The sequence below is a fragment of the Pyrus communis genome, chromosome 7, assembly GCF_041283825.1.
Source record: "Pyrus communis isolate YQ-2024b chromosome 7, ASM4128382v1, whole genome shotgun sequence".
NCBI lineage: Eukaryota > Viridiplantae > Streptophyta > Magnoliopsida > Rosales > Rosaceae > Pyrus > Pyrus communis.
In genome coordinates this window covers 23,071,445-23,189,649 of record NC_142571.1, presented here as the reverse complement: position 1 = coordinate 23,189,649, position 118,205 = coordinate 23,071,445, and the positions used below count along the sequence as shown (strand labels likewise).

At 37.9% G+C, this 118,205-nt stretch overlaps 11 protein-coding genes, 1 long non-coding RNA gene, 1 other non-coding gene and 2 pseudogenes across 24 annotated transcripts; 11 read left to right on the top strand and 4 right to left on the bottom strand.

Annotated features, from left to right (window-relative positions):
* Nucleotides 1-2,105: 2,105 nt before the first annotated feature.
* Nucleotides 2,106-3,220, bottom strand: LOC137734411 (uncharacterized). The gene has a single exon (XM_088696597.1). It carries the CDS (start codon nt 3,146-3,148, stop codon nt 2,342-2,344), a length of 807 nt encoding a protein of 268 aa, XP_088552723.1. The 5' UTR covers nt 3,149-3,220; the 3' UTR covers nt 2,106-2,341.
* A 12,040-nt stretch (nt 3,221-15,260) lies between these two features.
* On the top strand, nt 15,261-18,203 carry LOC148695913 (uncharacterized; annotated as a pseudogene).
* Nucleotides 18,204-21,530: 3,327 nt separating this feature from the next.
* Nucleotides 21,531-23,770, bottom strand: LOC137735115 (uncharacterized). Its single transcript, XM_068474492.2, has 2 exons — nt 23,593-23,770; nt 21,531-22,377 (listed from the first exon to the last, which is right to left on the bottom strand). The coding sequence occupies exons 1-2, from the start codon at nt 23,663-23,665 to the stop codon at nt 21,737-21,739; spliced, it is 714 nt and encodes a 237-aa protein (XP_068330593.2). The 5' UTR covers nt 23,666-23,770; the 3' UTR covers nt 21,531-21,736.
* Nucleotides 23,771-25,747: 1,977 nt separating this feature from the next.
* On the top strand, nt 25,748-25,819 carry TRNAP-AGG (transfer RNA proline (anticodon AGG)). The gene has a single exon. It is a non-coding gene; the product is annotated as a tRNA-Pro (tRNA).
* A 3,571-nt stretch (nt 25,820-29,390) lies between these two features.
* LOC148695912 (uncharacterized) lies at nt 29,391-30,310 on the top strand. The gene has a single exon (XM_088696596.1). The coding sequence runs from the start codon at nt 29,442-29,444 to the stop codon at nt 30,150-30,152; it is 711 nt and encodes a 236-aa protein (XP_088552722.1). The 5' UTR covers nt 29,391-29,441; the 3' UTR covers nt 30,153-30,310.
* Nucleotides 30,311-32,791: 2,481 nt separating this feature from the next.
* On the top strand, nt 32,792-34,493 carry LOC137735768 (uncharacterized). Its single transcript, XR_015964113.1, has 2 exons — nt 32,792-33,077; nt 33,572-34,493. It is a non-coding gene; the product is annotated as an uncharacterized LOC137735768 (long non-coding RNA).
* A 4,091-nt stretch (nt 34,494-38,584) lies between these two features.
* On the bottom strand, nt 38,585-41,054 carry LOC137735184 (disease resistance protein Roq1). The gene is made up of 4 exons (XM_088697430.1): nt 40,488-41,054; nt 40,057-40,338; nt 39,377-39,940; nt 38,585-39,307 (listed from the first exon to the last, which is right to left on the bottom strand). Exons 1-4 carry the CDS (start codon nt 41,052-41,054, stop codon nt 38,669-38,671), a joined length of 2,052 nt encoding a protein of 683 aa, XP_088553556.1. The 3' UTR covers nt 38,585-38,668.
* Nucleotides 41,055-41,259: 205 nt separating this feature from the next.
* Nucleotides 41,260-42,291, top strand: LOC137734404 (transcription factor GTE1-like; annotated as a pseudogene).
* Nucleotides 42,292-43,520: 1,229 nt separating this feature from the next.
* On the top strand, nt 43,521-52,002 carry LOC137735431 (E3 SUMO-protein ligase SIZ1-like). Of its 5 annotated transcripts, none has more exons than XR_015964050.1 (19): nt 43,521-43,912; nt 44,022-44,145; nt 44,552-44,632; nt 45,154-45,196; nt 45,464-45,554; nt 45,822-45,984; nt 46,178-46,308; nt 46,682-46,750; nt 46,838-46,925; nt 47,041-47,116; nt 47,699-47,772; nt 48,146-48,253; nt 48,682-48,843; nt 49,646-49,750; nt 49,835-49,915; nt 50,006-50,882; nt 51,050-51,219; nt 51,458-51,534; nt 51,606-52,002. XR_015964050.1 is itself a non-coding variant. In XM_088696595.1 (18 exons), the coding sequence occupies exons 2-17, from the start codon at nt 44,122-44,124 to the stop codon at nt 51,196-51,198; spliced, it is 2,322 nt and encodes a 773-aa protein (XP_088552721.1). In that variant the 5' UTR covers nt 43,542-43,912; nt 44,022-44,121; the 3' UTR covers nt 51,199-51,219; nt 51,606-52,002. The 5 variants fall into 5 exon arrangements, 2 of the variants coding, with proteins under 2 accessions (XP_088552721.1, XP_068330955.2); XR_015964049.1 differs by having other exon boundaries at nt 43,542-43,912; nt 51,458-51,514; XR_015964051.1 differs by having other exon boundaries at nt 43,683-43,934; nt 51,458-51,514.
* A 5,672-nt stretch (nt 52,003-57,674) lies between these two features.
* LOC148695911 (uncharacterized) lies at nt 57,675-58,531 on the top strand. Its single transcript, XM_088697429.1, has 2 exons — nt 57,675-57,857; nt 57,947-58,531. Exons 1-2 carry the CDS (start codon nt 57,675-57,677, stop codon nt 58,529-58,531), a joined length of 768 nt encoding a protein of 255 aa, XP_088553555.1.
* Nucleotides 58,532-65,383: 6,852 nt separating this feature from the next.
* LOC137734816 (uncharacterized) lies at nt 65,384-71,072 on the top strand. Of its 4 annotated transcripts, none has more exons than XM_068474102.2 (12): nt 65,384-65,580; nt 66,123-66,579; nt 66,699-66,787; nt 66,970-67,078; nt 67,534-67,601; nt 68,368-68,445; nt 68,883-68,947; nt 69,305-69,371; nt 69,483-69,665; nt 70,294-70,350; nt 70,482-70,577; nt 70,714-71,072. In XM_068474102.2, exons 2-12 carry the CDS (start codon nt 66,129-66,131, stop codon nt 70,846-70,848), a joined length of 1,398 nt encoding a protein of 465 aa, XP_068330203.2. In that variant the 5' UTR covers nt 65,384-65,580; nt 66,123-66,128; the 3' UTR covers nt 70,849-71,072. The 4 variants fall into 4 exon arrangements, with proteins under 4 accessions (XP_068330203.2, XP_068330204.2, XP_068330205.2 ...); XM_068474103.2 differs by having other exon boundaries at nt 65,437-65,585; XM_068474104.2 differs by having other exon boundaries at nt 65,449-65,580; nt 66,702-66,787.
* Nucleotides 71,073-71,466: 394 nt separating this feature from the next.
* On the top strand, nt 71,467-74,831 carry LOC137733164 (uncharacterized). The gene is made up of 7 exons (XM_068472324.2): nt 71,467-71,814; nt 72,437-72,545; nt 72,888-73,015; nt 73,102-73,179; nt 73,286-73,432; nt 74,092-74,211; nt 74,334-74,831. The coding sequence occupies exons 1-6, from the start codon at nt 71,560-71,562 to the stop codon at nt 74,209-74,211; spliced, it is 837 nt and encodes a 278-aa protein (XP_068328425.2). The 5' UTR covers nt 71,467-71,559; the 3' UTR covers nt 74,334-74,831.
* Nucleotides 74,832-75,732: 901 nt separating this feature from the next.
* Nucleotides 75,733-78,461, top strand: LOC137733944 (uncharacterized). Its single transcript, XM_068473165.2, has 4 exons — nt 75,733-76,092; nt 76,791-76,953; nt 77,058-77,351; nt 77,486-78,461. Exons 2-4 carry the CDS (start codon nt 76,813-76,815, stop codon nt 78,182-78,184), a joined length of 1,134 nt encoding a protein of 377 aa, XP_068329266.2. The 5' UTR covers nt 75,733-76,092; nt 76,791-76,812; the 3' UTR covers nt 78,185-78,461.
* Nucleotides 78,462-79,062: 601 nt separating this feature from the next.
* Nucleotides 79,063-83,499, top strand: LOC137735122 (Pseudouridine synthase family protein). Of its 4 annotated transcripts, none has more exons than XM_068474502.2 (14): nt 79,063-79,275; nt 79,448-79,505; nt 79,645-79,672; nt 79,766-79,812; nt 79,921-80,011; nt 80,692-80,857; nt 81,388-81,475; nt 81,600-81,693; nt 81,945-82,020; nt 82,262-82,329; nt 82,581-82,650; nt 82,917-82,995; nt 83,099-83,192; nt 83,278-83,499. In XM_068474502.2, the coding sequence occupies exons 1-14, from the start codon at nt 79,170-79,172 to the stop codon at nt 83,380-83,382; spliced, it is 1,170 nt and encodes a 389-aa protein (XP_068330603.2). In that variant the 5' UTR covers nt 79,063-79,169; the 3' UTR covers nt 83,383-83,499. The 4 variants fall into 4 exon arrangements, with proteins under 4 accessions (XP_068330603.2, XP_068330604.2, XP_068330602.2 ...); XM_068474503.2 differs by having other exon boundaries at nt 79,065-79,275; nt 81,609-81,693; XM_068474501.2 differs by having other exon boundaries at nt 79,070-79,275; nt 81,325-81,475; nt 81,609-81,693.
* Nucleotides 83,500-83,576: 77 nt separating this feature from the next.
* Nucleotides 83,577-91,211, bottom strand: LOC137735121 (uncharacterized). 2 transcript variants are annotated; one of them, XM_068474498.2, is made up of 4 exons: nt 90,530-91,211; nt 89,199-90,065; nt 87,545-88,672; nt 83,577-86,826 (listed from the first exon to the last, which is right to left on the bottom strand). In XM_068474498.2, exons 1-4 carry the CDS (start codon nt 90,690-90,692, stop codon nt 83,882-83,884), a joined length of 5,103 nt encoding a protein of 1,700 aa, XP_068330599.2. In that variant the 5' UTR covers nt 90,693-91,211; the 3' UTR covers nt 83,577-83,881. The 2 variants fall into 2 exon arrangements, with proteins under 2 accessions (XP_068330599.2, XP_068330600.2); XM_068474499.2 differs by having other exon boundaries at nt 83,577-86,823.
* Nucleotides 91,212-118,205: the final 26,994 nt, after the last annotated feature.

Genomic DNA, 118,205 nt, shown 5'->3' with positions numbered 1-118,205 from the left:
TCAACATACATTGTTATCTCCTTTTTCTGTGTATGGGGGCATAAGATTGATCGAGATTTTGATTTCTGGTACTAACGAGTGGTTGGTTTAGTGGTAAGACTTTCGAATATCCTCATAGCCGCTCGTTGGGGTTCAATCTCTTGTTTTTAGCGCGGTTTGGAGCGAAACCCACACTTTTTGCTATGTGGTTTTGAAGCCAAAACCCAAATGAAACCAAATTGTTGGGTTCGGTTCAGTGTGATTTCAAACGGTTTCAGTTTGGTTTTTAAAAAGAAAATATACATTTTAAAATGACACCTATCTACGCATAAATTGTCTCATTTTTTGGTTTCCACACAATACATTAATTAATGAAGCATGTCAACTATCAGGGCATTGAGTGACAATATTTTGATAATTTATTTTCATCTAAAATTGAAACAATATCTGCAGCAAACCGAACTGTTATAAAAATGTCATAATCCATATTTGAAATGAAACTAATCCCTCATTAAAAACCAATACAAGTCCTCATAGAGCAGCCTTTTAGCTAGCTAGGTGCCAATTGCCACGCAACAATTGAAGGCTTAGGAAGAAGAAATGAATGAACGGTTTGCAACTTTACATACATACTCTGTGCAGTAGATAACATCAATGATCCAATGCCAAGGCAGATGTATATTAATCGCCCAACAAACAGACTTGCACCCTCAAATCTATGACAAAGCTATGCATTATTTCCCTTGCAATTTACGTTTGCATAGTATCCCATATCTGATGTAGGACAATGATATTCTGTCGAAGACTAAAGAAAGAAAGTGACGAATGATGATATTCTAGTGTGGTTGAATGATGATTTTTAGTGTGGTTTGTATAGACTCTAACAAACAACCAACTAAAATGTTTATTAATATTTATGGTGCGGTTCGGTTTTCAAAAGCCAAAACCAAAACCAAGTCGTTTCTTACACTGCGGTTCGGTTTCAAAATGGCAAAACCAAATTGTTTGGTGCGGTCCGATTTAGTTCGTGTTTCGGTTTCGGTTCCAAATGCCCACCCCTACTAAAAAATGACTTTATTTGTCAAAAAACTCATCTCCAACAGATGGTTGAGTTATAATTATATAGAGCCTATCAAGTTATTACTTGGCCAAAGGGCCAAATGTAGGCCTCTTCTTAGCCCATTTTTTGGGACCCAGCTCATTAATTGCAATAATTGATTCAAATTCAATGACTATATTTGAAAGCATTCAATGATAGTTTAATTAAATTAACTAATAAATTTAAAATATAAATTAAAACTAATCAATTATTTTCGTACTATATTTAGCTCATTCGGTTAGAATTGGTGCATGAATATGGTATGATACTGTTTATTTAAAAATAATTTTTTGTAGGGCTATAGTTATGAACGGGGCTATATTTAGCTCTTTTCGATTGGAGATTGCAAAAGTTTCGACGAGGTCCTCTGTAGAATTGTCCAAATCACAAATACTTCAGCCCTATATTTTTCTGCTTGAGAAGATGAACGAAGCCATGATATTGCACCAAATTATTTATGACCCTTGGATCAAGTATTTCAACCAGATTATGTACTCAATCACCAATTTTTGTCAATACCATATTCTGAACAATGAAGAGGAATGAGGATCCTCTCTAGATCCTCTTTGTGAGGATCCCAGAGATTCTTCAATCACATCCGTTTATCATACATCGTACGTTTAGAAATCATTATAAATTTTTTTATTTAAAATTAAATATAAACAGTATCTGACAAAAAAACTGGCCACATGATATACGATGAACGGATGTGATTGAAGGACCACCGGGATTCTCTCCGAATTATTTATGACCCTTGGATCAAGTTTTCAACCAGATTATGTACTCAACCACCAATTCTTGTCAATATCATATTCTAAACCACTTTAATATGTAAACACTGGTGAATGTGTAAGAGGACGATGACGCTGCCCTAATCAGCTGACATGATCCCGTCTCATAGTCAGTTGCCATTATTAGACAACATAACTAAAGTAAATGTAATGATAGTCATTCTCTTAGTTATGGGGTTCCAATTAGTGATATTCATGCCTCCATTCCAAAAAAAAAAAAAAATATATACAAAAAATACAAAAATGTAGGATTCTAATATTGCAAAAATGTGATTGAATATTTAAGTCACTATCTTATCCATCCCCATGTGTATTACAATGAACATCCAAAACACGATGTCCCTACATCACCTCCACAAATTAAGTTTGCAAGGTCAAGCATGGCTTCCTGAAAAACTCCCACACGCGTGAGCTGAGCACCAATCAAGCTTCTAATTTACACGTGTGGAAACTGGAACTTGTAGCTCACCAGCTAAAGAAGCCCTGCCTTTACGACGGCGTCTGCATGTGGATTGCTACACCCCACCGCCCTCAACAGCCTCCACAACCCCTTTGCCCTGCTTTTACTATCACTCCTTCCCTTATTACCCTTCTCATCACCGCCTTCATCAAATGACCTAAACATGGTCGACGGCATCCGTCGGCTCTGCCGGTTTTTTATGTCCCTCAGCTCCATCTCCGTCGGAAACCTCGCCATTTGAAACATCAAAAGATACCACTTGGACCTCGACGGCGTGCTGGAAAGTATAGACACTTTATTCACCTCACACTTTCTGTAACTTACCGATGTGGGATTTTTCGGCTTCGAAGTCTTGGCCGTGTTTGAGGGTTTGGTTATCTTGCGGAAAGAGCAAGATCTCCACGACCAAAAAAACCCTTTTTTCTTCGAAAAGCTAAAGCTTTTCGTTTTCGTTTTGTTTACGGTTTCTTGGCTCTTGATCTTCTGAGTCTTCTGATGACATTTCTCCGCTGCAAAGTTTGGTGCTTCTTTGTTGTAGGGTATAAGTTTTCCGCAAAAGATTATGTCCTTCTCTGCTGGGTACGTCGAGGAGGTGAACTCCTCGCTGACGAACTCGAAGAATTTGTCATCGTCTTCATAGCGGTCGAACGATGAGCTTTGGTAATCTTTGGAGAAGTCCTCCCAATGAGCCGAGTCACTGTGTGTGGGAAGATCACAGAGAGATAGGGTTTCTTCTGCCTCGTAGGGATCTTGGTCTTGAAATTGTTCTACTTTTTCTTCCAGAGGTGCTGGGTTTTGCTGGGTTTCTAGGGCAACCATTTTTTGGTGGGTTAAAAATTGAAATGGAAGTATTCTGTTGAGCTGGGTTTGTGGAGAGAGAGAGCAAGAAGTACCCAGATATATATAAGAGGCTCGTAAGTAAGCATATTCATAAATAAAATTGAGATTCTTTGAGCCTTTTGTGGGGTATTTTTCAACTTTTGATAGGGATGGCTTCTAGATGGAAAGTCACAAAATAAAATAGGAAAATAGAAGGATTAATAAATGAAAGTTTCAAGACGGCGTGACACTACGTCTTGAATTTACTTAGCTCTTCTAGAAAGAGCAGGCTGTTAGGTATTATTTGGAATAAGTTGTGTGGGAAATAAATTAAAAAATGGGTGAGAGTTGGAGGATTGTATTGATTTCTTGGGTTCGAAGGGATAATATTTTTTTATGGGTAATGCTAAAGAAATTAATTTTAAAGATAAAATTTATAAATTAAATGATGCATTATTAATAAAAATGATGTTTTTTAACGTTTAAATAATATAATCATCAATTTTTATATTTTATCTGCAGATTTAATTTCTTGTGATTACCTTTTTCTTTCGGTGCTTTGTTTAGATGTTTGTGTTTGCTTCTATATACGTGAGAGGATGCTTTTCTTGTCACCACGTGGTTGATTCTATTTGTGTCAACGTAGAGGAGGTGGAGAAACTTTTCAATGTAACCGTCACACAGAGTAGTACACCATGTGTCATTACATAAATAGTGAGATATATATGTCAAAAAGTTCACTACTTACATAAAAACATGTGGTGTATCACTTGTATTTCCGTCACAATTAAAAATTTCTCAAGGAGGAGGAGGCTATGTAGCTAACCTAGACGGCTATACCAAGATGATGATGTGGTTTGTTTTGTTATTATCAGTTAAAGGTCCATTCTCTTAGTTACTTGATAATGAAAAATTCATGATTACCTATTCGTTTACTCTTGAGTTTTGATATCTAATTTAAATGTGTGATCGTGTATTTTGTGTAAATTCTTTTTTCTTGAATTTTAATTTTAGTCGATTATTTTTTTAAATTTTTAAAATTAATTAATTTTTTCTTTGCACTTTAATTTTAACCGATTATCTTTTTGAACTTTTATAATAACCAATTTCCCTATGTTGTTGGATTTTATAAGTTTTCATCTAATTTTCCATCTGGCTTGATCACGAAAACAATACATGAGAACTATGTGAGGGTAAAAAGGATGAAAAATCGGATAGATGAAAATTGAATGAAAGTTTTTAAAATATAACGCCCGGAAAGGAAATTGGTTATTTATAAAAGTTAAGGGGGTAATTGTTTAAAATTAAAATTCAAGGGAAATTGGCTAATTAAAAAGTTCAAAAGGGTAATTAGTTGAAATTAAAGTTCAGAGGAGAAATTGACAGCTGCGTACAAATTTAGAAGACAAATAAAAAAATACCACTATTGTCTATTATGTGTTTCAACTAAAATATAATTTTGTTAGATTGTCCCACTAAAGATGTTATTAATTTTCATGTTATAACATAAATAATCAATACATTTATGTTTATAATAATAATAATAATAATAATAATAATAATAATAATAGTAGTAGTAGTAATAAAAATAAAAATTTTGTATTCATGAATGATAACATTTTTTTTGTCAAACATGAATTATAACATTAATTAATGGAGAATAATATGATATTATTTTAATTATTATTTTTTATTATTATATGTTATCGAGCTAGAAAATGAGGGGTTTTTCTTATGTGCGACTTGTACCTATGGGCCCCACTTTGATGGTAGTATAGCACTCATTTTATGGCCTTGGAAATTTTCATAAAAAAAAATTATGTTGAATCAAATACAAACAAATAAATCATTTTAATACCAAAAAATTACAATTTCTCTCATCCAAAGATAAGAAAAACTTAACTGGAGGTGGATTAAATTGGAATTCTAGAATTGTGGTATATTTCAAAGCACCGAAAGTGATCAATAAATGTAGTCAAGAAGCCACGTACATAATCAATGCCACATTTTATGGAAGAAAATGAAAATCTAGCTAGCAAAACACTGTTTTCGACTTCTCCAACAAAATTTGTTTCTTAAGGTCAAAACGATGTCCAATATCATAGCCATTTTAAAACTTTGGAAGGAAAGAAAACATTTTGAATTCATTATTGTGTACGTTATGTGGTGTTTATTAACAATTTATGTTATAACACGTGTATTTATCGATATCAATGAACAAAAATTAACAAGAGTATGCAAGAGGTAAAAAGAAGCGTGCATAACACTACCCTCAATTATACTCAATGTTCATGAATTATCAACTATGTCGTCAACATGTATTATAAAAAAGTTTAATAATATCATGTGACAGAGTAACATACTTATTCTCGTTGGTAGAAATAAAACTCAATTGATTGGTTTTTACTTAATAGTTCCAGAAGATATGACAATGCATGCGAATGAATATTGCAAGTTCAAATACGCGTTCATCAAAAAAGGCAAAAACTAGCTTATTAAATTCGAACTCTTAAAGTCCAAATAAGTCGTACATATTGTTTGGTTTTATATCATCAAAATTTGGGTCGGATTCGTGGCTATTTCTAGAAAACTACTCGTCAGAAAGGAAAAAGACTAGTCAAGTTTAGAAATCAGGTTAACATAATTAAGCAGCATATCGTATCCCAGTGAAGCAGTTAAGCAAGTATAATTAGTTCAACCTTTATTTGTTGGTTAACTTGTTTACTGGTTAACTAATGCAATCGTTGCGTGGTCTTGAAGGTATTCTTACTGGCACTTCAGTCGCTTCAAACGTTGCTTTTGAAACGCAATCTACTATTAGGGTTCATATAGTAAGGAAATTGATGTTACAACTTGTACAAATGAGTCAAAGAAAGAAAAAAAATATTAGATGTTGATAGCACTACCCACAATTAATCGATAAAGGTAAAAATTGACAAACGCGCATAATTTTGCATATTTTTTTGGGAATCTATGTGTGAATCTCAAGATTTACATAGAACGAGTTCATTGCCACGTGACTTCCCTTATCCAATAATGTACTATCACGTGCAAGAGTTTCTCTACATGATATTGTATTATTCGATCGAAACCTTCGTTTGGATGCGGTCCCTAACTACCAATATTCTTTGACTGAACCCTTCGTAGTTTTTAATTTTTGATCGAAATCCTTGACATTAGTGTAATAATGTATTTCTATGTATGCTATTATATTTTTAAATTAAAAATGAAATTTGTAGTTATTTATATTAATGAGATTTTAAATAAAACCCATAATTTATGAGATTAAAAATATTAAAGATGAATTATACTCACCAATATATCGTGTCTCTATATATATATATATGTAGATGGGTACGTTCATCAAAACTAACCAAAAAATTGTTGTACCAAAACATGGGTACATTTTTCAAAAAAAAAAAAAAAAAGAAGAAGAAGAAAAAAAGAAGATATTAAGCTTAATAACATTATTAAATTTATTCTATTAAACTTGATATGGATACATTCTCAAATCAACGAAATAGAATGTACCCATATAAGTATAAAAAATAGAATAGAGAAAAGATGGAATGAATTTTATATAAAAAAATGGGTACATTTTATATTAAAAAAAGTTACAGTTTTCATATAACAAATTGGTATATTTAAGAATGGTTACATATAAGAATAAAAAATTGACGTACAAACTTAATCTAATTTTATTTTTTATATTTTTAGAAATGTTTGAATAGAAAACTAATTAGGAGTTTAATAAGGGTGTGAGTATTAAAACTCTAAATCAATTACTAATTTTTTTTATAAAAATTATGTACCTGACATGTAATTCATTAATATATTAATGTTACGAACTTTGATCAAAATCTAAAAACTGATAAGGTCTTAGTCAATGAATATTAGAAACTAGAGACCGGATACTAATTTTTCCAAGAAAAAATATTAAATGTTGATAGCACTACCCATAATTAATCGATAAAGGTAAAAATTGATAAACACACATAATTTTGCATATTTTTCGGGAATCTATGTGTGGATCTCATGATTTACATAGAACGAGTTCACCGCCACGTAACTTCCCTTATCCAATAATGTACTATCATGTGCAAGTGTTTCTCTACATGATAATGTATTATTAGATTGTAAATTCATATAACAGTGAATTCATTTCATGTAAGTTGTTCTTATATATGTTACAAATATATAATATTTACATGCAAGGAATTTGTACGTTCGGTAAGTTAAACACATTTATTCAAGTACTCGAATTTTGTGTTCGACTCCCCTTCTCGAGGCCAGCGTCTCGTTCTATATATTAAACATATATATATATATATATATATATATTATTCGGACATATGTTCTTTTATATAAAGGTCCATTCACATTGATTCATACTGAGAAGAAACAATGTGCATATATAGAAGCCATAAATATATCTTGATGAGCAAGCCTAACCTAATCCCTTCCTCTTGGTAGTTTCACCGGTCCACCACAGATATGTCTGCATGCCCAGCATTCTTACTTGTATTGATGCTAACGTTTTATATCATCAATATTATATTACTTCCAGAAGAAAGCAATATGTCGTAGTTTCCAAGTCCAAGCACAGACAACCTGCCAACAGTATCTGTGTAGTCCATTAAACCCTAATATTTATGTCATGTATTAAAGATGTGCCACTTCTAAGTAAAAGGTCTGATTCGAGAAGTTGACAAACTGTGACAAAGTTGTTGTGGTTTTTTTATATTTTATGTTGTCTATTTACAAAAGTTAAAATCTTTTCTTTTTAATATACACGATCAGGATTGCGTCAATAGAAAACAAAGGTTGAAGCCATCGATCAATTGGCCGTTGTAAGTGGTTGATAAGTTTTCCGACTACTTTTCCTTTTTGACGGGAAAGTAGGTGGTTTTGGTTTATTTTGTTTTTTAATGCCTTCTAGAGGATGATTGGAAAGACATGTTTAGGGCGAAAAAGAACAATGATGTTCAGGCTACTAGCTAGTTTTTATGCAAAGTGAGACTAAGGAATTCGGATCCTCTTTGTGAGGATTTCGAAAATCCGTAAATCATATCCGTTCATCGTACATCGTGCGGTTAGAATTTTTTTTTAACTAATTTGATTTAAAATTAAATACAAACAGTATTTGATAAAAAACTGACCGTACGATATACGATGAACGAATACAATTTATAGATTTTCAAGATCTTCACCAAAAGAATTCTGAAAGGATCTTGTTGGGAGATTAAGGGGGAGAAAATTGAACTTTAAACCTCTAGATATCTAGGGTGTAATTTTAACACTACAACTACAAAGTCATCATGATATCTAGTGTCGATGTATGTAGTTAATTGTTGTTTTGCGGAATGATGACAACGCATCTTGTTGTGTGGTGTCTTCGCATCCTATCGGAAGTTGTATCAAGATATGCCGAACAAGATATTTCATTGAACAATTAGTGAGCACAAAAAGATTTTGTACCATACATTCAAGGGTCGCTAGAAGATCTTCACTAGCACTTTTCCAGATCTCGGAGCGTCCCAAGGCCACCCCGGTCCCGGACTTGGATCCTCTCCTGAGTTAATAGAGAGGATCCTCCTCATTAATCATCCTGGGACGATAGATTTTTATCTAACGGCTACAAATAATGGGTCATTTTAAAGTTATAATGATTGTAACCGTTGGATAAAAATCCAATGGTCCAGAATGATTAATGAAGAGGATCCTTTCCATTAGCTCAGGAAAGGATCCAAATCCCCCGGTCCCTATGTTGATTCCAATACATGGGACGTAGGTGGTGATCAAGGGCGTATGACGAATGGCCAAACTGACAAAAAGATTGAAGGACAATTAATAGTGTCATCAACATGTGATTTATGACCGCACATTCAACATTACTAACACGTAATCAACAATGTACGTTATTTGTATTTTGACAACATGACACGAAACTATTTCACATCAAACTTATGGTGATTATAAATGTATTCTTTTAGGCCTTCACAATGTTATAATTGAAAATTGTGAATCTCGCTCTCGAGTATATAAAACTCTTGCAATCTTTTGTTCATTTACAAATTATATGACACAACATAATTTGTTATCCTCTTTTTTATTTTTTTTATTTTTGGGTTTGTGATTGGAGTCGTGGCACTCAGTTACATATATGGGGTTCCAACGTTATATTTTCATTATATATATACGTTACATAACCTCGTTGAGTTCCGACGACGATCCAGGAAAATTATGCCGCATGTATTAACCCGACCAAGACATGATACATCAACGAAGTCAACGCCAAGACATATTGCCTCTACATCACATTAGCAAAGCATCAGGAGATTGAAGTCATGCAAGCCGATCCTAGACAACCTTACCGACCTCTACATGACATCACTGCCGAAGTCAATCTTCCAGAAGCTTGTCCAAGGAATTGGTATGCCTAACTATTCGTATGCAATGCTTGTAGTTCTCATTTGGAAGTTCTGTCAAACTTAAAGGGAGTATCTAGAAGTATACTCACTTGATCTTAATGTACTATTTTTCCCTACGATTAGAAACATTTTTCTCATTGGGTTTTTGCTACCTAACTAGGTTTTAACGAGGCACCCATCCTGGGCTGGTCATACCCTTGTAAGCTCTTCTACTTGCATCCAAAAGACGTATAGTTTTGACTTAATACAACTTCTCACTTTTATCCTTAGTCTATAGGTTTTACCATAACGAAGTTTTGTGAGTTTTACCTTTTATGCATTCTTCCTTTGATCTGATACTCGCATTCACTCATTATGCCGACGACTTTATCAACTGAACTTACTTCACGGCTGAAGATCTGATGCACCATTTGTTTGAGTATTTACACACTCAAAGGGGAGTGTTGCAGTCCTATTAGATTAGGAATTTGATTGTGTAAATCCTAACATATCTAGAATATCCTTATGGGATTCTACTATATCTCTTAGACTAGATATTATCCTATTAGAGTTGCAATCCTAAAAAGGTAAGGAATTAACCTTCCCTACTACTATAAATAAAGGCACAATGGGGTGGAATAGAACACACCTCACAATTAGAAATCTATCTCTTCTCTCTATGTGCCACACCCCTTCTCTTTGTATGGCCTCCATATCGTTCAGTAAATTATGCCTACAACATTCTCAAATTTCAGGTTCAAATGAATTTTCCACATACGATTGATATACTGATATTAATTGATATACCAAACTTAGTGTGAAATCCCGTTCCCAGATTTCACTGTTATAATCTACGTATTTGTATTATTGAGATTTTATATTATTTTTGAGAAATTATATTAAATTATTTGAAATTAGATTTCAATTAAACTAGGTATGAAGGGTGAAGTTTGGAAAATTATTATTTACTTGTTGACCTTTTGAGGTCACAAGTAACGTTTTTGAATAGGTCTCGAAGCCACGAGCGCATAGGCGAAAGCCGTTTGCGAATCCGAATTATAATGGTATAGTTACAGATGTATGAAATTGTGAAACTATAAATTGTGGAAATTATTATAATTTCCACTTAGGGGTATAAGTGGCCCAAACCCTTTTTGGGATGAGAGGACCGGCATTTTAAGAGGAAAAAGGGCGGAAAAGAAAAGAAAGGAAGAAAGAGATCTCCCTTTCCCGTCCGTACACCCGCGCCTCACCCCGAGCAAATTCCGGTGATTTTCGCCATCTTTTCCGTTGAACCACCACCATTAACTACCTGCAATCTCTTCCACTACCTCCCTTCTACCTTTCTCGCCTAGGATTGAAGGTTTTTGGGTCCAAAACCATGTAAAAATCATGTGGGTGACCCATGGAGTTTTGACGGCGATTCCGCCGTTCCGGTGAGTTTCACCACCCACCACCATGCTTAGTCAACTCCCCTTGGACCCAGGAACAAGACCCAATAGGTTGTAGGGGCGTTGGGATACCGAGGAAGTCAAATTGAAGAACACCCACCTTTGGGTTCCGGCGGTTCGTGGACAGTTTGGGGTGTTTTCCGGCCAAATTGGCCTTGACCGCAGGTATAAAGGTTACTTTACTTGTTGAGATCTTCATTCTTGTGAAATTTGAGAATTTTTGGGAAAAAATCGAATTTTCTGATATGTAACATTTGATTTATGAAATGCTTCTTTCGTTACCAAGCATCTAGACCTAGAAGGGAATTCTAGTTGAAATAACATCCTTGTTAATTTTGTGCTTATTTCAATGTGTTTGGTTGGGGTTTAAGAGTTTAGTTTGTTTACGAGTATTTATATTCAAATCAATGGTAAACGAACCAATTTCTCTTATATATGTATATATGTGTGTCTATATATATGTATATAATTGCGGCTTACTTGTCGAAATGGGGTAGTGGTAAGAGTGAAGAGGTAGTGTTTTGAAAAACCATTAACTTTAGGTTGGTTATTAAAGGATAAAGAAAGAAGGTTACGAAACATAGGCATAGAACCTTACGATGTTGATTGCATAGTTGAGAAATATTATGCATGTTTACTAGTATGAAAATGTGAGTTGGTTTTATAATGTGATTTCTATTGAAATGTGAATTTTATATACTTATAAACCTATGCTTATTAAATAGGATTTGGCTTGTGTACTGATGATGTTTGTGATATATGTGTTTAATTATCTTTTTAATAATGTGATTGATAATTATGATGAACGTTATGGCAATTATGGGAATTAAATATTGTTTGATAATTATTTGGATATGTTTGCTAACTGAATACCTATTTGAACTTGGCACTATTACCTAGCATGAGATGGGGATGGAAGTCAGAAGATGAGTTAGGTACTTTATTAGATTTTTAGTAGAAATAGTAATTGAGGGAATTCCTTGTGTTGTGCGCCATCTGACTAGATGCTGGTTGATATGTGGAATCGATAGCATGTATGCGTAACATTGTGTTCAATGTGTTATGATGAGATTGCACCACGTAGAGGTGGTACATGGATGGTCCTGCTTGGTATACCCGCGATGGGGGACCATACGCATTCTAGAGGTGATGATGATTGATTGTACTTGGTACATTTTGTAGGTGATCATATTTGGTTTAGTTCCATTTAGTGATGGTCCGGAACCCGAGTTGTTGTTTTTCATGGAGTGGCCTAAAATCCCATTATTTAGAGAAGTAGGCTTGGCCTAACTAAGTCACTCTAGCCTTAGTTTTTATATATATTTGTGTCAATGGTTTCGAGTCTTATGAATTGAGTTAGAAAATATGTTGGACGTCTGAGTGACTCCTTCGAGAGTTTTCATGATTCGATTATGATTTCATAAGGTATGAATTTAAAAGATATGGGAATGATTGTTATTACTTTGATCAAATTAATTAATTAGTGCGGCTAGAGAATGGTTTTGTGTTTCGTCGGTTTTTAAATATGATGTATGTTGTGAATTGCGATATCATGATGAGACATAATGATTTATATGTTGGATGGGTGAGAAATCATGTTTTCATGGGGGTTTCTTATGTAGCCTGAGTTCAGGAACTACATGTTATCAGGTTATAATAAATGTTTGAGGAATGCTTTGTTTTCTTTCTGAACTTAGTGGGATAAACGTCTGATTTTGTGTTAATGAACTACGAATGACTTGATCTCTATTTGAGGGTATGTAGGCAGTCTAATGAGGAGATTAGATGCAGCCATAAGGTAAACGAAAAATTTCCTTGAGATTTGATTCTCGAATTGTGATTTGCCATATTTATGAGTCGGGGTATGTGAGATTTACGAGTATTTGAGTGACGTCACGTGTCGATCCTGGACGTATGTCGGGATCGGGACGTGACACTTAGTATCACCAAAAAAAAAAAGATAAATTATAAATATAATAACATGCAGTGGTGGAGCCAATATGGGATCATTGGTTGTCTTTGACCCCAACAACTTAAAAAACCCAATGTATATTTGTTTATATATTGTATTTGACCCCTTATAAACAGTTAAGGAAAACTAAATTACAATCTCTTCTGCCTATTTCTATTTTCTTCTATCACATTTGTCTTCCTTTTCTCTCTTCTTTGTATGAAATACTTTAGTTAAAAAGTCTTGGCAATCTTTAACATTACTTCACATATCCTGCATCCACCTTCGACAAGCCTCTACAGATTAATGTCAACATCTGTCCGCATCGGCATATGTCGACAAGATTGAAAGGTTAAAGCTTTTTTGGTTGATATTATGATTCCATTATTTGAAAATTCTAACTACGCCAATGATAACATGGGAGACTTTTCAATGTAATTATGGTTTTCAAGTTAAAGGATAAATAACTCTCTATATGTAAAGACCAAAGTATAGTTTGTTTTACAACATTATATTTTAAAACTTTGTATGCCTTTTTTTTTTTCCAATGGTCCACCATTTACACTAGTGTCTTAGTGTTTTTATGTGAGATCAATATGTGATAATAACAAGCCTCGGCGTCCTATGCAGAGAATAACTTATATGACATATGTATAATGTTATGTGGCGTTTCGTATTAATAACAAAAAATTATGTGAACAAAACTTTACACATCTTTATTTTATTAACAAGGAATGTCACTGTGACGGTATTCATATGTCACATAAATCCTTTTCCTATGCTAAGCCTTTATATATATGCAACAAATCTCTCAGCTAAGCTTATGAATAGAAGTAATTGGAAATGTAGATTCTGTTTTCTTTTAATGAACGGAAAGAAATAGAATACTGTAATCAATGGTGTTAATTAAAATATTTGAGAAACACAATCAGAAGTACGTGTTAAAATGTATGACCCGCAAGGTTATCATTTTCATATACAAAAAAATAGAAAGGTTCCGATTCATTTTAAAGAAATGACATAAATAACAATCCATAGAATATGCATGACAAACTTCCAATACTGCTAATTTTCATGTTTTGAGCACGTATCCTCATTTCTTTTAGAAGAACTTTAACAAAAAGTTCCTGATATTTTTTTTAGATTCAATTTGATGGGAACATGCATGCTTTCGCATGATAATAAGCCATCAATTCTCAAGAAAATTTTAGCATTTCATCATTTTTATGTACACATTAATTATATATTTGGAATAAGTTTTTCTTCTTCTCTTGGGAATCAAGTCTTAACTAAGATGTTGGAGAAACTAAAATTACATTGACCTATGCAAGTTATGGTTATGTTTACTGGCTTTTACTGATCCCATTGGTTGGATGAAAACAACATCAATATCTCTTGAATCAGAGTTACGATCGGTCAAAACAAACATATTGGGTTTGAATCTCTATCACCAGCCATAGTGTGGCTATGACTTGAGAAACCATAGGTGGTTGTGATAAATAAGGAGGAATGGTGAATATTGTCGTAAATGAACTATACAGACTTAGACAAGTCGCATAAGATGAGTGAGGTTGTTAGTTGCTTAGTGTTAGCATATATGAGTGGTTAGGATTGTGACATGTGTCACTAGATTGTTACAAAGTTAATTTACTCTCTCTCTCTTCTAGCTCTCTCTCTCTAGTTTCTGAAGCTTTTCATCTCTATAGCTAGTGTTGACATGGTATTAGAGCCAATCATGGGTAACACCACAGGTTGATGATCCTTTGCTTCCGCTCACTTGTCTCTATATTGATTGTTGTCGTCATTGTCGGTGTTGAAGATTGCTGCTGTTGTCGGTGATTGAACTTCGTTGGTGTTCGTCGCGAACTCTAATTTTTTTTTTGGGATTCTTTGTTTCACAGTTGGTTTTTGGCTGCAGTTATTCATCTTTTTGCATTAGGAAGATGATACTGTTCATCTCCATATCTCACAGATTGGTGTCTGTGATCTTGATTCTTTGATAAAGTCTTGTCTGAAACCCTAGTTTTTAGGAATTTATTTCTTGAAAATTGCTGTTAATTGCAAGATTGTAGCATACTTTGTGTTGCGAATTGCTCGATTATGCTATACTTTGTGGGTTGATTTTGTGTGTGAATTTCTTATACTTGCGTTGCACGGATTGTGACGTTTTTGTTTAAAAAATGGTTACTTCTGCTTAATTGGCCCTAAATCAGTCTCCAATTTCATCTCTAATTCCTAGCGTGGGCAATACTGTTACTGTCAAACTTGATGACTCTAACTATGTGACTTGGAACTTTCAAATGGAGTTACTGCTTGATGGAAATGGCATTTTTGGGTTTCTTGATGGGTCCATTCCATGTCCTGATAAACCTGAAGTGGATTCTGATGCTTATATTGTTTGGAAGATACATGATAAAGCATTAATGACATTCATTACTACCACCTTGTCAACTGCTGCATTGTCCTGTGTTATTGGTTGCAAGAGTTCTAAAGAGATGTGGACTAGTCTTCGAGAGAGATTTGCAAATATGACTAGAACTAGTATAGTTCCTGAAAATTGACCTTCACAATATTAGAAAAAGACTTGAATCTATTGATGCACATCTTCAAAGGATTAAAGATGCTAGGGATTAGTTAGCTACTGTTGGAATTGTTATTTATGATGAAGATATTGCTATTGTTGGTGTCTTTAAAGGAACTAAGATCTCAATTGAAAGTTGAAGAAGACATATTAAATGAAGTCACTAAACAAGTTCCTCTAAAGTCTGCTATGATGGCTTATGCTCTACTTCCACATATGACACAGGTGGTACCTCTGGTACAAAGACAACTTCTTTGGGTAATGACTCATGTGGTTACTTTGGACAATATTCTAGTCTTCAGTTACCTTATCTTTAATGCTATTTTAGCAAGTTTCTCAGTTCTCACCTATGCAATTTCCAAAACCCTTTTCCATAGCAATAATTTTTTTTTTTAACACCTACCTTTTCCCCAGTTTCAACAACTTCCCTTTCTTGGACCATTGGCCTTTGTTTCTCAGAATGGTTCAGGTATATGAAATAATTTCAGAGGCAATAATTTCAAACAAAAGGGTAAAGGCAAGAAGTTTTTTCTTCTTCTGGTAATTAGGGACAATATCCACAACAATCTTCTTATGGTGGAAATTAGTTCTCACAACAGTCACAGAATTATCCAGCATCAGGACAACAATTCATGTCTTCTCCATAGTCATCAACCTTTACAGATGTGTCAAATCTGTGACAAAAAGGGACATTCTGCTATCAATTGTTTTCAACATGGCTGTCAAATATGCCATAGAGTGGGACATACTGCTGCAAATTGTTTGGACAGAAATAACTCTTCATCTCAAGGTTATCAGCCATCATAGCCTTGCCAACAACAGTTCTCCCAATCCTATCCTCAACAGTTTTAAGTTCCACAACAATATATCAGTTCAAATAGTCAGCCATTTGGCATGTCTTATCAGAATTCAAATGGTGTACTTTATTCATTCCATTTTTCTGTTGCTATGATTGCTCGAACTAATACAAGTCCATCTGCACCTCAACAAAAGTATTGGCTTCTTGACTCAGAAGCCACTCACCACATGACCTATGATATCTCCAATCTCCAGATGTCAGCTCCTTATCCTAATGCAAATACGATTACTGGTGCTAGTGGTAAAGGTTTGATCATTGCTCATATTGGCAACTCTAACCTTCCTACAAAGTCTCACAATTTTAAACTCAATTCTGTATTGCATGTACCAAGATTGTCCCAACACTTGTTGTCTATGCATTAATTATGTAAAGACAATAATTGTAGATATATTGTTGATGAGTTCTCTCTCTATGTACATGACAAGGTCACCGAGAGAACACTGTTCAAAGGACCGAGTAATCATGCAGTTTATCCCCTACCTGTGCTTAAACAACAAGCAGCCTTACCAGCGGCATTTATTGGTCAAAAGGTGTCTTTTACATTGTGGCATTGTAGAATGGGTCACCCTAATAATCAAATAGTTAAGACAACACTTAGTAAGTCTTCCATTCATTTTCATTGTAATTCACAACCTCAATCTTGTACTCCTTGCTTGGAAGGCAAATTCCCCAAACTTCCTTTTCCTTTACATGCTTCAAAATATGTAATTTCATTTGAAATCATACATACAGATGTATGGGGGCCATCACCTTGTATCTCAATTGAGGAGTATAGATATTATTGTCCTTCATAGACGAATGTACTAGGCATACATGTATTTTTCCAATAATTAATAAAGCTATTGTGTTTGGTCACTTTATTCAATTTCAATCCTTTGTACTAACTCTTTTGCTGCTCAAGTTAAGGATCTACAAAGTGATGGGGTGGGGAGTATATTGGCACAATTTTTTGATATTTTCTTATAAGGAAAGGCATCATACATAAAAAATATTGCCTTTATACCCCTGAACAGAATATTGGCACAATTTTTCAATCTTTTCTTAGGAGGAAAGGCATCATACACCAAAAATCTTGCTCTTATATCCCTGAACAGAATGGGCTAGCAGAGAGGAAAAATAGGCATATTGTATAAACTGCACTTACTTTATTACAGCAAGCTTCCTTACCACCTAAGTTTTGGTAACATGCATGTGCAATTGCTACGTATCTCATAAATAGGATGCCAACCTCCACATTACACATGAGATCTCATCTTGAAACTTTGTATCAATCTTCTCCAAAACTTGATCACTTAAGAATTTTTGGTTGTGCTTGTTTCCCATTTCTGAAACCCTATAGAACAACCAAACTTGAACCCAAGATCATTATTTACATTTTTTGGGATATGCATCTCAATACAAGGGTTATATTTGTTACTCTGTCAAAGATAACAAATTAATTTTGCCAAGGCATGTATTATTTGATGAAAGTCAATTCCCTGGTTCAACTAAGTTACAACACACAAAGTCTAGTTCATCTTTGTCTCCAGTTGCATCATCTTTTGTGACTCATACAATACATTTGGCCACCTTTTTACAGTTCCAATTCCATTGCCAAGTGTCTTTGTACTTGCATCCACACCTATTACCAGTCATGTTACTCAGTCCCCTACTCTCAACCAAGGTGATATTGTCTCCACTGCCATCTCTAGTTCATACTCAGATTCTTCCATGAGTTCAGACTCTTCTATGGGTTCAGCCTCATATTCTTACATGAGTTCAGACTTGCATCCAGATAGTATTATTTCTCAAGTTACTGAGTGACAACCTGCGCCACTACATTCTCATAACTTACATCCAATGCAGACAAGATCTAATTCTGGGATTTCTAAGAAGAAGCATGTATTTCATGCTACAGTTCATTCTAATTCCATTAAAGAACCATAGTCTTATATTGTAGCTTTTAAGTCTCCACAGTGGAAAATAACTATGCATGAAGAAATGGATGCATTGGTTCATCAACTAACTTGGCATCTAGTCTCATTACCTCTACACAAAAATTTAGTGGGTTGCTAGTGGAAATAAAAAGTCAAAAAACATCTAGATGGGTCCATTGCTAGATATAAGGCTAGATTGGTGGCCAAATGATTCTCTCAAAAGGCTGGATTGGATTATTATGAAACATTCAGTCTAGTGGTGAAACCAATCACTGTGAGACTCATATTGTCTTTAGCAACAACTCAGGGTAGGAAACTAAAGCAATTTGATGTCAAGAATGAGTTTTTACATGGGTTTCTTGAGGAAGAGGTATACATGCCCCAGCCTTAAGGTTTTGTTGACAAGATTCACCCAGAGTATGTTTGCAAATTAGACTTGTCACTTTATGGTCTCAAACATGCTCCCAGAGCTTGGAATGAAAGGTTCATTACTTTCTTACTTTCATTGGGTTTTAAATCTTCTCATGATGATCCATCATTGTTTGTCAAGCATGACGGCAAAAACATAACTGTGTTTCTTTTGTATGTGGATGATATCATCATTATTGGAGATAGTGCTACTTGTGTTCAGTCTATTATATCTCAGTTAACCACAAAATTTGACATGAAAGATTTTGGGATTTTACACTACTTTCTTGGCTTGCAAATTGATTATCATCTCAGGGTTTGTTTGCACATCAGTCAAAGTATGTCCACGATTTGTTACTTAAGATAGATATGATGCAATGTAAACCTTGTATCACTCCATGTCATCCTAATCAGATACTCTTGAATCACGGTAGCCCTTGTTACTCGGATCCTACAAATTATATGAGCATTGTAGAAGCCCTACAATACTTAACTTTTACAAGACTTGACATTGCTTATTCTGTGAATCAAGTGTGCTAATTTATGCATTTTCATTTGGAATCTCATTATGTTGCTATCAAGAGGATTTTACGATATCTCAGAGGTACTTTAGGCTGGGGCATTTGTTTTAGACCTGGCCCATTGGACATAAAAGCATACACATATACTGATTAGGCTAGTGATCCCAATGATAGGCGCTCTACTATAGGTTTTGTTTTATTCTTAGGCTCTTATCCAGTTTCATAGAGCTCTAAGAAAAAACACACAGTTAGGCGATCCTGGATACAGGGCTATGGCAACCACCACCGTGGAAATTGTTTGGCTTCAACAACTTCTGAAAAAGCTACATATTGTCACTTCCTTTCCTCTATTGTTACATTGTGACAACATCTCAGCCATGGCTTTAGCTACCAATCATGTCTTGCACTCTAAAGCTAAACACACTGAGGTGGACTGGGGTGTTCAACAAGGTGCCATTTCTCTGCCATTTGTTGCTTCTGCAGACCAATATGTAGACATTTTTTGTATTAAAACGAAAAATTCTGGACTTGTTTTGTTGGGATAAAATGGTGATTAATGATTTATTAGCATAGAGGAGTGGATTATAGGTAACTGCGGTCATGAGTAGGGTAAAATTCCCCATAGGTTCTCCGGATCCGGAATGGTGGATAACCATGACTTGCCATCAGCTATCCCTTTTTTTAAAGAGAAGGAAAAGTTACTAGTTAACATGACGATCACCTGGTATAAGATTAGAGGGTAATTAAGCCTAAATTATATTAAACTGAAGTTTAATACTTAATAAACCTTAATTAGGAACTAATAGTACCTTTACGAGGTAATTAAGCCTAAGTTATATAAAACCTCTAATTCCAAACAGTTTTTGTCCCAAACCTGATAGTGGCTTTACTATTTTTTATGATTGATAATTAAGTATTTGATCTTGATAATAAATTAATCAGCTTGGTGATTATAACTTTTACTCTCATATATTGCAAATTAGACTGGTTAAAATTTTTAATTAACAAATTATTTTGAACAAGCTGTAATAGAATTCCAACCATTTTCATCCCAAATCCGATGCAAATTTACTATTTGTTAAGATTAATGTTTTAAGTATTGAACATTCTCTCAAACAAAAAGCTCAGCCACTTACTCTTCTTAAAACAATATGCTTAGTTTGAGGGTTGGACTAAGCCAACATGTTTAAGTTACGGTTTTGTGATATTCTTCGTTACTTGTAAGTAAGAGATTTTAGGTTTTCATATCATGAACGACGAGTTTAATATCAATACTAAATTTTTGTTAGTTTATTGTGAGGCTTAGCACAACTTGAAATTGGTGTCCCATACTCATGTTCCATGTATGACCCATGATTTTGTTAAAACCTCCAACTAATACTCAACCAAAAAGAAGGTTCCAAATCATTTTAAAGAAATGACATGATGACATGAGAATATGTATGACAAACCATTGTACAAATATGTAAGTGGACTAGTTTGTTTTGGGCACACATTCTCATTTCTTTTAGCTTCAATTTGATAGAAAGATGTCTGATTTCGATAATGAAACATAAAATGCTTAAGAAATTGTCAGCATTTTTCGTACACATAAATTACATATGTATAATAGTAGAGTCAATTCTACTTAGATAAGATGTTGGAGAAAACTATCAAATAAATTTTAAAAAGTGATCGTTTAGAGCTTTTGTGGAGTTCATGTTGCACATCAAATGGGGAAGAAGTGACAATGGCTTATTGAAACTTGATCTTAACCTACCTGCTCTAGTGGATGAGAATGATGAAGGCACAAGATAGTGTCCCGATCCATCAAGCTTGGATGTCACTACATATTATTTTTACAACCATGTAAAATACTCTTACGAACTTAGATTATAAATTGTCTAATTTATCTAAAGATGAAATAAACATACTTTCATCTTCAATCACATCTTTAAACTAGCCATAGGAGGATGTCAGTGACTTCATTTGAGATCATCCAATGAATGTTAAAAAATTGAATGATTCTAAGTATGAAATATGTACGATGAAAATACATTATTTACAATAAGTGTGATAAGTGTTAAGTGTATGTGGCCATCTTTGACGAAGTAAAAGTTTCTATTGGCTTTAAATGTCACAAAAGTTTGAAATTGCTCATCTCTTCAAGAAAAGTGTTGGAGACGAATTTTATAAATAACTAAAAAATAATTAAAGAAACGACATGATAACATTAGAATTTGTACGACAAAGCATTATACAAATATGTAAAGCCTTTACACTGGTAAAAAATCTCAATCGAAAAGTAATTGGAAATGTAGTTTCTTACCTCGTTTATTGAAGGGAAAGAAATAGGATACTGCGACCAAATGGTGTTTGACACAAAAACTCGAAACCCGTGTCTCATAAATAAAAAAAGGGGTACGTGCCACAAAGGCTCATTGCAATACATGAAATCCATAACATAATTCAGCCACAAAGAGCAAAACTTCCAAGACTCAGCATCACATGATCATAAATTCTTAAAAGCCGACTCATGAGTTGCTTTCTGCGGGGTCAGTCTTGCTAACAAGGCCTTGTTATGACAATGATCAGCGTCGACAAAGTAAAAGTTTCCATTGGCCTTAAAAGTCACAAAAGGCCGATTAGTTTCTGCTGGCCGGATATCAGAAAACTTAATAGTCCTCGGGATGAATGTTGCAAGCCATGACATCATTTCCACCTCAAAACTGTCTGAACCAGGCTTCCACCTAAGCTTGTGGATGTATGGGGTCACGAACCAGTGAAGGGCGGCTGTGGTAGAAGCACTCAAGAATATCACTGAAGATGCCACCGCACCCTTCAAGATCACATTCATATCAGGAGATGTCATAAAGGTTATCACAGGACCTAGAGATACAGAAAGGCAGCAGGTCGACAGCGAGAGAAGTTTCACTTTCTTGATAGTAGATGAGATTGGGCCATAGTAAACGACCCCCGAGTCCTTTTCATCTTCCCCAACTTGGCCAGCCCTACGTGGTCCAATGCTGATTTTGCCATCATCTTCTCTTGTTGTGGCATGAGATGCCCATCTTTTCTGTGAAGCGTTGATCTCGAAGCCAGACTGAGTGTTCAGACCAGCAGCCCATGCTGCAGACCTGCATGGCTGATAACCTGAAGAAAAACATTGTATCATCAATAATAGTGACAGATATAAGGAAGGGAAAAACAAAAGATGGAAGACGGAAATTTGGATAGCAAAAGAATAGAAACTGTGATGAACACGCAAAAGAATTAAAAGTGCGGGAGAGGGTGAGTGGGATTTTCAGGTGAGCACGCATTAAAGACAATGCAAATTACTAAAACAATGACATCAGAATCTCATGGGGTGAACATCATCTAGCTTCCAAGGATCACAGATGTTACACCTTTTTAGCATATCAAATACAACTTCGCTATGCAAACGGCTAAGCATTAATTAATAGAACATAGGGCTTCGACACTACTACATCACTAACTCAAAGAACCTAGCTACGAGAATCTATGGGAGTCTTTTGGCATCACGCGGTAATACAAGTTTACAACAATCAGATCTTAATAAGATGTTGACCCATTTTTGTTTTCTATGGTGCCCTCTCTCCATGTTTTGAGAGAGAGCAGATGCGCCTACATTCACATGAGCTTCACTTGAACGAGAAAAAGCAGATTAATAACTACAACCGATCATATAATCATCACGGAAGTCTTCATATAGACAATTATCAAGGACAAACCAAAAACTAAAGCCACCAGTTGATACAATAGTAGAAGAAGTTGAAATGGAAACTGAAAATTGCCGGTGGAGCAGCATCTACAGTCACCATATCCAAAACCGTGTTAGAACCTAGCAGTAATACACTCCAGCATAGTAATTAAGCTAATAAGGCCTGATCTTTCGGCTTTTAAGACCGACAAAATGGTCCAATTTCTTGAAAACATGACTACAACTCGAAAAGTACTTTGATTTTGCAAACCAGGGTTGTCAAGAAGAATAATAGCAGAAACCTCAATTGGGTGCCAACAAACACGTTTCACATCAATAATTTACACATGGAATTTTCCAAAACGAGAAGCTAAGCCAAAACCAAAAGTGTGTAATTTTTTACCAAATTTTTATATAAATTTGGCAGAAGAAGATCCAGAAAATGGTCTCTGAAATCAGAAATAAATATGGGGTGCGATTCTTGTGAAGTGGTGAATTGGGTAGAGCATGAACTTTGGGTTCCTAGTATACTTCAATAATTTCGATAGAATTGGAAGAAAAAAAAATGAAATCGAGGGAGAGATCTTAAACCCTAAACCCCAAATAGGTCGAGAAATTTGAGAGAGTAGAGAGAGAGTGAGAGGAACCTGAGCGGAGGTTTGAGGGTGTGAGTTGTCTGGAGTGTGATCGCAGCAACTGAAAGAGAGCCGCCCTCGTCATTTTTGCTCCCACTTCTCTTCACTCTATTTCTGATTCACCAAGAAAAACCAATTTCGCGGTTTAACATTTCCTCAAAGAAAAAAAATGGGGAAATATTTTCTCTCTCTCTCTCTCTCTCTCTCTTCTTTTTTTTTTTTTTTTTTTTTTTTTTTTTTTTTTTTTTTTTTGAAAATGGCCCTTGGACTATAGTTTTCCAATATTTTGAAAAAAAAAAAAATTTCAATATGTAACCATTTACTATTTGATTGTCATAATGAAATTTCAATATTTCATAGAACATAATGTTAGTCAATTTCTTTGGACGCCTCAAACATTTCTGATTTTGGATAACATTTTTCAAGGATAATATATGAAGTACAACTTGAAAAATAGACAATTTGGATTGTTGAAGTTCGGTTGGAGTAAGTCCCACAATAAATCAAGCAAATTTAACGTATCTTCACAAACCAAGAACTACGAGATTGCCCATTTCATTCTGGGGTGACGAAGAGATCGTACCATTCGAGCCTTTTTTTCATGCTTTTTCGAAGGTCTGGAGAAAGCTGTAAATCCTCCCTTCCCAAAAGGAATAACGTGAAATTCTTTTTCCTTTCCGCATGGACCAGAAGATTGAATCTAGCCGTTTGAAGAATGCTAGGCTAAGGGCATTATTGTTACTGAACGATAAAGATACCTATTAATAAAAAAAATTCTTAAAATAAAAAGAGGGGGATAAAAGATTTTAGTTTATCGCACAATTCTAATCGAAATTGAAAGGGTTAGAATGAAATCATAGAAAAATGTATACTTTATTTTATTATGGTATTTACTTGGGATTGTAGTTCAATTGGTCAGAGCACCTGTAACATTCCACATCAACAAACAGAAAGGGGGTGATGTGCCTTATATGTACAAGCCCACCTCCATATAGCACGAGGCCTTTTAGGAACTCACTGGTTTTAGGTTCCATCAGAACTTCGAAGTTAAGCGAGTTCGGGTGAGAGCATTCCCAGGATGGGTGACCCACTGGGAAGTTCTCATGTGAGTTCTCAGAAACAAAACCATGAAGGGGTGGTCAGGGCCCAAAGCGGACAATATCGTGATACGGCGAAGTTGAGTATGGGATGTGACAAAATGGTATCAGAGCCACTCTGCCATTCGGTGCGGATGTGCCGACGAGGACGTCGAGTTCCCCTTAAGTGGGGTGGATTATAACATCCCACATTGACTAACGGAGAGGAAGTGATGTGCCTTATATGTACATACCCACCTCCATATAGCACGAGGCCTTTTGGAAACTCACTGACTTCGGGTTCCATCGAAACTCCAATGTTAAGTGAGTTCGGGTGAGAGCATTCCCATGATAGGTGACTCACTGGGAAATTCTCGTGTGAGTTCCCAGAAACAAAACCGTGAGGGCGTGGTCGGGGCCTAAAATGGACAATATTGTGCTACGGCGGAGTTGAGTCTGGGATGTGACAGTACCGCCCTGTCAAGGCGGTTTTCAACAAATTCATTCATCTCAGTTATTTCACAAAAAGAAAAAGACGAAAACAGAGGATTAGTTGAATTTCAAATGGTTAGGTCATCTCCAATAGAGAGGGCTAAAGGTCCAAAAGCAAAAAAATGGCCTGATTTGTCAAAAAATTTATCTCCAACCGATGGTTAGACTATAATTACGTGGAGCCCACTAGTTTGGCCAAATGTAGCCCCCTCCTAGCCTTTCTTTTTTACTCATCTCATCAATTGCAATAATTGATTTAAATTTAATAGCTATATTTGAAAAAAATCCAATAGTAGTTTAACTAAATTACCAATAAATTTAAAGTATAAACTTAACACTAATACATTATTGAGAGGGACTATGTTTAGTCCCTTTGGTTGGAGAGACATGAGTATAGTCTGACATTGTTCATTAAAAATAATTTTTTACAAGATTATAATTTTGTACGGGACTATACTTAGCCCTTTTGGTTGAAAATGACCTTAGTTTCATCAATAGGATACGAAGACTTGACGTTTACAATTACGCAAAAAAGACTATTTGTAGTAATGTTACTTTTATCTACAAATATAAAACACATGAACCTTCCAGAAAACAGTGGGCATTTGGTCTAGTGGTATGATTCTCGCTTAGGGTGCGAGAGGTCCCGAGTTCAATTCTCGGAATGCCCCCTTTCTCCCCTTTTTATTCTTTTGATTTCTTCCTGCTTTCGGTTTTTTCACGCAGCCACCAGTTTCTCGAGTCCTTCTAGAAAAACCACCTCCCCCAAACGTCTTCTCTCTCTTTCGCGGGTTTTAACCATTTTCCTCTTTTGACTGCTCTCCCGGACTTCCACTAAGTCCTTTTTTCCCCTTATTTTTGGATCACTTTTCAAGCCACCAAGTTGTTCTTCTTCCAGAAGCACCAAAACCAAAACCAAAACCACCGAAGCCACGTCGCCACCAACCTTCCATATCCTATTTCTAGAAGCCCTCACTCCCTCCCTCCATATATATACACACACAGATCCTATCCCCAATCACCAAACACATCCAGCAACACAAACAGATCAACTTTATCACTACCCAGATCACAGATTCACAGACATGGAAAATTTCTCAGATTTCAACCGGCAAGAAGTCGAAGAAGACGCACTGTCCTTCTGCGATCTCCCGCTACACGACGAAATTGGGGAGTCGGAGGAGAACCCTATGGCCTCCGCTTCTTATTCTTCCGACCCAGATGCCTTTTTTGAATTCCCGGTAGACCCGATCCGCGGATACGTCCCCATGGACGTCGTTTTCTGCGGAAAACCAATCGACCTTCGGAACGAGGAGCCTCAAATCGAAAACCCATTTTTCTCCCGATCCGAATCATTCAAATTTTCATCTCCCTCCCACCCTCACTCTTACCGGTCGGAATCGGAGCTCCTGAGCTGCCGGTCGCACTCGCCGTCGAGCAATTCACGGAAGCACAAGGTGCTGATAGGACTGGTGAAGTACCAACCGGAGATGGACATGAATGAGATCAGAAAGCGGCAGGGTCGGCGCACTCCGGCGCTGATGTTCCCTGTGATAAGCGGTGGGGAGCTAGCGAGTGTGGGCGGTGGAAGGAGTGGGTCCGGTAAAGGGCATTGGCGGCTGATGAGGGCGCTGAGGTGTCGGTTCCACTTGTTAAACGCGTTGGCTAAGGCGACTCTTGGTTGTATGCCACGTGTCTGAGTTGGGTCGTCGTTGGACAACTTGGACTTACGACCTGGATTAGTGGGTTCCAAGTCTTGGACTAGGAATCAAGCAACTGATTAATTTAAATTTGTTTATCTTTTGCTTTGTAGCTTCCTCATGTACAAAACTAATTGCAAAAATTTTATTATCGAAAGCGATGAAGAAGCGTAATACATCTTTTTCTCCGTTTAAAGGAGCTTGATCACTTAATTCTATTAGTTACAGAATACACTTTCCATTTTGAAGTCATTTGGATATACAATCCTTCTTTCACCAGCATAAGAATGATGGTGTAATATAGTGATATGAACTTGTTGACCCTAAAATTACAAAGCCTACGTGATGCGCAGACCAAGTAATTATGAGCTAACTACATCTTTGTGAATGCGGATTTGCCAACTCTTAACCGAGCTCGATTGCTTGAGTATAATAAATCTGGTGGTGATGGTGTCAAATGTGCTAATGACTTGTGTTCTCGAGCGATTATAGCCCGAGGAAAGAGCACGTCTCGACCTTGAGTTTTAGAACCTGAAGACAAGGTTACTACGAAATTCAGGATTTCTTGCGCTAGGTTTGGCTACTTCGACTATACTCGTAAGAATATATGTGTGCCAAATTGTATCAGGCTGTAAGGATACATGTACTCAAAGGAGATAAGCATTTTTATGTTGAACGTGGTTCGGTCGTCTATATGCCAAATTGCAAAATGCACCTGAGAGTAACAAATCATAGAACACTTCACATTGCTAAGAAACTAATGAAGTGACATCTTTCATTGAAAAAGTTAGAAACTCTTCACCGGTCGAGACTTGGATAGATAACCAACCAGAAGTAGTATTGTTCATTGATCTAAAGTGAAGGTGCTTCAGATCACCTGGTTCTACGGCTCTAGTGATGTTCACTTATCCAAATTAAGGTGTTGCTGGTTGCCAACACAATGTTGTTCACTTGTTCGATTCGAACTGAAGATGACACGAGGGTTAGGATAATTAGTGTGTTTTCTCATGTATGAGAAGAGTTTCATGTAGAGCATTTTGAGTTATTTATTGGAGTTGAAAGGGCCTTTACTATTGCAGAGCCTTCTCTATTTATAGGTAAGGCATATGTGATAAAAAAAAACATGTCGAGTCAGAGTCCTGATGAGTTTGTATTTGCTTGGCATCTGCTTGAATATTCCCCTTATCCTTTCGTGGCCAAAACTTTATCTCCATCTAGACTTAGCCTCTTTGAATCTAACTAGGACTTTGAATCTAGTCTCATTATGAGACTCATTCATCTTTTATCCAATCGCGCATGCATTCTGATCCTTGAGATAATTCCTATTTATCCAATGCTCAATTTGATATCTGGCAATTTTCAAATCGTACAGAACTCGACTGAGCCACCCATATTTGATCTCATCAGAGTTCTTCCTTCATAAGAACTCAGTCGAACTGATCCTATTTATGGGTTAAAAACCCATTGGCCTGAATGATGCATATTGGCTGAGGTCCATGGTCCTTGGGTCGACCCTTCTCGGCGCAAATTCTCATTTCAGGCCCAAACACAATTAATGGACTTGTTTGGAAATACTTTTAAAATAACTAAAAACGTTATTAGTGGAAATGTTTTTGAAACCACTCTTTAGCAAAAACGCAAGTGAATCCTGAAAAAGCACTTGAAGTGCTTCCTAGAAGAATCACATGAAAGTGATTTTGAAATCCAAATATATTTTCTTTAAAAGAATTTTCAATTATTTTAAAAGCACTTTCAAACAAATAACTATACAAACACAATTTATAAATATTAATTTATAATTAAAAGACTACATGTCGACATTTAGTTTCACTAATTTTGTTGCGCTGATTGTTGAATGATAATCTTAAAATAAAAATTGCAAGTTGAGTCATTGGCGATTCGACAATAAGGCCAGCAGGGCGCCAGCCATTGTTACTACACGTTTCCATGACAAGAGAAAGAAGGGGTAGGGTTTGGGCAGGATCAAGTGAAACAGATTTTACCATTAATAACATTAATCCATTTAATTATTTGTAAAAAGAACCCAATGTTTACCTTGCTGACTCATTTGCACTCTTCTAGTAGCTCATCCCATCACATATATTATATAGGAACTGGATCCTCTCCTATGAGCAGGAGATTAGGATCCTCCTGATCCATTAATACGGGCCGTTAAATTTTGATCCAACGGCAACAAATAGGAGGTTCTTTTAAAAGTTATAATAATTGTAATCGTTGGATCAAAATCCAACGACCTGTGTTAATGGATCAGGAGGATCCTAATCTCCTGATCAAGAGATGATCCAATTCCTATTATATATATATATATATATACTCCTTCCTCTCCCGTCACTAGTCAACTAATTTGCATTTGATTTTCCTCCCCTTCCAGAAAGCCTTGTCACCAAACCAAACCAACTCTCCCTCCCCAATTAATCACTAATTAATTAAGCTAATCACCTTGCTTAAGGAACCACCCCACCTCGCTTCCTCTCTCTCTCTCACCTCAAATTTCAAACACCATCAGCCGTATATAAACCCACTCCCCGCACTCTCCTTGTCACACCAATCCCAGCTTTTGCTATCTCAAAAAATGGACGACACCAAAAACACTGCAGTCCCGCAGGACCAGTCCGACGCAGACGACACCCTCTCCTTCTGCGACTTCTCCCTTTACAACGACCACTACGACAGCTACTCTCCCTCCCCCCGAAAATACCCAGATACCCCCGACAGCCTCTTCGAGTTCTTCATCGACCACCCGGACTTCGAGCTCGACTCCTCCGCCGTCGTCTTCTGCGGCAAAACCATCGACGACGTCGATTTCCCCCAAAACACGAAATTGGTGCAGAGGGACCCGCGAAACGGCCTCTTCCTCTTCAAGACCAACTCCTTCAAACGATCGCAGAGCGTCCGATCGCCGGTCGATCTCGAAAAATCGTCAGTCTTCAGGCCGAATTCGCCGGCGGCCGGCAGCTGCCGGTACCAGAGCAGCAAGTCCAAGAAGCACAGGACGGCCCTGATCGGGTCGCTGGTCAAGCCCCAGCCCAAAATGGAGCTCAGCGACATCAAGAGGCGGCAGAGCCGGCTGGCACCGGGGCCAATGTTCCCGATCGCCGAGGGAGACCACTCAGGCGAGCTGGTTGCTGCTTTCGCCGCCGACGGTGATAAGGCTCACAAGACCCTGGTTCGGCCGCTCAGGTGTAGGTCCCACCTCGTGAGCACGCTGGTGAAGGCATCGTTTGGTTGTATTACATCGCCTAAAACCCGTGTAGAATTCTCCGATTTCCCGCGTGTGGACTGAGTTCTCAGTCGTACATTACTGTGGATTTTTTAAATATTAATTTATAATTATTTGTATTTATTTTTTCTCTATCAAATATTTTTGCTTTGTGATGTACAAACAAAGTTTTCTTTTAATACCATTATTATATGAGGATGAATACAACTGATGTTAATATATGTATTTAGAATAATACTACAAAAACTAAATTTGAAGACCGTTGAAATGATATCGATAATAATTTGCTTGATCATGCATAGGAGAAGTTCTTCCTATTCGCTCAACTACATGTCCCTACGGGTTAAAAGATAAAATCACAAAATCACCCTCCATCTCTCACCTCATGATTTTGTTAGTCGAGCATTATTTTGGGTAGTGCCACCAACACATCAATGTTTACTTTTTACACATTTTTCTTAATTTTCTATTATCAAATCGAATGAATTGATGATATCAATTACCAAAAATCAACGAATGTGTATGAAAAATAAAAATAAATATGTGAATAACATAATTCTTTATTTTTATGTCCAATGCTCTTTCACACAATACCCATGACCTACCATGTACGACGACCTTACACACGAACCCATTTACGTGTAAACAAAGCTTAAAAAAGTCAAAAGTAGTTGTTGGTCTAAATTCCTTTTTATTTCCCGGTCAAAAATTGTGTATCTCATTTTGGGGTTTATTTTTTAGGCATTCATCGGAAGTCCTCTGTCAAATTCAAACATCCAAAATATAAATTAAAATGGTAGAGAGTTGTTTTTTTTACAGAAGTTGAACACACAAGTGAAAAAGAAGAGTAATGTTATTCATATTATATTTTTGTACCATATTTTTATACTATTTTAGGTGGTATTTGATGTAGATAGCCACATCATTACAATTAATCAGATTTTTAAATTTAGTTCATTATTTAATAAACTAATAATTAAGAAAAACTAGTTAGTTAAATGATGATTGTGGTATACGAGGACTCTTTCTTCTTCCTTTTCTTGCATTTTGCAAATTTTTCAAATGATGTAGCTGTTTACATCAGATGTCACCTAAGATGGTATAGAAATATAATATAAATATCATTACTCGAAAAAGAATAGTATGTTACAAGTGTTTGCATGTCAAATATTTTTTATTTATTCTTAAAAGTTGAACATATTTCTCCTTTTTCAATATTTCTTTTTTTTTCTTTCTTTCTTATTTTAGTTCTCCCTCTAAATTTAATTCCAACCTCTTGTATTAGCTTTTAAGACTCATAATCGACCAAAAATAAGGAGATTATAATTAGACTCTGATTTTATACGTTTTTAGGAAAAAGCTCAGAGCATTGGGATCTGAATTTTAAAAAAAAATGTGAAGCTTGATCATTTACGCCTAATTGTATGAGAATTTCCGTTAAAATAAGCATGTGAAACACGTCACATGCTTGATTTGATGGTAATGCGTGAAGGACGAATCCTTTACATTTTGTCAAACCCAGATACTAGGCCAGGAGCAATTAATTCAGCTTAACTAATACGGTTATAATGCATTTCGGAAACATGGTTGAGCTAAGCTTAACTAATCACCTCGATCAAATATAATTTATTCAAAACGTTTTGCTATCAAAATATCTAATCAAGATGAAAGAGGCATTTAGTTCATATAAAACTTGCAGTTGCATGATGAGTCTTACTTTCGTATAATTTTGAATTTAATTGTCAGACATGGAGGATTGTTTATTAAGAAAATTGTTGGGGATATCTGTTATGATCTGTAATTGCCTTAATCATAATTAGAATTGAGTTTGTTAGAAAATGTCCGCTGGCAAAAGTGTGTCGGAGCTAGTATATGAAGCAAGAAGTATGTGGAGTTGTATCAGATCAGTTTTACAATACAAATCAAATACAAAAATATATTGGAGCTCTGCTCCTTCCCTCTTCCTTCCCTCGTCTTGCGTAGCCATTCTTATGCTACTTGTAGGTTGAATAGGGCTTAAAGATTCAGATCATATCAACATCAGGGGACTATTGAAAACCAAAGACTTAAAAAGTCCAAGTGCTCAGGCGGAATAGCTTTTCGCGTGCAAGAATTCAGAACTAATTACGAGATGTTGGAGGTTCAACTAATGTTCAAATAATTGGAATTTGGGGTGGGCAGTATAGGTAAATCAACTCTTGCAAGAGCCATCTGTAGGGAATATCACTATAGTTTCAGTGGTCAATGTTACCTTGAAGAGATGAAGAGTAAAAGGAAAAATACGCTTGCTTTGAAAGAAAACTTCTTCGAGATATTTTGAAACGACCTGACATTAATATAAGTAGTGTTGTGGAAGGGGCTAAGGTGATAAAGAAAAGACTTGGCAGCATGAAGGTATTTGTCGTGGTTGATGACATTGATGATGCATACCAATTTGATGGATTGGCGATAGAACATGACTTGTTTGGGGTAGGGAGTAGGATTATTATAACAAAAAGGAGATGAATAAGTGCTAAACATACAAGGGGTGGATTAAAAAAAAAAGGGAAATTGAAGGAAATGGGACATTTCTTTAATCTTGTGATCAAAATAGGACTTTTGGGATATGCACAGAACATGCACAACAATATGACGGAAATAGGATTTTCCTAAAACTTAAAATGATCAAATTGTCCCCCCATATAAATAGATTATTGCGAAGACCCAATCAACATTTTCTCCTTCGTTGTTCGAAAACCTCTCTCACAACCCCCAGCTCGACGAACCCCAACCCCCAACGGTGCAAGCCAAATCCTTCTTCAATTTTCCGACTGACGCCAAGTTTCCAAATCCTTCTCCACTTTTCTGACCAATGCCAAGTTTTCAATTTTCCAACCGTTGCGACCCAAATCCTTCTCCAATTTTCCGACCGGCGCCGTTTTAACTCAGATTTTCTGCAAGTTTTGCGGCCAACAATTTATACAATTTTAACGGCAAAATAAAAAAGAGGTACGTTTTGAATCAAATTGTCATTATTAGAACTTTGGTTTTCCCAATTCGGGAATTTAGGGTTTTGGGTGTGATTGACAGTTTTGTACAGTTAACTTAGGGAAAATTAACAAATTAGGCTTTAGGGTTGTGTAATTGCATGTATTTTTGAAGTTAATTATTCATAGTTTGTTCGATCTATATTTAATTTCATTTGTGCATATTGCGTACATATTCTGTGCATGTGCATATGCTATTTTTGGAAATTAATTGATTAAGTTGTACTTTGGTTGTATGGTGTAGATGTAGGGTATACTTGCTTGAATTTGGTTCATGATTTTGTTGATTTTGATCCATATGAAAGACTGCACATCCTATGTAGGTTAAGAAAGACTGCACATACTCTGTAGATTAAGCATATAATGTGTATATACCATGCATATCCTGTGTGCATGTTTATGTTATTAATTTGATTTGCGTATAAAACCTTATGGTTGTCATTGTTGGATTTAAAGGTTGTGTTGAAAATCTTGCAAGTCCGAAGTCAAATCTTATCCTCCGATGGAACTTGTGTCTGCCTGATAAGGTATTTCCTGCCACCATTTCGTGTTTATCATATACGTCAGGGTCTCTCTAATATAAGAGGGTGATTTTCAAAAGACCAACTAAAGAAATTTGAGGATTCTTGTTTCGGTCATCTTGTTCATGTGGATTGCATTGATTGGTTTGGGCAATTGAACCACTATGATATCCTTAGGGTTATTAAGGATACAGTGATCGATGATTCCATATCCTTCATATTTGGGGAAGATGTTGCGATTTAATTTCGGAAGCCTCGAGTTTTGGTTGATCATAGGACTAAAGTTTGGAAAATTCCTGCCGATAGAGAAGGAAGAGGAATGTCGTATAAAAGAGACGAATTTCAGGGGAAAGAAGAAGATATTGTTGAAACAATTGGAAGACGAATTTTATGGTTGCCAAAACCAAGACGATCTGTACAAGATGGGGCTACTCTACCTCGTCCACTTCGTTCATTTTATTTGTCTCAAATATCGAGTGCGTTGTAACGTGCACTTGTTGTTTTGTGGTAGGGCAGACTGCAAAGTTTTCTTGCTTAAATTTGCCGACTACCTATCCACCGGCTTAGCCATCGATAATGTTGTTATGAAGAACATCGGGTTTTTCAGACTGAAGCTTGTGGTGCATTTCTGTGAAGTCATATTCGAACAACATTTATTTGACTACATTTTTTTGTTAAATTTTTTAATTCAGTTTGTTTTAAGTTTCATACACTTTGTTGTTTATTCACTTAAATATTATGTAATTTTAGTACTTAGCGGATTGATGTTTGTCTTACCATATGCATGTTTTCGTAATTTTAGTTCTTAGCGGATCAATGTTCGTTTTGCCATGTAAATGTTATTATAATTTTAGTAATTTCAGTATGCAATGTGCATACCATGTGTATGTGTTGAGCATGCAATGCGCATGACATGTGCATCATTTAATCATGTTTTGTGCATTTTCCAAAGTCTTATCTTGTCCCAAGATTAAGCAAATGGCTCATTTCGCAATAACAAATTACATAGATGTTATTGAACTAATGAAACATTAAGGTCCTTCTTATGACAAACCACACATGGAATGTCGAAATGTAAGAAAATTTGAATGATGCAAAAAAGAGTTCAAATTATCCATAACAGGAAAAAACCGTAAAGCAATCTAGCGAGTGCCCCCAACGGCAAGTGCCTTGTAATAGCCAATGGTCACCTATTTTCGGTTGACATCCAGTTTCATTTCGTAGCAGCGAAATATCTCAAACCCTTGACGAAGCTCCAACCGATAGCCTTGTTTGTATTGCTCGCCCATTGAGTTAATGTACGCAGCGGATGACATAAACTTCTCAATCTCTTTTGCCTCATCTTCACGGGTCATGGACAACAAAACCACAAAAGAACCCCAATAAGAACATGAACTCAATATTATTGTTGGGTGAAACCTGAAGTAAATGAGTGGAGCAAGGAAGTTTTTGGCAATGCTGGCCAAGAAAAGAAGCAAGTGGAGGATAAACTATTGGAGCTTGATGCTACAGAGATGAGGGAGGGTCTTGATCTCTCCTTGAAACTAGAAATAGATGGTTTACGAGCAAGACTTGAGGAGTTGTTGCTTGAAGGAAAAAGTCATTGGAGAATTAGAGCCAAAGTTGAATGGGCTAAAAAATGAGACAGTAACACTAATTTTTTTTTTCACAAAATTGCGAACAGGGAGAAGGAAAAAGAATTTTATTGATAAATTGGAGCTAGAAGGGGGAGGAATTGCGGAAGATATTGAAGTCATCGAATAAGAATTGATTCAATTCTTTGAAAAACTTTATTCTAGAAATTCGGAGGTGAGGTGGGGTTTAGAAGGCATTGATTGGAGTCTAATCAGGGAAGAGGAAGCAATATGGCTGGAGAGGGCTTTTGAAGAAGGGGAAATAAAAAAAGACAGTGTTCTTGTGGGGGTAATAAATCACCAGGTCCTGATGGTTTTACTAGGGAATTATTTTAGCAACATTGGGAGGTGGTAAAATTTGATATTGTGAGGGTTTTCAATGAATTTCATGGTAGCGGAGTCATCAACGTAGTCACAAATGAAACATACATTTGTCTCGTACCAAAGAAAGCAAATTCAATTAGTGTTGCTGATTATAAGCATATAAGCTTGACAACGAGTTTAGACAAGATTTTGTTAAAAGTGTTGGCTTTTAGACTAAAGGAGGTAATTAGTGGCACAATCTCACAGGCTTAAGGAGCTTTTGTGAAAGGAAGGCAGATTCTTGATACAACTGTAGTGGCCAACGAAGTGGTTGAGGAAACAAGGGTGAAAAAGAATGAAGGTCTTGTGTTCAAAATTGATTTTGAAAAAGCTTATGATCACATCGATTGGGATTTCTTAGTTAATGTGTTGGAAAGAAAAGGATTTGGTGATAGGTGGAGAAAATGGATATTGGGCTCCTTGAGATCTACCAACTTTTCCATCATAATAAGTAGCCGACCAAGGGATAAGTTTGGAGCATCAAGAGGACCTAGACAAGGCGATTTTCTTTTGCCTTTATTGTTTAATATTGCAGTAGACATCCTCAGTAGATTACTGGGAAGAGCCATCGAGGGTGGACTGATTGTTGTGTGTTGGTAATGAAGATGTGGAAGTTACTCACTTGCAATTTGCCGATGTCACAATCTTTTTTCTATCTGGCAGTGAACAAGGTTGGACTAATCTTTTATCAGTAATTGATTGTTTTTGTTTTATCTCTGGATTGAAGTTGAATAAGGGCAAATGCACTTTAATGGGTATTAATGCGGAGGAAGAAAAATTAGAGAGTTTGGCTGGTTTGTGGGGATGCAAAGCGGGTTCTTGGCCTGTCAAGTATTTGGGTCTTCCTTTAGGAGGTAATCCTAGAGTTCTCTCTTTCCAAAACCCGATTGTGGAAAATTTTGAAAAGAGATTGTTGAGTTGGAAGTATGCTTTTCTTTCAAGAGGGGGACGATTAACTTTAATTCAATCGATGTTAAGAAGTTTACCAATTTATTTTCCATCTTTGTTCAAGATTCCTAAAGAAGTAGTTAGGAATTTGGAAAAAGCTTAATGCGGAAATTCTTATGGGTTGGTGTTGGTGAAGATAAGAAAAATCACCGCATTAATTGGGAGACAGTTTCAAAACTGAAAGACGAAGGGGGTTTAGGTATTGGAAATCTATTGGTAAGAAACAAAGCTTTGTTAGCTAAATGGTTATGGTGTTTTCCAGTCGAAAGTGATTCCATCTGGCATAAAGTGATTCCATCTAGCATAAAGTGATTAGAAGCAAGTATGGTCTTAATGACAATGGTTGGGATTCCAGGATAGTTCAATTTGGAACAAGTAGAAGTCCTTGGAAGGATATTTCCCAAGGGTATATTTCTTTTCTAGAGTGCTGCCGTTTTGTTCCTGGTAAAGGAGATCAACTTAGATTTTGGGAAGACATTTGGCTGGGCGAAAGATCTTTACAAGTCTCATTTCCTAGGTTGTTCAACTTATCTAGATTTCATAACAAGAGTATTTCTAGTGTGGCTAGTTTTGCTGAAAATTCTTCGAATTGGGACTTTGGGCTTTGAAGGAACTTGCGTGATGTGGAATTAGACGAATTGTCATCTTTCCTGACAAATTTGGATCGGGTTGGCATTCACCCCTCAAAAACTGTGAAAAAGTCGAAAAGAAATTGGATACTTGATTCTTTAGGAAGCTTCTCTATTAAATCTTATTGCGATTATCTTCTCAAAAATTGTGCTAATAGGGTATTTCGGGCTTATGGCCTGGTTTGGAAATCTTAAGTTCCTAATAAAGTGAAGGTTTTACTTGGTTAGTGGCTCATGGGAAAATTAACACTTGTGACATGCTCCAAAAACAACGACCTAGCTCATGTCTACAACCTAATTGATGCATTTTATGCAAGAAATGTTCAAAGTCTATTGATCATTTGTGTCTTCACTGTTCGATGGCTTTAAACCTTTGGTTGAAGTTGTTTAAGGAGTTTGGTATCAATTGGGTTTTACCCAGGCATTGTTATTCTCTTATGGTAGAGGAACATAAATTATCATGAAAGGGGAAGAAAATCCAGGTCCTATGGGGATGTATAGTTTCAGCTGTTTTTTGGGTCATTTGGATGCAAAGAAACAAGCAGATTTTTTAGGACAACAAAAGCTGTAGAAGGGAGGATATGTGGGATAATGTTCGGTTATGGTCATCTCTGTGGGCTTCGCTTACTACAGAATTTAGAGATTTGTCTTTTTTTTCTTCAAAAATTTAACGTAACTGAAATGCGGTTATTAGTTAGTTTTGTGTTGTTTTTATATTTTCTAAATGTCTGGGTGATGGTGCTATTCATCTTGTTTTGTTTGTGCCTTTGCGGACTTCTTGTCCACTTTTATATTTTTATTGTTTCTTTGCAATAAAAATTTGTTTCTTCAAAAAAAAAATTCAGATGCACAAGATGGAAAGATTTTTCTTGTTTCCGATGGTTAAAAGCTACCAATTTTAACAATCTATCACCAGAACGCACGAGGATAGTAAGCAATTTTCTCATATTTCTGAGCAATATTTTCTTCATCCATTTGGGTGTTAGAGGGAGTGTTTTTACAAGATTCACCGTATGCTGAACAACACTGTACTAATCAAATAACAATTAAAGTCCACTGAACAACGCAGCAGAAATGATTTGCAGCATGGATGAAGAGATACTTCAGTTCATTCAAGCTATACAAAAAGCTTGACTGAATTGCTACCATATGCACAGTTTAAGCTCAAGCGATTCGGTGAGGCATTGAATCAAAACAAACACTCCAGAAACTCTGTCTAATTTGAGTAAGAAGCACTCATAATCAACGATGAATCGATACAGATTAACCACAATTGAAAACCCTAACTAAACAAAGTGAAATCGGTCAGGATGAACGTGTTTGTGGCTTTACTGATTAGGGTTTTGTTCTACAGTTAGCGAACATAAATAGTCATTTCATATCAGACCATAAGCAGGGTGTATTCAAGAAAATGTGCGTTGCCAATAAAACAGCACAATAACAAAACTGAAAAGTCACTTATGTCCAAATACCCTGCCATATGTTAGCATTACCAAAACAAGGCAAACAAAACCTCCATCTTTTGCAAGGTTGGTCCTCATCAGGTGAGTGATGGCTTAACCCTGCCTCATGATCAGTGTCGTCATTCTTGTGGGCATGGTTCCAATCGACGGACCTGCCTGTATCATCATTCTCATACGCGAAACGCTTATAGTCAATCTTATACACTTCTAGAAGAGGTTCAAAGTCTACAATATCAACTCCTGTTTTCTTTACCTTGAAATGATGATCATCCTCTGTTCCAAAAAATTCTGCATGCACAAGAACAGTGTCGCCGCCTTTCAGTTTCAGCTTTTTGTTTGAAAGATTTCGCAGCCAAAGATAATCTTCACCTGAAGCAATTACGGTGGCATCCATTGGACAGATGGAAAACTGAGTTCGCTGGGTATGATTAGCAACATCAATGCATAGAGACCCAACACACTGGGAGTCGTCCGAAGAATAAACAATGCACACCACCAATGCTCCTATTTTACCATCAATACTTTGCGGCACTTCATATTTGACAATTTCATCTTCAGTTGTGACAGCGGCTAACCAGTAAGGAATTTCATTTCCGGAGAGAAAAAGTCCGCCAAATCCACCCCCGTTCCATTTCTATACCATGTGCAGCAAGATTTCTTTAAGCAACAATGAGAGAGAGAGAGAGAGAGAGAGGTAGGTTACCTTTTGGATGCTCTCCTTAAAAGGAAGAGTGAGGTTGGTGCACCCTTCCATATGAATGTTTTGCATGTACCCTAACGAGTTATCCAAGTGTGGAATATCTTTGAGTTTGCGGCAGTCTTTCAGTTGCAATTCCGTCATTTTCGACATCTCTGAAAAGTCAGGCATTATTTCCAGTGCAGTGCAGTAATTCGCTCTAAGCGTATGCAAACTTGTCGGCAAATCTGGGACTGCCTGAAGGTTTATGCAACGATTTAAAAATAACAACTGAAGCTGAGAAAGGCCACTGAGGATGGGTAGCCCATTAAAACCATTCCCATCTAGAACCAGAATGGTTAGAGAAGATAGAGCCCCAAGATTTTCAAGAACTGCATCATCCGTTATATTGCAGTCACTAAGATCTAAATAAGCAAGCATCTTCAGTTGTGTTAACGAATGGTAACCCGCACACAAACCCTTGCAGCCTTTGAGGATCAATCGATGGAGATGTGGGAGTTTTGAAATGTCTGGTAATTCAGCCAGGTTATGGGAATGATTAAGAATAAGAAACTTCAACTTCTTGGGTAACTGTTACAAAAAGAGAAAACAAAAAACAAAATCCAAATAAATAAAAGAGAGAATGCATGATTGATGTTGATTTCTACAAAATGAAGTTGTGGAAAGGATTGATAATTATATCGTACCAGGTCGGAATCCTCCCAAACTCGTACGATCTTGCTGTAGCTCAGGTTAAGATAAACTAGGTTTCGTAGATCAAAATCTGCGGGTATGGCTTCAAGAGGAAATCCATGCCAAGACAACAATCTTAACTCCTTGGAAAAATGTTTGTAGCTTCCAGTCAGCTTTACATATTTGGGTAGGAGAAATTTCAGACGCCACATCTTCTTAAATGCATCTGTATGGAAGCTATGCTCGTTAGAATATTCTGGCAAATCCAAAGTTAGTCCTCTAATTGCTTCCGTTCCCTGTTTTGAGATGTAAGTGCAAGTTAAGTAAGAAAAGGATTGTTCATATAACATAACTATGTAGGAAATAAAATGCATTAGATGTGGGATTTGCAAATACTTCTCTTTATATGCATTCAACATAACATTTCTGGTTGTGATGTACTTACAGAGTCGTTACTTAACACGCTTGTTACATCTTCATGATGCCACAATCGACTACGCTTTCCAGGTTCCATAGCATATTCTGCCCGCACAATTTCCCTTCCCATGTCTCGAATCAAATCATGCATCCTAAAAAATCCTCTATCAATATCTAGAAGACATCGATCTTGGAGAGTGTTGATTTCTGATTCTACAGAAAAGCTACTGCAACTATCCAATATTGCCATGACAGTAGCTCTATGCCATCCAATAAAGAAAAAAGATATGTCAAGGAACACACCCTTCACATGATCGTCACTTAAACCATCACAGCTTATTTGAAGCGTTTCATGAATAGTTCCATATGGAATGTTTCTCAACTTATCCAATGTACTTTCCCATATGCTTTTACTCTTTTTCGTAGCCAACAAACGACCTACAACTTTAAGAGCCAGTGGCAACCCTCCACAATAATCAACAACATCTCTTGCGAGTTCAATATATTCATTATCGGGACAATGACTTCCAAAGGCATGCCAACTAAGATGCCAACTAAGAAACTCCTCCGCTTGGAAATCATGCACTGCATGCATTGATTTTGTGGTATTTGACTTCTTTTGTTGTGGGTCGTATGCAACGTGAAGAAAACGAAGGGCGGGGGGAGGTTCATCCAATGACAATGCATATTTAGCTGTTTATAAATTTACTTCTCTGATACGCCTGTAACTCTGTAAGACAATAACAGTAAGTAGGATAGTTGCCTTGCATGTTATGATTTTGTTGGAGTGCTTGGAGCTAATGGAAGACTTGGAGCAAAACCGAGTGCACTGGCGTTTTAGGATTCATACAGCCGCCTCCACTTAGTTGGAGAAGGCTTTGTTGTTGTTTACGTTATGACTTTGTTATTAAAGATAGTATCCACCAACTTCTAACAGGCTTTTGTTGGTTTCCTCATTCCTCATTGCTGATGTGAGGTTGGTTTTAAAAACGCGATTACGTATAATGATGACAGAAGCAATGTTCATGTTATGGCCAAAACTTTGATGGCAAAATCTGAGGAGAAGTGTCTCCAGTTTCTGCCTAAAGTTACGGAGGAGGTATATCCCAACATAATGATTTGGGGTTCGGTTTTGTTGGTTTGGTACTGACAATATCTTAGCATCTTGGTTAATTTCTTGATAATTTATAACTCCAGAGCAACATACTTCCAGGAAAAAAGGCTAGAAGAGGAGGAGGCAGAAGCCGGCTACTCGTGCCAAAATGGCTAGAGATTTAAGTAATGAGGTCCGTTAAACTAACCTTCTATCTGCGTCCTTCGGTCATCTCATTGTGCGTGTGTGGAGGGAAAGAGTGCCAGCAACCATATCTTATTTTGAGAACATCGTTTCAGAAAAATGTCAACTGAAGAGAAGCTCAGGTAATTGATCATCAGATTGTCGCCTGAGGATCTTCGCAAGGCGTTGGAGATTATTGCGCAAAGTAATTGATCATCGATGAGGGTGGACCTTGACATCGAAGCTCAGGTAACGATTTTCATAATTGATTGTCGTCTAACTTCTCGTTTGTTCATACTTCCAAGTTCTTATACTATATTCTTGCAGACTCATTCTACCTAGTGGAGGTTGAAGTTTATTGTGAAGGATGCTGTAGAAGTTAAAAGCAAGAGTCCAGCAAGCATGGGTGGCAACACCAACAACGCTGCTAACAACCACAACAGCGGCAACAAAACTAACAAAAAACATCAGAAACGCTACTAATAACCGAAAAAGAGAGATTTCTGACGGGATCGTCAAAACTGCCAAGAAAAAGAGTAAAAAACCATCTCCTTGATCATGTGATGCCATGCGAGAGAACATTAGGTTGTGCTTAAGGTCCTTTTTATTTTAGTTTTATAGTTTTTTGGTTCTGGCAACTTAATTTTTTCGCATTTGACCAAGTTTTATTCGTAGTGCTTCATCTGACATTTTAGTTTTAGATAATGCAAGGTAGGTCAATTTTTTAGATTAAATTTGTAAACCATATGATGTATTATTAATAGGAAATAAGCACATTAATAATAACCACGTCATATGGTTTGCAAAATATGATCTAAATAGATGATTTCCCGATCATTATCCATTAATTCTTACGACAACGTATGTACATCTTATGATAGTTCTAATATAATCAGAATTGCGGTTGAGTAACCTTGATCTTTTCATGTGTGTGTATATATATATTTATTTATTTATTTTCACTCAAATAATGTTTTATATGTGTTGTATTAAAAAATTCAATTACACGTTCTCAAAAGTTTGTTGTTTGTTTAAGCGAGTAAAAAGTATTTATCCATACACTTTTTAAGCGTTTGTGTTCGATTTCTGTTTACATAATATTGCTTGGATGAAACCACAAATTCCGACATATTTTGTTCTATAATTAGGAAAAAGTTGAGAATTTTTCCTTTTTTGCTAATTAAGGAAAAGTTGAGAATTCCTAGTGTAATATATGTGGATTAGTTTTGTTGACCACAATACTATGTGCGTACTATTTAAAACTTTTGAGATTTGTTACTATTTGTGCAAAATTTATTAAAGATTCAGACCAATCGACGGGTACTTGTAGTGTAAAAGACCTTTTATTATTATTTGAAAATTTTGAGATTTATTACCATTTCTGGTGTTGAAGATTCATACTATTTAACGACTATACATGCTTTTTTGTAAATATTTTGAGATTTTTTACCTTTCATGCCAAATTTTATTAAAATTGCTTACCAACCAACAACTATGAGTCTAGAGCGGTACGTCTGCCTCTTTGTATCGATTATTTATAAATTCATTAAATATTTGTACCAATCAACGACTATAAGTCAATAAAAATATACGCGCTTCTTTACAACGATTTTTTAAATATCTAAAAATTAGTTACAATTCGTGCAAAATTCATTTAAATTTCGTACCAATCAACAACTATCAGTCATCCACTCCAAATCTAATATAATGAAAACCAAACTCTAATACCAACAATTTCTAATAAGAAAACAATTTATAACAAAATCTTAGTCCATAGAAAAACGAGGGTAACAAAATCTATGATCCACATCAGACTGACCAAGTGAAAGCAGGTCAAAGAGAAGCCGCCAGTCGTATGGCCCAAAGTCCATAGCTGCTGAGCTCATGTGAGACAAAGGGAAGACGAGAGATCGCTGCGTATATAAACCACTTCCAACAACATCAAGTGACTCTGTTTCGTCGTGTACCTTCAAGTCCCCACCCGTCCAATCAGAGGGTCTGCGCCGAATCACCCAATCCCAATCCGGATTCGACGCCGAGTCCCAAAACCGATTTCGTAAACCATTCGAATCGGCCGCGTAACGGTCGATCGAGTCTGAGTTTTTATTTTTATTTTTCTGAAAGGAGGAGGGCAGAGTGATGGCAGCAGGACTGAGCTGCTGAGTGAAACCTGTTGGGTAAATTGACACTCTCGGCTAGGTCGATTTGAACGAATTAAAATTGGGTTTTGATTTTGTTGGAATTTTGATTTTTGGTTTGAGATTTTTTTATTGTTTTCGGGTTCAGGTTGGGCTCGATTTCGGTGGAATTTGCGAATTGGGAGTTGGAATTTGCGAATTGGGAGCTGAAATTGTTTCAGTGATTGGTGTTTGGTGGGCAAAGAGAAATGGATGTGGTGGCTGAGTGCAAGGTAAAATGGTTTGATTTATAGTGGTTTAATTCAAATTTTGTGGTTTGTTGATGCAATGTGGCATTATAATTGCATTCTGAATTGGCATTTGAGAGGGGAGAGAGAGAGAGGATCAAAGTGTCATGTTTGCTGTTCTGTATAATCGAGAGAGAGAGAGAGAGAGAGAGAGGGTTCAGGGAGGGACGGAGAGGGAGTGAGGAGGGGTGGGGTGTGGGGTGTGGGGAGAGAGAGAGAGAGGGCAGGGATCAAAGTCTCATGCTTTCCGTTCTGTAGAGTCAAATCAAATTACTTGATTCAGTCATTAGTTTCTTGTATTGATATGTGGTCCGTAGTCAAAAGTTCACATGCATTTATGTGCGAGTGTATGTTGTTTTCCCTCCCTCTCTGATATATGTTTGACCTCCAGAGAAAATTGGCATCCTTTCGAGTCACAGACCTTAAGAATGTTCTGACTCAGCTGGGTACGTCAAAGCAAGGGCGGAAACAGGTATGTTATTTGATATAAGATTGGTCTGCATTTGCCTATAGTTCTTAGATGTTTCTTGTCGCTGAAAATTGGTGGCTCTTAGCTTCTTTCTTCATTATATCCTTATATGCTCATGAATTTACTCACCCGTGTGAGTGCACTTCGAAGGGAGTTATTGTCTACTAAGGACTTTAATAACCGAGGCTTCGTATGCATTCAGTAGATGCCCATTTATGTTTACTTCTAAGCATGCGATATTTGTAGTGATCTTTCACTTACAAAATCCAAATGACTGATAATAGTTTCTTTGAGTTCTTTACACACGTGCTGTCTCAATCATTTTGTTTATTTATCATATTTTGCCAGTCTTGCATCGACGTACGGTTTTACATTTTCTTAGTTTTCGCTTGTAGCTCCCAATCAGACATCTTTGAACCACTTAATCATTCATTGTTATTAGAAGTTTAGGCAGCCCAATTTAATTCTTTATGTTTGCATCCATGCTTAACAGCATGTTGAGAATCATTGACTTTTCTGTGCAGGATCTGATTGATAGAATCTTAGCAGAAGTTTCAGATCAACAAAGTAAGTTCTTCATACAACTTTGTCGTACCTACAATTAGTTCAGAATCTGTCTGAAAAATACAATAGTCATTGCCCCTCTTTAAAAAATGCAATAGTCGACTATGACTACAAGTACAACCCAAGCAGTATTGCATCCTAATGTCACTTATGGCGGGTTTTGGTTAGGCGTCTAGTACATCCGGGGTGTCTAGAAATTTTACTCTGAAATATTTATCCGCTGACCTGGTTCTTGATAATTGATCAAATTAGATTAATCTTCTTTTACAGGGTTCTTAGCAGCATCCAATGCACTCCATCTATCAAAGAAAAAATTCATTGAGAAGAAAGGAATAGCAGAACTGATTGGTGAAGCTTACAGGTGCTACTTTACTTTAGTGTTTTTGTATATGTTTTTTCCGTTTAAGGTTTTACTTTTCCTCTTTTTAAGTTGTGCATTTTTTTGGGCTTATCCTTTATTCTATGAAATGTGTGTTGCGACTACTGATTACAAAAAGAAAATTTGTGATTTGACGCCCCTTCTTTTGTATTTCCTTGTATCATTTTTCTGTGTGTTTGGAAATCTTTATAATCATTCTCCTCTCTATCTAATGACCTTTTGATTGTTATATTACTTGTCTTGTCCCAGAAAATTGCCGAATGCACCGTCAGTTGATTCTGCTTCAAAGGAACAGAGTAGTTCAGACACCTGCAGTGTAAAACCTAAAAAGGAAGTTAAAATTTTTAATGATCCAGATGTGAAGATTCACTGCCCCTGTGGAAGTGCATTGCCTACTGGGTCAACGATACAGGTTTGGTAGCATTTGCTTTAGTTCATAACTTCATATAAATCCTTTTTAGTTTATGCGGTATTGGCTGGATATTTCTTCAGGTTTGCATGAATGTCAGGAGCATTCCAGCATCCATTTCATATTCAATTCATTGGTTTTTAGAACAACTCGGAAGTATTGGACCATACCTAATTCCGGTATATGTTATCTGCAGTGTGTGGACCCAAGTTGTCAAGTGCAGCAACATATTGGTTGTGTTATTATCCCAGAGAAAACAGGGGATTGCAATGTACCAGTTCGGCCTCTTTTCTACTGTGAATTGTGTCGTCTCAAACGAGCAGATCCGTAAGTATCATGCATTTTTCAATTTTAACTTAATTGAGTCTTAAATCTGAAATGAACTATAGTTACAATTGGCAAAATAATATTTGGTTTTGCCACATGAAAGGTAATCTTTATGATTGGTTTTCAAAGACATGATTGATGGTTGAAACAGGTTACTTGTGTTAAAATGTCTTAAGTTCCTTATTTACTGTGTTAGGAAGGTTACTGAATATGAACTCTACCACTTATTCAATTTTATTGACTTATGCCGGAACTTAGGTTCAATGCGATAAAGGTGTTTTTTATTTATCGATTTTTTTGGGTTAGCTCATCCTATTTTGCTTTAATTTTATTTCCCCTCCAATGAGTCCTAGATATTTTTGCATCTGTTCAGTTTTTGGGTGACTCTGGTAGATCTACTATCTCCGGTGAAACTAGTTACTTCAAATATTCCAATAGATGGGTAAGTCTCTCTCTCTCTCTCTCTCTCTCTCTCTCTCGTAATCCCTTCTGTTGTATTTTGTCTTAACATGTTCATCAATGTTTTCAGTACAAATCCTACTCAGAGAGTAGAGAAGACATTTCTACTTTCTAGAGCCAATAGTGATATACTAAAGGATAATGAATATGATGTTCAGGTTTGTTTCATTTTGGTTATGCAATAAGTGATGGTTATATTTATTGACCAGTTGTGGTCATTTATTGAAGATTTACTTTGAGAATTAGTTATTTATAAGTGTTTTTTTTATACAGGCTTGGTGTATACTTCTTAATGATAGTGTTTCATTTAGGATGCAATGGCCACAGTATGCAGATTTACAGGTCAATGGTATGCAATTTGGTCATCCTTTTCCATTCCACCAATTGATCATGCTTAAATTTTACCTGGACAGTTTTTTCTATAAAAAATAAAATGAAATGTGACCATGCTATCTGCATTTCTCTGTCCTCTCTCTCTCTCTTCCCCTTACCTGTCTTTTCTCCTGTCCCTCTTTCCTTAAGAGATGTGCCTAAGAAACTGTATTATTCGGTATGTCGGCTCGATTGGCCGACTTTTGAGATTGATAAAACGAAATTACCCTTTAAAAATCCACATGAAGCTTGCCTTGCAATGGTTGTGACCTCTATTGTTTGTTCTTGATATAACAAATTTGACGTTCTGCATCCACAAAATGTCTAAAACTGTATACGTGAAATACATATAAGTAGCTAGGCTAGTTATCATCTACTCATGTGGCCAAAAAAAAAACTATTGCTGTTTACTGAGTTTGTACGATATTAGGCCACCTTGGATGACCCATGAATTAAAGTTTTTGTACTACAGGTCTACTATTGTTTTTCCAGTTTATTTTTGTGAAGGTAAATGCTTCCTGAATTTCAACTTACATTTCAATTTGTTCCCTATTTGCAGGTATTAATGTTAGGACAGTTAATAGACCTGCACATCAATTGTTAGGTGCCAATGGTCGTGATGATGGAGCGTTAGTGAGTATTTCACTTCTGAGTTTTATATGTTTATAATGATTGTCAATCTCATAATTCAAGGCATTTCACTTGTAATCCTTGCATTGCTCATTCTTGATAGAGATTAAGACTCATTCGTCATTCCATTAAGTATACATGTATTTTTGGAGCACCATGCATTGCATTTTCCTTTTTGCTGCAAAGTACTAGAATTATTTGGTTTATGCATCTTGAATTGTTGTGCACTTCATTTGTGGCCATTTCTGGTGGTTGTTTTATAGTTTTCATATTATAAACATTTTAGTATTAAACTTTTCTTTTATATAATTAGATCCATGCGCTTTAAGAAAATGTGCTTCGGTTTAATTTGATTTACTTTTTATTTTCATGTCAGATCAAATTATGCATTTGGGAGGGAATCAATAAGATTTCACTATCAGCATGTGATAATCGTGCTTTCTGTTTTGGTGTCAGACTTGTACAGCGACGAACAGTTCAGCAGGTACATCCAGATTCTTTATTTAAAGTGTTTTTGAAAGAGAAGAACTAAGTTATGGAATATACGCTGGTGAGTAGAGCTGGTTAGCTCACTCAATAAGTTATGTGGATGGTACTCGTGGATGGATGCAATTATATATCTGTAATCTGCTGTCCTTGGCACTAGATTCTAAGGACACCAAACAGAAAATTCAGTATGTACATGAGAACTTCCCATAAGCATGAATACGCAGATATCTTTTATTGGACCATCGTAGAATCAAGGAAACATTGTTGATCCATGAAATAAATCTGAAAATTTTGAGAATATCATTCTAGTTCACTGTATTAAATTCTGAGAAATACCTCAAGATGTTGAAGGGAAGCTAAACATATCTGGATAGCATGTCATCTCACCAGCTGCTTTTCTCCTTTATTCAACTTTTTATCAAGGTTCGCCACTTGATTCCTAAAGAAGAAGATGGTGAGCTTTTTGAAGATGCACTAGCACGAGTTCGTCGTTGCATTGGCGGTGGGCCTGCTGTTGCAGCTGAAGATAGTGATAGTGACCTGGAAGTAATTTCAGACTCAATATCAGTAAATCTCCGCTGCCCTGTAAGTGATGGTTGTTTTCTTTTGATATTTTCACACCCTTTAACTGCATGCCCTTGTTAATGTTATTTTACTTGTTTCTAGTCATACTTGAGTGGTAGTTTTCGATCAAGTTTTGCAATGTTTGGATTATTAGAATGCTAGGACGAAGCTTTGCATCTTGAGGCTGCCCATAAATATTGAGCTTTTTGGTATTTTTATTTTTTATAATATACACCTTAGAGGCAAACTAAGGCTTATATCTTTATTTAAAACTTCAGAAATGTTAGGAGAGTAGTCTGTATTAGAGGCATTAGGTCGGGTTTCCTTGTGTCTATCTTAGGAGTGCGGTCCACTGAAACCGTTAAGTCCTAGGGATGTCCTGGTGGTCATCCCTTTATCACGCCCATAGACCCATTGTTTCTCAGCATAGATTGTACCACCCTTTCTTCAAACTGGTTTTGTAAGACTATCTGTCGTTAGATCCATACTGACAAGGATCCATACTGACTATGCTTGCCTTCCTGCTGGCCACTTAATTATAAGACCACAAAACCGGCCTTGGCCGATTGAGCAGTCAACAGGCTGGTCGATCCCAAGGAAAAATGTACAGCTCACAGTCCTTAGCCACAAGCAGCGGATCACAGACAATGAGCTGCAATTTGCAGTCTGATATGTCATCTTTGGTCATTTTGTTATGGCTTATTTATAGCAATTAAGTTGATTTTTGAAAATATCAGTAAAGTCGGTGTATATAAGCCTTGTTTGTAGTGTAGAGCTCATAATTAATGCTGTCTATGACATAATGTTTACATGTAACCGTCAGATGAGTGGTAGTCGAATGAAGGTAGCTGGCAGATTCAAACCTTGTGCCCACATGGGTTGCTTTGATCTTGAAACTTTTGTGGAGCTAAACCAACGCTCTAGGAAGGCAAGTGATACAATAAGCTTATAAATTTTTATTTTTATTTTTTACAAAATCTACAAATATGTAAATGATGTGTTATGGTTGCAGTGGCAATGTCCTGTATGCCTGAAGAACTACTCTGTAGAGGATGTCATCATTGACCGTTATTTCAATCGCATTACAGCTATGGTAATTTCTGTAAGGATTAATCTTATTTTATGTAGTGTCTCTGAATCTTGTGGAATCAAAGACATTTTTCATTGTTTATCTGGTGGACAGATGCGAAATTGTGGAGAAGACATAACAGAGATCAACGTAAAGCCAGATGGTTCTTGGAGTGCAAAGACCAAAGGTGAGTTTGGTGATCTTGCGCAGTGGCATTTGCCAGATGGATCTCCATGCGGTGATAGTCATTTAGAACCCTCGAGGAAGTTGAAGCTGGAATCTGGTTTAAACGAAGATCATAGAGTTATGTATAATGGGGTTACTGAAGTTCGTGGGCATCAGCATGGCCCATTAGAGAAAGTATATGAGGGCTGCAGTCACAATGTAATAACAATGAGCAGCAGTGACTGCAGCGGGCACATGGATTTCTCTGTAAATGAGGACAATGAAATCAATTCTGTACCATATAATTCTGATCCAACGTTTTCAAATATGAATGGTGATTCTGCTGAAGCTAGGAATACTGACATCATCATTCTTAGTGACTCCGAAGAAGAAGATGCCAACTTTGTTTCTTCTGGAACCCCGTACAATCCATTGCCAGTAAGTGGAACAGATTCTGGGTTCCAATTCTTTGGTAATGTCTCTGGTTCTTTCATTGATAACACATTGGTTCCAGAGGATCTAAATTCGAGCACCCAAGTTATGAACTCTTCTATGTTCCATGCCGATGCTGGATTGGACTTGATTGAAAACACCTTGCCCCTTGCTAGTGAGGACCCCTCACTGCAAAATTTTCTTCCAACTCAGCCCTCGCCTTTGTTGGAACAGTCCGATTCTGGACATCCTCCTCCAGAATCAAACGGCATTAGTGGGGACGACTGGATCTCTCTTCGACTTGGCAGGGTCGATGAAAGTGTTCCCAATTCCTGCGCTGGACATGCATCCACAAATGAAGTACAACTGAGTAATGAATGTGAATCAGATGAAGGTAAAATTTTTGTCTATTAAACTTTGTAATTGTTTGAACAAGATTTTACTTAATGGTGAAATGTGGGTAATATTTATATTATGTGTGATTGTAATAATGCTTCAAATAAACATTGCCCGTTTTGATGTTTGTTTGAGGCTGATGTTTCGTATATGAATCCTTTGCAGCTACTCCTTTAATTAAGGATAGAACTGATGAGGTTCGGTCTAACAAAGTAAAGTCACGGAGATTTTCAGATGGACCCTTCTCCTTTCCTCGTCAGCCGAGGACTTTGAGACAACGAGTTTATCTACCAGTAGAATCCAACTCTGAATAGACAAAGTTGGTGCTTGCAGAGGTACACAACTCAGTTTTCATAGTCTGCTTAGATTGTTGATTCTGAATGTTCTCGTATTTGTTTTTCATTTATTTATATAGGATAAGCAAACCCCTTCATGTTTGTAAATTCAAGGTTTCAGCCATGCCTTTGCAATGCAAAGTTGTTTTTAAACCAGTTTGTTTTGTGCTGAGCCGTAAATTTAAAACCTCGCTGTTGGTGTGATGGATTCAAGTATCAATAATGTTGATTTTGGCAGGTCAATGTCTTAATTACCTAGAGATGCATCACAAAGTAGAAGTCGGCTGAATTGCATGTGTGTGTGTGCGAGCACGTGTGAGCATGCTTGTCTTAGCAACCCTGGAGCTAATTGCATTCTCTGACAGTTTTAATTTTTGTCTTTTCAGGTAACTTGTATACTTTCAACTTGGTGATTTTGTTGAAGTTGCCAAAGAATCAATCTCTATGCAGATATTTTTGACAATTGGACATAGCGGAAGTTTCACCGTAGTAACATATGCAACGGTGCTCTTTTTGTGTCAGCGGACTAGACCAACAAGGATTAAAACCTTTAGTTGTTTTACCATGCTGAGATGCCTCTGTAAATAGAAAAGGGTTCTATCTGTTAGGTTTTTAGCTGTAATGTAAGCAATGCTTGTTCCTCATGAGAGTAGCAGTGAGGAACCGTTGCATTAGCGACGATGGTAGTTGGACTTAAGTAAAATTGCGATTTTTCGGTTTAAATGTTTGAATTTTGTATTAGGATTATGAGTAAATCAAAGTTTGTATACAGGTAATTATCAATATTTGGGAAACAAAACAGCAGGGATTTGGGAACTGTTGAGGCACAAAGTATGTCATCCCACCGCCAAATAACACCCATCGCAGATGCAGTTCACTGCCCATCATCGGTGACACATGAAACGGGTGCACGTCCGGTCACCCTCTCAATGATGATCGACTTTTGAATGCATCTTCGGGTTTATATTCTCGATATCTTCGTCTACTGGTAAACCAGATCGAAACACTTAAAACACTCCACTCCTTCGGTCAGAAATCTCATCTGTAAGAATTATGATGTAGTGCGTTTATATACAATTCTGAGAAGCAAAAAACATCATTAACTAATATTAGGTTGTAAGCTTAATTATTGGGAGAGAGAATAGAGAGAAGGTGGCCGTCTAGAGAAGAGAGAAGGAGATAATGGCTTGCAGAATTGCTTATTGCACGGGTCGACTTTATTTAAGGTTGCTATATATGAGACTACGATCCATATGCAATAATCGAACTAATAACTAATTAATCTTGGCAGCAGCCGCCATAGCAGACGCCGACGACAATACCAACGGGAAGGCAATGGCAGCCAGAGCAGCAAGGGTTGCTGGTATAAGTGCATGCAGAACCCTGGCAGCCATTGTTCTTGTTCACCACTCCACATTCCTGCAGCATCTTCAATTCTGCGGTGGCGGCCGGATCTGTTGCTACGGCGGTTTCGAGTGTTTTCTCATCGTGATGACAGATAGCAAGGCTCCCCATTGGAGCCAACAAAGTCATCACAATTAGCACCACCCACATGAACTTATTGAAACTCAGTGTGCTATGCTTCATGATATAAAGAATATAAGACTCTTATTACTATTCTATAAAATCATGATCGACTTTAATTTATAGCTGCGAATTTGGAGAACGTGACTGTCACACTTCAAAACTTCTCCAGTAGTGTCTTACATGTTACGTGTTGATGCACTTGAACTAAATTTGTATGAGTGTTTTTGTACATGTAGCTAGCTACAAGGCTAAATTTAGCTAGGATTTATATATTTGCATTAGTACTTAATTCCAATGCGAATGTCTCCCAAAATCCACGAGAAATTTACTGTAACTATAAAAAGATATACATAACCTTTGAATCTTCCTAGCATTACTATTAATACATGCACATCCACTACAAGCAAAACAATGTCCCACTATCCCACGCAACAAATTTCCTCCCTTTCACCGGTTGTCGAGACCAAAAGTTCAAAACCCTAATTTAATACCACTTATTTTTCCTTTCTTTATAGATGGGGAAGGGGTTAGGGGATTCATACTTGTAAGCTCTTTCGATATTTAAAAAAAAAAGCTACTAGATTAATCGCTAGCTAGTTTTTGTAAGAGGAAATTAAATTAAAGAGAAAGGTTCCTAAGAGAGTCAAGTTAAAACTCTTGTCCAGTACAAAGAAAGAGACGAATCTAACCAAATACAATCAGAGACATGCTAATGCCCAAAATTAAGCGCTAGGTATAATTAGTAATTTACTATCAGCATGTTGATGCACAAGAATTGGAGATATAGAAATAGGGCAACCTGGGTATCTTTTAGGTCTATTGTCCCACAAGTAGTTCTTATGGTGTATTTCAATGGACACCCAAAGTTCACCTTTCCCTTGGACACCTGAATTAGTACATGGTTTTAAGGTATACTTTGATCCTAAGTAGCACAACAATTTCAGTTTTGGCCAAATCTCCCAGCTGCAAGCAAAACGTCACAAGAAAACCAAACTGAACTTCATAGCTCCGAATAGAATATGTATACTAGACAACAACAGAACATAATACAGCCAACAGGAACGTATACATGTATGTATATATTCACGATTAACATTATTTCATTTTACATTAACCATCCATCGGACCGGTAGCTATAGATTAATTATGATTGGTGGCAATGCATGCAGATTAATACGTGGATTTTTTAACGAAGTAATATAGTGAATGATACAGAGATAGAGCTTAGCAACATCGCTGCAGATGCCAAAGGGCAAAAGGTTAATGGGTACGCAAACACAGCCGAGCTGGCAAGGGGCCACAAAAAAAATGCATGGGGAGCCTCTACACCCATTGATCGTCGACTTTCCTACTTTTCCTTTTGATTATCTTTGAGTTTAGCCTGTTCATCTTCCTTGACATGATCAATTCCTCACTATTTCTGCCCTTCTCATTGTTACAAGTACTTGTTATAACCACCCCATTGCCATCGTTGGCATCTGTCTTGGCATCAAATTTGTCGTAGACGTTGGCGTCACATTAATTTGGCGCTGATCTGTTGTCGTCGACACTGGCATCACATTTGGCATCAGTAGTGGCGTTACATTTGGCATCAATATTGGCATGAGTAGAATTGGATTTGGGCATTTCAATTTTCTTTTGGTCGCCAAAGGCAGTTGGAGGAAAGCCTGGAAAGGTCACGACAAGAACCACCATGGCCACTAGCACAAAACATGCCTTCTTACTCAACGCAATAGCCATTTGTGTGTTTGTTTTGTAAGTAGTTCTTGTATGCATGCACGCCTCTCCTTCGAAAGCACTTATTTATAGGCATGAATTATGAAGAACCAATTATAAGTGCATTATTCGTGAGGGAAGTAAGATTATACCATGCAGCCTAACTTAGATACCATGTAACAGGTAAAAGAACAATATCCACGCAATCTTCGTGCATGCATTCTTTTGTTTTTGTGGAAACCAACTACGCCATGCATCTCCCATGAAAGATGTTAATAGAGGACTAATTTCATGAACAACGTCAAATACTTTGAGCTAATTATTCCAAGAGTACTTCATATTACTCTACAAACAGAGACGGATCTACAGAGGGACCTGGGAGGTCCCAGGACCCCTCGGCGATTCTAAAATGCTACTAGAAATTTAAACACGGTCTGTACCGCAGGCTCCAGCTTGAAGGTTGCAGCTTGCAACGAAGACGAAGATAGCGGGGCCGCGGGGGAGAAGAAAGAAAACAAACAGGCCTTTTAAAAAATTGGTCCAAAACGCAGTGTTTTGGCCAATTTGTTTAATTTGTTTATTTTTTATATTTTATATTTTTTTAAGCCTGAGATAAACGGTGCCGTTTGTCCATGATTCCATACTCTCTTTTTTAAGGCCTAGCCCCACACGGGCCATCTTTCCCAAGAGTCCTTTCCCTATTCCTCTGTTTTGCCCCGCTAATCCCCCCATCTTTCTTATATTCACCCAATTCCAAAACCCTAAATTTCTAATCCCACCCAATCCCATATTATAATTACATTACTCTAATATCATACTTCCACTTGTTTCAATTCTCCAAGCCACCACTATTTGGTTCAAAATTCAAGTAAACTTTTTGGTATTCTAATCTAACCTGAATTAAATTATATTAGATATTGATGGAGAGTTTTAGTCTATTAGTGATATGATTGTTGATATGTTTTATGTTTGTATACTCATTTTATCATTGAAATTTAGATGGAATTTTTGTTTATTGGTTGATTGGTATATGTTTTGTGTTTTTGGTTAAATGTGTAGTTTAGAAATAAGAAATATGGAAAGATTTTTCAAGCCAAGCCAATAGCACCATCTACTTGTTCGGATAGTTCAAGCTCAAGACAAAATGAGTGTGACATTGATTTTAATAATCATGAGAGAGACCCGGGAAAAAGAATTCGAATGAAACATTGATTTTAATAATCTTGAGAGAGACCCGGGAAAAAGAATTCAAATGAAAGACTATCCTTCTAATATTCAAGATGAGGTCCGAAGAGCATATTTGCAAATGGGACCTTGTAGGCCTACAAAGTATGAGTTCCCATTTTGTGCGTTTTGATAATGATTTTTCTCAATTGCGGGGGATTAATGAGCTTGCTAAGAAAATGATGGAGAAAGGGTTGCATCAAACATTTGCATATGTATATTTGGTTGTTCAGTTGACTTTGGTTTTACTAGTTGCAACTGCTTCAGTGGAGATGACATTTTCCGTTATGAATATCATTAAGAGTCCACTTCGCAACAAAATAGGAGATCAATGGTTGAATGACAACTTAGTTGTTTACATTGAGAAAGATGTTTTTTCATGTATTGGTAATGAAGCTATCATGGAACATTTTCAGACTATGAAACCTCGTCGTGGACGCTTTAATTAGGATTTTATAGCTTGTAATGTTGTTTTGCACATGATTTTTGAATGAAATGTATTATATTTAACTTTTCGACGTTATTTTTGTCTATAAATTTTTTGACCTTTATTATTGGGACCCTCCGAGTTTAAAATTCTAGATCCGTCACTGTCTACAAACATTGTGTTTCATTGGATTATTGTAGTAAAATAATTTTCGCACACTCATTCATAGATATTACTTTACAAACATTGTGTTTCGTTGGATTATTGTAGTAAAATGATTTTTGCACACTTATTGACAAAGGCAGTTAAAGCTCACTGGGGCATTTGTCAAGCCCCTCTAAAGTTTTGTGGGGGAAATAAATTGTGATGCATACAGAAGGTGTAGAGAACATATTAACCATATATTGTTCCTACTCTTCCAAATGATACATATATATAATAATTAAAAGGTATGTGAGTTGAATTTACCGTAATTTTAATTAGTACTTTAATTGACTTTTAGTTGATATTTTAATATGTAAAAAATAAATAAACCAATCAAGGTAAAACAATGCTAACAAATACAAGTGGTGGCTTAGTGAAGTTTGAGGGGAAAATACGAAGTTATAAGAAATATTTTATATTATGAATCTATGATGAACTTTTTATTCTCATTCATAGATTCATAACTAGAGGTTAAGGCAACTCTTACTAAAGAATGTTGAGAATGAATCTCACATTAATGAGAGGACGAATCTTGTATGTGTTTATAAGAGCAACTCCACCGGAGGGAGAGTAGCCCGATAGACCTACGACTGAATAGGACCCAAAAGCCCCAACTTCTAGCTCCAGCCCATGCAGGCGATTGGGCTAAGGGGGGCCCAAGAGCATGTGGGCTAGGTGATGCCAGGCTGACATCAGCCACGATTTAATTACTTTTGCGTCACGCGCGTGCATAACATGCGCGCATCCTCGAAAACATTTCAGGCGCTGGGGCCCGCAGTGCAGACGACGAAAAAGTTACTGTTGGTGACCACGTGGCACGTTCTCGTCTGTTGGATTTCAATGGTTAATTTTTTTTGGATCGTTGGATTTCCAAGTGTCAAAATTTTTTTGAAACCTTCCACAATAGCAGTCGTTGGATTTGAGATCAACAATCCACATTATTCGCCTTTAAATTTAAAAAAAAAAAAAAATCACATTAAAAAATTCTGAAATGTTACTGTTGTGCTACGTGGCACAATCTGGAGGGTTGAATTTCAATTTTTTTTTTAATCCAACAGTAGAAATTAATTAAGTTAATAAAAAAAATGTTAAAAATTAATTAAAAAAAATCTGAAAAAAGTTTTAAAAATTAAAAAAAATGATTTTACTTTTCTATAAATATCTTCTACCTTACACCACAATTTCATATTTTCTCAAATACTTTCAACCACATTCCAATCTTTCTCTCAAAGTTTTAATCCAATTGGTTTCCAACAAAATGACTAATGATGCAGGTACGAATTGGACGCTTATTGAAGATCTTACATTGTGTTCTAGTTGGGTTGAAGTTACTCATGATCCGATTACGGGTAATGAGATGCAGCTGCGAAAAATGTGGAGTCTTATTCATACCAATGATCTTGAGAAAATTGGTGGGAAAATAACCAAAGAATTGATGTTCAGTCTTTGGAGAATACTCAGCCAATCATTTAGTCTTTGGAGAGATGCATTGGCACAAGTTAGTGGTAATCTTCAAAGTGGGGAAAATTTAGCGGATCAGGTAACAATATATTATTTGTTTGTTTGTACTATACCCAAATTTACATTAGATACTTTGATTATAATTATTTCTTCTCCCTCATTGTGTAGACACTTCAAGCCCAAGCTTGGTATAATGCCAAAACCAAAAACAAAAACAAATCATTCACCCAGTGGGAATGTTGGAATATTGTCAAAGATTGTCCTAAATTCAGAGTTGTACCAATCGGTCCAGAAGTTGTCATGAACAACACCCATCTACACTCTACGCCCATTCATGACTCGCATGTTCATGAAATCGACATAGAAGAAGTGCCGGAAACACCCCCTGAACAAGCGTCGGGGTCGACCAGTTATCCAATTAGGCATCAAGGTAAGAAGGCTTCAAAGAGAAAAGGGAGTGCTGCCAAGAATGATTATGCAAAATATATGGAAGAACTTGCTCGCCAAGGTGAATTGACTTTGGCGTGGGAAATGGCTAAATTTGAGGTTGATAAGGCTAGAGAGGCGGCAAAAGTTGTAGCTGTTAAGAGATTATTTCAAGTTAATGAGAGAGAAAGAGAGCTACTTAGGCAAGAAAGGGAAGAGCTTAAAGAAGAAAGTAGGGCTCAGCAAGATCGTGACATTATGAAGGAGCCTGTAGAGGCGATGTCCTTGAATTCTAAATATTTTGGAATTCAAAGAAAGTGGACGTGATGCGAAGGAGGCATGCACGAGAAGTGAGAACAAGAGGAGATGGTCCTGGTACCACAAGATGAGATGATCATAGCACCACAAATTGGTTAGGTGATGATTTTCTATTCACGAGAGACTAGGGAATTTGTTTTTAATCGGAGCCCATAATTTTCCAATCATTTTGGGTTGTAATTTCTTATTTATTGAATAGAGTACTTTAAGTTGTTTCCAATTTATTGAATTTAGTACTTTATTTAAACTAAGAGTATATTTATTTAATTCGGTAATTTATTTAAACTAAGAGAATCTTTATTCAAAGGACATAAACACACCAAATAAAATTACATAAACATACCATATGAAAAAAAAACACACTAAATGAACTTAAAAAACACACCAAATAAAAACAAACACACTAAATGAACTTAAGTTTCCTGAGTTTGTTTCAATTCCCACTGATGCTCTATCAAGTCAATTTGTCGGGCATTGTGCATGTATGGGTCCTGAAGTGAAGTATATCATTGAATGAGTCTTTCATTGTAACGTCCATCCCTTTGTAATGGCTTGTATTGCACGGGTTCTTCGGTGGCATCATTAGCACAATATATTTGTGTTCTGGCATTGTTCATCGTGTCTGACTCATATTCATCAAGGACATCATAATCGTACTCATCTTCCACAATCATGTTGTGAAGAATGATGCACATCATCATGATGGATCAAAGCGACTCTAAATCAAATATTTTGGCAACACCTTTGACAATCGGCCAACGAGCTTGGAAGATACCAAAACAATGCTCCACATCATTCCTAGACCCTTCTTGATAGCTTGCAAAGTATTTTTGCTTTGCACTTCGTGGATGTGGCACTGTTTTGACAAACGATGATCACCTTGGGTAAATGCCGTTTGCTAGGTAATATGGCCCGTGGTACTTATGTTTGTTGACCCAATATATGACTCTTGGTGCTTTTCCTTGCAAGACATCGTTGAACATTAAGGATTAGGTAAGGACATTAAGGTCATTTTGAGCTCCTGGAACACCGAAAAAAGCGTGCCAAATCCATGTATCAAATGATGTCACCGCCTCCAAAATGATACTTTTTACTCCTTTTCTATCCCCACAAGCTCCTTGTCATGCACTTGGACAATTTTTCCAGGTCCAGTGCATACAGTCAATGCTTCCAATCATCCCAAGAAAACCTCGCATCTCGCCCTTCTTCAGAAGCCTTTGCAAGTCCATCTCAGTAGGTCTTTAGAGGTACTATGTGGTATAGATAGATTCGATTGCGGAGCAAAACCTCATCAAGGATTCAAGAATGGTTGATTTCCCCATCATCGCTATCTCATCCACTTGGTCTGCAGATACTCCATATGCAAGTATCCATAAGGCAACATTAATTTTTTTGCTCAGGAAGAAGATCCATAACACCAAAAGCATCATTTTTTTTTTGCACAAAGTAAGAATTATGGTTGCAAACAGCAATCATGATTTTGTTGAACAAATGTCGTTCCTTTCTAAAACGACGTCTAAAGTACGTATCAGGGAATTCATTGTTAAGGACAAAATAATCATCCAAGAGATCCATATCTCGTCGTTGCCTGCTTCTATCAATGTTTGCAGAAGACTGGGCCTGGAGATCTGAGCCATAACTTGGATGACTCAACAAGAATGTGAGGCTCTTTAACTTCTTGCTTTGTCATCTCTCATTCTACGCTCCTCATCATCTTCCTCTTCCATCTCATTTTCGCCCACCTAGAGATTGAACATTTCTTCCCCTTGCTTAAACAATTATTTCTCTTACTCAACGATTTCCCACAATATCCTTGAAAAAGACGTTGTAAGAAGGAAGTAGAAACTATGAATAATGATAGAGATTTGGATTTTGGTGTGTGATTTCTTAGGATGGATGGTGGGTTATATAGAGGAAAAAGAAAGGATTAGGTTGTAGATAATACCACGTGGCATGCCATCATTCGTTGAAAATCTAATCAAAATATATCCTCAAAGATTGTAAACAGATTATGACACGTGACGTGACGTGATTGGTTAAAAATCTTATCGGAAATATATCCTTAACAATTATGAAAATGTCACATCCCAACCTGGGCTCCATCCCAGGCTCACTCCACCGTAGCACGATATTGTCCGCTTTGGGCCCCGACCACGCCCTCACAGTTTTCTTTTTGGGAATTCACACGAGAACTTCCCAGTGGGTCACCCATCCTGGGATTGCTCTCGCGCGATCTCGCTTAACTTCGGAGTTCCTATGAAATCCGAAGCTAGTGAACTCCCAAAAGGTCTCGTGCTATATGGAGGTGGACATGTACATATAAGGCATAGAGGATCTTCTCCTCTGGGTGATGTGGGATCTAATAGAAAAGGTAACAACACGTGGCACAACGGCATTGGATAAAAATTATCGAAATCTATCACCAAAAATCACCTTTTCGGATAATGACACGTGGCACAACGAGAAAGATTAAAAATATTATCCGAAATTACAAATAAAATTATTTTGTATTATTTTATAAAATAAAAAATACTAATATTTTATTGTCTACTGTCATGACTATTCAGCTTAGGGTGGAGATGCAAAAGACAGTTATTGTTCATTAAAGCTAGTTATTGTTCACTGAGGGAATTCAATAGTAAGTTGCCCTAGGGGTCCTTTGCAACGCTGGAGTTGCTCTAAAAGTTGGGCTACTCCCCATATAGCCAATTGGTTTTATGGTGAAACCTTAATTTTCTTCATGGTATCAGAGCAGATTATCTCATGTGTGAGGCTCAACGGTCACACGCGCTCCATGTCACCATGTTTGTGTTGTCCACGTGTTCGATTTGAAAATTTGTCACATGTGAAAAGTTGTGTTGAGAATGAATCTCACACTGATGAGATGAGAGGAAGGACTTTGCATGGGCTTATAAGAGGTTAAACTACTCCCCATATGACCAATTAGTTTTATGGTGGAACCACAATTTTCTTCAAGCTAACTTCATCCATGCACTCATATTTTTCATCTGCGTGTCTTTATTTATTTTTGAACTTTGAATTGAATAAATCAAAATAGATTCAAAAGAAAAAATAAACAATGAAGAAGGAGAAAATAATGTTCGAATCCTTGGGAGGGTCTGAAGGCACAATTTGTCTATCTCATGGTTCACCTTAAACTCCGGACTTGGGATTCGACATTAGACCTTGAACCCTAACTTCGAACCCGAACCCACTGGGACTCAATACATACTCTTGAATTCCAAACTCGACTCTCAAACTAGTCCAAGATTCGAGCTTGTGCCTCCAGCCCCCAGGTCAGGTCGTCCTAAGTTGAACACTACTAAGTTGCATTCATTGTTTGGAAGAACCCACAATCTTTTTACAATATATGAAGGCTACAAGGATCATATGGAACTCTAGCATTCCGTTAAATCATTGGAACTAGAAGAACCCACAAAGAATAATACATGCATATACTGCTAGGTATAATTAGTGTACTCACCAAATTTATTTACTAAATTTTCTTCTCCAATATGTTTCCTTTTATGCACTTTTATCCATTTAATTATATATTAATTTGATTTAATTAGTTGCTACAACAAATTCCTGCGCACAGCCCAATACGCAAAATTCCGATGGGAATGCAATAACACCCACTCTTGCAAGGGAGCAGCCACGCATTGCATATAGAACCTTTACATCCATTGCTCTTTCTAACTCCACCACCTTCAGCTGCCATATTAATCCTCTTGAGACTGGAAAATCGAGTCACGCTATGATTGGGACTCTCGTTGTTACTGTTACTTCTAGTAACACCATCGCCGCTGTTGGCATGATTACTAGCAGATTTAGAGGCAGCAGAAGTGCTGGTAAAGGCAGTTTTTGTGGCAAAGGTGGACACAATTTGCACCACAGCCATCCCTACCATGACAAGCTTCTTAATATCCTCCCATATATAAATATGTGTGTGTGTGTGTGTGTGTGTGTGTGTATTTATGCATGTATGCCCTCCCCTTTCAAAACCCTTATTTATAGCCAACATGAACGGTGAACCCATGGTTCAGTTTTCGTGAGGGTAATTATCTTTCTTTTATTTAGTTATATATGTGGCATCATGGGGGAAGGTGCTTGTTCATATGTACCACGTTACAAAACGAGTCTACTATGTATTAGGTGATGTGAGAGTACGTGTGTGGCCCTCGAGTCTGAGACATAGATAAATTGATTGTGTGATACAAGGTCAAGATGTGAACTTTTAACCGAAAATGAATTGACAATGAATGGGAGGCCAAATATCATCCTTATGCTTTCCAAATCTTCCTCTAATTACATGCATGCAGGGCATCTATATCGCATCCTAATTGTTGAATTTTGAGACATAATTAAGATCATCTCAAGTGATAGATCGAGTATACAAACCTAAACGAAGTACTGCAAATCTATTTTTTATTGAACTTGAACTTCAATCTTCCTTCCTCCAACAAAAACTTGCATTTTAATTGCAGCCATGGCTAATATTCCTCCTCATTCTTCATCACAACCTTCCCTTTTTTTCAAGGTTTAAGGGTGTTGAGTTTCATTTTTCTTCTTTTTTTGAACAAACGATATTATTTAATACTAAGGGGGTGGCGACTGGATTAAACCTCACAATGGATTAGCAATAATGTAGTTCAAATTCATTTTTGACGAGAATGAACCGAATATCACTCACTTATAAGTAAAGAGGAATACCATTATATCGTAATACTAGGTGGCAAGTTTCGGTTTTAGTTTCAAGTAATTATCCTCCCACATATCGGCTCACAAATGAAATCATTTGGGCAGCTCATAATTTTGGGCTTAACACATGCCTCGTTCTAGTGAGATTATCATTAGGTCGGGCTGAGCCGAGCCAAGTCGGCCCTAAATTATGAGCTCTAACTGGGGCTGGGACTGGGTTAGAGCTTTTTTTTTCTGGTCGAGAATAAAACTTCATTAATGAAAGAGGACTACAATTTGTGCTGGAAAGGCCTAGACCTAAACAGAACACAAAGCTTTACACAACAAAGCAAACCATAAACTAGAAGACAGGCCCAAGAAGGAGAGCTACAACCCCAAACATAAAATTTGATCGTCTAGTCACCTAAAAAAGTTGGATGGTCGAAAACGTGTTAATAATCATGTGATTGTTTTGAATTATAGTAGTATTTACCAAAAAAAAAAATTTGGTTTATTAGTAACTAAAGAAAAAATATGGTATTTTAGCTACAAGTTTTCTTAGAACTGATATTTAAAATACAAGATCCCTTTAGCTTTGTATTTTTAAGTAAAATTTTATGAATTAATTAGAGGTTATCCGATTTTAGTTGGAGGTTTAATTGCTGAAATTAAACAAATGAAAAAGGGGATGGACCCAATAAATAAATATTTATTTATCTTGTTAACCAAATAAAATTAATTTTAAGAGTAGATTTGTAATAAGGGCAATGAACCAAAATAAATATTTTGATAAGTAAATAAGTTTAATCATTTTTTAATTTTTTATAAAATGACATATTTACACTAAGATAGGAAATAAACTATAACCTCTCATTTACAAATGAAGAAAAACACCACTAACCCATAATACTAAGAGGTTATTGGAAAAAAGAAAAAGCAATACTAAGACGTTAGGGTATTGAGCTTCCACTTATGCGTCTCAAGTTTGAAACTTTCCACTTTTCTTAATTATTGTAACAATTTCAAACCCTTCCCCTCTCCTTAATAATAATAATATAATAATAATTTATCAAAAATTGGCTAAAAAAATTAATTTGATCACAAAGAAAAAATGTTTTCATAAAAACTAAAAGAATAAAAAGAAAATAGGTGCCGAAAAGTAAGGGTGGGCACTTGGAAACAAAAATTGAAACCGAAATACGGACCAAAGATGTTGTTTGGTTTTTGCGGTTTTGAAACGGTTTCCGTTTGAAACCGACCCACAATATGGAAAAATGGTTTGGTTTTGATTTTTAACATCTAAAACCGCATTGAAACCGAACTGCAACGTAAAAATAAAATAAATATTTAATTTGATACCAATATTAAGTAAATTATATTTTAGGCTTTTTTCGTTTTATTTTTTCAATTTGTTTTGTTACTTTTGTAGTCTTTTAAAAGTTTATAACAGTTAATCTAATACATATTGTTATGGATTTGTATTGTGTAGAATCGACCAATTTGAATTCAACTATCACATCTCGTACTCTTAATCCACAATCAAAACAAGAAGCTTTAAAGCAATTTCAAACTTCTAGTTCACAAGGTTCAATGGTTTCTCATTCATTTGTTTCACTTTCACAAGGTCCAAGGAATTCCCAAGTATCGCCTTCTCAAACCATTCACAAGCTCAAAGCCCTCCTCAACCTTCGAAGAGTAGGTGTCCAAAATGAACGGAAAAAGGAAGAGTTAAGTGATGCAAAGTAGTGACCAGAAAGTTGAAGCACCAAACTTTTTTGTTGAACTGCATGAACAAATATTTTTGTACTACTAATGTCACAACGATTTTGTTTAAACTTTAGTTTTAGTATGGTAAACTTAACTTTTTCTGTTGGGTTGTACAAAAGTAATGCCATCAGGCATTTTGATGTTGAAGTTTATTTTAAGGTGATTTTTAGTGTGGTAATCACTATTTTTTATTAATTGAGTTGTATTAATAGTATAAAACATTTAGTTTGTAAACCGATTGAAATCGAACCAAACTGCAACCGAACAAATTGATTTCATTTCGATTAAAGCTTTAAAACCACATTGTAAAATTTTTTTATTTTTAACATCGATATTATCTATACTAAACAGAAAAAGTAGGCTTAGTCTCACAATAGGTTATTAATAATATGATTCAAATTCACCTTTTACGGGAAAACTTCCGAAAGTAAAGATAAATATCATTCAGAATTACCCAGACCAAACCATGCCCACCCTGTCGAAAAGTGAAGTGAAGGGGAGTGACAACACCACAAACAATCCGTTTGGCGGAACACAACGCAGTTCGATCACTTCCTTTCTCTCTCTCCCTCTGCTCTCTCTCTCTCTCTCCCCCCCACATAATCTACCAGGTAAGGTAATTTCTCCTTCCTTCTCATTGTTTCATTTCTTCTCTCTCTAAAATCTCGTTTGTGATGGTTCAGATTTCTCAATGGTGCTGATTGATGGGTACCAGGGTGTTTGGAATTTTCGTATTCTTTTTGTTCTCTTGATAAAAAGTATAAGAATGAATTTGCTTCTGTGTTGGTGGTTTCGCAGATAATAAAAGTTCGGAAATTTAACCCAATGTTAAGATTTAGTCATAATCTAGGTGTGTTTGTACTTAGCTACTTGTTCAATTTCATCTTAGGATATCTTCAGCACCTTAAAGATTGAAGCTTTTAGTTTTATTTGGGTTCTCTTGAAATTTTCTCAGCAACCCAGTGGCGATGGATTCTAGTGTCGCTGTTTTTCTGGCTGCGCTAAGTTTTACATGTAGCCGTGGCTAAGCTAATACATCAGTAAACCTAGCTCTAGCTGCAAATGGAGATATGGGTTTTTATTGTCGCAATTTGTAGTCGGGGCGGTATAGATTTTGGAGGTTCTAAGAGTTAATACATGATGAGCATTGTAGGTGAGAATGGAGAACCCAGAAGCAAACCAGCTTCCTGAAGTTGATTCATTGCCTGATGGGTTTGTTGAGAGCTCTCCAGAGCCACTGGCTTCAGCAACTCCAACCTTCGAGCAAGAGAAGCCGTTGGGTAACAACGAGAGTGATAATTCCACAGAAAGGGATAGTTCAAAGGAACCTGTAGGTGAATTGGCTGCAGATGAGTTTCAAGCAAGCCAGGGTAGGGCAGAGAAGACTCAGAAACTGAGAACATTTCCTGTTCCGTTGTCTGAAACAGATAGTTCTGATGTTTCAGTAGATGCAGTTCAAGTTCCCAAAAATGCCTCTACGGAGCAGAGAGAAGAAGGTTCATTAGTCATGCCTGATTCAGCTGTTTCTGTTTCTGAGGCTTTGGGTGGGGTATCCGAAGGCGGTGAGGTAAAGAAACAAGTTGAAACAAGATGTCAAAGTTCAGAGAGACGTAAGTATTTTGACCTTGTGATTATCTCATAAAGCAATTAATTCAGAATATGTGTACTATATTTATATGCGGTCCTTTTTGTTTGAGTTTGTTTGCCACCATCTGTTATTGCCTTTCAGCAGCTGAAGGGGGCTCAGATGCGCCAGCGACCAATTTGAAGGAAACATCTTCATTGGAGAGTGTTCAAACTTTGAAAAACAGAAAAACAGTAAGTATTACATATCACTAGATCTCTTTTTAGACTGTATCAATTTGTGTTCTTGACCTATGCCAAAAATTATGTGTGTCATTTTCTTGCCTGAGACAGATGTTTATGATGCCATCTTCATTCAAAATGTTATATATGTGAATCATCTATACAGTTACTAACTTGGACTAATTTTTCCTCAGGAATCCACTGAAACCAAACGTAAGAGTGTAAAGCGTACCTTTAAATCAGAAAAGGAGTTCATAGAGTTCACTTTGAAGTATCAACAAGCTCTTGCTGAAAGAGATTCGGGTATGTTGAGATAGCTGTGCTAATGTTTACGACTGAACTTTTGAACATATACTGATGTGTAGTGTGTACAAGATGGGGTTATTGCAGAAGGAATCATATCTTTGTTTCTAGTAACAGTGAGTTTTGTAGGGGTTTAAGTATAATGCTTTTATGTGGTCGTGTAATAGTTGACTAGAAATGGATTTCTTACACATTATGTACGATCTCGAGTCACAGATTTTCATGAAATAGAAGAATGATATGAATCAAAATTCCCAATTATCAGTAGGTAGATAGTAAAAGTTATTTATTATGTTGATAACCTTACCAAAACAAATTTAACAGTATTTTTCGGATGGAAAGACAGCTTTCGTGAAGTCTTAGTGGAGTGACATATTTATAATATCAATCATATTATGAGCAACATCGTAGAGAATCTTAATATCTAATTTTTTGCGTCCTCCTTTTCTTTCTAGCCATTTCTGTTCGAGATAAGCTTGAGTCCTTGTGCAGGGAGTTGCAACGCCAGAACAAAGTACTAATGGTATGCTACCCCTTGACTGACTGCAATATCCTTCAAATGCTTGTTTTGCAAACTTCATATTTGTCTGAGATGTTGCGTATCATAAATTCTATTAAAGTTTAATTTGTAAAGGTTCTCATTGACCATGAAAACTTAATTCCTACTTTCTATTATAAGCCATAGGATGAATCAAAGTAGAGGTATAGCTCCCATACAGTACCCAGTTATTCATACCATGACTAAGCCCACTTAACTACATTGTAGGCCTGACAAGTTTCCCGCGATGACTTCTTTTCTCGTTGATTTTTTATTTTTAGTAAATTAGGCAAATGTGCAAAGAGGCAGCTTAAAGTTTATCCTTTTTTTTTCCCTTCGTTGTCCCATTGCTTTGAGGTTGAGTTATAGTTTATTATGGGAAGGGTGCACTGGATGACTCTGCACTCTTGCATATTGTTAGTGACTGAAAAGTATCTGGTGCAGAAAAGAAGGCTAAACTTTTGTGGAGTTAAGTGTAATTTTTCAGTCCATCGGATTTAGATCCCCTATTATCGTCACCTTTGCTGTCTACCACATCGTTTCAACATTTTGAAATGTCAAGTTCAGACTACTGGCTTGTGATCTATTACTCTTGACATTAATTTGTGTCAATACCATTTTAATTTTATTGACTACATCTTACAATTTGTTATGGTAAGTTGTGAAGTTGATCAATATGGTAAGTTGTGAAGTTGATCAATATGTCGTCACCGACCTAGAAACACTGATGGTTTCCTCATAATTTTAACAGGATGAGTGCAAACGGGTGTCAACAGAGGGGCAGAACTTGAGATTAGATTTATCAGTCAAGTTCCAAGATGCAATAAAGGTTTGATTCCATCTTCTTATCTTCTATAGGCTACCTTTTCTTTAGGGAATTGAATTGTTATTACCGTTGACTTATTAATCCAAACATTTCCTGTATTATGCACTACAAAACATTTCATGTACTGACAGTTCTATACACTACAAACCAGGAGATATTTTAAAGGTACAAACCCTCAAAATTCATATATTAAGCAACTTACCATTCTGAGTGTGTTGAAAAGTAAAACCAGACAATTTTCTTGTTTTAGTACTTTGTTGTATCATGATTATCTAGTAGAGGCCCAAGAGAGAACATGTAGGCAATAAGGCTTCAGTTAAGTAACAAGCTTTTGTATTTGTCCCGAACATCAGAATTCAGAACTAGTTCCTTTCTATTTTAAAGGAAAAAAATATTTGTTCAGTTGCATGTTTTCTGACATTAGATTCTTATGGTTATAGGATGTGAGCAATAAGCTGGATGAGCAAAAGGAAGAATGTATCTCTCAGCTAAAGGAGAATGAAATGTAAGACCTTGATGTTGTGAAAAATAAGCTTGCTATATCTTGCAGAAAATATCGAAGCATTATGATTTACTTACCTTGGAGATCCTGTGCATGTGTGTGTCTCAATGAGACCAAACTTGATCAATGTCATCCTAAGTGTCATATATTAAAATTTAAAACTTTTCCTGATATAGGGTAATGTCATGTATTATTCATTACAAAAGTTTGACGGCTTGGTATCTCTCTTTTCGTTCACTTGGTTGATTCATACCATAGTTTTATTTCCTTTTTGGCTGTCCTTGTGCTTGCGCTAATCATATAGGGCTCTATAATTTATCTTTATTGTGTTAAAATTAGTTAACATTCATTCATTTTCAGGTTAAGAACTAAGCTACAGCAGCTCAACTATCAGCACGCTCTTTCTGAACAACAATATGAACAGAAGGTAAAATTTAGCTGTAACTTGTACAAATGACGTTAGTTTACTTATAATGGTTGTTTAATTTGTTAGGTAGGGACTTAACTTTTCTGTAGTGGTTTTGTTTTGGATGAACAGTTAAAGCAGAAATCGCTGGAGCTTCAAATTGCTGATTTGAAGACTAAGCAGCATGAAGAGAAATCACTCCAGGAACAGTCCCAGATGAAATTATATGCAGAACAGGTGTCACAGTTACTAGCAACTGAAAAGAATTTGCGCTTACAGTTGACGGCTGATGGAGAGAAGTTCCAACAATTTCAGGTCAGCATTCTTCTGCGTTATGCGGTGTTTTAACCATTATTTGGAACTTCGTCACCACAACTGGATGAGTAATTGCTCAGTTAGAGCCTTAGGCTGTGAAAATTTCTCTGCAGAATTTTCACAGTTCAAAACTATGTTGGTTCATCTGCCCTGTAGATTCTAGGCTGTATGGTGTCAGTTACGGGGCATGGTAGTAGATTGAGTCTCACATGTATACACTTTAGATGTATGGTTGTTGCACACTTTCTATGTTATGCTAAATCATTAAGGTTTGAATCAATGAACTTTGGTGGCTAGGGACTGAAACCTAATTCCTCCTAGTATCTTTAAGTTACTTGGAATTATAAGTCCTAGTTGTTAACAGGTGAGATTTAGGCAAATAACGTGGCAACGTTCAAGTTGCTTGTCAGAATTGATCTCACCACCCATCTCCTTGCTCTGTTTACATCATTAAATGTGCCTTGACTTTGGGTTTTCCTTCCAATATATGTGTTCATTAGACACTTTTCAAGAAAGGCAACCCGCTCTTGTGTGCTCAAATTAGATCTTACGAGTGCTTCATGCTGAATGATTGTGTTATCAGCATACAAATCTACCTGGTCTTATTTGATCTATATTTATTGTGCAGGACGCATTGTTGAAAAGCAATGAAGTTTTCGAGACATTTAAACAGGAGATTGAAAAGGTGACATATTCCTTCAAATTACATTTCATTTAGACACACTTTCACTGCTTTCTCCAGTGCAGCGTAACTCGCTTTATATTTTCACCTTAAACTAAGCTACCTTTCTGTTTGTTACATGTACAAAACCATAGATGGCAAAGTCCATCAAGGAACTCAAGAAGGAAAACTTATTCTTGAAGAGCAAATGTGAGAAAACAGATGTCACTCTTATAGAACTCGTAGACGAGGTATAGTTTGCTTGCACCTTGTTTTACTTTCTTTTGCATTAGTCATCAATCAACAGTAAGGATTAAACCTTTCTGATGCCATATTAAGAAACAGTGCAGATGAGGTATAACACTGATTTTCTGTTGGTCTGAGCAGCGTGAACGGTTGAAGAAACAGTTGGAGAAAACAAAGAACCAGAAAGAAAAGCTTGAATCGCTGTGCCGGTCACTTCAAGCAGAAAGGAAACAGAACTCCACTGGGAGCAACATCTCCGATTCGGTTCCATCTTGAACACTGCTCTACTCAACTGTGCAACCTAAAACTGATTTTGATGACCACCGTTACAAATGTTTGTTTTCCAAGAAACGGGAAAAAGAGACGTGTGATATTGCGATGAGTGTAATTCGTACTCTTTTGTTTTAGCAATACCTGTATTATTTGCGTCACTAGAAATTGCGAAATCGGGAGTTGTTTTTGTTCCTTCACTCCCCCGTTTATTTTAGAAGATTCGTGCATTTCCTTTGTTTTCGTATTTATACTTTCCAGTTGCAACTCTTTCCGCTAGTATGGTTGAACCGACAACACAATCATATGGTGTTACTATTCTACGTGTTGTAATATAGTTGTACGGCCTGGTTCACATTCCTGCTTATTAATAGAGAATAAATAAATACACGTAATATAATGTAAGTGAAACAGTAAGACTGTACGATGTTTGTAACTTTTGCGTTTAGCCACTAGTGTTATGGTATGGTCTAATAGCATTTTTTTTTCTTCTTAATTATAAGTGGTTTTAAATTGACGGCAAATTAACATTGATTCATTATATGGTTTAGCCCGACAATACAGTATTATTGTTGGCGGTTGTTTGACATAGCCCTAACACCCAACACAAAATCTTTGTATACAAATATAATCATAGTCCATTGCGTGTTTGTCGCAGAAGGATCAGGAAAAACCGTTGGTGAAACTGTTTGAGCAAATAAACAATGAACAAACCGTATGGCCGTGGCGCCAACCAAGTGCCAAAAGATGGAGGAGCAAAAGCGGCAACAATGCAATAACAATGTCGTGAATCGGCGTTATTTGGAGACCAACAGAGAAAATATTCCGGTGTTCCTCATGAAATCTCCCCCGCTCGTCTCTCGCTGTCTGAAACCTGATGTCTCCTCCGCCTCCGCTTCTGATCAACAGCAGTCTTCTCCCGCTGTTGCCAAGTTGGTTCTCTCTTTTGACCCTATCGCCGAGGTCAACGAGGTACGTTTCTTTTTTCTTCTTCTTCTTTATACATACGTATACATACATATACATATACATATATATATATATATATATATATAGACACACGCAGATGTTCTTCATTCACTCGCATTGAATTGTCATCGTTTTTGCGTTTTGGGTTTTTATGTTCTTCCATGCATCGTCGTTTCGGGCCGTGATCTTTGTTTGTTTCTTAATCTTTTGCTTTTGCCTTTGATCCTGATTTCTCTGTTTTTGATTGTCGCTTTCTAGTTTCCCTCCTTTTCAGGGTTTTTCAGATTTTTCTTGACGCGCGTTGGCTAGAGCAGATATTCTCCCCTATGCACGCCAATTTGAATTCCCTTCTCATAATTTAGATTATTTTAAAGTAAAATATCGAAAATTGTTCTGCTTAATTTTTGCTTAGTTTTGGGTTTTAGTTTGACAATGTCACTCATCTATTTCGAATCCCCTCCCTGCAATTTAGATTAGTTTAAACTAGAACATAAAAAGCATTTCAGCTTAATTTTGCAAAGCTTTGGGTTAAAGTCTTCATGTTTATAATGTCACTCGTCGATGCATATGCATCCTTGTTTTGTTGCCCTTCCTTGTTTACACAAGTTGTTTAAATGACACTCAGTTCACCATGGAACTGGCGGCCACGAAATCTGAAAATGTACCCAAGTGTTACGCTTTGGATATGTTTGAAGACGCCCTTCCAATGTCCGTGTTTTCTGAGTCATCGCAAGGTAAGCATTCTCTCTTTCCGCCCTGGATTTTTCGATACTGAACTGCAATCGGCTTGATGTTATGATGCTTCCGTTCTAGTTGGATACTCACTTTGCTTTGACATTGTTCTTCTGAGATATCCATTGCTAAAGTTTTCCGCTTGGTAAATGGTTGTTGCAACGTAAATAAAGGAAGAAATGTGTTGCTTGCCTGGCTTTGAGGGATTAGTACTCAAAATCAGAAACAATATGTTAAAAACAAGTGGAGATTTATGTTTACTTCACCACAGCCACGAGCACTTGTTAACTGTAGCTATCAGTTTGGCGATCTTAACTGAATGTTGAAATTCTTTATCATCATAGGGACGTTATCCGTGGAGGGGAAGATATTGCAGAAATTTGATATGAAGCCCCATAGTGAGAACCTTGAGAACTATGGGAAACTTTGCCGCGAAAGGACCAAAAAATATATGAAGCGAAGAAAGATTCAGGTACCCCGTTCTCATACTCTATTTGGGTAATCTAATAGTCTATGCAAGTAATGTAATCACTAATTTGTCCGTTTTTCAAATTTCAGGTGATGAACAACGACAATGGGGCTCATATGAGGCCCAGGCCAGGGATGATGATTGGTTTCGTGTCTCCTGGACCCAGCGTGCGTATAGCTACCCTCGTTTGGTGCACTATTTTCTTTAGTAAAATTATTCATTGCTTCCCTTAGGGCACTCACATTATTCCGCTCCGCATTTTCTTTCATATAGGAGAAAAAGAAAATGCCAACGAAGGGGTCAGACATGAAAAGAACAAGGAAGGACCGCGGAGAAATGGAAGATATCATGTTTAATCTCTTTGAACAGAAACCAAATCGGACATTAAGGCAACTGATCCAAGAGACTAACCAACCAGAAGTATGTTATGTTTTCTGATTATTTTCTTTCCGGTTGATTTATAGTATCTGATTTACCATCAAAATCTTACCGTTTCCAAATTTATGTAAGATCTTTTCGTCACCTGCATATACTGTATACACACATCCATGGCATTGTTAAGGAAAGTTTTCTGAAAACTTTCCTTAACAGATGAATTTGAAGACATCTGCTCTGCTAAGTAGCACAAAATGTAGGCAATCTGAATGCTACTTTTATAGTTTTTACCATGGAGTACGAAAGTTCTTGAGGTAAATGTGTTCCAAGGTTAAAACAAGAAGATGAGCGTAAACGTGAAGCTAAATCTTCAATGCATTTCGATGCGGAAAGCGTAATTTAAAGGCAGCTAGATAAGAAACTGTGTCGTAGATTATTTCTTATAAACCCTACCTCTCGGTTAGATATCTTATACCAGGAGATCTAGAGTATTTATATCGCCGGAAATATACTGGAGTGGCTTAAATGCTGAAAGGTAAAACAAACCAAACCACAACTCCATTCTTTTCAACTTGTGACGCCAATGAGGTGTTGGTCTTGATTGCCTGTGAGCCTCTTGTTTTATCATCATTCTCTTCGCGCTTTAGGAAAATCAACCGTTCTTATGAATCGATGATTCGACTCTGAACTTGTCCATTCTGCAGCAATTTTTGAAGGACATACTCAAGGATCTTTGTATCTACAACAACAAGGGAGCTAATCAAGGGACGTATGAGCTGAAACCGGAATACAGGAAATCAGTCGAGGAGCCAACTCCGGATTAGGTTGTATGATATTGATTTACTTTCGCTAACACGCACCTTTTCCGGGCAGATACCTCTCTTAACTGATCATTACTAGTTTTATTTGTTCATAAACTACTGACCTAACTCTTCCTTTTTAGCAGAACCCGAATGTGTTCTTCAATCTTCGGTATGAGCAAGACGAAAACTAATGCTACGGGCTTCACCAGTTTCGTTTGCACAGTTTGTAGGTTTAGGATTTCATGGCAGCAGATTTTGCAGCATTTTGTGGAGAACCAATCTGCATATTATGCCAATATGTTGGAAGGCTTCAAGAACTCAAATCATCATTCGAAATTGTTGACATCCATATCTTTGTCATGGGTACATCGCCACATGATGTTCTGTCCCGATGAAACAAGGACATGTGAACAAAAAATTTACACAAATCTTTATTTTATCGATACAGAACACCACAATGACAGTATACCCGTCATTCTACATATATGGAGTACTCCTTTTTTTAAGTATTGAAAATGCACTGGCGTTCTCAGTCTCAGATGGCTTTTGTATGAGACTGACTAAATTCAGCATAAAATGGTTAATATATTTGGGGATTGTATTTGAACTTTCAAAATAAGAAATAATTATTTTATTTTATTTGTCTTTGGAATATTCTCTTATTTTGGTCCTTGGCCTAAAACCTAACTGCCCAAATAATACAAATGTATGACAAAATCTCTTTTATTTTATCAAATCTTATGTCAGCCGTGACGTGGAGTTATAAATACAGGCACTATGTGTGTGATTTAAATTTTTAAAAAGAATTAAATTTATAAGTGGGTGCAAATGTGTGTGTGTGAGAGAGAGAGAGAGAGAGAGAGAGAGAGAGAGAGAGAGAGAGAGAGAGAGAGAGAGAGAGAGAGAGTGGAGGTTTAGAATAAAAAATCAAAAATTTATTTGTGCAAAATTATTATAATATTTAATTATTATTTATTTTTAATATTTTCTTGAGTTAAGTGTAAAAGAGTATAATAGTAATTTTATTAGTTTTTTTTTTATTTTTTTGTGAACAAACATAATTCTATTAATATGTAGTTTATATTATAAATTTTCTAACCGTGAGACTAAATTTATTATCAACTTACTTATATGGTAAACGTCGTTAATTCATATTTCACATAACATTAACAGTTGTAAGTGAAATAATTTATATTGTTTGAATTTAAATTATTTCTCACAAAAAATAATCAACAAAGGAGGACCACTAATTTACTTTTAATAATATTTGTCCTTCATGTGAAATTAAAAAAGCAAAACCACCAAATCAACTACTAAGTGGTAGATAATAATTAATCTCCAGAAAAAAGTAGTGGAAACACAACTAGCCAAAAGAAATGTGAGAAATAAATATCTCTAGTAATTGCTAAACCCACCAAAATACTTTCGAAGACAAAAAATAATAAATAAAACCCACCACACAAAAAAACAAAAGAAAAATACACATAGAAAAAGCACGTGGTGCACACACCAAGAGCGACTTGGAACCCGGTGGGGCCCCGCATTGGAAACGTTCAGCAACTCAACACGCCAGATCTTGGACGGCAAGGCCCACTCCGTTCCAAAATCCCTTCCCTAATCGCATTCCTAAGCCTAATTAGATTTTAATTTCGATAGCTCCCAAAGACTCGAAGTAAAAAGCGTGTGGTCACCACGACGTCGTCTTCTTAATCTCGCCCCACCCCCTCTCCAAGCCCTCTCTCTCTCTAGAACTTTCTCTCTCTACAACCCAAAACGAAGGTCAATAATTCGGTTCCACCTAACACAGCGATACCTTTCCTCATCGTCTTCTTCGCCATCCTCTCTCTCTCAAGCTTTCTCGCTGTCATTGAATTTTTGCCCCTTCGCAAAACCTCTCTCAAGGTACCATTTCTCTCTTTTCGCTTTTGGCTTCTTGTAATTCTGCGTAATTTTCTGGGATCTAATTTCCGCCGTTGTGAATCCTGATTGTAATTCTCTCAAGTTTCTGCATTTCTTTGTTTTAATGTATGTTGGGTTCGTAATCTTGCATGAATTTGTGCTAGAATTGACGTCTTTTGGTGGATTCTTGGAATTCTGGGTTTTGTAATGAGTCGATTATGTCGATACTCGATTTCTGGGTCTTTTTTTTTTTTGGGGGGGCGGGGGGGTGGGGTGGGGGGTGGGGTGGGGGGTGGGGTGGGATTGAATCTTGAGAATTTCGAGTTTTTGAGTTGTTGAGTTGTTGAACGATCTAGATTAATGGGTTTTTTAAGTGGTTTAATAGCTGATTAAATTTATTAATTACATTAATGGTATTTTGGGATTTAATCAAGATAGTAATTTTGATGACAAGTTTCTTGAATTTCTTGGTGTCTGAGAGTATAATCTATTTGTTTTGGCTGTAGGTTGGTCTAGAATTTTAAGAAATCTTTAATTTGAGAATGGGTTACTTTGCAACAACTGATGCTTTCGATGATTTTCATTTTTTGCAAGAGAGAGCATCGATCTGATTTCAGACATGTCGATATTTTTGGTGTATGTGTTTTCTTGCTCATGGTTTATGGCTGAGTTACTGATATGCGTTGTTCCTCCGTGCGCAGGTTAATTTTCTCGGCATTGGAGATGGATTCCTTTTTCAATTTCAAAGCTCCAAGTGACGATTGTGTGCCGTCTGAGCTAGACATTCTCAAATGCCCATTTTTGAGAAACATCAATGAGCCCACCAACTTTTCCTTCGCCTCATCCTTGGCGTTCCCAGTGCCTGTAAGTTATCCTTTTGTGCATTGAATCTACTATTGTTGCCTTGTACTAGACTTGATTGAAATTGCGGCATTTTCCTGACACTACTTGCTTCTTTTCATGTTCAGGGACGTGGAGCCAAAGGTCCAATTTTTGAAGATGGTCCCAATTTTGACATGGCATTTCGGCTTTTCCATGGGAGTGACGGAGTTGTCCCGCTTTCTGGAAAATCATATGTGCATTCTGACATAGTTGAGCCTCGACCAGCCCCACCCATGTTCAATCCATTAGCTGCAAAGGCAGCTACGATCAGTCTCTCATCCTTTGGTGCTGGAGGGCCATTCAGTTTCGATGCATTCCATAAGAAATGGAAGAACCAGCAAAAGAAATCTAATTCCTCGAAAAAAGATTCTACTTCAAAGGTAAATTGATTGTTGCTTCGGACTAATAATTTCCCAGCGTCTTAAGTAATTGAAACTGCTTGTGGTTTTGTTGATTTTTTGTACTTCGTATCATTGAACAAGTTTCTAAGTTTGTGTGGAATTTGATGTTTCAGGGAGGAAATTCTAATCACGAGGCAGTGAGCAATGAGTGGCTGCAATCCGGAAACTGTCCGATCGCAAAGTCATACCGTGCTGTTAGTGGTGTCATTCCACTAGTCGCAAAGGCTTTTCAGCCCCCCCCAGGCATGAAAATCAAGTGCCCGCCAGCAATAGTTGCAGCCCGAGCAGCCCTGTCGCGAACTGCATTTGCAAAGAACCTCCGCCCGCAACCCCTTCCTGCAAAAGTACTTGTGATTGGAGCGATGGGCATGGCAGCCAATGTTCCTTTAGGGATATGGAGAGAGCACACCAAGAAATTCTCACTATCTTGGTTTGCCGCTGTGCATGCAGCTGTCCCATTCATAGCCTTACTTCGGAAGTCTGTGCTGATGCCTAAATCAGCCATGGCGTTCACCATTGCCGCATCAGTACTTGGACAGGTGATTGGCTCCAGAGCAGAACGGTACCGTCTGAAGGCGGTGGCTTCTAAAAGTTCACCTCTGACTGAAACCTCCGCTGGTGTTGTGACAGCGCAGACAAGCGAGCTACAGGTGCTCCAAGCGAAAACTGAAACCTCTGCTGGTGGTGCGACAACGCAGACAAGCGAGCTACAGGTGCTCCAAGCGAAAACCGGCCACTGCAATGCGATGGAGGAGTGGAATTCAGTTTCTCTTCAGGTGGCGCGTCCTTCGTCATCCACAGATGTGTTCTAATGATTTGTTTGTATTTCGATGGGCGCTGATCGATCCGTTCCATCGTTTCTATGTATTTAACGGAGTATAATTCTCTGTTTGGTTTGTGACTCCAAACACTGTCCAAGTTCTCTGAAGACCTGAGAGAAGAATAAATGTATAATTCGAATGAGGATTTTTTCGAGTTGTTTCCCTTCCTTAAGTTTTATGTATTTGACTATGACCTGTATCCAGAGGTGTACTAGTTGTACAAGGTGTTTAGAAAATAAAGTACTTTGCTTCTTTGATTTAAATATAATCTTTTCAACACGTGCCTAGAAAATTTTCATTTTGCGTTGTGTTTTAGTTGTTTTAAGTACGCGTTACAGACTGTGATTTGCAGCATTTTTAACAAAATTTAAAGTAACGGCTTGAGCATATCTCAAATTTTATTAGATACATCTCTTAAGCATTGTTGCTTGCTAGATCCTTAGGAGTTTTGGTAACTTACTAGAGGAGTTAGTTATGTACACCATGTACCTACCATGCATTACCACAAGTTTTAACTTACTCACGTAGCATTACGTGATTTAATTTAAGATCCTAACATTGTAGTGTCCCAATTTTATACGAGGGCTCGTACCTTGGCTAGTTTGCCCAACATATGTAAATCTCAAAATCCAAAAACTTATAATAATCCCTAAAAATCATTGAAATTTTCAATTAAAAAATAGTGGTGCTATTCACACTTATTTTTAAAGAGTTTTAACGAAAATCTCAAGGTAATTTTCACTTTAACTAAAAATCATATTTTTACACTAAAAAATCAATCCTGGTATTATTCAATTTACCTTTTATTTTACCTTTATCTTTTCAAACATTTTCATTAGTTTTCTTTATTTTTATGTTTCACATAATTGAGAATCGGTCACCGGTCCTTAAACGACGCCGGATAAAGGCAGCAGCCGCCTTTCTTCACTGAAAGTCGACTTTCTTTCTCGGGTGAAAATTGGAAGGACACATACAAATGTCTAGCTCCTCGCGAGTATGTCAGCCTCAGACGTTTGGATTGCCGTGGCCCGATCTCAACGACGGATTGTTCTACAACGACGTCGTTCGAGCCTCCGATTCCGGTACTCTCCTTAAAATCTCCCTAGGAAGATACTGTTTTTTTCCTACTTTTTCTGTTTCTTTCCTGCATTTTCTCGGCAGCCAAACAGCCTCCAAGCCTAGAACTGGATTGTCGATGCTTTCTTCGATTTTAACTTGTCCGAATTTGACTCCGATTGTTGGTGTGCACTACAGAACTGACTCTGATCGAGTTCTACTCTAGCAAGTACAAGAATTCAGCTCCATTGCAAGGGTAGTCAGCTTATACCAAATTGCATTCCAACAATTTAAATTAATTTGATTTATTTACTGATTTATTTTTGCATTTTAAGTAATAAAAAATGTGTTTAATTTGAAGAACAGATGAAAACTTTGTACTGATAATTGAGCAGTTGGTTGCAGAGAATTCGGAGCGGACAGGTTCGAACATCGAAAATCATGGAAGGTTTGTTATGGAAAATGTGAAAATATGCCTGTTAAATTCTCAGCATTGCTTGTTGATGTTGTCTGCAGATAACAGTTGATAGAGAAGTTGTTAGAGATCCTGATACGATCCTCAGGTGGTTCTTTGTTTCGTGGATGTGATTTTTCGCTTTTATGATATGTTTGCTCTCATGTATATAGAAGATTTTTATGTTTTGTTTCTATAACATGATCAATTTGTTTAGGGTTGGTTCGAAATTGGCATATCATAGACTTCCATGGAGAGAGCCCGATGCACCATACTTGCTCGAGGTTCTGTATGAGGATGATGATATGGTAAATTTCTCAAAGTGGTTACTCATCGATTTGTATGTCTCATGTCCTATCTTCTATCTTCGTTGCGTTGTTGCTTCATTCCCATCAAGATTAGTGATGTTAAACACTTGAACTTATGTACATTTAAGGTTTCTAATACTGTGTTGATTAACTCATGTTGTAATACTTATGTGCATGTTGTTTTTCTTACTGGTATTATTATCTACTTAAACTCGTGGAAAATATAAAACCATTATACCAAATGCTGACATCAAATGGTCTTTTGTTTGTTCGAAATGTAATTATAGTTGATTTTAGAGATTTTATGAGAAACATAAGTACAATATTACGAAATACTTCCCACCTAAGAATTGGGGTGAAGTTGGTCTTCGGTTCAGTTTTGTCCAAGAATAATATTCAAAGTCAGTTTGGTTTGTAAAAATTGAGTGTTGGTCACCTTAAATGAGGATCCGTTGTCCTACCCTCCCTTAAGAGCTAAATGAGCATAGGGTTCTTTTTTCCCTTGATTCTTTGAAAACAAGTTAGAGGTTTTTTCATGAGAAATTTTGTTATCAAATAGCAACCAAATGATGCCTTGGAAATTATCTATGGTTTCTCTGCGAAGAATCTGTTAACAGTTGTTTGTTTTCTCCATTTTGGTGGTGACTTTTCTTGATGTGAAGTTTTAATTTTGAATTCAGATTGCTCTAAATAAGCCTTCTGGGCTGCAAGTTTTACCTCAAGGTCTTTTCCAGCAACGAACAGTTCTCACACAGCTCCTATGGCGGGCAACACAGAAGATTTCTCACTTATCGTGCCAACAACCACATCCTGTTCCTGTCCATCGCTTAGGAAGAGGAACTTCAGGTATCCCATGAAGTCCAATGCTGAAATAATTGATGAAGTCCCTTGTATTCTTCTTTCTTTTCAATCAAAGTGGCTAAGTTTTCTTATACATGACTGTGGACATGAGATGATTTGAATGCATGTTCTATCTAATTACTTGAGTTAACCCATGCTCATTATGGCCTTGGAATTTTCATTATTAACGATTAATGTGTAGTAAAACATAGAATTGAAAAACATGGTTTTATATATCACTTTGTCTCAAGAAGCATCCTGTATGTTGTTAATACACATGGTGTGTCAGTTGGATTTACTTATTGCAGAAAGATTGTCAAATTTCAGAACCTAGTTGTAAAGATGGATAACTTAATGCTGCTTACTATGTTTCTCACTAGATAACATCTACACATAACGAAAACCTTTTTCCTCAATTTATTTCTCCTTTCCAGTTCTACATGTTATTCTCACAAATCTGTTCATTGTCACAGTTACCACAAGAATGGTTATACTTCTTAATATTCTTCTGGTTGACTGGTCTCATATGGTTCTAGGAATATTACTCTGTGCAAAGACAAAGCATGCCAAAACTCAGCTTGCAGCATACTTTGCTGACGGGACATCTAATATTGGAGATGGCAGGTTAGAGAAATGGCCTATTCCATCTTGCTCACATCTTATTTTGGCTTCTCATTTTTGAATGAAAAAACTTAAGATTCCTACAGTTTGGTTATAATCTTTATCAATTTGGCAATGTGATCAACAGTATCCACAGTAATGCTGACGTGGAGCCTTGTACAGAGAGGAAAATATCAAAGATTTACCGGGCACTAGTGACTGGGATAGTTTGTGAGGATAAGGTAACATCCGTTTGAAGTACTACTGAAGTGTGTGCAACTCTGACTACTGTCTGTTTGTGCATGAATAAGGTTTAATATCTCAAACAAAACATCAACATCCACTGTTTCCATACCTTATCTCAACTCAAACTGATGATTTCTTGAGTCTAGCAAGCCTTCCTTTCTAATTTTTCTTGATGCCGTCTTTTCAACTTTATATGTTGTTACTATTCATGCAAATAGAGTGTATGATAGATGTGAAAATTTTATAGGTGATTGTAAAGCAGCCAATTGGAATGGTGCGATATCCTGGTGTGGCTAAAGGGCTGTATGTTGCTTCTCCTACAGGTTTATTTGCATTAACTAATGTGTTGAATAATTTTGTGTTTCCTGTAAGCTCCCTCCAATAGACCATGATTTGGAAAGATGATTGCAATCTTTAAGTCGTGTGTGTAAACTTGCACCATTCACCGTTTCTCTGAGTGTTTAATCACCTCATCTCAGGATGCAATTTGTTAGATTCATAAAACAGTCTTATTCTAACCCACCATGCTCATCTCTTTTTGTTATTTTATTTTATCTTAACCAGGAAAGCCAGCTCTGAGTAAAGTTGAAGTCCTTGAGAGACAGATTCATAAAAACCAAACGCTAGTCCAGGTACCCCTGATTTTACCAATTCAACCTTCAGAAATAATATATAGCCTTTTGTAGTATCTATCTATTTTACTTCCATGGTTAATATTCTGGCTTCACTCTGCCATTTTAGCATAGTGCTTTTCAAAAGCCGGTATATAACTACGATGACAACGATAAGACATAGGACATTGACAATGGACAAGAAAATCAGGTTGTGTTTGTTGTTTTTGGAATTGAAAGCAACTTACAATAGCACACTGATACTTTAACAGGTTGAGATTCAGTCAGGAAGGCCGCACCAAATTCGCATCCATCTTTCCTACATAGGACATCCATTGTTAGGTAAGTCTTTTATCGAACCTAATCATAGTCCATGTGGCACTCCCAGTCTACGGGAGCTATTGGCTTGATCGCAATTGGACCTTAAGTTTGGGATTAGGCTGTGTCCAACATGTTATGAGAATCTGGTTGTTGGAGGGCATGGGCTTGAGAAACCTCAAATCCCCATTTGCTTGGACTAGTTGAATGCTGAACAAAATATTTGTGAAATTATTTTTAGGCAATAAGGAGCCGTTAATTTGGATGTCACATTTTGCCTTTCTATACAGGAGATCCTCTCTATGTACCTGGTGGACAACCAAAGTGCTCAGATTTCGACTTGGTCGATGAAAGTTTTGCCGATGATGGGTATGCAGTCAGTGTAATATAATCCAAAAGCATTCAAATGTAATTCCGTTGTCCATGAGATGTAATCACATTTAGGATAATGAAATCACATTTGTGTGTGCAGAGGGTTTCGGAGGCCTACAAATCCTGTTCCTGGTGATTGTGGCTACAACTTGCATGCTCATCAAGTCACTCTCTCTCACCCCGCATCCAATGAGGTATAATGTTGCTGTAATTGCTATATTAGATGACCTATTCGGCTATTCCGTCTCAAATCAATGGGGTTGTCATGGTTTTTGGCAGGTAATCAAAGTTATAGCACCACTTCCACCTTCTCTTCGGACGCAACAAGAACCCGAACAACTCACTCGCGGTAAACTCGAACAACCTACTCATTTGCACTACTAATATCGGTCGATCAAAGGACTAAGAACTAAGTTACTTCCAATTCCAAATGTATTTCTTTGGAGTTTTACTTTTACCTTGATCAATGCCAAAGCAAATGATAGAAGTTACCTTGATCAATGCCAAAGCAAACAAGAGTTTTACCAGAACTAAAAGATGAGACAAAACGACGTCAGATCAGATCAGGGATCCAAAGCTTCCCAACTTTTGCAGTTTATTTTTGTATTTTCCCATAAAAATTAAAATACAACAAAATACAAAGCTGCTCCTGCAATATTACAAGCACCTAACAAATTTAAATAACAAAAGCATTTTACCCAACCAAAAAAAACGACGGGGACTTTTGAAGAGTCCATTTTTGCCCTATCACGTCACTGACTGCACTAGATCAACACCAACCAAAAACTATTATACAGGGCGCAGCAAATAAACAATTTGCCGCTGAGGGAGCGCCGATGGCCAGGTCAAGCCCCCTCTGCTGCGCTCCCTCTGCAACCATCTACTACCTGCCTATATCCCCCTTCCCTCCTCTCCACGACTCTTCCTTCCGGAATATGCTCCCGGCCTGCCCCCCGTACTGTTCGGTTTTTGCGTAGTGCATTCTAATGGCAGCCACGGGATCTGATACCGTACACGGACCCCCTACGAGGATCCCTCCCCTCCCTACTACATTCATCCCAACACTCCCCCTTCCTTGCTGCTGTATGCTCGAAATTGCATCAAACCCATTTCGTTTTGGAATGTCAAACACGTCTTGCCGCTGCTGCTGCTGCTTCACATCTACTGTAAATGGCTGAACTTTGTTACCACCGTCCTGGCCTCTACTAAACACAGGATAATCAGCAACTCCATTGCTACCATTGATCTCCTCGCCACGAAAAACTGATATGTCGCTGGTCTTCACAACTGCCTGCAGTGGCTGCTGTTCCATTTGGGAAGAGGATGTAGGAAAATTGCTAAACGCTGCAGGGTACTTGGCCAGCAAGATAGCTGAGTCAGAAAACGATGAATAACCAGCTTGCAGTTTATTCCCTTCCCAAAACCCGCCGTAACTCCTACTGGGAACATTCTCAAGGCCCAGATAACTACTACAATCAAACTTCAGGAGGGGAGAATTCCCGTCAGCACTGTGATGCCCTGTGAGATTTAAGTTAGACGACTTGTTGCTGAACTTTTGGTTATGAGCTCCCTCTTCTTCATTCTCATGGATGCTGCCATTTGGCTTGGACGAAGATGACGGGTTGCTAAGTATCTTACCAAAAAGTTTCACATCACCATTCCTGCTTGGTTTATCCGAATCTGAAGAACTCCATGAAGGGGCTTTTCGTGCGTCACCTGGTTGTTCTACCTTTAGGGGCACAGGAGGACAATCAACCCGAGAACATTGGGGCTTGGAATTCCCAAATTGAAGGAAGCCATCTTGTGTCATATAATGCCCATTGATATTTCTGTCTGGCTTAACTTCAGATAAATTACCACAACTTACATCCCCATTCGTCTCTTTCTTGGGTACCATTTGCAATGGATAGCCTCTGAGAACTTGCAAAGCTTCGACGTTTGCATGTACTGGAAGACCTGACAAGTGCTTGCGACTCTCATCTCTACCAACAGATCCCTCCCGCAGATCCAGGGTTGATGACATCCTATCTTGGCTAAGGGATTTCTCGCATTCAATGACAGCAGAATCTTGTGGCACAGAAACTGCAGTAGCAGGAGCATTCTCATGTGGCAACGAGATGACAGAAGGCTTTTGCACAGAATTCAGCTCAACAGAAACTTGATGTGGGCACTCAGGGTTAAGGCCGGGAGCTGAACAAGAACCATCAGCGGCCACATCAGAAGTATTGCCACATGAATTGTGTGCTGAGGCTGGTAAGCAGCATCCACTTGGATCTCTATTGCTTCTTTCATCTCCCCCCTCCAATTTCTTTCCAAATCGATCAGAAGAAATTTGACCGACCAATTTTTCCCCAACCATACATTCAGGATTAGGTGGGTCAGAGTTGATTCCCTCACCAACAGGTCGTGATTCTGCAACCAAAATTTTGTTTTCAGTTGCATTACCTCCCATAGCATTGGATTCCATGATATCAGTGTCGCCGTCAAAAACTAGCTTAGGCTTATCCACCGCCTGGAATGCATCAGAAGCCAGAGATTTGAGAGGCTTACCATCTCCATGATCTACTTCTCCCGTCACATTGTTTTCCTCCGGTCTGGGTGGGCTTGTTTGCAATTTCATGGTCTCCGCAGGATCAGCTTCATCGTCATTCATGTTTGTGACAGACAGCGGCACATCCTCGTTCATGTTACATCCCGACTTGTCACTGGAAATACCTGAACCAGTTTCCAGAACACAGGCATCTTCAGCGTCACTCCCACCTCCATTAGCATCATCACCAACAGATGTTCCATTTCCGGGCCCAGGATGTACCAAATCAAGCCCAAGGCACTTCCGAGCCTTGCTAAAGAAAACCTTGCATTGCTGCTGAGACCTCGATCTAATGCACCGTGAGATCATATCAAAATCCTTTCCATAGGAAGACACTGCCTGAATAAATCTAGACTTCTCCTCGTCTGTCCAGTCAGAAGGATCCATTTCTCCACAACTTTCATCTGAGCAAGTCTCATCATCCACATTCTGCATAACATCAGGTGTCAAAGGTCGCCTTACTACCGAATCCCCTTTCTGGCACTTCCATTCCAGATAAGACTCACCAGGATCAATGGAACTAGTGATGCAAGAACTCACCGCCTCAGATGATATTGAGCCACATATACCTGCTAAAACGTCAGCAGCAGCTGTTTCTCTTTCATTGCCAATAGTATCAAGACTGCAAGACCTTTCAACAGTGGTATCCTCACCACGAGACGTATTAGTATTCCTGTACCCTCCCAAAATTAACCTCCTCGAATACGTTTGTCGATTTCTTGTACCACCATCAGCATGAGCTGCAATTGCTGATGCAGCACCCAAAATATCAAGGGAAGCAGCATCCATCTCACGATTCCATTTTTTCCCATCTGAAATTAAGTAGGTATTAGCCGAAGACTTTCCTTGCTTAGCCATATCAGGCTTCTTCTTTGTTTTCACAAAGCAATCAGACTTGTGGTGTTTGTAGTAAAACTCGACACAGTCAGCAGTCGTCTTGTGATCAAGAAAGGAAGCAATTTTTCTGAAATCCTTCCCGCAGGTGGTTAGCTTTTGGATGAAAAGCTCTTTCTCTTCTGGCGTCCATGGGTTCATCAAAGCCCTTTCCTTCTCAACAGCACAGGGATCTTCAACTAAACCATTACTAGAAACAAATCTTGTCGCCAACTTCTCCTCCTTGTCCAAGATTAAGGCTGGCATCTTCAATGAGTTCCTGTATGGCTTTACTTGGGAATCTGACAGCAACTTGTTAGTGAAATTAATAATCTCTGTAGTAGGAACCACGCTCAGACTTCCTGCTGAAAAAAAAATCATTAAAAACTTGTGATTAAAAAATGATTCACCAAAACACAAAAGTAGATGTATTTGTTTTCAAAGATTTACACATAAGACTTCTATAGTTGATCAAATATAAAATAATCAATGAGAGTAGTTATCTAAAGCATGCAACGAAACAACTACAAGTAACCACTACCGCTAACACATCCATGTAGTCACTACTAATACACAGGGAAAGATAATGAAAGCCGTAGCACCAGAGTCAGCATGAGCGCCTCATAGGCAAGCATGGTGCATCAATCAGAACAAGTTAATTGCTAACTTACTGAAAAGACAAATACTGATTACAATTAGAAAAGGCAAAAAAAAATCACAAAAAACAGTTTAGATTCAAGGGCAATTGATATTAACTTATTCGCACTCCAAGATACTAAAAGAGACATCCTGCCCTCCTTCCTTATTTTCACTAGAAACTGTGTACAAAAAGTTCCTCATGCATAAGAAAAAATTTATAACCATGTTCAAACAATCAAATGCCACAAGAAGCACCAGAAAACATAAAACAAGAAATAAGTCTGTAAAAAAAAAGTCGAGCCACGTCACAACCTTATCCATCATGAAAACTGTTTTACTTAGTTTTTCTTATTTAGATATGAGAATATCAGCATGCTTATAAAACCAATCACTTTCTTCCAATCTCATGAAAGACAAACAGAAAAAGCAGATAAAATTTCTTACCAGGTGTAGAAAATCGCGATCGAATTGAAGAGCGATGCTTCTGATGTCCATTATTAGTCGCTCGCAAGCTTAACTCAAATTTTTTGTGAGATTTTGGACGATATTTTCGCATGGAAAGCACACTCATGTCTTCCTTCCACAAGTGTTGAAAGGCTTTAAATTTTAAGGTTATAACTCTCTCCACAAACCTTAAACGTCGCTTCCTCTTGGCAAACTTCTCTTTGATCAATGAATCATTCTTCCAGGATGAGGAAGCACGAACTCCAGAAATATGCTCTTTTGGTAACAGCTTACTAAATATGTCAGATGCTCTACTTGCAAATATTTTATTGGCAGAAAATATAGAATCGCATAACTTATCTACTACACCAGAGTCCAGTGCAACAACCTCACTATCCAAAAGCATGCTACTATTACCACAAGTAGATGGGTCAGTCTTTTCTGCATATCTGCTGGGCACTAAGCACGTCTCTTCTCCTTTGGTTGTCTGGATTGGATCCCGATCCTCAGAACCACCAGTTTTATTCGTCATATCAGATGAAACCAAAGGTAATGATTCAACAAATTTCGATGTCGCTGTTCCAGGACTATCGATATCCTCATCCTTAACAATACCGCAAAATTCTACCTGGTCACCATTATCAACACACATCTTCTGCAAATCAGTGTCCCCAGAAGAATGAATTTGCAATGGAGAAAGGCGAGTGGTCAAATTTGTGACCTGTTCTTTGCAAGACTTATCCTTCTCCTCCACAGGCAAAGAACTAGAAGTTGCTGGACGGGGGCAGCTGCCCCCAGAATCAGATTTCAGTGCCTTAAGTTCGTTTTCGAGTGAATCAATTTCTGACTCAGTTACCTCCAATACCTTTGAAATTTCACCTTTCCATATAAGCAACTTGTTCAATGCAGTCGGCCTCGGGATACTAGAATCCACTGAACTTGGATCATCAGACTGAAGCAATTCAAGTATTGATGAGTCCAAGTTAACTATAGAATTACCATCCAATTTTTCCAATTGGAATGAGAATCCCTCGTGATGACTCTGATACATAGGACCTGGGGAACCACAAGAGTTTCTAGTATCGTTCTCAACATTAACTGCCTTGCAAAATGATTTCTCCTCCACACCTGTAACAACATGGGTAACTATAATCACAAAAAATTCTGTGCATAGAACATGTGATTAAGGTAGAGAGAAATATAACAGTACGGAACAAATAAACATGGCAAGCCAGCACATAACTTTTCAACAGAAAAATATGTAATGTAATTCTCTGAAAAACCACGAGTTCAAAATATTTAGTATAACTATTTAGTGAGTAAAAGTATTTAAATCTATAAAATTTCCAAAGTATTTAAATATACACTTTCCAATTTTCTACCCCAAGCCCTACCAATTCTGTTAATGAAAAGGTTGATAATGATAAGCTTCATCTACTATGTTCATATGCGAGGATTCACTGCCCAACTTTCTAGCTAAATCATCTGAATCTCATACTAAATGGTACTAGACTTGCATTCAGAAATAAACAATAATGCCAACATGACACTACATATTTAAAAACACAAATCTTGTCAAAATCCACTTCCAAGTAAGGTCACAAACTTAAATAGGGTTAACACGTAATGAGAATGTAATGATGCAACAACAGACCTGGAGAAGAACTGCAAGCAACAGAGGATGGAGTTGCAGGAGATGCACAATCTGAGAAAGCTGTAACTCGGGGGCTTTTATCAGGCAAGCTTGAACTCAGAGAATGGGCTGGTTCAGTGTTGCCAACAGAACAGACAGCCGCATCTCTGTTCATGCTACCATCAGGGACGTCGACTTTCTTTTTCTCATACTTTGCCAAACCCTCGCCCCATCCAAGGCGCGGCTTCTTCCTAGAAGTTGTTTCCTCTAAAGGTGCAGCAGATGTTACACAATTAGTAGCTTCTCCCGAAGGAGACTGCACTGGAGTGGCTGTTTTCGGCTGTGACTCAACCTTTGCTTCATTGGAATCAATGGGCCCCATGCTCTTTGAGCTACTTGAATGGCTGAAACCCGAACCCCGAGAAGACATGCTTCCAGAGCGCGTCCATTTGAGAGGCTTCCAATCAATTGAGACCAATGAGTTCTCTCTCTCACATTTCTGGCCAGCGCTTAAACCAGTGGAACCACCCATTTTATCAAGCTGGTCTTTCAATTGAATCTGATCCCATGCGCTTCCAAAGTCAGACTGTTGATGAGATGAGTATGTCAGCATATCATCCTGCGACCTCTGTTCATTATTCACACGACTTGGCCTCCCAGGCATGTTTGGAGACCCACTTCTAGTTTCCCAAGAATAACCTTTACTTTCCCTCTGGCTATAAGGTGGCCCTCTATTATCCCTACTGTTCCTACCATACCTTCCATCTCCGCGTGAAAATGATGACCGGAAGCTCTCATCTTCCACCATCTTTTCGCCTGACCGAGACGATCCATACCCATGACCAGAATCATCGGAGAACACGTGCCAACCACCCTGCTTACCATGACCTTCAGAAAATATTTAAACGGAAAGGCAAAGATAAATAATTCACTCAAGCAAAGTATATCTTCAAACAGTACCAAAAAAAAAAAGCAATAACCATATTTCAAAAAAATCAAAGAAAAAATACATATTGCCATTGGCAGATCTCCAAGTTTCGCAGATCTAAACAATACTTGTAAAAAGAACTACGAAATTAACCGAGTTGTAACATAAGAAAAACACCCGAAACCGCTTACTGATGGAAAGAACATGCTGCTAAAGATTAAGTAATTTGCAACCCCATACCCATATCATTGTTTTTGTTCTAACAAACCCACCCCCTCAAGAAAGCGATTCTACAATCCTAGAACATCAAATTAATGCAATTTGTGTGTGCATATATCTGGTGCCAATAATTTTAATCCTAGATATACAGAAGAGAAACAAAGGCAAAAAGGGAGATTATTCAATACAAAGAACACACAAATACCTGGCGGTCTGCGAAAATCGCCGGAAGCCCAACGATTGAAGTCGCGAGGTGCATGATGGGGCGAGTCCCTCCATCGTGCCACAGAGCCAAGGGACTCCGACCTCTCGTGCTTCCTCTCCTTGAAGAAGTCTTTCCGATCCCAAGGCAATGGTTCTGGCGGCATCAAAAACAACCCAATCGCATGGGCAGACACACCTTCCAACCCTAATTTCTAAACCCCAAACACCACCGCCAAGATCTCCCTCGGCCGCACGCCCGCCCGCCAAAGTCTCCGCCTTTCGCTGCCCTCAAAAAAACACCACACCGCACACCTCCCTAATCCCTCCCTACCGCACTGAATCTAGGGCTTTCCGCACAAAACACCCACACGAGCCTCGGCCGTTGAGTGCCGCCCTAGAGTTTCGAAGCCAGATCGAGAAGGGGACAAAGCGCGGGGGGGTAGTTTACTGAGCCACGGAAGATGAGAGCGCTGCTAGGGTTTGCTGCTGCTGCTACCTTATCCGTCGTCGTTTTGGCTGCCCTTCTTCCACTTTCTTTCTTCTGTGCTGCTGCTTAGAGAAAATCTGCCTGTGGAGCGAGAAAGTGAGAACCGTGAGCAGCCGATAAGGGACAAAGCGAGCCTTGAGAGAGAGAGACTGGCATCCGGATCTCAAAATCCCTATTAAACTCGATTTCAATCTCCTTTCGCGTCCGGAGTATTTAATTTTTTTTAAATTAGGAAATCTTTTTATTATTTTTATTTCATCAATCAAACTTTTCTTTTTCACTTTGGCCCCCGCCTGTGTTCTCAGCGTCGTGCCGAAAAAGCCCCTGGTTTCGGAGCCTTATTTACGGGAAAAAAAAGAAGGTGGTTGCCCGCTGTATTTTTCTAGAGTCAAATGACGGATTTACCCTTATAGAAATTACAAATGCCGGCGCTGTCGTGTCACGTTTTGAGTCCGATGACGTTGGTGTTTAAATTTTGAGTATTTCGTTGACTTTGCTATCTTGGTGAAAATTGAATTGGTAAGATCTTTATTTATTTATATGTTGGTGATAAAAAGAGATTTAAATTTGAATTAGGTGGTGTGCACATGCAAATTATATGTTGGTGATAAGAAGGGATTTAATGAGGTAGTGTGTGAGATATCCCACATCGTTCAGGGAAATGATCCTTATATGCATATTCTGATCCCTACCTATCACGAGGCCTTTTGGAAGCTCACTAGCTTCGGGTTCCATCGGAACTCCGAAGTTAAGCGAGTAGGCCGCGAGAGCATTCCTAGGATGGGTGATTCATCGGGAAGTTCTCATGTGAGTTCCCAAAAATAAAACCGTGAGGACATGATTAGGGCCCAAAGCGGACAATATTGTGCTACAGTGGTGGAGCAGGCCTCGGAAGTGATCTGCCCCGGGTCAGAATGTGACAATTTGGTATCAAAGCCTAACCCTGGTCGCGTGTGTGCCGACGAGGACGTCGGGCCCCTAAGGGGGGTAGATTGTGACATCTCATATCGTCCAGGGAAGTGATCCTTATATGTATATTCTCATCCCTACCTAGCACGAGGCCTTTTGGGAGCTCACTGGTTTTGGGTTCCATCGGAACTCTGAACTTAAGCGAGTAGCGCACGAGAGCATTCCCAGAATGGGTGGCCCATCGGAAAGTTCTCGTGTGAGTTTCCAAAAACAAAACCGTGAGGGCGTGATTGGGGCCAAAAACGGACAATATCGTGCTACGGTGGAGTCGGACCTGGAAAGTGATCCCGCCCGGACCAGGATGTGACAGTGTGCACATGCGACTCTATCATTATCCAAATATAAGAGAACTCATATCTATAGTGTAATAAAAAAGTTTTGGCATTTATCGTTGTGTTCAATATTATTGTATTACATTATTATTTATATCAGAATTACAAATTTAAATAGGTCAATATTGTTTCTTTTAAAAAAAAAAATGATCAGCTGGTGGCTTCATGACAATCCATCTTTTCGAGGACCCACAGAGACTCACAGATATATTTCAATCTCTCTCTAACCTTATATTATTACATTATTATTGGTCTTATAATTACGAATTAAAATAGGTTTTTTTTTTTAGGTAAGCAAAAAAGGAACTTCATTGTTTTATGCTTCTGCTGATTACATTGATAATCCAAATAGTACATCTTAAATTCAAGCATTAAACCCTAAAATCGTCATCTTGAATACGAGGAAAATACCATAAAAATTATCAATGAGTGAATAAGTTTTTCAAACAAATTTGCTTGAATTGATCCACCAGAATACAAATAACTCATAATTTTTGCTTATTCAGAACTTCACGTAACAATGCATGAATAAATTTTCCGAAAAAAGAATTCACTTGAATCGACCACCAAAAAGCAAATAACTCATTCATTTTTTTCATCAGAACTCCACATTACAGCATCCTTGCAAGATTAATCTTTACAAAGCAAATATTTTGATGTTATATATAGATGAGATATAAACTCCGCGTTACAACATCCTTACAAGATTAATCCTTACACAGCAAATATTTTGATGTCATATATGGATGAGATATATAAAAGTGCCAAGTTAGTCACAATAATCGAATCGGATGAAAATAAAATAAAAAGAAGAATCACCAACCCACCATATCCATCTGATTAAGCATAATATCAAGCCTCAAAAAGTTCATTATTCTTAAAGTAGAACACTAAGCTCAATGAAATGGGCAAGGGATAACTTATCAAAACCTCTAGGAATAAGAATCAAATAAATAGAAGAATTATATACAATCTGTTTAATATATGTAACAAACAAACTGCTGAGAACTTGACGAACAACTCAATAAGGCATTTGGAAGCTCCACCCTGCAATTTCAAAGCCTCTCACTTTCTTCATCTTCTTCTTTGTTCAAATTAATCTTAGGATTAGTCAGTTCTATTTCTCGATGGGGGGCAAGGCAAGGTAAGGCAAGAGAAAGGATATAACTCAGCAGTAGAGTGTCACCTTGATGCGTGGAAGTCATCAGTTCGAGACTGATTATCCCTGAGCTCTATCTACGCAACTAAAACCGCAAACTCTCAAAGAAGAAAAAGGGTGAGTCAAGACCAGTTTTAGGCCTTGTTCGTTGTCTTTGCTTGATCGGGTTGTTTGATCATGGTGCTGGTTGTTTTGGGGTTGAGAAATAGGGGGTTGGTGTTTGTTCTGGAGATGGAGAAGTCATGGGAGCCTTTTGGAAAGTGCCCTACCAAATAGTCTCCTTTCCAACTAAAATTTTGACAAAACATCATTTATAGCCTTGCCGACACAAGGAGGTAGATCACGACCTTTCCTACACACAGGGACACAAAAACACAACCTAATCATATGGGATATTTGCAATTTTCACTTTTGGGAATTGGGTCCATGTAGAGAGAGAGTGTGTGTGTTTTTTCATTTTTCTATTTCAGAGGATGATTTTTTTTTTTTTTTTTTAGTACATCGATGTATTTACATTAAGGGGAGAGGGAATTTGGCAAAACTACATAATGAACAACCTAATTTAGTATCGAATTCGATATCCACGAAATTCGAACCTAAGAAGACTCTTTCAAAAGTAGAACTCTCTATGGACTTTCTGCAACCTTCATATTTGACACAATATTTTATAATATTAACATATAAATTAACGTTAAACTGCTAGATGGCGTATAGTCAATGAAGAGTCCCATTTTTTAGAGAATTTCCTGAGACTTCTCAACTTGAGATAGCTTTTAACATTCATGCATAACGTAATATTACTAGACCAATGATGAATATGAATGTAATCATTATAACAGGTTTAGTAATCAATACAAATGAACATGACATAACCCAAGATTGAAATTAATGGAATGCTAATTCAAGTATAGAGATGCTAGCAACCTTTGTACTAATCCTTATATTTGAGTTTTTTTCATTTTAAAAAGTGTCGTGTTGTTTTTTCTAAACGAGGACCAAAGTATTTAATGCTTTTGACTAGAAATTAAAAATGGAATCCACAACTTAATGAAATTCCACAAAATCTACACAACATTTTTAATACAACTACATATGTATACTCTTGTTTAATGTCCATTAAAATCATATTGACTACATGTGGATTTGGGCTCTTAAAATGTCTTATAAAATTCTAATCGACACCAGTAGGATTTTATTCTTTTAAAATTCTTCTAAATTCTATTTTGACTATACGCCCTTAGGGTAAAGAAAATGATAATATTTGCACTTTTCGATGGAAATGCACAGATTTCATCCCTTTGCGAATAACATATCTTCATGGAATAAAATTTTATGATCGGAGCCGTTCAACTTTCAGTAAAAACTAAAAACAAAATAATTATCTAACACCTAAAAAATATATCTTTTTCAAATTCTCAAAAAAAAAAAAAAAAAAAAAAAAAGAATTTTGCATTAATTTGTATCTGTACACATGGTCCATGAGAATGGCAACATTGTGGCCGAGGGCAATTGTCACTAAAGCCATTTTCCCTTCTCGACATGTCCAAAATCATGCACCCCACAATGAAAAATTCCCATATATATCTGTCACATCTTTAAGAAAAATAATTATAAACTTTTATTGTTGAAAACTAAAGTTAGAAGAGAAATTAGACTTTTTGAAAATTTAAGTTTTTCCATAGACTTTCTGATGCTTAATATTTTTAGCACAATATTTTATAATATTAACATAAAAAATAACGTTAAACTGTGAGTGGTAGAAAGTTCATAGAGAGTTCCACTTTAAAAGAGTCTCATTAACATTTCTCAAGTTAGAAACATCATAATTTATGCTAATTTTATCAAAATAAAAAATAAAAAATTTATGCTAATGGCATCGTAATATATAGCAACATTCTTGGCAAAATAATGAAAACATATAGCAAGAAAATAACAATATAGAATATGTATATAGTTTATATCGGGTACTTGTCTACTACATTGTTCTGTAATATAAAGTCTACAAGTTAGGCTAGTTAGCTCACCAACTTTCATTGTTCATAAATTGACCTGAAATTCCACTTGATTTAATGCATTGGGTCCATATTTTCAATTTCCCAAACAATCAATTTGGCACTAACATCTAGAATTCATATTGATTAAAATTTTATAATTCTCACGCTGAAAAATTATTAACTAGTTTTATTTAAATGTTATGTTTTTTGACATAACATAAAGAGCAAAATCGTGCGTCGACTTCGACATCGAAGAATTGAAATCTCACTATGTATCACGTTTCCAGATTAGACCAAATATGAGATTAATTAACAACTGGATATAACTGATGTTATACATTTCCAATGTGACCTTAATATATATCATACTATAAGGGCACACTCATAAGATTGATTCGACTTAGATTAGTTTTGCTTAGGGATTTAGGCCCTCATTTTAAATGATCTAAAATAATCCCACATAAAAAATGCATAATCTCAGCTTATTCAGACTTAAACAAACAAATTATCTCATTGCATATGATTAAGTTAATTTGGTGGCCGAACAAATTAATCCCCAACACTAAAGTTGTCATAATGATGGCTATTTTTGTTTGATTTCTTGAAGGAATCAAGGCCGTTTAAAGCAATTAAGATGCAGATCAAATTGTAATGAAATTAACTTGTTAAGGACCTCGACGTAAATACATATAACTACGAGGACGTATATAAATATAAAATGAAAACCCCAGCTCTGTCTCCTAGCAAAGCAATTTCTGAGTTGAGTTCAAGCTGTTTGCATGGAGAGTGGATACAGAGTCAAAGCAGTAAACTACGGAATGCAGACGTCAAGCAGGACGTGCAATGCGAACCCACAATATAAATATCCTGTTTGGCAAATGCTCGTTGGAGCATATGACCAAACCTGACTGACACACACTTCTCATTAGTTAATTTGGTACGAGTGGATTTCTACGGGGAAAAGGAATTCGGAACTGGAGCTCAAAAACAAATTGTAAACGTGAGTATGGTCACGTTCATTAGAGAACAAAGTGAATTTGTTCGTGTCCCATGTACTCAAGTCCGAGTCACACTCCTTGTAATTCATTCGTTTGTATCACATAATGATATAAGTTTTACTTCTTTTTCTTTTCTTCCATGTGGTGAAGGTTTTGATGTTTTCAAAACATAGGCACCTTGGCCCCTTTTTCTCTATCCAAATCTTTCTCTCTCTCCGACCCTCCCTCCCCAAAAATTAGGGGTGGGCACTTTAGTGTGTTTACCGACTAACGTAACCGAAAATTATTGAGTTAAGTTGGTTGTAAACTTGAAAATTTGACTTTTAAGTAAAAATCTAACCACTTGTTTAATAGGTGGTGTGGATGCAAATTTCCGTCTTCTTCTTCTTGGATAAAATTACACCTACAAAACAAAGCACTTTAGGTCAAGGCCAAGAGCCTCACGCGCCCACGATGAATGAGGGGGTTTGGCTGAAGAACCTCCGATGCCAAAGTTAGAATTTTGAGGGAAAAATGTTTGGAGAATTTAGAGAATTTTGCAAGAGAGTTGGAATTGAGTTTTGGAGAAAATGAGATGGTATACATAGGGGTGCGACCAGCCCCTTTGGGAGGATGGGGACCGGCCACTTGGATGGTTTTTTGGGTGAGATTCATGATTTGTTAGCTAATTAATAAATTAATAGAGTAATAAATCAATTAATTAGCTAATTAATATAATTAGAAATGAATGATTTGGGGGTTACCTTGTGAAGAAGATTTGATGAGGATGGATGAAATAGGTTTTGAATAAATACCTATTCTGGGCACTTTTGACTTGATTGTGTAGAAATCCTAGTGTGCCTTGAGGGTAATCTTGTCTTTTTACCCAAAAATCCACGTGTTGCCTCCATATTTTTCTTGATTTTTTTTTTTTGCTCCTCAAATGCCCCCACACCTGTTGGGCTGCTGGTAGGAAAGGGCAGCAGGTATAAAGATCTTCTTGCTTTAGGAAACATAGGTTTGCTATTTTGATGTAGATTCCCTCTTTAATTGGAAATTCTATCCTTCTAGGAAAGAGAAATAGATCACTTCTAAAGTCTATTTAAGTCTACCTTAAGTAGATGATTAAATCAACTTTAGAGAGCAATTTATTCTACCCTATAAGAGAGAGAAATCTAGAGGATATTTGTTCTCCCTCCCCTAGCAATTTTCTACAATTGCTCATGCAAAGGACCGTCTTTCGTTGCTCTCTTCGTCTTATCCGCGCCGCACCGAGGTAAGAAAAATTTAATTTTCCTTGTCTTTTTCTTGGATAGTGCTGTCACGGGGCAGCTGTCGGGGTGGTGCATCACATCGGCTAGCAGGGGCCAGGAGTTGGCTCGGCATGGGCTGATGAGGTGTTGTGGCAGGGACCACTGCTTGGGCTGCTCGGCTTGGCTAGAGCCAAGGGCAGCTTGTGCAGTTGGGGTCGCGGATTGAGTCGCTGGGGCGCAGTGCTAGGCGAGCCGCATGGTTCATGTCCTTTGGGCTCTTGGACTTGACGCGGGCCAGGTCGGCGATTGAGAGAAATGAAGAGGTCGTGGGCTTCATGGGCTGCTGGAATGCTGGGCATACAAGCTTCATGCCTGCTAGTCCAAAAGAAAAAAAAAATGAGGGAAAAACCAGTATGGGTTGAGCTCCTTTACTGAGTATCATGAATGGCGTTGGCTGATTAGTCCTCTTTATCGGGAAAAATATGTGCTGCTCCCTAGAAATGAGGTAAAGATGATCAAGGCGGATGCATTGGCTAGTCTGATCGTTGTTGTGGAGCCTATTATGAATGAAGGTGGAAAGAATAAATCTTCCTTACCTGCTCAAGAGATGTTGATTGAGAAAAAACTGAAGACTTCCTCTGCTGCTTATGAGGGTCCGTCTGCTGTCGAGAGGCCTGTGATTGACATAACTTCTTTCAATGGGAAGAAAAATGAGGCTACTAGATCTGAGCTTGTGGCGTCTGTTATGTTAAGAATGGCTAATACGATTGCTGATAGGATTGCTCAGTGTAAAAGTCTAGTCATGTCCTCAGTGCCGAAGTCTGTACCAAGACGTTCGTTGGTAGCTAAGTTTGGTTCACCTTTGGAGAGACTTGCTGTTATGAACAGCGATAAGGTGGAGTTTCTTGCTAAAGTGGCGCCAAGGCCTACTCCCCCTGCTACTGAGACTGATTCGCCTGCTAGGAAGGATGAAACTGCTTATGTGGGCAGCTGTGAGAAATCCATTAAGCCTGCTTCTGGGGAGGCTGTTGAGATCTGTGCGCTTTTGAAACCAAATTTGCTTGAAGACATGGACGCTTGTGCCAACTTTGTCGATGGCATTAGAGGGGTTGTTTGCCCAAGTTCCTTTGCAAAGCATACGACCGAGTATAGGAAGACTGCCCTACTTGCCATGATGCAGAAAGACGGTTATTCTGGCAGTTGAGTCTATGCTCCTTGACCAAAAGGATACCAAAGTTGCCAAGGAGGTGGCAAAGGTTATGGCTGCCGAAGCTTATTCTTCTGCTGAGAATATCAAGAGGTTGGAATCTGAGCTCGTCGCTTTGAAAGGGTCTAATATCTTTGCCCCCACTTCTCTGCAGCTTGAGACCACTCGCTAAGAGATCATTGACTTGAAGACTAGGCTTGACGCAATCCAAGTTAAGTATGAAAATGCAAAGAATGAGATCGGATGTTACATACCTCAGATTCAAGATCTAGAACGTGCCGTTTCTGACCTTCGTTCCGCTGCTTATGCAAATGATGAAGAGTTATTGCTGCTTATAACCAAGTAATCCACTTCGAAAAGGTCGTTGATAGGCTTGAACCTCAAGTGTTGGAACTCCAAGGTACGCTGAATATCAACAAAAGTTTGAAGAAATAAGTGGATAAGTTGTAGTACTGAAAGGTGAGAAGGTTGGACTCGAGGCTTCGCTTGTTCAGAGTTAGGCTGATTTCTACAAGATGGATTATGTAGATCATTTCTTTGGTAGGCCGTCTGACTTCAAGTTTGCTGGGAAGTCTTCGAAACCTTCTATATTTCTTCAGAATGCTTGCTTGCCTTTACTTTTTAAGGCCTCCAATTGTGAAATAGCCGGAGAGGTTGATGCCCAAGCTAAAGCAGCTGGGGGTGAAACACCGGATGATGCTGCTGTTGGGAGTGTTGGGGCTGCTGAAAGTGTGGTGGTCGAGTAGTCGTGGGATGTCCAAGCTGCTGAACGGTAGTTTTCTAGGTAGCTTTTAGGATTTTCTTTGTTTTCTTTGTTGCTCTTGTTTTGCTTAAACTCATTTAGCCTGGGCTAATCGTTTATCAATTTTGCTAGAAAATTTAATAAACTTGTTTCATTCGCTTTTCTCCATCTTCGCTTCTTTAGTTCATGCCTTAACCTTAGACTTTGTAGACCAGTGGCAAGTGTGCTTCTTTTCTATAAGCAGATAAGCCTGTGTAGCCTATGCAGTCGTAGATGTTGGTGTAGAACTTTGCAAAGTTGTTAGCCATAGGGTTGGCAGCCAGACGCCTTACTTACAGAAGCATACAAATTCGCATAACCACTAGGCTATTAACTTTGGCTTTCTCCAACTTCGTAGGTTATGTAGTAAGTATACAACACTTTAGGACTTGGTGTAGGTCATTCCACGTTTTGGCAGAAATGAAGCCCATCGACTGGGTAGCATGTCGACAGTGGACGAAGCTTCGTATATGCGCGCCAACTTGTTTAACTTTTCATAGAAACGTGCAATTATATAAGTTTAATGCAACTTATTGCTCGAAGTGTAAGTCGTAAGCAGTCTTCTGGAAACCGTAGGTTACCTTAGTGCACTCAATAGCAATTTTAGGGTTCCAGGGCAGCCGTCCATGGGGCGTACTGCATAATGTGCCACCTCCGTCTCTGAGGTCGGTTCCCCGCAAATTAGGCTAAGAGGCCCAAAATCATTCAGTTAGCTAAGTGATAGGAGCATATTCATGCGACTTAAATGGCTTGTTCTCGTACATTTACGTTATGTTTCTTTAGTTATTTTAGTTCTTTATGCTTCTTTTGTGTGTTTTCAGGTTCTAAGGGCTTAGGGAGCAAGAAAGTGCATTTTGAGGCTATTTGGAGCATTTTTGGGCATGGATTGGATAGCTTATCCATGGAGCCAAAGTTTGGACGAAATTGAAGACTTGAAGTAGGAAAGTTAAATCCTAAAAAGACATCATGTTTGAGCATCATTGAAAACTCCTACGCATTTTAGAACACAAAAACAACATTCCTAGCAACCTTAGGACATTGTCGTGTGTTTCCTTGTGTCTCCCTTCCTTGCCATGCAAGGAAGGGCTTTGTTCCCTATTTTAAATACTTAAACACTACCACTTATCATTCACCACATATCATTCACCACTTATCATATCATACATTCATTTATCACTTATCATAATCATTCACTTATCACTTAACATATCATACACTTATCACTTATCACTCATAATCACCTACAACATCCACCTACTTCACCTACAACATCCACCTACTCACCTACAACATCCACCTACTTCACCTACAACATCCACCTACTTCACCTACAACATCCACCTATTTCACCTACAACATCCACCTACTTCACCTACAACATCCACCTACTTCACCTACAAATGACATAGCCATATGTTCCCTCCACTACTCCTATAAATACCCTTGCATTCATTCATTCATGCGCCATTCAATTCACATCTCATTTTCATACACAACACACCACAAACACCTCCATTCTTGCCGTGCATATCCCTTCATTTTCTGCATATTTTCTCTTCATTCCAACCACTCCTCATCCCCCAAAAACTCACCTTAGACCTTGTGCTACAACAACGAAGAAGAGAAGAGTGCCTAAACGTTCATACAATTCAAATTTGAGTTGTTGGAATGTTTAGGTGTTTCTTTGATTTCAATGTTTAAATTCAATTTTCTTTGTTTTGTAATGGAAGAGAAGAGTGCTTAAACGTTCATACAATTCAAGTTTGAGTTGTTGGAATGTTTAGGTGTTTCTTTGATTTCAAAGTTATGAGGAACTAAACCCCCCTTTAGCTAGGGGGTGATTCAAAATACATGTTTATATTTGCAATATGAATTGATTACTTTTGGTTGGAATTTCATAAGTTGTGGATTCAATTCGTTTAACTGTTTGATTGATAACGTATTTATGTATGTTCATTGAGATTGCAAGCTTAATTTTCATGCATGAATATGACGCTAGAATATAAGTGAGTTTCACCTAATCGTTATGAACTTATATTCATAAGTAGTGGAGGTTGCTTATAAACAATCGCGTTAAACGAATTCTTGGCATAAGTTTCATGCGTATTCCATAGTAACGAATGCCTCGTCAACACTTATAATTTTCATTGAACTTAATGATCTTTGTTGAATGTCTCTATCATGCGTATTCCATAGTTAGGGACTTTGATTAAGAATAATTTGGTTGTAATGCGTATTCCATTCAATCCAATGAATTTAGGGAAATCTGAAAGTTAATTTAAGCGGACCTAATTAACTTGGAGCATTGAGTTTCACAACTTATCGAAAGACCAACTGAGAATCAATATTGTATGCAAGTGTAACATGTGTGGAGAAGAACCCCTTGGCTATTCCATCATCCATATTTTTATCACCTTTGTATTTACGTTTTGCCCTTAATTATAATCTTTCCATTTAATTTAATCTTGCCCAAACACATTTCCCCCATATTTCGTTGAGTCTTAATCATTCGTATTTGTTTTATTTTTGTGTTTTAAGTATTTGGAGTCTTGTGTACTTGTTTTGAATTCTTGTTAAGTAAGTTAAGTGTTTTAAAAGTTAGTTTTATTTATTTGAGTCAAGTGTTTAGTATCCCTAGTTAATCCCCGGTTAGAACGATCCCTACTTATATCATTACTACAATTGTCACAAATAGGGTTTAATTTGTATGCGTATAATTCTCGCATCAAATTTTGGCGCCGTTGCCGGGGATTGGCAAAATTGCTAATCCCTTGTCTTGAGTCTTGTTTAAATTGTTTAGTGTGTGGCAACTTGTTTTCTTACTTGTACCAAGTCTATTAAGTTGGTTATTTATCTTGTTTACTTTTGTGTGTAGGTACTAGTTTATGACCCGTAGCTCACAACCTGTTCGTGAGCATATCTCCGACTTTGACGGTGATTTCGAGAGGACTTTGAGAAGGAACAAGAAATTGCAAGAGTCTAATCCTCCTAGTCCCGAACCTGAAGTAGAAGAGGAAGCCCCGGATTGGGTTAAAGAAGAAGTACCAACCATGGCCATGGACAATCGAACCATCAAAGAGCTTTCTGCCTCGGGTTTGGCCAATGCAGGCCCTCTTTACATTCAATACCCCGAGGCTGCCCAAGGCAAGACTGATGAATTCGAGTTGAAGTCAAGCTTGTTGCACCACATTCCGAAATACCATGGGCTTTCCATGGAAGATCCCAACAAGCATCTCAAGGAGTTCGAGGTTGTTTGTTCGAGCATGACACCCATAAATGTTGATGGGAACATTCTGATGATAAAGGCTTTTCCATTCTCTCTTGTGGAAAAGGCTAAGGATTGGCTTTACGAATTGGCACCCGGGACCGTTACTTCTTGGGAGAGCATGAAGAGAGCGTTCTTGGAGAAGTTCTTCCCTACTTCAAAAGTCATTCTCTTAAGGAAGAAAATTAGCGGAATCCAACAAAGTCAAGGAGAATCTTTTTCGGCATACTACGAGCGTTTTAAAGCCCTTGTTGCATCATGTCCTCAACATCAAATGAAGGAGGAGCTTCTCCTTCAATACTTCTATGAGGGCCTTCTTCCCATTGAAAGGCAAATGCTCGATGCTTCGGCGGGAGGTGCATTGGTGGACAAAACACCTATGGCAGCCAAGACCCTAATTGCAAACCGTGCTCTAAATGCACAACAATATGAAGGTGTTGGGCAGAGAGACGCCCCACGGCCACATCATGTAAATGAGGTAAGTTCTATTTCCGAATTACAATCCCAAATGGCTAACCTTACATCTATGTTGTCGCAGTTTGTGGAGGGCCCCAAAGCGCAAGGAGCTACAATCTGTGGTGTATGCTCCATTCAAGGGCATCCATCCGAGACATGCCCTCAATTAATTGAGAACGGAGGGTGGGAATCTGCCAATGCCATGGGCTATGGGAATCAAAACCAACCAAGGAACGATCCATATTCTAACACATATAATCCAGGTTGGAGAGATCACCCAAATTTCAGATGGAGAGATGCACAACAACCTGCCCAACAAAGTGGATTCCGACAACCTCCGGGTTTCTTTCCAAGGCCAATGGCACCACAACCACCTCCTCAAGCACAATCATCCCAAACCAACTCAGGTACGTCTATGAATGATGATGATAAAACATATCAATTATTAACCACAATGGCGCAGGGAATGCAGAACCAAGCAAAGGAGGTGAATGAACTAAAGAAACAAATGGGACAAATGGCCGAATTTTTGGGACAATTTCGTGAGAATGGTAAGTTACCAAGCACTACGGTGGTCAATCCAAAGGGTGGCTTCGAATCTGCAAAAGCTATCACCCTAAGAAGTGGAAAAGAAGCGGGAAGCAAAGCACATGAATCTGCCCAAAACAAGGAAGATGAGCAATCCGACCCCACGGCGAGTGTAGCACCACCCAAGCCGCAACCATCTAAACCTTCCCATCCGTCCATCTCAGGTAATGTTGTCCCAAATGTTGTGATTTCGAACACTAATCTGCCCAATGTTCCTTTCCCTCGCAGATTTGCACAATCAAAGAAGGAAGAAGCCGAGAAGGACATTCTAGAGACCTTTCGGAAAGTTCAAGTCAATATCCCGCTCCTAGATGCCATAAAGCAAGTGCCCAAATACGCTAAGTTCTTGAAGGAATTATGCACTACAAGGAAGAGGGCGTCACATAAAGAGGTAGTAAGGGTAAGTGAGAACGTTTCCGCTGTTTTACAAAGAAAGTTACCACCAAAGTACAAAGATCCAGGTAGCTTTACAATCCCTTGTATTATTGGTCAAACTAAGTTCGAACATGCTATGTTAGACTTAGGAGCTTCAATTAACGTCATGCCATACTCTATTTATGCTTCAATGAACCTTGGTGAATTGAAAAATGATGGTGTGATTATTCAGTTGGCCGATAGATCTAATGCCTATCCAAAGGGCGTATTGGAAGATGTCTTAGTGCAGGTGAATGATTTGATCTTCCCGGCGGATTTCTATGTCCTTGAAATGGAGGAAACCACCCATGCTCCATCCTTGCCGATTCTTCTTGGGAGGCCATTCATGAAGACGGCCCGAACTAAGATAGACGTGTTTAAAGGCACTTTAACAATGGAATTCGATGGGGAAGTGATTGATTTTAATATTTCCGAAACTATGAGATATCCCGTTGATGACCATTCTTGTTTTTCCATTGATGTTATCGATTCTTTGGCGCAGGTATACCTTGAAGAATTGAACGAGGACGCCCTGGAAACAACCATCACTAAGGCCATAGAGCGCAAAAATGAAGGATTTTGGCCAATGCAAGGCCACGGCAAAGAGGAGGAATTCTTTGCAATGGGTTCTAGTGAAGAAATAATTGAGGTTGTGGCAGCCCTTGAGTCATTGCCACAACAATATGGTAAGGTTCCACTCTCACTTTCAAATTCAGTTTCCACTAAGATGCTACCTTCTGTTGTTCAGGCACCATCGCTTGAACTTAAGCCGTTGCCGGACCATTTGAAGTATGTGTTTTTGGGAGAAGGCGAAACATTGCCCGTCATCATTTCATCAAGTCTCACGGCAATGGAGGAGGAGAAGCTTGTGAGGGTGCTTCGAGAGCACAAAACGGCCATAGGGTGGACTTTGGCCGACATTAAAGGAATAAGCCCTACCACATGCATGCACCGTATACTTCTTGAGGAGGGGACTAAGCCATCCCGAGAGGCTCAACGCCGTCTCAACCCTCCGATGATGGAAGTGGTGAAGAAGGAAATAATCAAGCTTTTGGATTGCGGAGTGATCTACCCTATCTCCGATAGCCGTTGGGTCTCTCCAGTTCAAGTCGTTCCCAAGAAGTCCGGAGTAACTGTTATCAAGAATGATGAGAATGAGCTCGTGCCTACACGCATTCAGACTGGATGGCGAGTATGTATCGATTACCGGAAGCTAAATGCCATGACTAGGAAAGATCACTTTCCTTTGCCATTCATCGACCAGATGCTCGAAAGGTTAGCCGGTCATGCTTTTTACTATTTTCTTGATGGATACTCTGGATATAACCAAATTGTGATAGCCCCGGATGATCAAGAGAAGACCACATTCACATGTCCCTTTGGAACATTTGCTTATCGTCGCATGCCATTTGGCTTATGCAATGCACCGGCCACTTTCCAAAGGTGTATGGTAAGTATATTTTCCGATTTTGTTGAAAAGATCATTGAGGTTTTCATGGATGATTTCAGTGTATTTGGGAGTTCATTTGATAATTGCTTGGATAATCTGACCTTAATTTTGAAACGATGTGTTGAAACTAACCTTGTCTTGAATTGGGAGAAATGTCACTTTATGGTGAAACAAGGTATAGTTTTAGGACATATTGTTTCAGAAAAAGGAATTGAAGTAGATAAATCGAAAATAGACCTTGTACGTCACTTACCCTCTCCTACTTCGGTTAGAGAGGTACGTTCGTTTCTTGGCCATGCAGGGTTCTATAGGCGTTTTATCAAGGACTTCTCCAAGATGTCCAACCCTCTTTGCCGATTGCTTCAAAAAGATGTGCCATTCAAGTTTGATGAAAAGTGTAATTCGGCATTTAACCAACTCAAGGAGAAGCTAGTCTCGGCCCCCATTATTGTACCTCCAGATTGGAGCCTTCCGTTCGAGCTCATGTGCGATGCATCCGACTATGCATTAGGCGCTGTTCTAGGACAAAGAAGAGACAAGCGGCCGCATGTCATATACTATGCCTCTCGGACTCTCAATGATGCCCAATTGAACTACTCCACGACGGAAAAAGAACTTCTAGCTGTGGTTTTTGCTTTAGATAAATTCCGTTCATATTTAATTGGTACTAAAGTAATCGTTTATTCTGATCATGCAGCTTTGAGGTACTTGCTCACGAAAAAGGAAGCAAAGCCGAGGCTTATCCGTTGGATTCTTCTTCTTCAAGAATTTGATATTGAAATCCGGGATAAGAAAGGAAGCGAGAATGTAGTGGCTGACCATTTAAGCCGAATGATCCACGAGGAGCATGAACATGCCGTACCTATCCCTGAAACTTTCCCCGATGAGCAGCTGCTATCCATTGAGGTAAGTGAACCATGGTATGCAGATTTAGTGAATTACTTGGTGGCTAAACAATTTCCAAATGAACTAAACAAGCACCAACGTGATAAGCTTAAAAATGATGCACGTTTCTATGTTTGGGATGACCCTTATTTGTGGAAGTATTGCTCAGATCAAATTGTACGTAGATGTGTGCATGATTCTGAATTTCACTCAATTCTAAGCTTTTGTCACACATATGCATGTGGTGGTCATTTTGGCACACAACGCACTGCCCTCAAGGTTCTAGAGTGTGGTTTTTATTGGCCGACTATATTTAGGGATGCTAGAACCTTTTGTATGTCTTGTGATCGTTGCCAACGAATGGGTAACATAGGTACCAAGGACCAAATGCCGCAAACCCCTGTCTTTAATGTTGAAATTTTTGATGTTTGGGGCATTGATTTCATGGGCCCTTTCCCTCCATCTTATGGTTTCACTTATATCTTGCTAGCCGTTGATTATGTTTCTAAATGGGTGGAAGCAAAAGCCACCCGTACTAACGATTCTAAGGTGGTTGCAGATTTCGTGAAAACTAACATTTTTGCTAGGTTTGGAATGCCGAGAGTAATCATAAGTGATGGAGGGTCTCACTTTTGCAATCGGACCATTGAGGCGTTGCTAAGAAAGTACCATGTCAACCATAAGGTCTCCACACCTTACCATCCTCAAACAAATGGCCAAGCCGAGGTGTCTAACCGAGAAATCAAACAAATTTTGGAGAAGACCGTTGGACCAACAAGGAGGGATTGGAGCTTACGTTTAGATGATGCACTGTGGGCATATCGTACGGCATACAAAACACCCATTGGGATGTCACCTTTTCGGCTCGTCTATGGTAAGCCATGTCATTTGCCCGTAGAGTTAGAGCACAAGGCACATTGGGCCGTGAAGACTTTCAACATGGACATAGATGCAGCGGGAGTTCATAGGAAGCTCCAATTGAATGAACTTGAGGAGATTCGGAATGAAGCCTATGAGAATGCCCGGATGTACAAAGCCAAGACCAAAGCATTCCATGATAAAATGATTCGAACCAAGACCTTCACAGTTGGGCAGAAAGTGTTACTTTTCAACTCTCGCCTACGTTTGTTTCCTGGTAAGTTGCGTTCTAAATGGATTGGCCGTTTGTTGTTACTAACGTTTTACCTTATGGTGCAGTACAAATCAAAAGTTCTAGGACGCAGCAAGAATTCAAAGTGAATGGGCATCGATTGAAGCCCTATTACGAGACGTTTGAGGAGCATGTCGTGGAGGAGGTACCCCTCCATGCCTTGGAACCTAGTCAAGCTTAAACGGAGGTACCGTCCGGCTGCAAGACGTAAAAGAAAGCGCTACTTGGGAGGCAACCCATGCATTCAACAAAGGAAGACTTAGAAAGCACTCCAATTCCAGATTCCTAAAAACTCTTCTCTTTGTTGATATTTCGTTTCTGCCTTGTTAGGTTGTTTAGTTGTTATTGTTTGTTTGTTTATTAATTGTGTGAGTCTATGATTGCAACATTAAGAAAATGTTTTGTTTATTGATAGGCACTGCTAAACAAAGAAAGATGGAGCCTTCACAAAGGGCGTTTACTTGAAGCCCCACTACTGGGCAAAACTCTCGGAGCGGAAGGCATCGGAGCGGAAGGCATCGGAGCGGAAGGCATCGGAGCGGAAGGCATCGGAGCGGGAGGCATCGGAGCTAGAGCATTCCAGGCCCCAATACTTGGCCAAACGCTGGACGAGCCAGGAAAAATGTGCCTCTGGAAGTAAGCCGAAAGCCTTTGACGGTCACTTTGACGGTCACTTTGCATTCGACCATTGGATTCTTGCAGCTCATCAAGCTTCCTCTTCATGCCGTTGAATAGTTGTTTGCAAGCACATGCAAACTTCTATTCTCATACTTCAGCTGCTTGATCTCTTGCTTGAGACTTTCCACCTCTGCCATCAATGATTCCACCTGACGGGAGCGGGCAAGCAGGCGTTGGCCCATATTGGACACAGAGCTCGCACACTGAACACTAAGTGCGAGGGACTCTTGAACGGCCAACTCATCGGACCGTCCTGACAGCAGCCTACTATCTTTTGGAGTGAGGAGGTTCCTAGCTACTATTGTAGCTGTTGTGGCGTCCTGCATCACGGAGTCTTCACCTGTGAGAAGACCGTTAGAAGATAAGAAAGAAGGGCGCCATACGTTACCTTGACGCGGTGCGCCCGTATCACTGCTAAGGCTCAATTCCAAGCTAAGGTTCGATGAGTTTGCCATTTTTCAAAAGTGTTCAAAGAGAAGGGATGGAGTTAAATTTCAAAGGGCCGGAGTCGATTTTCAAGAATGGGAATTCTTCAGAGTGTGTTTGTTGTGGTGATCGATAGCTCTATAAAAAGCCAAGGCGACGCGTCCACCGATTCAAGAAGCCAGAATTTCCGGCGTAATTTAGGCGACGCTCGGCTTTTCAGAAGGCGCGTTCAACTTTGTCAAAAGATTTCTTCTTTTCAGACAACACGTGGAGGCCATCATCGCAACTACACATCTTTTGCCGACAAGCGCAAAGTTCGGCGACGCTTTCTCTGCTTTTCAGAAAACGCGTGCAGCTTTGTCAAAAGGAGCCGCATCCGCGCTACTACGTGTCGTTCAGAAAGCAAAAGGGCGCCTGCTCAGAAATCGAAGAGGCGTCGTTCTGATATCGAAGAGACATTTGTCGACAAGGGTAAAAGAATAGTACCACCACTTGATATTATCTCTATATATGTCGACCTTCGTCTTTTATGGCAAGGCAAACCTGAAGAAAATGCCCAACTCTTCCGCACCTCTGAGGGCGCTCTCCCAGCAACGCCTTTTGAAATACTCAATTTTTTCTCCCTCAAAGAAGATACCAGAAACCTGGAGTACAAATAAGGCAGAAGGAAACGGTCGATCGAAGCATGTGGAGACAACCACAACAAATACATGTGCTGCTTCATTCGCCGTTTCTTCAAAAGCAAAGGTATCTCATATCATCAAGGTCTAAAGCAAAAGTATCTCATATCATGCTCTTTCCCTGTCCTTTTCTTTGTCCTTGTTCTTACTCGTATGGCAAAGTGAAAGAAGCAATCAGCCGGCACTTGGAGTCAGTCTTCCGATCTGGAGCCAACTGCCTGGAATCTATTCCTGATTGCTTACCTAGCGTTGCTCTCGAGTAGTCATCTTCAACGGTTGATACACTTCCAGAGAAGGGACCACTCCTGCACAGATTGAACAAAGAAACAGATAAAAGGGATAAGCTCAGACCTTCGGGGGAGACCAAAAGAACCATCCTGCTGCCCAGTTCAAAAGGTAGCACAAAGGAAAATCAACGATGGGCAGAAACCAGTTCAAGAGTAAGCCTGTGGAATCACAAAGATCAAAGCCTCAATGAATTCAACAAGGAGAAGATGGAATTTACATTCCACAACCAGATTTGCGTCTCTAAACTCTTCTCTTTGTTATTTACATTCTGCCATGTTTAGTATGTTTAGTTGCTGTTTTTATGTTTACTTTTGTTTGGTGTGATTTTAAGCTTAAAACATTGAGGACAATGTTTGATTTAAGTGTGGGGGGGTAACTAATGTTGTTGATACAAATTCGTGAGATTTTATCACCCATAACTTCAAATGTTGTTCCTTACTGTTTTAAGGTGTTTTTAAGTTGTTTTAGAGTATTTTAGTATGTTTTGTTTTTATAACTCCGAAAATACCATAAAAATTTGAAAAAAAAAAAAAAAAAAAAAAAAAAAGAGAAAAAAAAAATGTTTTGAAAAGCTTAAAAAGAGTGTTTTGAGTCGTTTTTGTGTGTTTATGTCTTAGGGTACTTTCCAACACAATGATAAGGATTTGGTTTGTAATTGCATGACGGTTAAAAAGAGTTATAAACATAGAGAAAAGTTTGATTTACTCTTGGTATATGCTTGGTTATGGTTATAATGTATGACTTCACATGCAATCATAAAAGAAAAATTCGTTTTTGTAACATGCTTGAAAGAAGGAACTCAAACAAACGCTACAACCCTGTGAGACTCGAGCCATTACTTTCTTTGGAGAGTTATTTTCTGTGATTCTTTGTTTTCTAAAGTTGTTGCATGATCTCATTATTCCTTGCTCGGTTGCTACTTAGATTGCAATTGTATCATGATAGAACTAAATGCTAGAACTTATATCCGTTTCATTCAAAGCATGACATTGAATTGCATAACATATATCAAGATGAAGTTGTGTAGTTGCCATCATAGCCAAATAGCCTTACTTCCTATATTTCGTATATTTTGTAAGTCTTAACCCCGTTGAGCCTCGTTTAGCCTATTTTCTTTGCTAACCACATCACCCCTTACCTAGCCTAGATTAGGACCATCTGTACCCTTGTTCTTGAAGCATAGTAAGCATGACGGAAAATGAATTCCTTTTGAGTTACATTATGCAAGAAAATGAGTGTGGGGGAGTAAAAGTTTGTTCTTAAGCTTATATATATGTTTTGAGATTCAAAAAAAAAAAAAAAAAAAAAAAAAAAAAAAAAAAAAAAAAGAGTGAAAATAAGTAAGAATGAACTCACAAGCGTTGATGGTTGAAAAAAGGGTCCAAAAAAGTTGAATATGGCCCTAAGTTTTGTGTGATTCCCCCTTGGGTGTTCAAAGTTGATTTTTTTTGCGTTCTAAAGGGAATTCTAAATGTCTAATTCATTACTTTGCTCACTATTGCTTAAAGAACCTTTGTTTTCCATACTCCTTTGTTATCCAAACACCCCAAGCCCCATTATAACCCGTGACTTCAATCTTGAGTGTTATGTATTTCAATTGTGGAGTTTGAACTTGGTATGAGCTTATGGTGTCACTGGTTCTCGCATCTAAGTAGTAGCATTCCATTCATGAGATCTTATCTAAACATGCTTATTAACTCCAGAAATTGCTTCCTTTGAAATACATATATGTGAGTGTTCGTTTTTATGTTTACATCAATCTTCTCACATATAACTAGTTTAGGGTGTGTAGTCAGAAAATCTGTGTGAAAAACGAGTGCATATCTTGTAAGGATTTGAGCAAATTCTCTAAGGCATGTTACTACATTCAAAACATGGTTTTAAATGCTTATTTGTGAAATAATATGTGGTGACTATGAGTAAGAATGTACTTAAGTGTGAAGATGACAAAAATCTATGGGACTAATGATTTTTAACTTGTCATGTGCATTGGAAATCCATTAGACGATTGTTGGAAGGTGTAGGTTGTGTTTTGTTCGTTTTGTCTAGTTTCGTGTTCTTTTGTTGTTTTGTTTTGCTCGAGGACTAGCAAAAGATAAGTGTGGGGGTATTTGATAGGAGCATATTCATGCGACTTAAATGGCTTGTTCTCGTACATTTACGTTATGTTTCTTTAGTTATTTTAGTTCTTTATGCTTCTTTTGTGTGTTTTCAGGTTCTAAGGGCTTAGGGAGCAAGAAAGTGCATTTTGAGGCTATTTGGAGCATTTTTGGGCATGGATTGGATAGCTTATCCATGGAGCCAAAGTTTGGACGAAATTGAAGACTTGAAGTAGGAAAGTTAAATCCTAAAAAGACATCATGTTTGAGCATCATTGAAAACTCCTACGCATTTTAGAACACAAAAACAACATTCCTAGCAACCTTAGGACATTGTCGTGTGTTTCCTTGTGTCTCCCTTCCTTGCCATGCAAGGAAGGGCTTTGTTCCCTATTTTAAATACTTAAACACTACCACTTATCATTCACCACATATCATTCACCACTTATCATATCATACATTCATTTATCACTTATCATAATCATTCACTTATCACTTAACATATCATACACTTATCACTTATCACTCATAATCACCTACAACATCCACCTACTTCACCTACAACATCCACCTACTCACCTACAACATCCACCTACTTCACCTACAACATCCACCTACTTCACCTACAACATCCACCTATTTCACCTACAACATCCACCTACTCACCTACAACATCCACCTACTTCACCTACAACATCCACCTACTTCACCTACAAATGACATAGCCATATGTTCCCTCCACTACTCCTATAAATACCCTTGCATTCATTCATTCATGCGCCATTCAATTCACATCTCATTTTCATACACAACACACCACAAACACCTCCATTCTTGCCGTGCATATCCCTTCATTTTCTGCATATTTTCTCTTCATTCCAACCACTCCTCATCCCCCAAAAACTCACCTTAGACCTTGTGCTACAACAACGAAGAAGAGAAGAGTGCCTAAACGTTCATACAATTCAAATTTGAGTTGTTGGAATGTTTAGGTGTTTCTTTGATTTCAATGTTTAAATTCAATTTTCTTTGTTTTGTAATGGAAGAGAAGAGTGCTTAAACGTTCATACAATTCAAGTTTGAGTTGTTGGAATGTTTAGGTGTTTCTTTGATTTCAAAGTTATGAGGAACTAAACCCCCCTTTAGCTAGGGGGTGATTCAAAATACATGTTTATATTTGCAATATGAATTGATTACTTTTGGTTGGAATTTCATAAGTTGTGGATTCAATTCGTTTAACTGTTTGATTGATAACGTATTTATGTATGTTCATTGAGATTGCAAGCTTAATTTTCATGCATGAATATGACGCTAGAATATAAGTGAGTTTCACCTAATCGTTATGAACTTATATTCATAAGTAGTGGAGGTTGCTTATAAACAATCGCGTTAAACGAATTCTTGGCATAAGTTTCATGCGTATTCCATAGTAACGAATGCCTCGTCAACACTTATAATTTTCATTGAACTTAATGATCTTTGTTGAATGTCTCTATCATGCGTATTCCATAGTTAGGGACTTTGATTAAGAATAATTTGGTTGTAATGCGTATTCCATTCAATCCAATGAATTTAGGGAAATCTGAAAGTTAATTTAAGCGGACCTAATTAACTTGGAGCATTGAGTTTCACAACTTATCGAAAGACCAACTGAGAATCAATATTGTATGCAAGTGTAACATGTGTGGAGAAGAACCCCTTGGCTATTCCATCATCCATATTTTTATCACCTTTGTATTTACGTTTTGCCCTTAATTATAATCTTTCCATTTAATTTAATCTTGCCCAAACACATTTCCCCCATATTTCGTTGAGTCTTAATCATTCGTATTTGTTTTATTTTTGTGTTTTAAGTATTTGGAGTCTTGTGTACTTGTTTTGAATTCTTGTTAAGTAAGTTAAGTGTTTTAAAAGTTAGTTTTATTTATTTGAGTCAAGTGTTTAGTATCCCTAGTTAATCCCCGGTTAGAACGATCCCTACTTATATCATTACTACAATTGTCACAAATAGGGTTTAATTTGTATGCGTATAATTCTCGCATCACTAAGCCTTGAAAAAGACCATTGTGTCTACTTCTAGGAATCCTAGCGCAAGCCATCGTGCACCTAGTTATACCAGGGTAGCCCGACTCATCCACATCTGGATATTCAGAGTGTAAGTTTATCTTTCTGCCTTAGAGAACAGACCCATGTGGATGTCGGGGAATTAATTTACCCTTTCGCAGTGGAGAGTAATTAGTTTATCATCTCGCATTAGAAAGCAAACCCAAATGGGTGTCAAGGAATTGGTTTACCTTTTAGCACTGAAGAACATGGTTGGTCCCTCGGGTGGCGTAATTCCTGCGATGAGTCTCTAAGAAGGGCGCGATCTTTTTTGAAATGCAGGAATGATCAGTTGTTGTAAGCATGCAGCCGAGCCAAGTTGTAAATTACTTCTGAATTCCTCATTGCAAAACGAGTGAAACGAATAAGAACTTAGCTGTAAGGTAAGAATTGCATAACAACTGGATAGTCTTCGGCTTGTTTTTAGAGCCTTCTCTGCATGCAGTGATGAAGGCTTTTCTTCGGACTAGATCTCTGGGCTGGAACTACCGGATCTTGCCCTTTTTATTGTATTTGGAAAGGAGCTGATGTTGGTAGGTTGCGATGCAGGTAATGGTTTGCTCACACGTCTCCTCTGCCAGATCTATGCTTGTGGTCATCTCCTTACTGTTCTGCTTAATGCTTAGCAGTAAAGTGCTAATACTTAGCATGATGACATCATGATGAATGATTGCCTTTGAATTAAATGCCAAAGAGAAATGAGTCTCACCGGTGGCTCGTTGTTTGGTCGTGCGATATGCCCATAGACATTCGAGGAGTTCATCTGGCCACTTTCTTTTCTTATTGGAGAATGATTTCTTAAAGAAATCGAGAATCGTCTTGTTAGATGCTTTGACTTACCCATTGCCTTGAAGATATCTCGGCGTGGACATGTGTTGCTTGATGCCATACTTTTGGAAGAACTTTGCTAGATCTTTGCCCAAGAACATCAAGCTATTGTCGGTGACGATGGATTGAAGGATGCTAAATCAGCAAATGATGTTCCTCCATATGAAGCACTTTATGTTCGTCTGAGTCGTGGTTGTCATAGGCTTTAATTCTACCCATTTGGTGAAGTAATCAGTTGCCAAGATCATCATGCCTTTGCCCCTAGTAGCGGGCGGTATTGGCTCAAGTCGATTGCCTACTGCATGAACGGCCAAAGACTCGTCTACGGGTATAGTTCACAGGCAAGTAGTGCTAGTACCGGCTTGTAACGTTGGCAGTGGTTGCACTTTTGTAGTAACTCCTTAGTGTCTTGGTGCATGGTAGGCCAATAGCATCTTGCGTTTAGAGCCTTATGTACTACGGATCAGCCTGCGGAGTAATTTCTACAAATGCCTTCGTGGATTAAGCTTAGAACCTTTAGGTCGTCGGGAGACGCTAGGTAGCGAAGATGTGGTCCAACGTAGGATCTTTGAATGAGAATGTTGTTCCACATGTAGTAGCGTGCTACCTGTATTTGGAGCTTTCTAGACTCCAATCTTTCCATAGGGAGTGTGTCATTGACCATGTAGTTTATAATGGAATATTGCCAGTTTGGAGTTACACTAACCTGTGACACCTCGGTTACTGGCTCTATCTCTATGCTTAACTTGTCTAGATACTCCACTAGAATAGAACGTTTGAGTTGGTGGTTGAGGGCGGAGCCTAGGCTGGCTAGTGCGTTCGCGTGAGCGTTGTTTGCCCGCAGAACTTGAGTGAGGGTGTAAGTTTGAAACGCCTTAAGTAGTCTGGCTAATGATTAGCTAGGAATCAGAATAAATTGCGAGATTTTTCACCGCCAAGTCTTTTGCCATTCGGAGACCTGCTAATAGGGCCTCGTATTATGCTTCATTGTTGGATGTTTTGAAGCCTAGAGTGATCGCCTGCTAAGACATTGAACCATTTGGGGTGACAATGACCATGTATGCTCCCGAACCTTTGTAGTTGGATGCTCCATCAACATTTAAATGCTAGTAGTCTTCATCGGATGAAGTAGGTGTCACTCTGTTACATTGCGTAGGCTAGGCGTGAAGGCTCAGTAGTGGGGGACTTCATATTTAAGATCGTTCAGATTTGCCTTGAATGTGCATCGGCGAACCTCTTCCCAAAGTGCATGCTTCTCTGTTAGAGCAAAAGAGTCTACCAAAGTTAGATCTTCTTTCATGATCAATTCTCCAAACAACGGATGGTTTACTGGGAGTCCTTTTTAGAAAGCTGCTCTAGCTATCGAGTCGTTGCATCTGACTATCTTTGATTTATCTGCTTTGAACCTCTTCGTATAGTCACTAAACCACTCATTTGGGGTTTTCTTGATGTTGAGCAAGTGGTAGGACTTTTTCTTGATCAAGCGATATGATGACTATTCTTTGGTAAAAACCAAAGAAAATTCATCAAAACTCTAAATGAATGGTGGCAACAGGGTATAGAACCAATCTTGCACCTCGCCTTGTAAAGTGGTGGCGAATATCTTGCACATGAGATCGTTGTTGTTTTGATAAAAGATCATTGTGCTTCAGTAGTGCTTTAGGTGTCTCTCCGGGTTTCTATCCCCTTTGAAGGATGTGAAATGTGGCATGCTGAACTTGCATGGAAGCTCTACCTGCTCGATCTTATTCGTGAAGGGTAACCTACTTATGTTGGTCATGTTTTATCATAGTACCTCGTTAGTGACATTGTTGTGTTGGAAATCGCGTAATCGCTTGGTCATGAGCATTCTACTTCTTTCTGAATTTACCTTTGTTGGGGTAACGGAGCTCTCAGCTGCCCTCGGTCGTGACCTACTGGTCTAGGTTGCTTTTCTACATGCTCGGCTCGTTTATGCCGCGACTGCGGTGTATGTGGTTCGTTTATAGCAGGCGAGGGAATTCTTCGCAGGCTGTTGGTTGAGCTTAAGCCAGATTGAGTGACTGCTTCTTTCCATCCTTCGTGCTACCTACTCCGATGTGAGATGGAGAATGCTCCTTACGAGCCTAGTCGTGATGAACACTTCGCCTGGAAGGTTGCTTATGTTAACTATCGAAGTGTGGCCCTAACCGTGAATGTATGCTCGTCCGTGGGCCTAGTTGAAAGTGCACGCTTTTCATCACGCTAAGACGGGAGTATACACTATCTCGGGGACTCAATCAGGAGTGTACACTGCCCGAACGCTGGGTTCGTGGCTGGTCAAGTGGCTACTTGCCGAGATGCTGTTGGAGAGGTTCTTCGTTTGCCCTTATCCTACTTCGGGACACTTTTTCTGGGGCACGTTACATCTCGGTGCACTACAAGAGCTGATTCACTAAGGTCGTCTAATGTGCGAGGGCACTTGTCAATTATATGACTTGTCGAGACAAGTGTTATTCTCCATTTGGGTTGGAAGAACTTGGATGGAATGCGTCTCCTTGAGTAGTGAAAATGTGGTAGACTCCGAGAACAATATTTGAGTTGGAAATATCAAATTCATAGAGAAATATGGTGAAAATGTCCCTGGTTCAATCGTAGGCCAAAACATTTGAAGCTGGGATGGTTGAACTAATCTTAGACCGATTTAGGTTGCTTGGAAGGCCATAGGAGTGGGCTACTCAACGTGTGGTGCACGTGGGTGCGAAGCTAGGGCTCAGCTTGGCAACGCATTGGGTTCGCGTCGGGCTTGAGTGGATCGGGTCGTCTCGCCTTAGGCTTGGGTCCGTGTGGGCTTGAATGGCACGGCTTGGGTTGTGGTTATGGCACCATGGGCCTTGCCGAGGGTGGCTGCAGTGGTGGCCATGATGGTGCCCTGTAGGGGTGGTGCCACTCCATTCATCATTGTGTTGAGCCTCGTAGACTGCCGCAGTCCTAATCCTTGAATGTTGGAATTTCCGTTCATCGAGGTTTTCGAATCTCTTGTCATTGTACTTTTCTTTTACATTTTATCGAATAATTTTAAAAATAAAAATTCCAAGAATAAGAACGTACGAAAAATTTACAAGTGAACAAGAAAATGAAAAACCTTGAATGCGAGAATCTTCTACTAGCGTTTGATCAAAACTCTTAATGAAAGCACCAATTTGTGAATGCAAATTTTCGTCTTCTTCTTCTTGAACAAAATTGCACT

Coding starts and splice junctions, on each gene's coding strand:
- LOC137734411 (XM_088696597.1), bottom strand. CDS start 3,148: ATGGTTGCCCTAGAAACCCAGCAAAACCCAGCACCTCTGGAAGAAAAA.
- LOC137735115 (XM_068474492.2), bottom strand. CDS start 23,665: ATGACGAGGGCGGCTCTCTTTCAGTTGCTGCGATCACACTCCAGACAA. Junction 22,378..23,592: donor ACCCTCAAACCTCCGCTCAG/GTTCCTCTCACT, acceptor GTTTTTCTTCAG/GTTATCAGCCATGCAGGTCT.
- LOC148695912 (XM_088696596.1), top strand. CDS start 29,442: ATGGACGACACCAAAAACACTGCAGTCCCGCAGGACCAGTCCGACGCA.
- LOC137735184 (XM_088697430.1), bottom strand. CDS start 41,054: ATGCATGCAGTGCATGATTTCCAAGCGGAGGAGTTTCTTAGTTGGCAT. Junction 40,339..40,487: donor GCGTGTTAAGTAACGACTCT/GTAAGTACATCA, acceptor ATCTCAAAACAG/GGAACGGAAGCAATTAGAGG. Junction 39,941..40,056: donor TTTGGGAGGATTCCGACCTG/GTACGATATAAT, acceptor TTTTTGTAACAG/TTACCCAAGAAGTTGAAGTT.
- LOC137735431 (XM_088696595.1), top strand. CDS start 44,122: ATGGATGTGGTGGCTGAGTGCAAG. Junction 48,844..49,645: donor CAGTAAATCTCCGCTGCCCT/GTAAGTGATGGT, acceptor TGTAACCGTCAG/ATGAGTGGTAGTCGAATGAA. Junction 49,916..50,005: donor TCAATCGCATTACAGCTATG/GTAATTTCTGTA, acceptor TCTGGTGGACAG/ATGCGAAATTGTGGAGAAGA.
- LOC148695911 (XM_088697429.1), top strand. CDS start 57,675: ATGCAGCTGCGAAAAATGTGGAGTCTTATTCATACCAATGATCTTGAG. Junction 57,858..57,946: donor GGGAAAATTTAGCGGATCAG/GTAACAATATAT, acceptor CTCATTGTGTAG/ACACTTCAAGCCCAAGCTTG.
- LOC137734816 (XM_068474102.2), top strand. CDS start 66,129: ATGGAGAACCCAGAAGCAAACCAGCTTCCTGAAGTTGATTCATTGCCT. Junction 66,788..66,969: donor CTTTGAAAAACAGAAAAACA/GTAAGTATTACA, acceptor ATTTTTCCTCAG/GAATCCACTGAAACCAAACG. Junction 69,666..70,293: donor AGAAGTTCCAACAATTTCAG/GTCAGCATTCTT, acceptor TTTATTGTGCAG/GACGCATTGTTGAAAAGCAA.
- LOC137733164 (XM_068472324.2), top strand. CDS start 71,560: ATGGCCGTGGCGCCAACCAAGTGCCAAAAGATGGAGGAGCAAAAGCGG. Junction 73,016..73,101: donor TGAAGCGAAGAAAGATTCAG/GTACCCCGTTCT, acceptor TTCAAATTTCAG/GTGATGAACAACGACAATGG. Junction 73,180..73,285: donor TCGTGTCTCCTGGACCCAGC/GTGCGTATAGCT, acceptor TCTTTCATATAG/GAGAAAAAGAAAATGCCAAC.
- LOC137733944 (XM_068473165.2), top strand. CDS start 76,813: ATGGATTCCTTTTTCAATTTCAAAGCTCCAAGTGACGATTGTGTGCCG. Junction 76,954..77,057: donor CCTTGGCGTTCCCAGTGCCT/GTAAGTTATCCT, acceptor TTTCATGTTCAG/GGACGTGGAGCCAAAGGTCC. Junction 77,352..77,485: donor AAAAAGATTCTACTTCAAAG/GTAAATTGATTG, acceptor TTGATGTTTCAG/GGAGGAAATTCTAATCACGA.
- LOC137735122 (XM_068474500.2), top strand. CDS start 79,170: ATGTCTAGCTCCTCGCGAGTATGTCAGCCTCAGACGTTTGGATTGCCG. Junction 80,012..80,691: donor TGTATGAGGATGATGATATG/GTAAATTTCTCA, acceptor TTTTGAATTCAG/ATTGCTCTAAATAAGCCTTC. Junction 82,651..82,916: donor CATAGGACATCCATTGTTAG/GTAAGTCTTTTA, acceptor CTTTCTATACAG/GAGATCCTCTCTATGTACCT.
- LOC137735121 (XM_068474498.2), bottom strand. CDS start 90,692: ATGCCGCCAGAACCATTGCCTTGGGATCGGAAAGACTTCTTCAAGGAG. Junction 90,066..90,529: donor CGATTTTCGCAGACCGCCAG/GTATTTGTGTGT, acceptor TATTTTCTGAAG/GTCATGGTAAGCAGGGTGGT. Junction 88,673..89,198: donor TGCTTGCAGTTCTTCTCCAG/GTCTGTTGTTGC, acceptor ATGTTGTTACAG/GTGTGGAGGAGAAATCATTT.